The sequence below is a fragment of the Pinus tabuliformis genome, chromosome 1_1 (genome assembly GCF_031772625.1).
Source record: "Pinus tabuliformis cultivar Carrire ecotype Pingquan chromosome 1_1, CPIR1, whole genome shotgun sequence".
NCBI lineage: Eukaryota > Viridiplantae > Streptophyta > Pinopsida > Pinales > Pinaceae > Pinus > Pinus tabuliformis.
In genome coordinates, this window is record NC_142297.1 from 873536315 (window position 1) to 873680493 (window position 144179).

Genomic DNA, 144179 nt, shown 5'->3' on the forward strand with positions numbered 1-144179 from the left:
AAAGAAATACAGTGGCTTCCCTTTTTAGAGAAATTTCGTGGAAGTAATGAAGAGGTCACCAAACAATTTGCTTTTACATTCAATGGAGAGAAAGCTCTGATAGGTAATTTTTCATTCAGGGTGTCGGAAGACACCATAGCCCAGTCCCTAGGGATCAGCCCAGAAGGGGAGAAGTACTTCAAGACAAAGCAATTTAAAGAGAATTCATGGACTCAATTTATGTCCAGATCCAGGGTTTCATCCGTTAATTGGAAGAAAGGCGTCCCAAGGAGTTGGCTGGTGCATCCCTGGGACGAGATGGTCTATATCATCCAAAAATTTCTAACTTGTGAAGGCCGCTATAGTATTGTTTACTTGTACCATATCAAGTTATTGTTACATTTGAAAGGGCAGTGTGTTATCAGTCTGCCATACTTCCTCTTGCAAAGCCTAACCAAAATGTCGAAGACCATCCAAAAGCAAAAAGGTAACAAAGACAAGAGCTTATATCACTTTGGGCTAGTTAAAATTCTTATTGAGTATGAGTTACAGAGAAGAGGGAAAACGTGGAAGGAATTCTTGGCTGCTAACCAAATTAAAGATGAAGAAGACAAGGAAGAACCGCAGGAGAACTCAGGATTTATGAACGATATCGATGAAGAGATTCCTATACACAAAGCAAGCAAGGTACCTCCACCTGTTAGCAGTGTGAGGACAAGGAAAATGAGAAAAGAGGATGCTCAGGAAGCAGAGAAAGATAAATTTTTTACCACCTATACAAGAAGAACCAGGAGAGCATCAAAGGCCCAGCTACAAGAAGACCAGCCTGAATCAAATGCACCTATACCGATGGATATTGAAAGTAGTGCCCACTCACAACCTGGACCAGGAGCTGAGATGGAGGTTGAAAGCAATAACAGGCAAGAAAAAGATTCACAACCTGCCATTAAGAAACAGAAGAAACTGGAGAAGCAAATTGAGAAGTTAAAGGAAGAATTAATGGAGGCCAATATGCTGGAAAAAGTTATCAAGAAAGAAAATGAAATGCTCAGAGCACAAAGTAAAGAGACTCAACAGAAAAATGAAAAGTTAAGGGAACAAATCAAGGAACTTGAAGCTGAACAAACAGATATTTGTAAGTGGGCCACTAAATGGTACAACCAAAAGAAGGTCCTCAAGGAAAAGTACAAAATTTTAAAGCATGAGCTCCATGGCCAGAAAGATGCCCAGGTGAAGAAGAATGTGGATACATTGTTGAAGGCAGCAGAGGTACGGGCAGGGACAGAGTTCAGAGGAAGCACATCGGGGTTAGCATGAGGTCATGTTAATTCATTAAGTCGGGGAGAGATGTTGGTACCATTCCTTGACCTCCTTTTTCCTCTTGAAACACATTGTTTGCCTACCTTTTTCCTTCATACATCTCTTAGACCCCTTGAAATTGATTAGTTAACAGTATTATAGTTGTTAAATGCATTAGAATTGATTTATGAGTTTTATGTTAAAGAATTAGGGATTTTTTATAAAAATACTATAGGAAGTTGCAACATCCTGTAATTGGTTTATTGTTTGACATATGGCATGACAGCTAAGCTAAAGCAAAGGGTAGGGATGAAAAATAGAATGTACAAGCATGGACGAACACCTATCCTACAGCAGAACCAACACTCCTGAATGCGCGGTCAATGACGGTCAAAGCACAGCATGTTGGCGACAAAAGCAGCAACAGCATAGGGTTCTAAACCGATTTAGTTTTGTTCCTTTTTGAAATCGGTTCAGAATGGAAACAACTTAAAAACTATTCCATAACAAAAGCGGCAACAGCCGCATAACGAATGTACATTCGTTCCGAAATGTAAACGTTGTTAGACATATGTAAACACAGTTATGTGTTGTTGGTTAGTTGTTATCAGTGTATCGTTTTGAAAAACAGAGCTTTTGAACTTAATACCAAAACTCGGTTGCAGTCACGATTTCGTTATTGCGTTGATTCTATAGTTGCTTGAGCGCAGTCCAGTATACCTTTGAAACGTGGACGGGCCCTGCGTGGAACGGGTATACTGTCATTTCATTTCATTTGCAACTTCTGAATATTCAATAGTATGCACAGTGATTAGAGTTTGGTTTATGCTTTCGTTGATTTAATTAGCAATTCGTATGAGTAATGTTTATGATGGTGGCTTGAAGGATTCATCGCTGAGATCGTTGAATTGTATCCTGTAAGGGATCTGATCTTTCGTTATTTTTAAGAGCGTCTTCATGAACCCTATTTCTCATATATTTTAATTTTAAGTGTGCTTATGATTTTAGTATGTTTCAATCTTTCATGAATGATAAACATTGAATGTTGAGTGTTCACTGAACAGGGGTTTTATGCACAGCATCCTCGTAAGGGGATTGAAATCTTGGTTTAAGTAATACACAGTGTTTTAAAATAGGTAGATGAATTGAGTGACCTGAGTGTCCAGGTGATAGGGAGCATACCTCAACCTTACGTAAAGAAGTTCTGTAACCTACCATCATGAACACTTAGTCAGGAATCCTTTATGTCTATAGATTGTAGACGCATGCCTCGAAGTTTACTTATCCTGGTCGATAATAAATATAGCCAAATCTAGCACCCTAAATAGGACACTACAACCCCCAAGTTTTTCCTTCCATCTTACATATTTGACCTACATTAGGCTAACAAATAATCATCCCTCCATATCTAAAATTGATATGAAATGAACAAAGGAAACTAGAAACAAAAATATTAGAGATATGGAAGCATCACATGATAACATGAAATTATATATTTCAATTTCAAAGCTAAAGTGTGGGGAACCTACAACTAAATTCAGTTGTGATTGTAACTTACATGCCTAAAAGTAATACCATTACTAAATTATTGGCCACCATCTTGAAATCATTTAGTTAGACAAATAACTCCATGAATCCTTTTGCCATGTTATAATATTTTAATACAAATTTTGAAATAATCTTCACAACAACAAAATTTATAGTAAATCTAGAAGAATTAGACAATACAAAGATCAATCTATATGCAACTAAAATTGATATGCACCCATAATATTCATAAATTGGTGTGAATTTTCTTGTATTACAACTAAAACACCACTGGTCAAAATTGCTCTGGAAACACTCTTTCCATACTCCTTTGTGGTATATGTAGAGAAATAAAAAAAAATGGTATAAGCGTGGTTAGATCCCATGTCATAAAACACAACATGTCAAGATGCATTTGTGAAATCCTTATCAATCCCATATTGAATGGCTCACCAAAATACTTGTTAATCAACAATAATATATCAATGATAGTAATCTTAGATAATTGAATGATATCAATTCTCATAGCTTGGCCTAAGAAAGGGTGGGACACAAAGGGTGGGACACTAATCACAACATCCTTAATAAGGGTTTTAGTATGGTACTCCACAAAATTCCTACCATAAATCAATATCATGGAAACGAGCACCTCGATAATATAAACCCATTTACCATAATTATCTGCCTTAATGCTAGCCAAAATTATAAAATCTACAACTATGTCATATGGAAGATATAATGAGTTTGTAAAATCTTTAACATAAACCCATTTACCATAATTATCTACCTTAATGCTAGCCACACTTCTAGAATCTACAACTATGTCATATGGAAGATATAATGAGTTTGTAAAATCTTTAACGTGGTTGTTATTATGCCAAGGGGTGCTCTACAACCCAGTATGGGGGTAGATATCACATAAAAACCTAAAAATGTAAACTTAAAACGTAAATATAAATGTAAACAACCCAGTATAGGGGTAGATCATCTCACATAAAAACGTAAACATGTAAATGTAAATGTAAACATAATATTTAACATTTAACATTTGTAATCTAATGTCGTTCCATTTAAAAATCAATCTAATTATTAGTAAGTATAAACAAAATATAAATTGAAAATATAAAGAGGTTTACAAACACTCAAAAAATATGTATGGTAAATAAATAAAACCTTTTTTATATTTACACCAGATGTATGGTAAATAAATAAAAATATAAATAAACTAAAGATATGGTAAATAAACAAAACCTCCTTTTATATTTGTTCCGTAACTCAAAAAATATGTTTTATTTAGGTGAAACCTATGAGCGAAATACCATGGGACAAATAATTATTAATACCATGGGTCAAATACCATATTTATAAAGGATGTATGGTAAATAAATAAATATAAAAGAGGTATAAAGACCTATGATAAATAAATAAAAATATATCAAATAGGATTACAAATAAACATCTAATTATATACCAAGCTTATGGGTCAAATACCATGGTAAATAAAACATATATGATAAATAAATATAAATATAAATATAAATATAAATAAACCAGAGGTATGGTAAATAAATAAAACCTCTTTTTATATTTACTCCATAAATCTCTTTATACTTACTAACATTCAAAAAATAGGTTTTATTTAGGTGACGCCTATGGGTCTAATAACATGGGCCACATTATTATTACTACCATACAAAAAATATATTATTAACCTTAATATTAATATTAAAATATTAGTATTATTATTATTATTATTAAATCTAATATTCATATTAAAATATAGTATTAATATTATTAAATTTAATAACTTTGGATTAATGCAATATTAAATTTGTTATATTATAATATATATTAATATATCATGATATATATTAACTCTAGATATTAATGGGAGGGAAGAACAAAGACATAGAGTGACAGAGCTGGAGAGATACGAGGAGTGACAAGGGAGAGATGGAGATAAACTTAAGGGTAGGGGAAAGGAGGAATGAAGAGAGAGAGATGAGTGAGAGATGTGGAGAAGGGTAAGAGTGGGAGAGAGAGACACAAAGATGGAGGGAGGGAGAGAGAGAAGGAGAGAGGGAGGGAGATAGTGTAAGGAATGGAGGGCAGAGAGAGAGAAAGAGATGGGGAAAGAGAGAGGAAGGTAGGAGAGAAAGGGAGAGAGAGGAAGGATGAGAGAGAGGAATTGCAAGGGAGGAGGAGAGAGTGAGGGAAGAAGAAATACATAGAGAGTGAGAAGTGGAGAGAGAGGGAGTGACAAGGGAGAGATGGAGAGAGAGAGAGAGAGAGAGTATGTTTAGGGGTGAGATAAATAGACAAAGGAAGAGAGATATAGAGAACGGGGGAGAGAATGAGAGAGGGAGGGATATAAGGGGGGAAGAGAAGGAGAGGGCGAGGATTGCAAGGAAAAGAGAGAGAGAGAGAGAGAGAGAGAGAGAGAGAGAGGAAGAATGAAAGACAAGACTTGAGAGAGGAGGATGAAAGTGATGGGGGAAGAGAGATGATTGGAGGGCAAAGAGAGAGTGTGATGGAGGAAGAGCGAGGAAGGTAGGAGAGAAAGGGAGAGAGAGGAAGTACGAGAGAACAGAATTGAGAGAGAGGAGGAGAGAGGGAAGAAGAAGAAATACATAGAGAGAGAGAGAGAGGGAGTGATAAGGGAGAGATGGAGAGAGAGTGTGTATGTTTGGGGATGAGATAAGGAGACAAATAAAGAGAGATGGAGAGAAGGAGATACGAGAGAGGGAAGGATATAGTAACAGAGTTGGAGAGAGAGAGAGAGAGGGAAAGGGACGTGGAGTTGGAGGGGGAGAGAGGGAGGTTTGAATAAAGAAATAGAGAAAAAAAGGTGGAGAGAGAGAGAGAGGGAGTGATAAGAAAAATGGAGAGAGAGCTAGAGAGGACAACAAGAGGGAAGAGATATAGAAGCGGGGGAGAGGGAGAGAAGGGGAGAGAGAGAGAGAGAGAGAGAGGGAAAGGAGGAGGTAGGGATAGATAGCTAAATTGGAGAGAGAGTGTATGTTTTGGGGGTGATATAGAGAGACAAAGGGAGATAGAGATTTAGATGGAAAGTGAAGAGAGGGAGGGACAGAGAGATTGATAGATATGGAGTGAGAGAGAGTGTATGTTTGAGGGGTTGAGAAGGAGAGACAAAGAAGGAGAGATGGAAGGATATATATACATATATATATATATATATATATACATATATATATATATATATATATATACATATATATACATATATATATATATATATATGGATGGGGGAGAGAGGGAAGACTATGTATTGCACTAGATGCATTGATTTCAGTTTAAATGGTGATTTCTAATCATATTTCATTGCTTGCACTAGATGCATTTATTTTATTGTAGATGTTGATTTCTAATGATATTTGATTGCTTGCACTAGATGCATTGATTTCAATGTAGATGATTTTTAATCCTATTTGATTGCTTTCACTAAATGCATTGATTTCAATGTAGATAGTGATTTCTAATCCTATTTGATTACTTGTACTAGATGCATTGATTTCAATGTAGATGTTGATTTCTAATAATATTTGATTTCTTGCGCTAGATGCATTGATTTCAATGTAGATGATTTCTAATCCTATTTTATTGCTTGCACTAAATTCATTCATTTCAGTGTAGATGGTTATTTCTAATCCCACTTGATTGCTTGCACTATATGTATTGATTTTAGTGTAGATGCTGGTTTATAATCATATTTGCTTACTTGCACTAGATTCATTTATTTCAGTGTAGATGTTCGTTTATAAATCTATTTTCTTACTTGCATTAGATGCGTTGATTTGAGTGTAAATGTTGATTTCTAATTGTATTTTATTGCTTGCATTAGATGCATTGATTTCAGTGTAAATGGTGTTTTCTAATCTTATTCTATTTCTTGCATTAGATGCATTGATTTCAGTGTAGATGATGAATTTTTATTTGATATAATTTGATGTATGATAGTACATTAATTTAAAAGCGATTGGATTAATATTGTGCATGGATTTCAGTGTAAGCATAAAAAATTACTGACAATTTACATTGATTTTTGTATTATAGTAATTCAACCTATTAATATTGGAGAGAAAGAGAGACAAGGTATGATGTTTACTACAATATATCAAGCTAAAGATTTACATGGTTTACGATTTAATCTGTCATTTTCATATAATTGATATGAAAAGACAACAAAAGTAACAAGGGTGACAATAAGAATAGTAAAAGAAAATAGTTTGAGATTAATCACAATGAAGACTATTTGTAATTTACTATATTCTTATTATTCACATTTTCTATCATTCAACACTATTACATTGTCACTTTACATTCAAAAATTTTATTTCATCAATTTTCATTATTAAAGTTATTCACAATATGTATCATCTCAACAGACTGAGATAACTAAGCAAATTCAAATTGAGGTAACTAAACAAATTTAAAATTAAAATGACCAGATTAATCTAAAACATATTTAGTATATTTAAAATGGTTAGATTAATATTAGATGATTTTACATATTATTGATAAAATCAATCATCTGTTTGTTATATTTTTTTTTGGCCGCACACGACTGAAACCAACCTAAATCCATCTTAACTCCAGATCTATCAAGTTGCAAGAGGGATCAAATATCTCGAGATTCAAACATTTCCTTAAGTTTTCCACTCAAAAAAGAGGTTTTCACCTCAAAAGATTTGATCCCTCTCCGAAGTTAAGATGGATCTAGGCTGGTATTTACCAAGAATGTCATGGGCCTATTCAATGGGCTTATCGGGATAAAGAGTACACATCCTGGTAGCTTCTTCCACCACCAAACAATCTCCTCATTGAATGCCACTACAACATGGCTCTTCAGGTTTAACATTTCATTTATTGTTATGAAAATTGAACTTTGATCAGACTTTAGAAGAAACACTACAACTTTCATCCATCACACATATATGATGCACATTAAACACAAGGAGAAGCATATGGTGTGTGTATATATGAGTTATTGTGACATACCACATCTGCCTCACGTGAATCCTTATTTCTAAACCCAAGATTTGGACTCACATAGAACCTTTTTAAACTACTAAATGAATGAAAAAGAATTGTGATGCCAGAACATAATAGCAAAACGACTTTTTAAGGATAAAAACAAGGTTTTTAGAACTTCATACTAAAACCTAATTTCCAATTCTAGATCATGGCCATTTAATAAAGCCATGAAAAATGAAGAGTGACTTCACAGAAACAAAACTTGCAAAGCCTGATTGAAAGCCATTTGATTACCGCGGGGTTGTTTTAGATAATAATAAATATTTCTTTTTACAAAAGAAAATCTTAAGAAAAAATATTAATAATATTTAGGGTGTTTTGAGGTTAATATTTTTTCATATAGACGGTTTATGGTTCTTTCGAGGATAACAAGATTTTTCGATACATAATAAATGTTTTTTTAGAAAATAAAAAATCATAAGAATGATAAAATATTAATAATATTTAGTGTTGTGGGGTTTAGGTTTTTATATAGATGGTTTTTTAAGTGATGATAAGGTTATGAATCTAATTAAATTATGGCTTAGTCAATAAAGATGTTTTTTTATTTTTAATAGAAAGTATGATTCTTTATTAGGATCTTATAGTAATATTAAGTTTTTTACTTTGAAAAATATTTAGTAGTCTAATTAATTAATAGATGAAAATACTTTTTTTTTAAGTATTGTTTATGTTTTTTGGGTAGACATTCTTAAGAATCACAAGTGTTGAGTTGTTTAATCTACAAAGCATCACTGTCTTAGTGGCTTTTTAGTTTTTTAGCATAAGTATTTTCACACTTAATATTATTATAAGGAGAGATTCTTGTGGAATATTTTGTACATTTGTCTGAGTGGCTTTTTAGTTTTTTAGCATAAGTATTTTCACACTTAATATTATTATAAGGAGAGATTCTTGTGGAATATTTTGTACATTTGTTGAGATGTCAGGCTTTTGGGCTAACACTTCACCCAAAAAGTTACAAGAGTGCTAGACCAAGAATATATAGGTAATAGGTAATGGATATGATGGTTAAGGGACTTGTATAGGAGTGAACATTTATTAATAATTAATAATTTTTATTTTTATTTTTATTATTATTTTAATAGGATTAATTAAAAGAATTTGAGAAGGATAAGTAAGATGGAATCAATAATAAATTAAATAATAAAATACTAGATTATGGTCAAACTAATATTATTAATATTAATGGGTAAAGGGTTAATTATATATGATAAAAATAATAAAATATATTATAGTCAAATTGATAGTAAAAATATGAGGTTAATAATTTATATTAAAATATGCAAAAGAGATAAAATGTTATTAGATTAAATTAAAAATAGGTTAAATTAGAGTTAGATTAAGAAAGGGAAAAATTATGTTAAGAAAAAGTTAATAAAAATATATTTTCCTCAAATTTGAATAAAAATTAACCAGACAAGAGTTAATTATTTATATTAAAATAACTAAATAACTAAACAAAATGATAGATTTTGGTCAAATGATATTAATGCTAAAGAAATGAGGGATAATTATTTATATTAATTTATTTAATAGTGTTAGATTTAAATGAAAGTATGATAGATTAAATTAGAAGTAGGTTAAGTGTAAAATAAAATTAGATTAAGAAAGCCTATCATGTATAGAATAAAGGGTGGTTGTCACTCTGTAATGTGGAGGTCACTAGTTCAAAACTCTCCATGTTAACAGCTGGTCTGGCCTAGGATCTTGACAACTTAGAAGCTCCATGGTCGTAGTTTCTCAAGACATTGGTTAAGTTTGTAGCCATCTGATGACTCATACAACTTAATAAAAAAAAGGAAATAGATTAAGAAATAATAAATTAAATTAGATGGTAACAAAAGATAAGGGTTAAAATTAAGGGGTAAGGAGGTAAACTAGAAGAAGGAAGAACAAATTAAATTAAACTAGAATGAAATAAGAATGGAATGAAAGAGGAATTTAAAGGTATTAGAGAAGAGCTAAAATCAAGCAAAAGAACTAGAATTCTAATGAAAAAGAGGAATGGGGAGGGGAAGGGCAATAAATGGAAGAAGAAAGATGTTAAGAATTAAATAGGAGGGTTATTGTCATTATTGTTATCAATATACTTCTATAGCTTCTATAATGACATGGTTCGAGTGGAAGGGGAATAAGTTAATATTTGTTTTTTATCAAAACAAATTAAATGTTTGGTTTTGGGGGTCTGCTAAAAAATGGAAGATTTACTGAGTAGAATAAGCTAATATTTGTTTTTTATCAAAACAAATTAAATGTTTGGTTTTGGGGGTCTGCTAAAAAATGGAAGATTTACTGAGTATAGTTATGGTAGGTGTCAATCATGTGTTCTTTAAAGAAAATTTTGAGGGATCTCCCAATTTTTCCTACGAAAGACATTTCAAAGAAGAAAAGAATCTCACATATTCTGAGACCAAGGATAGGATCATTCTCCTCTTAGGCCAGCCTTAAGAGTTGACTAAGTGTAATATGGGGATTGAACAAGGTTTTGATATTCTCTTTTTGAAAGTATTTTCGAAATATGTGTAATAACCCTCCGTTGCTGTAATAATTTTTTGTTTAGACTGGATCATGTTAGAGAGAATGGCCGAAAATCCATGAATAATATTGGAATATTTATGTAAATGAATATTTTATTAATAAATAGAATTTAGGTACTGGGAATGAGACACTCGGAAAATGAGATTCTTTCCAAAGAAAGATAAGAAAAAATCTCATTAGTAAATGAGATTGGAATATTCTTTCATGATAAGAATTCTAGATGAAATTCTAGATAAGCTTAATGGATGGGAGAGAAAAATCCATTAAGTTACTTATCTGGGCAAATATGCTAAGTTACATAAGCATAAAGCATCACAAGATATAAAAGCAAGATTTTAAAGAAAAGCCTAAGCAAGTGGTTGTGGGGGACCACAAAAGTTAGATGTCACTGAGGGAAACATCTATCATGAAATAAAGGTATTAAATACATATTGTAAGGGATCAATGGGGAGGTTCATTCCTGGAAATTTCATCTTAGCTCGGGGAAAACTTGAGGTATAATTCATGGTGGGGTGGCAGGTGTGCTCATTAAGTGCTAGTTGCTACAGTGATTTCTAGTTAGAAAATCTATGCATCATTCTTTCTCTGAATACTTATGAAATTATTTTGATGCATCTGAATCATACCATTAATTCTTATGCATATAAATTCTTCCTTGACTTTTGATGATTGTGGATTCCGGAGTTATTTTACTTATTATGCATACAAATTCTATTATTGATTCTAATGCTTATAGATTTTGGGGTTTTCCATATAATGCATGTGACCGAATGTATAATGTTATTATTATGCATACAAATTCTATTATTGATTCTAATGCTTATAGATTTTGGGGTTTTCCATATAATGCATGTGACCGAATGTATAATGTTATTATGTGACCGAATGTATAATGTTATTAAAGGAAGATAGATACTATGTAATTTATATATATCTCATGTATGATAATGTTAAATTCCTATATATGTATTACAAATGATATGAATTTTTAAACCATGATAAGAGGAAGAAATTTACTAAGGATAGATATTATAAATATAGAAATAAGAGAGAGACAAGTTGTTTAGTATAATATGTAGCATTTATACCTAAAGTAGTTTATTCCTCCTTTTGGTATATAGTATGTCTAATAATAAATTTTAGACATCAGAAGGGGACTAAAACATATGCAATGAAGATTGGTTATAGAAAGTGGAGAAGATCAAACACCATGAATATATTCAAACTTGAATTACAGTTTTTACAGGTTTTCACGTACTAGTATACTATAAGAATTAAATAACTATAACATAAGGAAAAATAATTTAATTAAATAAAGTATTGAAATAAAAATATCCTTACAATAATTACCAACAGTGTATACTTCTTGAAGGTAGCAGAACTAAGAAGTATATAGTACCAAGATAAATAATTACCATTACCTTCAAAATTATTTATGCTAGACTACTCAGTGTTATTTAAAATTGGTATTGTGTAGAATCTTCTAATTATACAATACAAAATGATATTAATGGTAGTCAGTAAAAGCGGAATCTGGAAAGCCTAACAATACAGAGAGAAAGAATGTGGGCGCGTTATGGAATCAGAGTGAAATATCTGATCCAAATAATTGATCTGCAAAATTACTACTAGAATAAACACATCTGGAGGAACATACTTATCTTACCTTAGCTGGACAATTTATGTAATAATTTAAATAAATTCAATAGGTAACTGAGAAAAGTATTAGATCATTCCATATTTCATAAATCTTTCATTACGCAGCAATATAAACATATACAAAGGCTTTTGAGAGCCTCAAATTAAAATTATGTATACATGCAATATTGATGTTAAAAAAAGCATTGGACTAAATTACCAAAACTCAGACAGTTTAAGTTCATTTTGAAATATCCAAAGAGGATCTGCCATCATAAATAAGATAGCCCTAAATTTTTACTTCCCTAAAAACATCACCAAGAACCATGCACTACAATGGTGTGAACCAGCAGCTAAGCATTATTTAAAAAAGGAGATGTGAAGGGTTTGCTTTCTTTAAAACAAATACCAGTTCCTAATAAATATAGAAACTCATTATATTGGTGGAGATAACCGAAGCTACTATCTTTTAACCAAAAACACACTGTAATAAATTAACAGTAGAGTTAAATCTTGTTTCCAAATCCTTGGTAAGGGAAAGAATTGCCTTGAGGGTTTCTCCCTCGAGTAAACATCAATTAGTAAAGAAAAACAAATTGAATCTCCTAATTTAACTCGTTCTTGGAGGAAACCATATGATGAAAAAATGCCAAGATGACAAACCTGTTGAGTATCAATAGTGAATTAAACGATGGAAAAATCCTGAGATGTAGAGGTGAAAAAAAGGGACTGAATTTCCACCCATACCTGTAGAAAAACATAGAAGAAGATAAGGATGCTAGAACAAAATGAAATTAAAATGTATCATCGAAGAAAGTTTGGTAGAGTAATAAGAGGAGAATACATGTCCATTAAAATTATTGTTACCTTGTCACAAAAGAAAAAAATAAAATAAAAGATTATTAATAAAGAAATGTCACCGATGTATCTCAAGAGTCACAGAGGGTAGACATCTCTAAAGTCAGAATTTAACTTGGAAACCCACTTGATGTGAACTAAACTGAACCCATTAAATATTAATGATTCTGCAATTATTCTCAGTAATGATTATTTCACTTTGATATAGAAGCATACTGAAATTCCAGCCAAGCTCCATTGTAGCAAGTGTGGTACAGGACACCATTCGATTGCAGAAAGAAATTTCAGTCTCAACCATTCTGGAAGAATGGTTGTAATACAACCCAAAACGCAGCGCAGTGGGATGAAGATTTTACTAGAAACAGTTAAGGAATGGAAAATTAGTTATAAAGCCTAGAGGTGAGACAGGTAGTTGTCGAAATTTAACAAATCCTGGGCAAATTTGACCTGGAATCATTAAACAAAATAAAATCTATAAAAATGCTTACCATTGTGGCATCTCGAAACCAAGGAGAGATGGGGTTGCTACGCATATGGAATGAGAAGTTAGTTGCCAGCAAGTCGAGGTTTCCACTGAAGTTAATTGTTGAAGAAAGGTCCTCAAGTTACTATGGTATCCCAGATGCCATTTTTCATGGTGATTCTCACAATGGATTACAGGGAACTCGACATATTTCCAAATGTCGAGTAAGGAGGAAAATAAAGAAAAAAACCCAGGCAGCAAGAAAGTGAATAAGGAATATGGAAAAAACAAAACAAAATTAAAAAAAAAAAAAAAAAAAAACAAAGTTAGGGTTGCAAACTAATCTCTTCACCCTTGGATCATGAAAGAACTATCTCCTCCAAACATGCAATCACACGTGCAGGGGAGCCATGTGAAATCCATGTGAATGAGGACTATGTGGTTAGCTCAAGGCATAACACATAGATGTTAATTTCCCAATAACAGTACCGCCTAAAATTTTAGATGTATGTTCCACAATTTCAGTTGTGTGATGATTAATAACTTCTGAGGTTTCATGTCATAAAAAAACATCTATTAAGGTAAGATAGGTACACCGTATAGAAATCAAATATATATATCCACCAAAATATATATATATATATAGATCAAGGCCATGTAAGGTTAGCCAAAGTTAATTAATATTATGGAGAAATATTACCTAAAAAGAAGCGTAGAGAGAGAGCGCGCAGTATACCAAAGTTATTATAACCTGGTATGATGCCCATACGGGGACATATGTAGTCGATAAAGATTTAATTACCCAAGTTAAGAAGGAACATTATATTAATAATATCATTCAAATATTTTTAGGACTACAAAGGATATATTTAGAACAAGAATAAGGTGGGGATATAAAAGTGTTAGATGTGACAACATCCGTATAAAGGAATAATCACATTTAACTAGAAGAGTGTCTTAGATTGGTGATGAGGTGCAATTCATCCTTATTATTCATAGTCCGACATAGTTAAGAAATTTGATAATATTTTAATTAATTAAGGGGACCCTTATACAGATTTCAGTTTGGATAAATCATGTGGAACAAGGATCAATTTGATATTTATAGAGAAAATGGTAACCTAGTATTGTGTAATCTAATACTAGTGATGTCTGGTGCAATTTCATATTCCAAGGGAGAAAACACTCGAAGTGACAAACAATGACAATTTCTATAGTACTTCGAAATTAGTAGGATTTATTAACGATTGTTTGCATTGAAATGAAGATACTTAAACTACAACGATAGTGCAGTATGTAGTATAGATGCATGGGAAGAATATAACATATAGTATATTACGGAGTCTATTATGGGGTATGCACAAGAAAAATGGTTTAAAAAAAATATTCTAGTGAGTATATGGGAGGTTTGTTACATATGGTATCAGACCAAATGGTTCAAAACTAGGCCTACGGGAAAACCAAAGTAAAAAACACAAATGCAAAAATTATTATGCATGGTGTAAACATATGTGATACTTTGTGAGAAGGTATTGTTACGCAATATTTTGTCACACCTCCTGCACTTCCCTGTGGCATACCCTGATGTGCCTGAAACATGATCATTATACAGTATCATCATCCATGTATATAGCTCATATCCCTCCTTTAACGTTTCTTGGAAAATATCTCGAGCTTTCACTGAAGAAGTGGCTCTTGAAACCCTAAAATGAGAGTCATCACCCTTATTGAGCTCAAAGTCGTGATGATCACCTGTTTCACCTTGTTAAGCCAGTGATGCCATCGCTCTATTCTCTCTCATACTCGTGATGTTCTCAAAATGGAACTTTTCCCAAAGAGGATGAGAAGTTTCGTCATCTAGAAGCTTCTAGAGAGGCGCACTGGAGGTGGTTTCGCATAGATGAGGTCGAATCCACCCATTTTGAGCTCTTTGTTTTATCTCTATGAGCTACCTCCTTGAGATGTGGGCCTAATCCCATATTTGGAGAAGTCCTAACTCCCTCTCCCAAACTATAAATTCATCCTCTCCCATTCCCAAACGGTTGGTGAGGTTAGAGGCTGGATTGATCTATGTCCATTTGCATGCCTATGTTGAGCTTGTGCTTAGAGGTTATTCATTAGACTTGGAGAAGGAGTGTTGGAGAGTTTCTTGGCTTGGACTTGGATTACCACTTAGGGAGAGCCTTTCAACATCAAGGCTATGGTTGTAAGATTTCCCTTTATTTTTTAAATAATAATACAATTGTTGGTTCATATTCCCAATATATATGTTCATGTATGTATTTGTTTGGCATTCGTTGATCAGCTAAATATATTATTATTGAATTTTCTATTAGACTTCGTATGCTTTGTTGTCTCTCGGATACTTGTACAGGTACATAAGCGTCGAAAGAAGCCGGAACGGGTCTATGACACAATCAATTCGAGGATATCAACAAAGGAGATCAATTAGCATCAGAGCAAGGTAGGTCATCTCTCTTGTTCTATTTTTCAATCATAATCTAGGAAGGTGTCTAGTTGATTGTCCCTTCAATTTCTAGACCCACTCATTGGGCTAGAGGGATCGTCTCTTTCCGCAGAGATGATTAACCTTGTACACAAAATGGCGACTGGTATTGCCAATGTCTTAGAAGTGTGGTCCACAGGTTCACATCAACCTTTATCATCATCCTTTAGCAATCATGCTGGTGATAAACATTCAACTAGTCAAGCTCATGGAAATAAGGGAAAATTCAAATTTCCTTGTAAGTTGTGTGAAGGTAACCATCTCATTCACCTTTTCCCTCTTATGGACAAAGCTTCCAAAGAGTTAAACAACATTAAAGTTTCTCAACCTCGTCTTCGGATTGGGTATCACAATCTTTCCCCTGATCCTTCACTAGTTGATCCAGTGATTGATCAAAAGTCATATTTGGTCGACCCCACTCTCTCTGAAAGTGAGTCTCATGAGTTCATTCTCGGTCAACCATTGGTTTGAGAAAACAGTAGGCTTGACTCCACCTTCTATTAACCGTACCTTTCCGGTAGAGAGTGAGCCTCATACTGCTCAGGTTCTTTTGGTTTCTTCAGTTTCGAATGAACTGGAGGTGAATCCTCATGTTCCTAAGGTGCATGAGAGAATTTATCATGTTCCCATCCAGCAAGAGGGAAGCTCTCAATTTCCTACAACACCCCATCTGAGCAGTTTATTCACTTCTTTTGATAGGAGTCAACTGGTAGGATAACTCCTTTCATCTTATGTGCCTTTATAGATTACAATACAAGATTATCATATGGTCATACCTAGCACAGTCATAGACGAGGACGCATCTGTTAGCATTTTGTCCTCGACTGCTTGGCAAGATTTAGGTTCTCCTCATCTTGTCCCCGTCACCCATAATTTGTTAGCTTTTAACAGAGGAACCAGTCAACTGTTAGGGATCCTTCCTAAGTTACCTATTACATTGGGAGGAAAGGTTTTCTATATAGACGTGATGGTTGTCCAAGGCCTATTGGATTTTAATATACTCCTTGCTTGTGACTATGTTTATGTCTTGCGAGCTCTTGTTTCTTCTCTCTTTCGAATGATGTGTTTCCCGCATGACGGAAGAATTTTGATCATTTATCAACTTACATTGATTGGTTATGAATCAAATCTAGATCAACCATCATCCCTAAATGGTTCTTATGTGCAAACGGTATCACCCCCGCCACAGGTCAATTACATGGCCACCTAATCCATACCTGCATCTACTAATGATCTAGTAGGTGTTGTAATACACCATGTACTAGGGGAATTATAAACCAAATTTTCATTTGGATCCCTGCACATGTACCCCTTCCAGAGTGTTTTTCTCCCATCTGATGAGAGCCAATTGACTTTGATTTTAAACCAGGACCTGACTCCTAATCAGAATCCCCGATCAGGGTGAGAAATAGTTGGAGGCTCGCTTGGGTTTGATTGATATGGCATAGCCTTTATTAGTTTAGGATGGTGGGTGGTATCCCCCACACCCTCCCACACTTATTCACTATGATAACATGAAGCCTCATAGATCATGGAAGATTCACGATGTGAAGGGTGGTAACCCTCGGCGCCTATAGGTGGAGGGAGTGGAGGTGGAGTTAAGACCATCTGACTATCGTATAAAATTGGGTCTTCGTCTTCTCAGGGAGCCTAAGTTTGATGTTTATAGCTTCGTGGCATTGGTCCCTATCTCTGTTCGAGCTTTGCATATAAATTATGGTATGTTAGAATGCTATCTTTGTATCCTGAGTTCGTGGTTGATACTTGTGATAAGCCTCGCATCTGGAGGGGAAAAGAAACACTGGTTAAATTAGTAGTTTCTATAACTGGTCATATTGGCCTTCGCGACCATGTAATATCGATTTCTATATTTTTTTGCAACATCCTTTCTCATATGGGCATGTTTACTGGTTTCTAGTTTTTTCTCATGATGTTTCCTCTACATGTTGATAATTCAGTTCCCTGTTTTAAGCTTGAATTGTCTAGGCAAGCCCTAGAGAGAGTAAGGGTTCTGGTAAATGATTAGGGCCAAGTATATGGACTCAAGGCTTAGGGGTGTAGGGGGGACACCGTTTTTATATTGGTGGTACCTCCCACTCCTAGAGGGTTACTGTTTATGTATGCTTGTTGGATCAGGTGGTGGAATTCTAAAGGGACGCATTATGGTCCAACATTTCATTTGTTTTTTGGTCGTACATTAAGTTAATGCTTGTCTTTAGGGTGGTTTTCTATACAAATGATATTCCAGGTCCACCTACTTTGTATCCACTTATGGCCTTTGTACAGTGGGCTGGTTTACGAGTGCGAGAAGGTGGGAGAAGGGTGAAGAAAGGGGGCTCGACATTGGAAGATATGGTGAAGCGTCAGCCTCGTGGTGCAGCCTTGGGCCGAGGCGGAAGGGGTCGTAGACACCAGGAAGGAAAAGGTAAAGAAGTTGGTTCATATTTTAATCGGACTGCGCAATAGAGTATTAAGTGGAAAAGTACTGTGCGGCTGAGTATTGTATGACAGGGGACTGTGCGGCATAGGACTGCACGATAGAGGTGTCAAAAAATGAAATCTGAGATTCTTTAGGCCATGGTTCAATCATACTGTGAAGGGACCCCAGTGAAGGTGAACTAATTGATCGCTACCTGGGAGGCAGAGTTGAATGTGAAAGTTGAGCTTGAACTACCAGCTGAAGATTTGGGGGTGATAATCACAAACCCTAGTTCAACTCGTGGTCGTCTCACCCTATTTAGATAGTATGTCCATCTCTGCTAGTTAATGAAATGCATAGTTTTCAAAGCAATGGTTGCGACCAGCAATACAACAACATAAAGTGAGCCCGAGTTAGATATTCAAAAAGAGCTCCACCGTATTCAACTTCAGTCGATGAATCAGAACGCTCGTCTGGGCTGCATTAAGCAACATATCCCATGTCTGCCACAATCTGAATTGCCAGGATCAAGTGCTAAAGATCCTGCTCCGGTGGAATCGTCATATGATTAGTTGGTCGAAGTTTTGCCTGTTAATTTTGACTTCATATTGGTTGTATATGTCAGGTAGCATTGGTGTTTACATTGTTATGCTTACTAGTTGGTTTCTAGACTATCAGCCTTATAAGGCTTTGTTAAATAGACTCGAACTATTTATGTTTTGGATGGCTTATAATGCGATTCGGTGGCCAACAGACCTAGTTTCCCACTTGGCAGGTTGAGGCCACCAAACAACTTATATATTTGTAACCTGCTTGTTTATAGATGAATGAATCAAGGGTACTCTTAAGCTTACAAAAAGAAATCATAATGTTATTTATTTATTCAATGTTAAATATATTTAATATTTTAATTAATTTTTTAATTATATATAATTTTTAAATACATTAATTAATATTCCAAAATAAATTTTAAAAAATATAAAAATTTCAATTAGAAATAAAACATTATTTTATATTTAATACTAAAATTAGAAAAAAAAAAAAAATTATAAATATTTAGGTCAATAGGCCTTCATTTTGAATCAATTCAACTCATATTTCCATCTACCTTTTCCATCCAGGAGTGATATAAGTGCAACATTCCTCTTGCATCCTTCATCGTCTGTCAAGAATGTATCAGCAAATGTCGCATCGTACCTCTTCCATTAAAATCCATTTATAGAATGAATGACTGAGTATGGATAATTTAATATGCATGGGGATGGAGTAAATGACTTTGCTCAATTTAGTCTTACTTTGGCAGGAAAGAACGTAAGAGAATCCAACATGAATACTCAAACATAGATTGATATACAGTTCAAGGTGAAGGTTATATATTGACTTCAGTGTTTTTGAGTTTTGGACATACGAATCTCGATGACTTCTTTATTTCTCTGAGACTTCTTATTTCTTGTCGCTTCATGTTTAAACAATTTTGTGGTGGGGTGTGACACTTGTGAATCATGTGCAAGTTTGTGGATTTATCATAAATTAGTGAAGAAGGAACCTATGCTTACTTTGTACAACTTTGTCATTACTAGCGTTAGTTATAGATCAATCAATGTTCGAGCCAGAGGCTTCCTTAAACTACTTATTTTGTTGATCTTTCTTCAAGAAAAAAGAGTTGTAACTATCTTGTAAAGTATAATTTCATTAGGAAAATACAATAAGGCATGGGAGTCGCAAGATGAGTAATCTAGGCTCAATGCACACTTGCCTTTTGGTATGCTTTCTATTAAAGATGAGGATTATTGTGCTTATTTTATCCTTATACAAGCCTCTATTCAAAAGATTAATTTGGTGTTGTGTCATCCTGTCAGCCACCTAGGCTATGGAATTCAAGCCTGCTATATGAAAATTTAATTTTTTTTAATATTTTAAAATATTGCAAGATGCATCTATTAAGAAAAGTCTTTCGGTAGAAATTACATAAGAGAAATTTTTGGCCAACGCATTTCAAAGCAACAAGTGTGGTTCATCATCAAGATCAGATGAAGAGGCAGACTATGGAAAAGGCTTAAATAGAGAGCAATGTAGAGACCTTTGCCATGGTCAGCCTCTTCATCTAGTCCTGATGATGGAACCACAACGTGTTGGCCAAAAAAATTCTGTTATGTGATTTCTACCTAAAATATTTTCTTAATTTATTATGGATCACAAAACCCTAAATTCAGAAGCAACACTATTATTTACTCTGCAAAAGAAACACACTGCTCTATAAGCTAAAGCTTGGACCAATCCTCTAAAAATTGGATGGCCCTATGCTTCAACAATGGAGGAATGCATGGAGATTCATACAATCATTAAGCTTTGATATTTTCTTCCCGAGTCCAATTCATAATGTAATTATGCCAAAGCCATTGTTTTATGGATGGATCTCACCGACCTTCATCATTTGTGGAGGACCGCTCGAACCTTGCTACCTGTTTTTTATTTTATGTTATAATTATGTATCTATGTAATTATTTGCATTTTTAGGTTTGAGTAATATCATATTATACATGTGAATTCCAAAACACTTCTTTGTTTCCAAAACATTGACCATTCCAAACAACAAAGGAAAATTTCATATATATTTTATTTTTATAAAAGTTATGTACCAACATAATTGGTTGAAATTCGAGCTATAAGTATAGTTAATTATTATTTTCACTGCAGTTTTGAAAAATCTATGTTTCATAATTTTGTTTAATTAATGTTTAAAGTTCTTATAATTAAAATTTAATATATTTTTTTTAAATAATAATTTTAATATTAAATTATTAAAATTATTAATGTAATTTTGCTTTGTAATATTAGTCATTTAATTTTTTTTTTGTATTTATATTCTAAAATTAAAAAAAAAAAAAAAAAAAAAAAAAAAAAAAAAAAAAAATCATATTATTTTAAATAATAAGATTATTTATTTTTTTTTCATTATTTTAGAAACTAATAAAAAAAATTATAATATAGAAGTTTTGAACTACAACTTTAATTATATGATGAGTATTAAAATGTCAAAAATATATTAGTGTTTTTTATTATTAAAAGTATTCATTCTCCTTTTTATTAGGTTTTAACTTTAGAAAACACCTAACTAAGAAATTAATTAAAAAGTTGTTTAATTTCACAATGATAATTTTAATCATAAATTAGATTTTTTTTAATTATTTAAAATTAAAATTAATCAGACTAATTATTCTTAATTATATATTAAATTTCTATTTATTTGATTTTTTTTGGAGTGAATTGTAATATTATTAGAAACTGAATTTTGTGGAGTGAATTGTAATATTATTAGAAACTGAAAGTGAGATATATACAGTGAGGTCAATTTCTCATTGAAAAGAGTTTCTTTGGAAATTTTCTACATCAATTCATTTGATTGCTTATATTCGAATACTTGCATGAGAGAGGGAATCAAACTTCCATAGGTTATTGATATGTTCATTATGTTAGCATCGACAACTTTTAATTGGTGCAAGTATTAAGAAGGTTAGATTTACAACATCTTATTTACTATAGATTTGAGGCAATCAAGATTTTGTGCAGTGATGTCTTCCGGAGTCATCACAATCATGTTTTATTGTATCGACGTTTCAAACCAACCTCCATGGTTCATCATCAAGATTAGATGTGTGAAAAAGTCAGATAATGATAAGGCAGTAAATAGAGGAAAGGTTGATGGTAATGTGAGGAGCCGACCTTTTTTAGAAATGGAAAACTCATAGATCTTAAATATTGTGGATCACTATATCTATGACAAAAGTCACAGTACCATTGTATTTGTTTTATTTGACTAAATGTGGTTGCTTGATAAGATAATAAACAAAGCTATATTTATGGTGTTTCTATATACACACATAAATTGAAAGACACATGGATATGCCCCCACCTTTTGCAATCGTATTTTCTTTTAAAAACTCAAGATAGATGGAGGTTTTCCATTTTGAGTGAGAAGTGTAAAATTGGAATTTTCTCTATTTAGTTGCAAAATAAACTTGAATATGTAGACTTTACAAAAAATGGATTTAAAAACAATCAATTAGCTCATAAGCTTTTGTTATCATATAATTAAGGAAATATTAAGGTAGAGGAAAATAATGCATTCATAAAAAGATTAAAGTTAAATTAGTTATGCCATGTTTATCTCTTGATAATGAAAATAAAATTTTAGTAACTAAAAAATTCTCAAGTTTTGTTTGTTTGTGAGAGGTTAAATGTTTTTTCACTTATTGTTATCCAATTATCATTCCCTCATCTAACATGCATTAATTTTCTTGGGTAATTTTTAGAATTGACTCAAAAATAGGTAGAGCCACCAATGAAGTTCAAGTCACCTAATCACAATCCCATCCTACCATTGTTGTCATTCATCCATGCAACTTTTGAAACATCTAATTTGACTAAGTTGCACGAGGCATTTCCAAACTTTTTGATCCCCCTAATATTCATCTGATAATAGATGATTCCCTTGGGAAAATATTTTTATTGAGAAGTTTGAAGGGGTTTGATTTAAGTCTACATGAAGGTAGTAGGGTTGTTCATTGTTGTCATTCATCCATGCAACTTTTGAAACATTTTATTTGATTTAGTTGCACGAGGCATTTCCAAACTTTTGGATCCCCCAATCTTCATCTGATAATAGATGATTCCCTTGGAAAAATATTTTCATTGAGAAGTTTGAAGGGGTTTGATTTAAGTCTACATGAAGGTAGTTGGGTTGTTCATTTAGGATTTTAGGATATATGAAATAAGGATTATATATATATATATATAGGACAAGCCATTAGGGTACTAGTGTTTCATTTAATGAGGGGCACTAACATTGGTACATTGGGGAAACCTTGTAATTCAGAGGGAACATCATTGGTTTACCATACTAGAGAGTTCATACAAAAGCTCCATACATATGCGGGTCCACTATATGATGTAGAATTATAAAAGTTTTCATTGTTGGCAATATAAGAACATCCTTTAAATAGTTGCCACATCTTATATTATAGGTGATAAGAAGATCTTATTTCTCATTGGTAAGAAAAATGTGCATATGGCACGATTTGATATGTATAAATAAACTATTGGACTTTCATAGGTGATAAGAAGATCTTATTTCTCATTGGTAAAAAAAAATGTGCATATGACACGATTTGATATGTATAAATAAACTATTGGACTTTCATCATTTCAATATTTCAAATATATTTTAGTTATGTATTACCAACATATAACAAACACTCTAAACAACCTCGAGCTCTATATAATTAAAATAAGCTTTCATGATTGTTGCTAATATAAAGTTGATTGTAAACTATAAAAACATACACACTTGACTTTTATAAAAGTCTTTGTGCTTTGAGAAATGCCTCATCGCTTACTTAGTGTTTCCAAAATTGTGTGGCAGGTGTCCCGTTGTAATCCTCATAAACTTCTACTCTCTATGCACCCCCAGACTCAATACGCCACCGCTTTATAGGTGTCTCCATCGTTGGCCTCCTCTACCACGATGGTCATCAGCCTAAACTTAGCATCTTCGATTCTGGGGAGTTTTAATGACGTCCCCGTAAGAGGATTAGAGACGGCAAGGGCTAACCAGCCATATATTGTGTATTAAATGCTGGCAAGGGCTATGTATGTCAATCAAGTTATGGGGGCGCATACATATCCATATATCGGGACTCCGGCGGCCACCTCACGTTTTCGATGACATACGCGGGACCCACCATACGCGGGCCCGCCCGCCCCGTCTCGTTCTTTGACAACGGCGAAAATACCCCGCGCGCCAAAACGCCATTCACAACCGTTCGAAATCAGTCTGCGCAAGAGCTCTGTTTCATTCCCAAAACATTCATGTTACATTCAAACGATTGAAATCTGATTTTGCAGAGACCTGGAAGGAGCATCGAGAGCGATATCTTCGCTATTTTCAACGAGAATCAGAAGCCAGGGGCTGAGACAGAGCGTCACTTTGGTCTCTTCAACCCTGATAAAAGAGGCACAAGATAATCCATTTTCAAGAACTAGCGTATGACAATGAACAAGAAATTTTATAAAAACCTAGCCTTTGTGTTTGACATCTTAATGGGCATGTTCATTGTGGGTCTGCAAAATACAGCATTTGCAAGTGTCATTCCTACCGGTAACTGCAAGCTGGGATTTGCAGTAATCTCTGGCAAAATATTTCAAACAGATAAGGGCATCAATCTTTTAATAAGTAAATCACTCATATCAGGGTTTCGTTGCCTAATTTCTCATGCATAGTTGTCATATATATTGGTGTCAGTGACTGGGCTCTCAAACATGTCTAAGGATTTCTTCACCTCCAAACATCTAACACAATTGTTGTCGAAGGTCATCAGCACTTTGCAAATATTGCTCAGCAGATTAAGTTACTAATACAGTGTTCCTTTGGCATCCATTACTACAGATTGCTACACCTGTTACAGCAGATATTTGCACCTGTTACAGTAGATTTTTTACATCTGATACATCAGGTTTCCAGCATCCAATACAACAAACATTTTACATATGTTACAACAGCATTTTGTGGGTGTTTGTTAACAAGGTGAATCTATGACCACCATTTTAAAACTTCAAGTACCCATGATCTCCACAAAGCCTCTGTTACATCTTCTAGTCTGATGTGATATCTACAACAATTTGTCAGGTGTGGTGTCTGAAACAATTGTAGGCACTCACTTCTGAAATTGCATTTCATGAGCGTTTGTCAAGAGGGCAAATCTGTTATTGCCATTTTACAACTTCAGGTGCCCATGATCTCACAAAGCTTCTGCTTCATATTCTACTCTAGGTTGTCATCTACAATAGTTGTCTTGTGTGGTGTCTGCAACAAATCTGGGTATCAACTTCTGAAATTATGGATTGCAACTATTATGTTCCCTAGCATTTTTGGCTTTCACATACTCTTATGATGCTTGCTTTGCTCATCATCATGGACATTTTACAAAAGTTTATAAATTTTTCTTGAACCTTCATGTCAAAACCCCTTATTAATGAAATTTCAGTCTAGGGCAATTAATGCAACTTCAGAAATTTCACCTCATAATGGAGGTTTCCTGGATTTAATCCCTCTGTGCTTTCAGCCTTAGGGTTGATCTGATATTTTTAATTTACAGCAGCAAACAGTGGGCCACGCTTCACTTCACTTCAACCCAACACACTAGGCAGCTCAAAAGAAAAGATACCAAACATATGCCAACAACTTTCAGCCCTTAGAGCACACTTTTAAAGCATATACCAGATCTGGAAATCACTTTATTACAGCAGAAAATCTGCTCTCTTATCTTCTAGTTATGTGTTAAAGCACTTCAATTTCAGCCCTATTTTATGTCAAATCAGAATGAACAAGTGATGGAAATTACCCAATGGAAAATACAATGCTAATTGAAAATCAGTTAAACAACTTTAGATGGTTGGAAACTTCAGATATATATCTATATATATATATATATATATATATATATATATAAGAGAGAATAAATGAACTACATATACATACCACATCTTTATCACAAAGGCAGTACAAACCCTAGGTAGGGAAAACCATGAAAACACTAACCGCCACCAAGGATCCACACAATGCTAGCATCAACACCAGCATGTCCTCCTTGGCTTCAACACTTGTCTCCCAGCACTGTCCAAGATGTTTCCTCCTCAATCAAATATCACAAGTAGCACTAGGGTTTCCAATACCCTAGTCTTCTTCTCTCACACGAGCTAAAAGAGCAATGCTTTCTTATCCTCTACAGTTTATCACAAACACTAGTTTCTTTGCCTCCTTTAGGATGAAATACTAACCTTAGCAAAACCTTGAACTGCTCCAAGAACCTAGCACTCCAGAACACAGAGATAATATGATGAAGTGTACAAAGAGAAAAAGTGACAAGTTCACTGCACTACCCACATCTCAAAGACAATATGATCAAATCAATGTATAAAAGAACTCTCTCCTTTATTTATATGAGAGGGAATAAGGCCAACAATATAAAGTGGGGCTAAACATCTGCAAGCAACCTAACTATACACAAGACTATATATATATATATACTGATTTTCAAAACACTTGCCATTTATGTTTCAGAACAATATCCATATCAGTGCAACTTAGCAATAAAATAAAACAGTTAAAAAAGAGAAAATTTGAGAGTTCCTGCTCAAACATTTTATGCAGACTATGTTATATAAATTTCTCCCCATGCTCATAAATCCATATGTGGATATGTTGTTTCGCCATTTCCTGAAATTTTCATGGTGTGATTTCTGCAACCTGTATCCATATCCTCACTCCAGGTGACACAGGACCTTACTGGCATATTACTATACTAAATTCATGATTCCAAGAGAAAGAGATCTTGTGAAGATGCCAAATACACAACTCATTATAAGGACTTCTCTTACACAACTCATTATAAGGAGAAGCTAGTGGCAAATCAATGAGCCAAAGTCCAATGACACAAAACGAGTTGTGATCATTGATAGTTGCAAATTGTGGAGCTAGGGAGGCATGCCTTCAGAGGGAGCAGCCTTGAGAAACTTGTCACTGTAAATTGGTTCTTGCACGATTGAGTTGATATTTGGTTGTGTTCTTACCAAGTGTGGTAAGTTACATTCTGAGTGGATCCTAAGTATGATATCATTGAAAACATGAATTCCAGTAAAATATATTTAAGGGTATATATACCATCCAAAAAGATGTAAAACTTACAATACAATACAATTGAAATATATATACATATATCACAGAGTGGGTTTATATATTTGTGTGAGAGGCACAAGTTTGTTGTGAAGAAATTTTCACTTTTTGGAGTCAATATATGGCGGGGATACATTAATTAAATATATGTTAATGCATTACATTATGTCACTAATACATTATGTTTTTAAAGGAGCTTTTAGTTTCCAAATGGTTTCTACAACCATCCATGTCCCCTCATACCTCTTCCAAGAATGTAGCTTGTATCCTAAATGTGCAGTGTACCTGACGAGGAACTAATTCTGGTCTAGATTGTTTCATCTTCCTAAACTGCTCAACCCTACTCACTCTGTTGCAATCTCTGCACGAAGAGGTTCAAATGTGTGCCTGCTCTCCCCAAAGTTCCTTATTATCTGCTATTTTCCATCTGTGGTTAATTGAGGAAATATCTGGGTCTGCTATATCCTTGGTTTCAAATTGTGGAAACATCTGGTTCTGTTACATCTGCCAGAAATTGGATACCCTGCTTATTCAAAATTAATAATCAGAGGATACGGGAATCTATGATTTCCAGCAAAACCCGCTCAACAGTCCCTTTTTATCATAACTTTGAAGTTTGTCCCCATTTCCAACTCTCTATACCAGCCAATTTCCAATGAGTGGGAAAGTTTTGACTAGGCCCTTCAAGAATCTGTAATTTAGGGCTTCAAATCAGCAAGAACAATATACATATCTGCAATTAAGGATGTGCATTACCGATCGTATTCTCAAAATATGTGATCTAATATTCGAAATCAGTACTTAGATTTGCTTAAGAATGATCTCGTATACTTTGGGCAATGGACAAGATGAAATAGATGAAAACCAGCACAAAGTTTTTCCATCTCCATTTTATCCTTCATCCTGAAAGCATTAAATTCCAATCAGATTGGTTTTCGTAATAGCAAAAGGTGGCACCCTTCTCCTCTCCAATCATCTCTAACTGATAAATCGGACCCAAGGAGAGCACCGTTCATTCCTTCTCGCAAAATCAGAACTAAAAGACAGCAATAAATTTGGCTCACAGGGTAGTGAACTTCTCCATGTGTTTGGATTCAAAATTTTGCGCAGAATCTCGTGGAACATAGAGCCTTGATCATGTGTGTGATCTCGTGGAACATAGAGCCTTGACCAAAGTGACGCTCTGTCTCAGCCCCTGGCTTCTGATTCTCGTTGAAAATAGCGAAGATATCGGTCTCGATGCTCCTTCCAGGTCTCTGCAAAATCAGATTTCAATAGTTTGAATGTAACAGGAATGTTTTGGGAATGAAACAGAGCTCTTGCGCAGACCGATTTCGAACGGTTGTGAATGGCGTTTTGGCGCGCGGGGTATTTTCGCCGTTGTCAAAGAACGAGACGGGGCGGGCGGGCCCGCGTATGGTGTGTCCCGCGTATGTCATCGGAAACGTGAGGTGGCCGCCGGAGTCCCGATATATGGATATGTATGCGCCCCCCATAATTTGATTGACATACATAGCCCTTGCCAGCATTTAATACACAATATATGGCTGGTTAGCCCTTGCCATTAGAGACAACATCTGTGACGACATCCTCGCCGCCATTAATTATGTCAGTATTTACTGTTACTGTTACCATATATTTTGTTTGTTTAAACAAAATATATGGTAATATATATTTTGTTTTTGTTATTGTTTAATGTTACTGTTACCATATTTAATTATGTCAATTTTTACTTTTGCTGTTACCATATATTTTGTTTAAGAAAAAGTATATGGAGATGGATTCCTAAATGTCCCTTCAAACCTAGATCAGATATTAAAGTTGTATAAATCATTTAAAAAATGAATTTTAACATTATGTTGCCTTTATGATATATTTAAATATTTTAAATATATTTGAATATTTTACTTTTAATTTATTCTTTCCCATCACAAGTGTATATGTCAAATTTTAAATACATTAAAAATTCAAAAGTTTTTAAATATATCAGATTTTTCAGTTATTTGTTTTCGAAGTATTTCAATATTTTAGTAATATATATTTTTTCTTTTTAAATAAATAATTGAATTTGATAGCATTTGGATTATATAACTTAAAGAACAATGGTAATAAGAATAGTTTAAATATGTATATTCCCCATATGTGATATTTAGAGTTGTTACAAGTAATTTAAAAATATATCTCTTGCAATTCTTGTTATAGTGTTTTGATCAAAGAATCTCCTAGTTATATATATTTATATATATTCATAGAGTACAAGGCTATATATTTCATATGAGGAATATACATATACTATTGAACGTAGAGTGATGCGAGAGATCATATTCTCCCTGATGTTAATGGCTATGATCTATGGCATAACACTAGATTGGTTTATGATCTTTATTTGAAGGGCATGAATGGTCATGGCTTATTTTGTAGTAATTGAATTGCATCAAGTGGGAGTCTAAAGGCATGGGAAGTTTACCTCTCATAAGGTTTTAACCACATAAAAATACTAGTATTTGTGATCTTTGAACTCATTTTATGAATGGTTATTGAAGTTGTTGGTGCTATATGTAATATTCTATTTGTTGGAACAATAACTTAATTTATTCATTATTTCATATCCTATAAGATATTTTTTAAAACAAAAGAAGATATTATCATCAATTATGTTCTCATCAATTTCGTATCACCCTAGTTATTATACGTTCTCCTTAATTTGTAATTAATCATGGTTCTTTACTGTTGTAATGAAAATGAAATTGTATTGGATTAATTATGTGCTTATGATAATTTTATACTAATGGAGAATGTAGAAAAGATTCAAGAAAGTATAAAAAGGATTTTTGAAGAAATTGAATTTCATTTGGAGGATGTTCATGTTAAATATGATGATATTATCTCAGACTATAGTCATTAACGATTACTAAAAATTGAAAAAGAAGACAATTTGATGCATGGGCATCTCTTATATGTATCTATGTATTTATTTCATTTGGAATGTTTTAGAAAATTCTAGATTTTATGGAGATCCCTAAAACTGAGAGGATTTATCTTAAATTTCTCCAAATATCCTATAAAAAGTTTTCTATTTGAAGAATTCTAGAATTTTTTTCCTCACCATAAATAACCATGTAATTCATTTATAAACCCAAATTTAGAAAGAAAATAATTTAATACATCTTATGTTTATTTTTATTAATGAATCCATCATCTGGTCTCTATGTCAAATTTTGGTATTAGAGAAAATGTTATGGATCTGTCACTTGGAACTTAATGTGTAGAGTGCAACATGGATGAAGCTAAGCATGGATAGACTTGTGAAAGAGAAGGAAGTTCCACTAGAACATATTAAAGTATCAATCCTTAAACTGAGCGTGGAGCTCTCTGTGAAGAAGACATTTTTGACAATTGTATGAACTCTCTTCAATATTTCTGGTCGATTCGCTAGATATTGATGCGGTGAGAAGGAGCCAAAATAAATTTCGATCTGGAGCGTTGGAGTATCAGTGGTGTGAGGACCTACGTAGCATGGAGTGTTGTACATTTTGTTGGCTGACATAATTGGAGCTTACATAACTATATTTAATTTGCAGTCGACATTAGAGACCTGCGTGTGGAGATATGTGAGAAAAGCATGTTAATTGAAGCTGTGAAACGTTTAAAAAAAAAAACTACATGGAGAATTATGTGGACGTTGCAATTGGAGATTTGTGTGGATGCACACTGTAATGTCCCCAGAAAAACTCTAAATATTTTATTTACCATTATAAGAAAACAAACTAGATAATATTGTCATTCTCTGTTTGGTTGTATAATATTATTAATTTTCTGAAGTTAGAAAATGATTGAGTAATAACAGATTTTGTAACTTCTCATGAAAGAAGTTGGAAAGAGGCAGTTGCCGGAAAAACCCTAACTGCCTCCCCTAACTGTGAAACACCCCAAGGAAAAAGGGTTGAGGGGAGAGAAAAACCATGTTGTAGGGACAGATGGTGGAGAAAGGGGGAATGTTATGTTTGATAAGGATCAGATAGCATTGGCACTAAGTGCGAAAAATTTGTTGAAGACTGTAGTCTTGCAAACAGACTTGGGGGGAGATTTGGTCTTGAAGACGAATCTCATGGTCGAGAGGAAGACAAGCAGAGAATGAAAAGGAGACTATGATCGTTGGAATCTACTGCTCAGGAAAACACAGGTAAGTAGTACTTACAACCACTGTTCTGTGAGAGATATTGTTGTGCTTTGGGTAAATGTGAATGTTCCAGAGAGAGTGAGCTCTCAATTTATGTGTTTGAAACACAGTGTCAATAGGGTTTATAATTCATGTGGAATGGATACCATTACATCGAAACTCAATACCGTAGAAAAACAAAAGAATTAACTGGGTAACACAAATTTAATTGTTTACTGTGAGCAAAAGCGGCAAAGAAAGACTATCTGACCATAATAGGTTAGCTCTGGTAGGCTGACACTAACTGTAGCATTAGTGATTGTGTAAGCAGTTATGTACTGTTAAAAGAATAGTGGTGAGGTATGTACAAATTGGTTAAAGACTTATAATAATTTTGTGCAAATTAAGTATATGTATAATGCTTAACATAAGAATTCTATGTAATATGAGAGCATGTATAAACTTAACATTAAGAACTCTGTGTAACATAAGTATTTGTATGAAATCAAGAACCCATGTAAATCCTGCACCTAGGCGAGCTAAGAACCAAGTAAACTATGAAACAGGAGAAATCATTGAGGCTGCTAGTGTACAAATAGCACTAATACATGAATGTAGCAGTTAGCAAGCTCAAACCAGAAAACAGAGAATGAGCTTCCGAAAATTAAACAAGGTCTTTTCCTAAAGCCGAATGGGTGGCGGTTTTACAGACGGAGACCACGAATTTGGTAATTTTGTAACCCTGTAGAACATTCCTGAAACCCATACATAGGAATCGAGACCCTAAGTATCACATAATAACATTGTTTAAGCTCATGCCTAGATTCATGAAGCCTCAAGAATCATAACCTTGGTGGAAGAAACCATATACTCTACACCTTTTAGCAAAGGTAAAATTGAACCCAAACTCGAGCTCAGTACTGCTATAATAGAATTAAACATGATTATTAAAAATGGCAGACATATGCGCTTAGAACAAAGAACTTTCACAAAACTGTACAGAAGTACTGAAAAACAGCAGTGTCGTTAACCAACTGAAATTATTAGCCATGGAAAGAAAAAGAAACGATCATATAGTTATATTTTCAAAGAAAAAGATAATTCTGCATTAAATCGGAAACATGGCAAACTTGAACAACTTCTGACCTTGTCACAAAACAAAACAGGACATGCCCAGAATTAAGAAATGAACAAATTTACAGCGCAGTCTCAGTTACAAGGCCATAGTCTTAAATAACCATAGACAGGATTGATTTTATAAAAATTTCTACAACTTTTTCAGAAGAGAACACCCCCACCAGAAAACTAGGAAACTAGAGACTAGCGCGAACATAGAAATTCCTTTCAGTTCCAGGTCAAAAGCCAGATCTAGCGTTGTAGAATTGGTAAACCTAAATCTGCAAACTTGAACCCGAGAAACTCTTTATTTTCGGACAAAATCCAAGCATGGATGCCGAGGAGATTACCCAGGAAACTTCTTAGCACCAAGCTAGGTAAGGCCACACCATCGTTGTAGCTCGTGACCCTTGGTTCCACCTTCACCAAACCTGCAGAGGGTTGTGGATCAAATGTATTAGAATACAAGCTTGAAATCAGATAAAACATAGCAAAAAGGAAACAAAAAATGGGAAACCCTCACCTGGTAACCGGATGGGTATCGCAGATACCATGGATAACCCCTCTGCTGCATCTGAGGCATGTCGACAACATGGAGTTTGAAGGTTGTCGGCCGAGCAATCTGCGAGAGGAGGAAGAGAGCCGAGCATGGTACTAAGGGAGGAGGTGAACCACATAACCCAACAAGTCAGACCTGAAAACCTTCTGGAGAGTGCCCAGCTATGGGATTGAAAACTCAGAATCAGCACCGTTGATGCAGTGAAGGATCCTGAGGAGCGCCGGCGCAGCTGCAATGTCAAATTAATTCGAAATGGAAGAGAATTAAATGCAAAAATTCGATGGGTGATAAGCTCATTGTGTGAGCTGAGGTGTCCAGTGTGGTGAGAGTGACAAATTAAATAGACTACCAGTGGACTGTCAGCGAAACAATTAGAGATAACTTAGTTGTATAGTTGTAAAAAAATTCAATGAACCGATTATTGTAAACAATCCATCAATTTATTACCATGGTAAAGATAAGTCAAGAACGCTTGACATAGTCATAGTAATGTTAATGTTTTACGTGTAATTTTTTTTAGTTTGGTATTTTTATTACATTTGAAACGGAGATATAATATGTGGTATCAGAGCCAAGGTTACAAAATTGTGACCTCTAGCAAATGAACTGTAAAATTAGTTATTGTTTACTTTTGGATTTCTAACTGTTGATTGATTTATGCACCTGTTAAGTACAGAGGAATAGGCCAATAGCAATTTATAAGAAGAATGGACAGTGTGCCAACAGGAATATGGCTGGCTTAGGGCCTGCAACATTTCCTAAAAATAACCCTGAAATATGAGTGCAGTTAGGAGAGGAGTCTCGCAACACAAATCTTGCAATACTAGAAACAATTCAGGAATTAAAGAGTGAGATGGCCCGCTTATGGGAGGGCAATGCAAGATTAACCTTGGAAGAGGAAAAAATTATGAAGAGCTTGTCTAATAAGCAAAATCAGCACCAGACAATTCCCAGCCCTGAATAGGAACGTAGGTATGAAGAACAGGGTTATCACATGGAGCATGAAGGAATAGTAGGTGGGGAAGAGAATGAATAAGAGAAGTCGGATAATGCCTCTGAGCACCCAACATCAAAGAGGCAGCGGATAGAATTGCAAGGGGAGTTTCGGAAAATTAAACCGCCACTCTTTGATGGAGAGTTGGAAGAAGCAGTCGAAGCCTGGCTTATTAACATGAATAAATACTTCCAATTATATGAGTACGATCACAATCTAAAAGCCCGGTTGGCTATCTTCCAACTGCAAGGGAAGGCCACCTTGTGGTGGGAGGAGGTCAAGATTGTACGAGGGGTGAGCGAACAAAATATAACTTGGGACAAGTTCCAAAAATACTTCAAGGAGAGATATTTAACAGAACGATTTTATGATGAGAAAGCAAGAGAATTTCATGACTTGTGGCTTGGACAATAAACCATGGATGAGTTTATCACCTGATTTACCTCTTTTCTCCGATATGTACCCTACATACGAGAGGAAAAGGCTAAGGTACAGTCGTTCGTCAGCAGTTTACTCGTGGCAATGAGGGAGCGAATTGAGTTCGATAACCCAAAAATAATGGACGAAGTTATACGGAAGGCCAGGATATGCTACCAGCAAAGCAAGCAGAAGGGTGAAATTTTGGGCAGGAAGTGGGCTGACAAGAAAGGCAATAAGATTGCTATGGGCAATAAGGGAAATTGGGGCAGCGCTGGCAAAGGGTTTCCCAAGGGGCAAAACAATAGAAATCTGCCTAAAAACCAGCTCATAATTAAGCCACCATCTAAATCGAGAATCATTGAGAAAACTAGTAAACTTGATAATGAAGGAACAACGAGACCCCCAGTACAATGTTGGGGATGTGGGGGGCCACATTATGTTAAAAATTATCCTTATCGTAAAGGCATCGAACAAGTTTCACAAATCCACAAGGCATCAACAGTAGGCGATGTGGCCTGGAGCATTCCAAAAATTAATGCTGCTCTCGAAGACCATCAGGCAAAATACCAACCGACTATGGTGGAGTTTGAAGGTAAGATTTTTAATCGTACCGTATATGTTTTAATTGATTGTGGAGCTACATTAAGTTATGTTAGTCCTAAGGTTGTGGAACAATGTAAGTTACAGTTTGTTAAATTTAAAAACCCTTGGATAATACAACTGGCAACAGGGGAAAAGAGACGAATGTTGGCCAAGGTCAATAACTGCCCTCTGGAAATAGCAAGTCAACCTTTGATGGTATACCTAAACATACTTCCGCTTGGATCATATGACATTTTGATAGGCATGGACTAGTTGGAAAAACATTGGTCCATTATAAACTATAAAACAAAAACCATCTACTACAAGGATGCGCTTGGAGAAATGTAGGAGATGCAAGGCATTTCGAGGCCCCTGCAGGTTCGACCAATAACCGCCTCTCAGATAACAAAGTGTATCAGGAAAGGGTGTCAGGTTTATGCTATTGAGGTTGGGTATGCCAACTCAAAAGAAAAGATAGCCACCTTGGATAGTATTCCGGTTGTTCAAGAATTTGTAGATGTATTTCTGGAAGAGATACTAGGGCTGCCACCTAAGAGAGACATAGACTTCACTATTGATTTGATGCCAGGAGCAGCTTCGGTGTCCCAAGCCCCATATCATATGAGCATACTAGAACTTATAGAACTGAAAATGCAATTGTAGGAATTGTTGGATAAAAATTACATCCACCCCAATATGTCGCCTTGGGGAGCCCTCGTGTTGTTTGTCAAAAAGAAGGATGGCATCCTTCGAATGTGCATGGACTATTGTTAGTTGAATAAGTTAACAGTTAATAACAAGTACCCTTTACCCTGGATTGACAAATTATTTGACCAAGTAAAAGGGGCAACCGTATTTTCAAATATTGATTTACGATCGGGATATCACCAGATCAGAATCAGAGAGGAGGATATAGCCAAAACTGCTTTTAGGACTCGCTTTGGTCACTATGAGTTTGTGGTATTGCCCTTTGGGTTAACCAATGCTCCTGCGACCTTTATGTGTTTGATGAATAGCATATTTCATCAGTATTTAGATAAATTTGTATTAATATTTATTGACGATATACTGATATATTCCTGGAATATTGAGGAGCACAAGGAACATCTTAGATCGGTGATGCAGACCCTCCGGGAATATCAATTGTACGCCAAATACAACAAGTGTGATTTCTTTAAGGAGCAATGTTGGGTCCCTATAATACTAGTGATTACCCCATTAATATTGTAGTTGCATCCCTTATTAATATCGCTGTGCCCTGTTATCCCCATATTGTTATTATTGTGCCCCATAGAATCCCTCTATGTTATTTTTGTGGCTTTATATTATTATTGTTAGGTCGGCTGGGTTATATTGTGACTCCTTAGACTCCTATATATAGAAAGGAGGTTTTGTCATTTGAATCATCCAAGAATTGTTCATTTATGTAATGTAAATGAGGTTGCCCCCTCGAAGAGGCTGAATTCTAAGGCATTGATCTATCTTTTCTATCTTTTCTTGAGCTGGTTTCATAACATTTGGTATCAGAGCTTTGGATTCTAGGGTTTTGCTACTCCAAACAGGTCATTGTGGCATTTTCGCTATAACTTTTCTTCTGCGATGTTTCAGAAGCTAAAAAAAAACCCATTTAAGAAGAAATCGCACTGAATTTTGGATCTGAATTTCAGATCTTTTCGCGCTATATTTGCAGAGATATGATCTGAGGAAGTTGGTCTTTTTGCAGACTCTTGAATTACATTCCAAACAGGTGACCTGGGGAAAATCATCATCACTTTCTCTCTGAGCATCGGATTGAAATTTTGTAAGAAGGTACAGAAAGAGGACGGACTGTAGTTTCTTGTATATCTTTTTCAGAGCCAAAGGTAAAAATAGGGACATGTGGTACGTCGTACAAGTTCGCTCTACTGAACTAGTCTATAATCAGGTCACTGTGGGAGATTTGACATAACTCTTCCTTGGAAAATCCAATTGGGATTAGACTGGTGGAATTGGAAAGAGGACATAGAGGGCTACTACAGGTTGCAATTTCAGAACTGGATGATCCAAAATTACAGAGATACATCGGAGGCAATATTGAGCTCCTACAAAGTGAAAAAAGGTGCGTAGATTCTTTTAAATTTTTGCTTAAGATTGGTTTGAAAATTTATTTTGAAGGAATTCAAAGGGCATAGTAGAGCATTATTATCAGTAACGGATGCCCCGAGGAAAGAAAATGCAAACACCTAGTAAGAAACCTAAAAGCCCTAGCATGACTCATGAAGAAGAGGAAGAAATTCTACATGATATATCAAAATTACAGGAACAAGTGCAATAAATGTCACGCTCACAAAAGTTAACAGAAGCTAAGATAAATGCCGTGGAATCTAAGATAAAGGGCATGGAAGCTAAGATGGATGATTTGAAGATAGATTTGAAGACAGATTTGAAGAGAGACATGGCAGATTTGAAGACAGACATGGCAGATTTAAAGACAGATTTGAAAAATTTTCTACAAGAAATACTTACTAATGGTGAAAAGGTTGTAAAGAAAACTCATTATGTGAACAAAAAAAATGTTAATCATGATTTCATAGACTCTAATGTGGGATCGAAGACCCACCATATTCCAAAAATCGATATGAGGAAGTTTGATGGCAAGGATCCTGCAACATGGATATTACAGATGGAGCAATTTTTCGATCTCAATAATGTGCAAAACACACAAAAGGTACGTATTGCAACTTTATATTTGGAACCAAATCAGTTTGTGAGGTATCAATGGCTTTGCTCTCGTAAAAAAATTATCACTTGGACAATTTTTATGGAAGAATTGACAGCACATTATGAAGATACAAAAAGCAACACTTTTTTTAGCCAATTGATAAGTCTCAAACAAAAGGGTTCAATAATGGAGCACATTGAGGAGTTCCAAAAATTGAACATAAGGGTAAAAAATATTCCAGAGGAGCATAGGATTGATGTGTTCATAGGGTCTTTAAAGGATAATATCCAATATGATGTTCGCCTTTGGGAACCTGATTCATTAGAGAAGGCATTCAGGTTAGCAAGAAAAATGGAAAGCAAAATTATGGAAACCAGGAAGCATACCACTCACAACTATAAAGATGGAAGTGTTGTTTCCCCTAGTCTTCCACAACCTATAAGGTTGACACCACAAAAATTGGAAGAAAAAAGAGCAAAAGGGCTTTGTTACAGTTGTGATAGCAAATACACTAAAGGTCATAAGTGTGCTAAGAAGAAATTATTCTACATAGATTGCGAAGAGGAAGAAGAAAAAGAGCAAGAAAGGTCAAAAGAAGAGGATATACTCCAGGAACAAAGCTTCGATAAAGAAGAAATGAATCCGACCATATCTTGTAATGCATTGGCTAGAATTACCACTCCTCAAACCAAAAAGATAGAAGGACAAATCAAGAAGAAAAAGGTAATAGTGTTGATTGATTCAGGAAGTACCCACAATTTTATTGATTGTAAGGTAGCAAAAGAATTGAATTGCTTCTTATATCCAGCACCAGAGTGTCAAGTGATGGTTGCAAATGGAGGAACAATAAATTGCTCTGGAAAGTGCCATAATATCAAGCTATTGATGGGAGAATATGTATTGACTAGCCCAATGCTTTCCATTCCAATGGGAGGTGCTGATGTTGTACTAGGAGTCTAATGGCTACAATCCTTGGGTACAATAGCTTTTAATTTTCAAGAAATTTTCATGAAATTTTCCGTGGAAGGAAAGGAAGTTGAATTAAGGGGTATTGCAGGGAAACCAGGAAAGATAATCAGCTCTAACGGTATGACAAAGCTTCTAAAAAAGGAACAAAGGGGTGTAATTGCACAATTATGTTCGCTAGATGTTTCCACATTGGAATCATCTATTTCTCCAGATCTCCAAAAAGTCTTGAACAATCATTCCAAGGTATTTGAGACTCCCAAAGGTCTTCCACCTATTCGTGATCATGATCATGCTATTCATCTAATTCCAGGAAGTGTTCCTCCAAACATCAGGCCATACAGATATCCCTATGCCCAAAAGAGTGAAATTGAACGTATGGTTGCAGATATGCTAGAGGCTGGTATAATTCAACCAAGTCAAAGTTCTTTCTCTGCTCCAGTAGTATTAGTGCACAAGAAGGATGGATCATGGCGCATGTGTCCGAATTATAGGGAGCTCAACAAGCTCACTATTAAAGATAAGTTTCCCATTCCTGTCATTGATGAATTACTGGATGAATTGAATGGATCAATTTACTTCACCAAGTTGGATCTTCGTTCAGGATATCATCAAATCAGAATGAGGACTGAAGACATTCCGAAAATAGCATTTATAACTCATGAGGGTCATTATGAATTTTTGGTCATGCCTTTTGGCCTTACCAATGCACCTTCAACATTTCAAGGTTTGATTAATTCCATTTTCAAACCATTCCTTAGAAAATTTGTGTTAGTATTTTTTGATGATATACTAATCTACAGCAAGTCTTGGAAGGATGATGTTGAACATGTTGACAGGGTGCTACAACTATTGGAGGAGAAACAATTATATGCAAAAAGATCCAAATGTTTCTTTGGAGTACAAGAGGTGGAATATCTGGGTCATATTGTATCTCATGAAAGAGTTAAGGTAGACCCTAGAAAAATTAAAGCCATTAAGGAATGGAAAATACCCACATCCATAAAGCATCTGTGAGGATTTCTTGGGTTGACAGGGTATTATCGCAAGTTTGTTAACAATTATGGGAGAATAGCAGCACCTCTAACAACATTATTGAAGAAAGATGCATTTTCATGGACTGCAGAAGCAACAAAGGCCTTCGAACATCTTAAAGAGGCAATGTGCCAAGCACCGGTCTTAGCTACACGAGACTTCACAAAAACCTTTATTGTGGAATGTGATGCTTCAGGAAATGGAATTGGTGTTGTTTTAGTGCAAGATGAAAGACCCATTGCTTTTGAAAGTCGTCCAATCAAGGGAAAGTTTTTACACAAAGCTATTTATGAGAAGGAAATGTTGGCAATACTCCATGCACTTAAGAAATGACGACCCTACCTAATGGGAAGACACTTCAAGGTAAAAATAGATCATGGTAGCCTTAAATACTTTTTAGAACAAAGATTATCCTCTGAAGAGCAACAAAAGTGGGTCACAAAGATGTTGGGTTATGACTTTGAAATCATCTACAAAAAAGGGAAGCAAAATGTGGTGGCAGATGCACTCTCAAGAAAGGATGAGGACGTGGAAGCATTGTTGTGCGCCATTTCTATTATCCAACCAGATTGGATAAACGAAGCAAGGGAGGAACGGAAGAATGACGAAGAAGTGTGGGCACTTATTCTAAAGTTACAAGAAGATTCCAGTACATATGATACATTTAGCTGGAAAAATGATTCTTTATGGTACAAATATCGCTTATACCTCTGTAAGAATTCCCAACTAAAACAAAAGATTCTTATGGAATTTCACACTTCACCCTTAGGACGGAACTCAGGATTTTTAAAACTTACCACAGGGTTAAGAAGGAATTTTTTTGGGATGGCCTTAAATCAGATATTCAAAAGTTTGTGGTGAAATGTTTGGTTTGCCAACAAAATAAAGTTGAAACAATTAAGACCCCGGGTCTATTACAACCTTTATCCATTCCAAGCCAACGTTGGGAGGAGGTTTCAATGGATTTTATCACAGGTTTACCCAAGTCTGAGGGAAAGAGTGTCATCATGGTTGTAGTTGACAGACTTACCAAGTATGCACACTTTTGTGCATTATCACATCCATTTAAAGCCAGTACAGTATCTACTGCATTTGTGGAAACAATTCAAAAGCTACATGGAAACCCAAAGATTATTGTAAGTGATAGAGATCCCATTTTCACTGGAAATTTTTGGACAGAATTATTTTCTAGTCTTGGTACTCAGTTAGCTCATAGCTCATCTTATCATCCTCAATCTGATGGGAAAACTGAGATAGTAAACAAATGTTTGGAAGGATATCTTCGTTGCTTTGTATTTGATAAACAGACACAATGGGTCAAATGGTTGCCTCTAGCTGAATGGTGGTATAACACTTCTTTCCATACAGCAACAAAAATGACCCCATTTATGGCACTTTATGGATATCATCCACTATCCATCACATCATATTTAAGAGAAAATTCTGAGGTTCAAGCAGTGGAACATCACATCGAACATCAACAACAAGTCCTCCAACTCTTAAAGGATAACCTCGTGTTGGCACAGAATAGAATGAAACAACAGGCAGATCAACATCGCAGCGAAAGAAGTTTTGATGCAGGTGATTGGGTATTCCTACGGCTACAACCATATAAGAAAATGTCCCTCAAGCAAGCTAAGAAGGATAATAAATTATCACCAAAGTATTATGATCCGTACAAGGTGTTGCGAAAGATTAGTACTATGGCATACAAATTGGAGCTTCCTGCAGCGTCTCGATTGCACCAAGTTTTTCATGTTTCATGTTTAAAGAAGGTTATAGGCGACAAGCTCCCAGTTCAAACAATATTGCCAGAGCTTGACGAGGAAGGAAAAATTATATTGGAACCGGAAGCAGTCACAGAAACAAGAAATCGACAGCTACGAAATTGATCAATTTCGGATTATCTTATCAAGTGGAAAAACTTATCCACTGAATATTTCACATGGGAGGATGAGAATTTTATACAAAAGCATCCAGAACTACTCAAGCGTTGAGGACAACACTTTTTTGAAAGGAGAGGGGCATGTTGGGTCCCTATAACACTAATGATTACCCCATTAATATTGTAGTTGCATCCCTTATTAATATTGTTGTGCCCCTGTTATCCCCATATTGTTATTACTGTGCCCCATAGAATCCCTCTATTGTTATTTTTGTGGCTTTATATTATTATTGTTAGGTCGGCTGGGTTATATTGTGATTCCTTAGACTCCTATATATAGAAAGGAGGTTTTTTCATTTGAATCATCCAAGAATTGTTCATTTATGTAATGTAAAGGAGGTTGCCCCCTCGAAGAGGTTGAATTCTAAGGCGTTGATCTATCTTTTCTATCTTTTCTTGAGCTGGTTTCATAACAAGCAAATTCAGTACTTAAGACATATTATTACTAAGGATGGAATCGTGGTGGATCTCGAGAAAATAAGAACCATAATGGAATGGCCAGTACCAAAGGAGGTAGTGGATATAAGATCTTTTATGGGATTAGCAAGTTACTATAGACGGTTCGTGGAAGGGTTCTCTATGGCCTACCCCATCACCTCCCTACCAAAGAAAGGGAAAACTTTTAAATGAACCACAGAATGCCAAAAAAGTTTTGAACATCTCAAGCATCTGCTCACCACAGCGCCTATATTAAGCATAGAATATCCAATTAAGGACTATGTGGTGTGTACAGATGTGAGTAAGGAAGGGGTAGGAGGGGTACTGATGCAAGAAGGTAAGGTAATTACCTGTGAGTCTAGGAAATTAAAGGAGCATGAGCAGAAATATTTTGCATACGATCTGGAGTCGGTAGCCATTATTCATGCTTTAAAGATGTGGCGCCACTACCTGATGGGAAAAAAATTATGTTAATGACAGACCATCATATCTTGACTAGTTATTTCAGTCAGCCTACCTTAAGTGCCAAACAGGCACGGTGGGTAGATTTCCTAAGTGTTTTTTATTTTGAGATTAAGCATCTAAAATGGAAAGAGAACTGGGTAGCGGATGCTTTAAATCGAAAGGTACATTGTCTTTATGAAATTTCTTGCAGCGAGGTGTGGACTACCTTCGATGAGATGATTAAAAAGGCAGCAGAACAAGATTCAAAATATCAGCAAATAGGACAGCAAGTTCAGAATCCAACCAGTAAAGAAAATCAGCAAGGATACACTATGGATGTTGTTGGCTTGCTAAAATATAAAAACAGGTTGTATGTGCCCAACCAAAATGACATTAAAAACTTAATTTAGATGAATTTCATAAAAGACCTTATGCTAGACACCTGGGGTATCAAAAGCTGATTACCGCACTCTAGAAGGAGAACTATTGGCCAGGTATGAAGAAAGATGTAGCAGAGTATTTGACACGTTGTCTGGAATGTCAACAAGTTAAAGCAAAACATCAGCACCCTGCTAGATTATTTCATCCACTATCAATTCCGGAGTGGAAATGGAAAACCATCTCTATGGATTTCATAATAGGATTACCCAATTCAAAAAGAAAAAATGATTCCATTATGGTGGTAGTCGACAAATTAAGCAAATCAGCTCATTTTATACCAGTACAATCCACTTACAGAGCAGTGCAGATTGCCCATACTTTTATGCAAAACATTTTCAAGCTGCATGGGTTACCAAAAACTATAATTTCTTATCGTGATGTGAAATTTACCTCAGCGTTCTAGAAAACTTTGTTTGAAGGGTTAGGGACCCAATTAAACTTTAGTAATTCCTATCATCCCCAAACAGACGGACAAACCGAATGGGTGAATCAGTAGTAGAAGACATGTTGTGGTCATATGTAATGCAGAAACCTCTAAATGGGAGGACTATCTACACTTGGTCGAATTTGCGTATAACAACGGTTATCACACTTCCTTGCAAATAAGCCCGTTTGAAGTTTTGTATAGCTGGAAATTCTGCACACCCTCCAGCTAAGGGGGGCCAGAGGACAAAATAATGTTGGGGCTTGAAATGTTAAAAGAGATGGAGGAAATGGTCAAGAAGGTATGATCCAACTTGAAGACAGCCCGAGATAGGCAAAATAATTTTGCCGACAAGAAGAGAAATTTTGAGTATCAAGTGGGAGATCATGTGTACGTGAGAATTCTTGCAAAAAGGAGTACGTTACAATGGAGTGGGTGCACCAAGCTGGAACCTCGGTTTTGCGGACCATTTCAAATTTTAGCAAGGGTTGGGTGAGTGGCATACCAGCTTGCCCTACCAAGCCATATTTGGGTCCACAATGTCTTCCATGGGTCAGTATTAAAAAGATACGTTTATGATCCTAAGCACATAGTCAGTTGGCAAGACATACACGTAAAGAAAAATATTAATTATACCAATTAATTGTGATGTTAAAGGAAAAACTTACTTTAATTATGTTGTTTCAAGTCGAACCGGAAGGAGAATTCTTGCTCAAACCGCTGAGTATACTCGAACGGAGAGAAGTAACACTGCAGAAACGAGCCATCACCCAGGTTAAAGTGCAATGGCAGCACTTTGGACCGGATGAAGCCACCTGGGAGGATGAACAACTCTTGAAAGAAGCTTATCCAAAGTTGTTTGAGGCTAAAAAACATCAGAACACTATTTGATTTCATGGGGGGAAGATGTAATGTCCCCAGAAAAACTGTAAATATTTTATTTACTGTTGTAAGAAAACAAACTGGATAATATTGTCATTCTCTGTTTGGTTGAATAATATTATTAATTTTTTGAAGTTAGAAAATGATTGAGTAAGAACAAATTTTGTAACTTCTCATGAAAGAAATTGGAAAGAGGCAATTGTCGGAAAAACCCTAACTGCCTCCCCAAACTGTGAAACGCCCCAAGGAGAAAGGGGTGAGGGTCGGGAAAAACCATGTTGTAGGGACAGACAATGGAGAAAGGGGGAATGCCACATCTGGTAAGGATCAGATAGCATTGGCACTAAGTGCGAAAAATTTGTTGAAGACTGTAGTCTTGCAAACAGGCTTGGGGGGAGATTTGGTCTTGAAGACGAATCTCATGGTCAGGAGGAAGACAAGCAGAGAATGAAAAGGTGATTGTGATCGTTGGAATCTACTACTCAGGAAAACAAAGGTAAGCAGTACTTACGACCACTATTATGTGATAGATACTGTTGTGCTTTGGGTAAATGTGAGTGTTGCAGAGAGAGCAAGCTCTTAATTTATGTGTCTGGAACACAGTGTCAAAAGGGTTTATAATTCATGTGGAATGGATACCATTATATCGAAACTCAATACCATAGAAAAACAAAATAATTAACTGGGTAACACAGATTTAATTGTTTACTGTGAGCAAAAGCGGCAGAGAAAGACTATCTGACCAGAACAGGTTAGCTCTGGCACGCTGACACTAATTGTAGCACTAGTGACTGTGTGAGCAGTTATGTATTGTTAGAAGAATAGTGGTGAGGTATGTACAAACTGGTTAAAGACTTATAAGAATTCTGTGCAAATTAAGTATATGTATAATGCTTAACATAATAATTCTATGTAATATGAGAGCATGTATAAACTTAACATTGAGAACTTTGTGTAACATAATTATCTGTATGAAATCAAGAACCCATGTAAATCCTGCACCTGAGTGAGCTAAGAACCAAGTAAACTATGAACCGGGAGAAATCCTTGAGGTTGCTAGTGTACAAATAGCACTAATACATTAATGTAGCAGTCAACAAGCTCGAACCAGAAAACAGAGAACGAGCTTTAGAAAATTAAATAGGGTCTTTTCCTAAAGTCGAATTGGGTGGCGGTTTTACAGACAGAGACCACGAATTTGGTAATTTTGTAACCCTGTATAACCTTCCTAAAACCCATACACAGGAATCGAGACCCTAAGTATCACATAATAACAATGTTTAAGCTCGCGCCTGGATTCACGAAGCCTCAAGAATCATAACCTTGGCGGAAGAAACCCTATACTCTACACCTTTCAGCAAAGGTAAAATTGAACCCCAAACTCAAGCTCAGTACTGCTATAATAGAATTAAACATGATTATTAAAAATGGTTGACATATGCCCTCAAAACAAACAACTTTCACAAAATTGTACAGACGTACTGGAAAATAGTAGTGTCATTAACCAACTGAAATTATTAGCCATGGAAAGAAAAAGAAATGATCATACAGTTATATTTTCCAAGAAAAAGATAATTCTGAATTAAATAGGCAACACGGCAAACTTAAAAAACTTTTGTCCTTGTCACAAAACAAAATAGGACATGTCCAGAATGAAGAAATTAACAAATTTACAGCGCAGTCTCAATTACAGGGCCATAGTCTTAAATAACCATAGACAGGCTCGATTTTAGAAAATGTCTACACCTTTTTCAGAAGAGAAGACCTCCACCGGAAAACTAGGAAACTAGAGAGTAGCGTGAACATGGAAATTCCTTTCAGTTCCAAGTCAGAAGCCAAATCTAGCTTCGCAGAATTGGTAAACCTAAATCTGCAAACTTGAACCCGAGAAACTCTTTCTTTTCGGAAAAAATCCAGGCAGGGCTGCCAAGGAGCTTACCCGAGAAACTTTTGAGCGCCAAACTAGGTAAGGCCACACCATCGTTGCAGCTCGTGACCCTCGGTTCCACCTTCACCAAACCTGCAGAGGGTTGCGAGTCAAATGTATCAGAAGACAAGCCTGAAATCAGATAAAACAAAAAGGAAACAAAAAATGGGAAACCCTCACCTGGTAACTGGATGGTTATCGCAGATACCATGGATAAGTAACCCCTCGGCTGCATCTGAGGCATGTCGATAGCATGGAATTTGAAGGCTGTCGACCGAGCAATCTGCAAGAGGAGGAAAAGAGCCGAGCATGGCGCCAATGGAGGAGGAAGCAAATGAATCGCATAACCCAACAAGTCAAACCTGAAAGCCTTCTGGAGAGCGCCCAGCCGTGGGATTGAAAACTCAAAATCACCACCGTTGATGCAGTGAAGGGTCCCGTGGAGTACTAGCGCAACTGCAATGTCAAATTAATTTGACATGGGAAAAAATTAAATGCAAAAATTCTGTCGGTGATAAGCTCATTGTGTGAGCTAAGGTGTCCAGTGTGGTGAGAATGACAAATTAAATAGATAGTGGACTGTCAGCGAAACAATTAGAGATAACTTAGCTGTACAGCTGTAAAAAAATTCAATGAACCAATTATTGTAAACAATCCATCAATTTATTACCATGGTAAAGATAAGTCAATAACGCTTGACATAGTCATAGTAATGTTAATGTTTTACGTTTAATTTTTTTAGTTTGGTATTTTTATTACATTTGAAACGGAGATATGACACAGACGATGTTGGGATTTGTTGAAATACGAGTTTAAATTACACTAAATGAGACGTATTAAAAATTATTCGGTCATGCGATAATTTACCATATTCTCTTTTCACTCATTTAAATAAAATTCACCCTCATAGTTTTAAAAACAATGGTAAAGGTGTTTATATAAAGTGGAGATTGTTAATGTTTAATATAACTTTGTATAAGTGGAGATTATTATATAAGGTGAATTTATGTAATTCTTAATGTTGGATGTTCCATAAATCACTTTATAATATTTAATTATTTTAAAAAGTCATAAAATTTATAGTGTTTTGGTCATTTATTAAAATAAAATTTAAAGGTTATTGTTTTTTATTTTAATTAAAAATAAAGATGAAGATGGTACATAGAGTTAGAGGAGTCAGGGGAGTTTGAATTAGTTGAGGAAGATCAGCTTCCAACCAAGTCTTACTCAATGAAGTAAGACATATTTGAACGAGATTAGATGCATTGGAGACAACACGTAGAAGAGACATTGACATTGGTGGTATCAACTAAGCAGAAGAAACCTCAAAAGAAGAAGCTGAACCTCAAGAAGAAACTCCACATTGAGAATGGTCAAAATGATCGTGGGAATAGGTAGCAAGCAAAGATTGGAAGTGCCTATGTACAAGGGAAACTTAAACCCTGAATAACGGATCAAATGGATTAGTCCCATGGATAAATATTTCGACTATGAAAATGTAGCTCAAGATAAGAAAGTCAAGTTCACGGTGACCAGATTAAAAGGACATGCTGCACTATGGTGGGAGAGCATGCAAGCTGAGTGGAGAAGTAAAAGAAAAGGGAAGATCACTAGTTGGGATCGAATGGTAGCCAAGCTCAAAGGTAAATTTCTTCCTCAATATTATCAGTGAAATCTTTTTCGACATATGCAAAATCTTAAGCAGAAATTTATGTTTGTAAAAGTAGATACAGAAGAATTTTAAAGATTAAGTACAAGGTCTAGTCATGTGGAAATGGATGATGAAAAACTAACTAAATATATTAATGTCCTAAGATATGGAATAGAAGGTGAATTGGACATTTTATCTTTGAACATTGTTGAAGAAGTTTACTACATAGCCCTCAAGATATAAGAAAAACTAACAAAGAAGCAGAGTCAAAGAGGAAGAGGATGAAGTACTACAAGGAGCAAAGGATAATCAAGAAGACGACCATCAAGTAGAGGATAATCAAGCAGAGGATATTCAAGTGGAAATTTCTCATTCAAAAAGAAGAAGGCAGCATTTCACATCAGGCAGAATCATCATCAAGAGGAGATTTCAGATAACGAAGTCCATATCAAAGAGGTAGAGGTCGATCTTTTGTGGTAATATTTTATACATGTAATAAAATTGGCCATAAATCTGATGAATTTCTCAAAATATTTTCTAGTTAGGGTAGCATACATATGGCACAAATTAATACAGAAAGTATATAATCCTCTACACATGAAAATGCACCTCAAACTAGTGAATCCTTAATGATGAAAAGAGCTTTATTAAAGTCTCCTAAAGAAGTCAAAGAACTTACACAAAGGAAAACATTGTTCAAAATTGTCTGTAAATCAGAAGGAAAATTTTGTAAAGTAATTATTGATAGTGGGAGTTACCATAATCTAGTATCCACAGAAATGGTAGAAAAGTTAAATTTAAGGAAAACTAAATATCCTAATCCCTACAAAGTCTCATAGTTGCAAAAGGGACATCAGATATTATTTAATGAACAATGTGAAGTGGATTTCCAGATAGGATTCTATAAAGATAAAGTTCTTTGTAACGTTATGCCTATTGATGTGCATCATAATTTTTTTGGAAGACTATGGCAATGTGGCAAGAAAGCAATACATGATGGAAGGAGAAACACCTATAATTTTTGAAAAGGATGGAGAAAAAAATGTACTCTTTCCTTTGAAGAATTAAAATGCACAAAAAGAATACCAATCCAAGGTAATAGTAATTAGTGGAAAAGAGTTCCTTCAAGGAATCAAGCATGAGGAGAACAATTTTGCTTTCATTGGTAAGCCAAAGGTAGTCCTCACAAGCACAAATTTGAATGACTTCGAGAAGAAATTAAAAATATGTTGAATGAATTCATTTGATATTGTAGTGGATGACTTGCTTGATAATTTTCCTCCCACTAGAAGTATCAATCATCATATTGATCTAATTCCAGTTTCCAACCTTCCAAACAAAGAAACCTACAAAATGACTCCAAGGGAGAATGAAGAGATTAAAAATCAAGTTGACGAACTTTTGGATAAGTATATCATCCGAGAAATCTTAAGTCTGTTTGTTGTTCCAATAGTGTTAACTCCAAAGAAGGATGGGGGATGGGGAATGTGTACAAATTCTCAAGCAATCAACAAAATCACAATCGCGTACAAGTTTCCATTACCTCGTATTGATTATCTTATAGATTGTTTAAGTGGTGCTTCATATTTCTCTAAAATCGATTTAAAAGATGATGTCATCAAATCGGAATCAAAGAAGTTGAAGAATGGAAAACAAAATTTAAAAGTAATAATGGTCTATATGAATAGTTGGTAATGCCTTTCAGACTTACCAATGCTCCCAATACCTTTATGAAGTTAATGAATGAAGTATTAAATAATTCATTTGAAAATATGTTATAGTTTATCTTGATGATATCTTAATTTATAGTGAATCAAAATAAAAGCATCTAAGACATCTTGAGATGGTTTTGAAAAAGTTACAACAGAAAAAATTGTTAATCAATTTAAAGAAGCGTAGTTTCATGAAAACAGAATTATTGTATTTGGATTTTTTTATCTCAAAAGAAGGGTTAAATATGCATCAAGAAAAAGTGAAGGCGATAATCAATTGGCCAACCCCAAGAAGCATTCCAAATGTAAGAAGTTTTCATGGATTGGAAAGTTTTCACAAAAAAATTATCAGAAATTTCAGTGGTATATGTGTTCCAATTGTAGAAACTATTAAAGAAAGAAACAAACCATTCCATTGGACAGAACAAGCTAATAAAAGTTTCAAATTATTAAAGAAAAAGATTACAAAACAACCTATTATAGCATTTCCATATTTCAACAAGTTGTTCTAGGTTGACACTGATCCTAGTGGAACTGCAATAGGAGTTTATTTAAGTCAAGAGGGAAGACTAGTTGCCTACTATAGTGAAAAGCTCAATGAAGCCAAGAAAAATTACTCTTCTTATGAAAAAGAATTCTATGTCATTGTACAAACTTTAAAAAAAATGAAGACATTATCTTATGCCAAAATAACTCATCCTTTACACAGATAATCATGATTTACAACACATCAACAATTAGACAAAATTGAGGAGTCAAAGACATGTTAAATGGATTTAATTCTTACAAAATTTTACATTTGTTATCAAGCATAAAAGTGGGTAGTCAAATAAAGTAGTAAATGGAATATGCAAGATTAGTTTAATTCTGTAAGAATTCCAAGTGAATGTCTTAGGATTTGATGAACTAAAAGATATGTATAAAGATGATCCCTTATGTTCAAAGGAAGATAGTCATACATTCCAAGATGTTCGATGAGGGAAAATCTATTAAAAGAAAAACATAGTGGAGGTTTAGAAGTTCATTTTGGGAAAAATAAAACTGTAGCACAGTTAAAAAAAATTATTATTGGCCTCGCATGCAAGGATATGTAAGAAGATTTGTTGAAAGATGCAGGATATGTCAATATTCAAAAGGGAGAAGTTAGAACACTAGACTATATCAACCTTTACTAATACCAAAGCTACCGTGGGACTCTATAAGCATAGGTTTTATCAATGTAAACTTTGAAACGGGAACTGATATTGTTACCCATTTCGTAGAGATAGCAAAAAAGTGATCTGATCTTGAAAAGGGGTGATGCAGAACACACATGTTTTTCTAGAGCATAGTTTTTGGCACTTTAATTTTTTTTTATGTACATTACGTTTTAGAATAGTAGTGATTTTCATGCTGATTTGAAAAAGTGGGTATTCTGCATCAGACCCTTTTTTTAAAAGACCTGTTTTTTGGCTTTAAATTTTCTAATGTATAAAATGTAAATAATTATTTTGTAAATTTGATAATTTTTTAAGTCGTCGTTTTCTTCATTTTTTTATTTTTTTTTCTTTTTGTAGTGAGGTTTTTATTGTTTTTCATTCTTAAATTAGAAGATCAATATTTTGAATTTTTGATATTCTACATATTTATACATCCTTAATTAATTTTTCAATCCACATGAAATAATTGTTTCTAAAAAACAATATTTTTTAACAATGGACATAAAAATAACCATTTTTAACATAAACATAACAAAAAAACTACACGTTTTGATAATTTTTTGCTAGAATTGACATGTCAAAATCACAGTTTTTATACAAAAATTTTAACTAAAAATGATTAAGTAATAGTTTTTTTATGAATTTCATGTCAAAAAAATAATAATAATCACTTTTTTTTCAAAAAATAATGACTAACTTAAAAATCAATGCGAAATTCACATATTACAAATATTGAACGCATAACAACCCTAATTGAGTGTTTATTCTTCTCATAAAATGTCAAAGTCAAAACATTGCAAAGCTTGATGTCCAAGCATAACTTAAATTTAATCAACGATGTCACATAATCCAAACTCTTCGTCCTCTAGAGTTTCATCATTGTCTTCTTCCACAATATTTTCTGCTTCCTTTTGCTCATCTTCCTCTTCTAATGGATCTTTGATGCCTACGAATCTCCCAATGTATGTATTTCCAAACATTCCATGTAATGGTGGTTGGGGTTCCTTTGCCTTTTTTGCCACACGTGATTCACTAAAGTCCTTCAACCCAATTTCTTGCATTGCATCTGGAAGAAATTGAAGAGCATTAATTCTTTGCTGAATGAAATTGCACTGTACTGGATATTTTTCAATTGCAATGCAATTTCTTCCTTTTTGAAGGCAACATGCTAGTGTTGTACCTAATTATCAAGCACAAAAATAAATAATGAACTAAATTAGTACAATTACATATTAATTAAAAAATAACATATTGAAATTCAATTCCATATAATAAAACTTACCTGAGCCAAAAAAATAAATACAGAACCCAATCTCCTTCATTTGAACATATGTCTATACGATAGTTAATCAATAATTGTGGTTTTTGATAAATGTTAACTATCTCTCCTTTTGCTTCTTTGTCTTCATATGTTAATTTTCTCACAACAGCATCATAAGTCAGTGTTTGGCTATGACTCTTTCCGTCTACCCGATTAAAAATCATAGACATATGGTTATCATCTTTTGCCAACTATCAATATGAATGAACTTACAATCATTTATGAATTGTTGATCTTCATTGTTAAGAATATTTGATTTTTGCGTGTAACATGAAATAGTAAAAGTTCAATTAACTTGTACATAAATGAATTTTTCAACATTAATCAAATATACATTTTAAACGTCTTATCATGTAAGCTGCATCCTTGAATTTGTTTTCCTCTTGAAACTTGACAATATCATTGCCAATTGTGTGTCTAAATGAAATGTCGCAAATCTCCATAATGGTGATGACGTGACTTCTACAAATCCCGTAACCACTTTACTAAGAGATTGATAAGTATAAGGGTTGCTATCATAGTCAATGTTTGGAATATTGAAACCATGGGGAATATCTGCAATGACTAGGGCATAATCTCTTTTAGGTATGAGTTTAGTAATGTCTTCACAGTCGTCTTGTATTACTTGATATTGAATGGTGTCTAGCCCATTCCAAATGAAATGATTAAGAGTTGGATCAAGTTCAACATTCTTAATACGTTGCTTCCTTAATATTTCGATCTTTATTTTTTCAATAAAGGTTTTGAAACTATCTGACACTCCATTATCATCCTTCCTCATCTTTTATAAAATAAACACATATATGTGTAAGTTATAAATTAAAAATAGTACACAGATGAATAAAAATGAATGTATAAATCAAGATACCTTTTTAAATGCAAGATAAAAAGCTTTTAATGTTGATGTAAAACTTAAATCTAGATAGTTGCGTACAACATCATCCCAATTATCTTCATTCATCAATCTAACCATTTGTTCTTGAATTTTCATGTAAACTTTGTGACTGCATAGATAAAGCAACAAAAAGTTAATATAATGATTTGTATAACAAATACTACCAAGAAAAACATGTTTTATTTAAAAGATAAATATAACCTAGAAATAAATAGAAATAATTCAACAAACTTACTTTTCAAATTCTTCAGACATTTCCTCCAATGATAATTCCCCTGAATTCACATGAGATAATATTGTTTTGACAATTTTTTCATCTTTCACTCCTTGCATCGCACTCCAAGGTGTGATAGTCATATCGTCTGGAAGTTGCTTCATTTCAGGAGCTGATTTATTGTTGCTATATATCAATAGATTAGACTTTTTGACCCTCTGGTTCTTAATGGAAATGTCTTCCCACATGCTAAAAATCTCATCTCAACTTCCAAACATCTTCAGTTCTAAATGCCAATTGGAAAATGTTATCAACACCTCTGAATAAATCACTATTTTTATTGTCTTTTCCACCTTTTGAATTGGTTTTCTCTTCAATTTGATAGCCTATTTCCATACAACATTCCTTTCGGAAATCTGCAGTAACATTTATCCTATCCCCACCACATTTTTCTTGAAATTCACTATGAATAAATCTAACACTTTTAATGAAAGTCATAAACATCCTATATTCATTATCTGAATTATGATCCCATGCCACTAACTTTGCCTCTGTATCTGATAAACCAGCATAAATGATACATTTCATTGTTTCAAAACAAGGGTTATTAGGATATTCCTTCATCAATGGTCCTTAAGCTTCTACAAAATGGTTCCCCCCAAGCACATAATTGTATTCAAAACATTTTGACTTATCAAATGCTTCTTTTTCGGGAACTTGAAATGGATCAAAAATAAGCACATAACTAACCACATGAGCATATGGATTGTACCTCATCAATTTCTTCAAGTTGTGAACATGCAGATGATGTGGCTTTCTATTTGATATTGACATTGTCATTCACTTGCCTTATAGGTTTGTCTGACATTACGCTGAAATGTACGACCACTATCAATTAAGTTTCTCTTTGTCAAATTCTGTCGAATGGCATTTTGTTTTTTTTTTATAATGCCATCATCTAAATCAGCTCCTGGTGTAATGATTTCTCTGCTTTCTTTGGAAGTTTCACTAGGTTCTTGACCGCTGGTAATGACTACATCAAAATCTTCAACTTTACTTTTCTTCATCATAACATTCTCAACAGATTTATTCTTAGGCATTTTTACTTTTGGTCTTTTACAGCTCTTCTCAGTTCCAATGTCATTTTCAGTAATGGAAACATATGCTTCACTATTAGTTTCAACTTCATCGTCCCTAAAAGTAACTTGTTTACCCTTGCTAGATTTATCCACCAAAGGCCTTTTTTTCTGATTCTTTGGATGTAGTTTTGTAGCATCATCAATTACAACATTTTTTTTGTTTTCCATATCTTCTTCTGACACTGAGTAAAAACTATTGACAACTTTCATGATATCATGCTCTATGAAATGAATGCCTCCCAACCTAATTGAACAACTTTCAACAAAATTCTGCAAAACAAAATATCATATGTCAATAAAAACAAAGTTAAAAAATACAGCGAGACACTTTCAAGAACGCAAAATACAAATATAAATAACAATACTTACGATGTTTTGTGTAATCTCATTTACGATTTGTTTACACAACTTTGTAGATACCTCTCTCGTGTCATACAATGAATATGATAGTCGGTATTTAATCCTTTCATGTGACTTGGTAGATTTTGTAAGTATGTAAACAAATTCAGTGTCCGGTATCGAACACATATTTATGACTCTTCCCATCACCTCAAAAATTGCATTATCATTCGGTATATCAATATATAGATATATATTCACACTGGTGCTTTCTTTTTCTTTCACATATCACATTCTTGATAGAAATTTCACCTCTTTTGAATTCTTCCAGTCTGAAATCATCTTCTTATCACTTTAGGCACTTGAAATATTTGTAGTCATGAGCTCAGGTGGAGTTCATTCACCAATGTTTCTTGAAGATGCACTTTTAAGAGTCTTTGGTCCAGAAAGATTCACAAAAATTTTCTTTGATACCATTTTCCTGAAAAATAGGAACACATAAATTAGTAAATAACAAAAACATATTAACTTAAATTAACAACAAAAATATATCATAAATATCTTATTTGTATAATCAGAATCGCCCATCCACCCCTAATGGGCGGACGGGAGGTCGGGTGAGGGACAGCGGGGTGGGGTGGGCAGCCGGGTGGGTGAGGGCGGGCAGGGTTAGCGGGCGGGTCAGGTGGGTGTGGGCGAGATGGGTGCGCGTGTGTGGGAGGGCGGGCGATGGGTGAGGGCGAGCATGCAGGGGGGGCCGGCCTCCAACCTCCCCATCCTCACCCGCAGCCGGCCCCCTTCCACCCCCACGCCGACCGTCTTCACTCACACCCTCACTCCCCCTCCTAACCAACCCTCCCCCTCACTCGCCCTCCCCACGCCCTTCTCCACCTCTCCTCTAACCCACTTTCCCCAACCCCTCACCTCCTCCCCCTCCGCCTCGCCTCCCCTCCCCTCACCCAAGCCACCCTCTCCTTCCCCAACGCACCCTCTCCTCCGCTCCCATGCCCTCACCCAACCCACCTCGCTCACCCCTCCCCGCCCCAACCAACCCTCCCCCTCACTCACCCTCCCCACGCCCTTCTCCACCTCTTCCCCAACCCACCTTCCCCAACCCCTCACCTCCTCCCCCTCCCCCTAACCCAGAGTCCCCTCACCCACCCCACCGATCCATCCACCCTTTCCCTCCCTTCCCCTCACCCAACCCACTGCACCGACCCTCTCCTCCCCCCTTCCCTTCCCCCTTCGGATCCCTCTCCCCTACCCGCCTCACCCTACCCCCCGCTTCCCCCCCCCCATGCGTCCCCTCCCATCCTCACCCTCGCCCCCTCCCCCCACCCACGGGCCTCCCCCACCGCCCACGACCCCCGACCCACCCACCACCCACGGCCTCCGCCTCCGCCCCCCATCCCTGCCCACGGGCCTCCCCCTCCACCCACAGGCCCCGTCCTGCCCACATCCCCACCCACCGCTCTCTGCCCCCCCCCAACGGCCTCCGCCCCCCGCCCCCGTCCACGACCCGCCTCCCTGCCCGACTGGTGGCGGGCGATTCCTAAAATCGCTCGGCCACTATTTGGGCAAGGGAGCGGGTCGCTGTGGTGGCACCGGCGTCATCCGTGCCACCCCGGCGGCCCGCCCCCCCACCCAACTGGTGGCGAACGATTCCCGGAACCGCCCGACTAGTGGCAGGCAATTTCTAGAATCGCCCGCCACCAGTCGGGCGGGGGGACGGGGTGGCGCCAGAATCACCCGCCACCAGTCGGGCGGGGGGACGGGGTGGTGCCAGAATCGCCGGCCACCAGACGGACGGGGAGGCGGGCGGTGGACGGGGGGCGGAGGCGGAGGCCATGGGCAGGGGCAGGGGCAGAGGCGGTGAGCGATGGGTCATGGCGGGGGGTGCAAGCGGAGGCCGTGGGCAGGGGCAAGGGGCAGAGACCGTGGGCAGTAGGCGTCGGCGGAGGCAATGGGCGGGGGCGGTGGGCGGTGGGCAGGGGCTGTGGGCGGGGAGCGGAGGCAGTGGATAGTGGGCAGAGGCCATGGGCGGGGTCTGTGGACGAAGGTGCGGCCGAGGGGAGGGCACAGCGAGCGGGCGGGGCAGAGGTGAGGGGGAGGTCGCGGAGGGGGGGTCCGTGGGCAGGGGCGGAGGGGAGGGCACGAGGGCCGAGTAGGGTGGAGGGGAGGGAACGAGGGGCGAGCAGGGTGGAGGTGAGGGGAAGGGCGGGGGGGAGCAGAGCGGAGGGGAGGGTGGGCATGAGGGGGAGGTGGGCGTGAGGGGGAGGAGGGAGGGAGCGTGGGGAGGCGTGAGGGGGAGGGGGAGGAGAGGGTGGTGAGGGGTAGGGGGAGGGTGAAGAGGCGTGAGGGTGGTGAGGTTGGGAGGGCGTGAGGGTGGTCAGGGGGAGGCGTGAGGAGGAGGATCAGGAGGCGTGAGGGGGCGGGTGGCGTGGTGAGGGAGAGGCAAGGGTTAGGGGGAAGGGATGCGTGAGGGGAAGGGGAAGGGAGGATGGAGAGGCGTGAGGGGAAGGGGAGGGGAGAGGCGTGAGGGGAAGGGGAGGGGAGAGGAGTGGGTAAGGGGAAGGTGGGGTAGGGAGAGTGGGTTAGGGGGAGGAAGAAAAGGGCGAGTGAGGGGGAGGGTTGGTTAGGAGAGGTGGAGGTGAGGGCAAGGGCGTGCGGGTCAGGGGGGTGTGTGAGGGGTCGATATGGGGGTGGAATGTGGAGGGGGGTTAAGGGGGCAGGGGCACGGGGTGTGGGTGAAGGGGGTGAGGGTGTCGGGAAGGGGGGAAGGTGGTAGGGGGCGAGTCGGGCTGCGGCGCCCAGCCCGGCAGCTCGCCCGCCCACCGCCGAGGTTGGGTGATTTTCAAAATCGCCTAACCCCCGCGATAGACAGGTGAGCCACAAGGCCACCCCGACACCCCCTATCGCCCCCTCCTCCCCCCCACTCTCCCTCACACCCCACCGGCTCGTCTGACCTCCCCGCCCACCCTGCGACACCACAGCAGCCCACCCACGGCTATTAGGCAATTGAGTTTGATCGGGCCCACCATGCTCACGACAGACGTAATTGTTATTTTGGCTCAAAAAATTATTAATTTAAAAATAAAATAAAATAAAATTCTTCTTCATTAAAGTAATTTAATACGAAAATTTTCAAGGAGAAAATTTAACTTACCTTTTAATTGCGAGAATTATTCGTTGAATATGTTGTTGATAGCGATGTAGCCGCTCCACAAATTCACGAGTCTTTCAACGAACTTCAAAAAACATGGATGTGATGTGAGTAATAGTGATAATGAAATTTAATATATAAGTAAAATTACGGAGATGTTTTACCGTACAGTTAATGTGGAATAATTTGTTTTAAAATATTATAAAGCGAATATTGTAGAATTGTTTTACAACGGGTTGAATGTGGGATTAATTCATTTTAGAATATATTATTAGAAAAAATCAATTGTTTAGTAAATATTATATACTTAACTATTAAAATAATTAATGTAAAAGTTGTAATTACAATTTTAATTTTAATGATTTATTTCATTAAAAAAAAAGTTTACATTTTTCAATAAATTGTAGAATAAAATAATGAAAGTAAATAAATCTAACAAACTTTTTGGAGGGAAATATTTTCGTGAAAATATTTGGAGGGAAATATTTTCGCGAAACTTTTTGGAGGGAAAATTTCATTCTTTAAACTATATAATATCTTTAGGAGACTCTCCATTTGTATCATTCAACATCTTCTATTTGAAAGGGATGGATTGTTCTGATAGTGAAGTTTTGATTTATACACCAGCGACATCTTCATCGCGTAACAACTCTATTCCTATTGATGAATATAGTGGAAATTCTTCCACTATGAATAGAAATTCAATTCTCCACTTAGTCTTGATTCTAAGGACTATGAGAGCAGCACTGATGAAAGAGGGGATGGAGAATTTCAAATAAATAATGAGTCACAAATTCCACTTAGTCCTAATTCTAAGGACTATGAAAGCAGCAATGATGAAGAGCATGATGGTGAAGTTCAAAAGAATGGAGTGTCACGATGTCCACTTAGTCCCAATTCTGAGGACTATGACAGCAACAGTTTTGAAGAGCATGATGGTGAAGTTCAAAATAATGGAGTGCCACGGTGTCCACTTAGTCCTAATTTTGAGGACTATGAGAGCAGCAGTTTTGAAGAGCATGATGGCGAAGTATAAAAGAATGGAGTGTCACGGTGTCCACTTAGTCCTAATTCTGAGGACTATGAGAGCAGCAGTTTTGAAGAGCATGATGGCGAAGTTCAAAAGAATGGAGTGTCACGATGTCCACTTAGTTCTAATTCTAAGGACTATGAGAGCAGCAGTAATGAAAAGCGTGATAATGAATTTCAAAAGAATGGAGTGTCAAAGTGTCCACTCAGCCCTAATTCTAAAAACTATGAGTGCAGTAGTGATGTAGAGCATGATGATGAATTTCAAAAGTATGGAGTGTCATGTCCATTAAGTCCTAATTCTAAAGACTATGAGAGCAGCAGTGATGAAGAGCGGGATGCATTTCAAAAGATTGGAGTGTCACGGTGTCCACTTAGTCCTAATTCTAAAGACTATGAGAGCAACAGTGATGAAGAGCGCGATGATGAATTTCAAAAGAATGGAGTGTCACAGTGTCCTCTTAGTCCTAATTCTAAGGACTATGAGAGCATCAGTGATGAAGGACAGGATGATGCACTTAGTCCTAATTCTAATGAGTATAAAGGTAGCAGTGACAAAGGACAGGATGTAACATCTTCAATAAGTAAACAGTCACATTTTCGACGTAGTCTTAATTCTATGGACTATGAGAGTAGCACTGACAATGCATATGAGGAAAAATATCCATTAAACATTAAGTCAAATTTTCCATTCAGTCTGAATTCTAAGGACTATGACAGTAGCACTGAAGAAGGGGAAGATGAAGAATATCTTCCAAGTCAATATTTGAAAAGCAGAGCTAATCATAGTGTGGATAACATTCCTCTTAATAATGATGAAAATCCTTATACAAATGATGATCCAATGATGGAGATGTTTCCAAGAAATATTGTATCGAGGAGTAGGAGCAGACCTTTTCGTATCAATGCAAGTTGTTCTAGTTATACAAGGGGTAGAGCAGAGTATCTGACGAGAAGAAGTTCTATCAGGGCTCTCATTTCAAGTGAATGTTGCCAAAAAGATTGCTTGAAACATATGGATTTCAAATTTTCATTAGAAAGCAGGTAGAGATATTTGTCAATGAATAAAAGCATGCAAAATTCATATTTAGTTGGATGCATGCAATCTACATTGTCAGGTTATGATTATCATATTAGGACTTTATTTATCTGTAGAAAAGCTTTCAAAATGTTACATTCGATTGGGAATTTTCGTCTCTCGAGAATTCAAGAAAATTTGGAAAATGATCCCACATTTTATTCAAAAGTACGTCATAAAAGACAGTTTGGGCCATTATCAAATACTACAATGTCATGGATGAAAGATCTCTTTTCAAAGCATGGAGAGTGTATGCAAAATAGAGAGACAATACATATTCCAGATAATTTTTCAAGACGATAAATCTACAACTTATACAAATAATATGCAGAAGTTGTTGAGGGACATGGCATGTTTATTACATATCAATATTTTGTGAAAGTATGGAAGAAAGAATTCAACAGTGTCTGTATTCCTAAGAAGACAAGGATGGGGATTTGCAGTGCATGTGCTTCTCTTAAATCAAAAAGGGACAAATGTGAAGGGTCAGAAAGAGGTAAGCATTCATAACTTTAACTTTTAAAATTGTAAGTCATCAACTATAAAAACATATTTCTTAATGAATTTCTTTTATGTTGTGTAGATTTAATTGTCAAAGAACTTCAAGAGCATCGCGAACAACAAACAAATGAAAGGAAGAAGTTGTACAACCATCGAAAGAAGTGTTATGATAATCCAAATAAATATTTGGGTTTGATAATTGATGGTATGGACCAGAAGAAAACACTTTTACCACATTTTGTTCGCACACCCAAAAATTTACATGAGGCAAATTTTATTCAGTTTCACTTGGTCGATTGTATGGTCTTCAATGAGAAAATGTTGCGAAGGGTGTACTTCACAGCTCCAAATATTCATAATGATGCAAATTTGACCATAACCATAATTCATGATGTGATTTCTCATTGGTCTGGTAATCTTCCTGAAGTTATGTATCTACAATTGGACAACACTTGCTGTGAAAACAAAAATCAGGTTGTTTTTTGATATCTAAACATGTTTGTTGAATTGAGAATTTTTCAAAAGGTAAAGGTTGGTTTCCCTCTTGTTGGGCACACTCATGACCATATTGATCAGATGTTCAGTCGTTTTTCAGTCATATTGAGGAGGAAGCAAGTTGGGAGCTTGGCATCACTAATTGAATGTCTTAAGAAATCATACATGCCAGAGCCTATTTTGATGTGTTGGAAGAAACTGTTGACATGCGAAGGTTTATTTTGGGATAATGTGGTGAGGGGAAATGTATTTAACAACTTAATGACATTAGCTTCCAACATCAATTTCATATCAAAAAAATTGATAGGAAAACACTAATATGGGGAAAAAAGTATTCAACCACTGCAAAATGGGCACCATCATCACGTTTGCAATTTTTGAAGTTCATTCCAGATCATCCAATATTTGCATCAAAAATATTGTTATTACAATTAATTGGTGAATTTCAGGAGGCACGCAAACAAAATAGAGATATAAATTATTCTGATTGCCTGGAAGAAATTAAAAAATGTATTAGATATACATATGAGTACTTTGACATTGTTGATTCAGTTTGGTGGGAGTCATTTTTCAATAATCAAAGTGATATCATTTCAACAACAACAAATGAAGATATACCTTTGAAAAATCCATTTATTTGGCCACAAAATGTGTTGAATGAACATGAGGAAATAAACATTGTTGAACAGCAACAATATCAAGGTATTATTAATTCTTCACACGCAGATGAAAGAGAGATGTATATTGGTTCCAGAACATCTTGTGCACAACATGAAGCCATGGAAGACCTTTACAGGGGTTCGGCACAGGATATTACGGAGGGTTGCATGATTGCAATGCTAGTAGACGGAGATCCCAATGGCTATCCATTCTGGGTTGCTAAAGTTATAAAGGTCTTTACAGAAAATGAGGATGTTAAAAGTGTTGAAGTACATTGGTATGCCACAAATACACACAATGGTGTGTATAAGCCAGAGATGGTAGTTAACAAAAAAAATGGCGGAAAGAGAAAAAAAAAGGGTACAAATATAAATCGCCAGCGCACAGACATATTAAAATTGGAGGATGTTAACATACTTGTTTATGACTTCAATTTAACAAAGAGAGGAACTCTTCGCTTCAAGACGATAGAGATTCTGAAAAGGTTGTTACCAGAAGGAACAGTGTTGAGATGGGAGTCTGCTGAAACCAGTCGTAGATTTAGAAGAATTTTGAAACCTGAAATGTTAGGCATGCATGTGGACTCAGATGGGGCACTAGTTGATGAAAGAGAAGAATATGAAACATCTTTGTCAGCATCTAGTCACTCATCTGAACATGTGAATTCTAATGGTGTGCAAGAAAATATGAGTGATTTTGAACAATTTTTTAAGACAATTTATATAACTGATGTATGCATCATATCTTGAAATAAAATTGATGATTTCCATATGGTGTTAAATGAGAAGTTGTGATGCATTTTTATGTTGTTGAATTATATGTCTTAATTATAATAATTTTTATTGTTTAAAATATCTACAATGCAATATTAAATTAGAGATATAATGTATGTTTTATTCAATATACAAATAATGACTTTTGAATTCATTTAGTGATTTAATTTGTTCATAATCTCATGGTTTCTTAATTTTATAGTTGAAAAAATTTTAATTTCTTTTGCATCTAGCATGTTTTTTTTTTTTTTGTAAATCATGCTAATTCTATTATAGTACAAAAAAGATTACAGAGAGAGTTACATCCGCCACAAAGAGTTGGCTACATGAACAGTTTGACATTCTGAGACTGAAACTGAGCCGGAGAAAAAGAGGGACTATGAAACTGTCCGCTGACCCCAAGCTAGAACCAACAGAGAACTGGACCTAGGTGCTATACTTCCACTCCCTGCCGAGGCAAGGGAGGAGTTTACAGACCTTGCAAATCCCACATTCAAAAAACCCGACATGACAGACACAGACATTATAATCGACATACAAAAAACTGAGTGGTGCGACCCGAAAACTATCACAAACTGACTCCCATTATTTATTGTAGCTGCTACTTCGACATCCTGAGACTGAACAAAGTGTTTCCATAACACACAGAACGACCATGCAACGTGCCTAGGCATCCACGGAGGTGGATGGTTGCTTCTCCACCACTGGACAGGCATATGGATCTGGTTGCTCCTCCACCACTGTACAGGCATATGGGTCTGAAGCACTCGAGTTTGTGTATGGCGCGTCGTCCTTCGCAGGCTCGCTTGTTCCCGCTCTATTCCCCGCCACCGCACCCGAGGCTTCCGCAGGCTGTAATCGCGGACCCTGAACAGGCGAGGGTGGCCGAGGCTTTGCTGGGGCTTCTGGTCTATCTGCATGGTCGCATTTTTCAATGCGCACTGAAACATAGTAGATTGCGTTGTCCAGAGCACACGGGAACCTGAAGCGGGTTGATGGGTGCGAACCAAACGGACACACCGCGGCTCTTCCCCGCCCTCTGCCTCTTCCGCGCCCTCTTCGAGCTCCTGGTGAGCTAATCTCCTCCGATGGGGAGTCGAAAGATGCCGAGGAACGTGGCGATGAAGCCCGACCTCTGGCACCGCCTCTTGAACCTCCCCGCCTGCAAGCGCCACGTAACCTCTCACGCGGCATCCTGTAATCAACAAATAACCAATTATGCCCAGAGGCCGCGAGTGCTTTGCGCCACCGAGGATTCTAAACCCATGCAACAACTTATACAACAGATGAGAAACAGGTAATGGAACACGAATTCGAATAGCAATGCTTACCACACAGGTCGAAAGCCTAGCCTTTTCAGGAGCTGCACGGGGTAAATTGCTCCCAGAGAGCTGAGCAGACCAGAACCAGGTATGACCAAAGCGCCGAAGGGCTAAATCTCTAACAAGGGCGCAAAGGAACTGAAACACCGCGACACTCAGAGCTTCTGGAGGTCGAAGGCGCTCAGAGACTTTGCTTAAAAAGAGCAGAATGACACTCAATACACTGAACCATAGCATAGAGCCGTAAATTCTCTGACAATCCAGGGTTGAGACCAAGGCCTCCGTAGCCGAGGGCCGAGGTCTGAGTCTTGGCTCATGCACCCACGGTGCAGTGATCCAAGAGCCGAACGCACCATTCACAATTGAGACCATACAGAGCTTCCAACAGACAATGGCGCTTCCCGCACCTTCCAACGGAACACCTCTCATCGGCAAACCAAGGCGAACGACCAATATACCTCTACAACCAGCGGTTCTCCCCCTACCATTAATGCTCGCATAACTGTTGGCCGGACCGAGGTGATGGCTTCTCGAGGCTTCGGTCCATTTGGCTGCAGCGAGCGGCCACTTGCCATTTAATAAGGCCGCCTCCTCATTCATTGCGCTAATTAACACCCGCAGCCGGGGGTTGGAGATCCTGATTTGCCAGAGAGAGGCAATCTTGTTGTAGTTGAATGTCTGTTGTGTCATTGAGATTACCTGAGTAGGGGTGACTATTCAGATCGACTCCTTGATTGGCTAAACGATCGGCTACCTTATTGGCGGATCGTTTGACATGTTGAAAGATGATACTATTGGGGCTTCTGAGCCTTGCCTCCAGTGTTTCTAGTCTGCTAAGCAATCTCCAGCTAGAGGCTACTTTGGTTGCTGGTGTTCCTGCTTGAATTCGAATAGCTGCATTGATAAGGATCTGGGAGTCTCCCTCTGCTACCAGCGGATAGAACCCCTGTTGATCAGCTACACATATACCTTTCCAAAGACCTTCCAATTCTGCGACATTATTGGTATCGTTTCCAATCGAGCCAAAGAAGACGTGTTGGATGATTCCTCTGTCGTTTCGAATTACTCCTCCATATCCCGCTGGTCCCGGATTCCCCTTGGCTGCGCCGTCGAAATTCAATTTGAATGATGCAGAGGCTGGGGGGGACCAATGCAAAGGGGAGACAAGCTTGTTATGATGTCGAGTTGGAGCAGAGGGGGCATAGGAAACATGAAGATCCCATGATTTCCAAATGAGAAGCTCTTGGGGGGAGGAGGGCCAATCCGTTTCTTGCCAAATCTTGAGCGTCAGTGTCTCTTGAAGGCTTTGCTTGAGGAGAAGCCAAAGAATGTCTGGAGGGCGATTCCTATTGTTGAAGACTCTGTTATTCCTCTCCTTCTAGAGTGTCCAATAAAGAAAACCTGGGATGAGTGTCCACAAAGCGTTCAACAGAGGGCTTTGATATGGCGTCTTGGGCCAAGTTCTCAAAAGATTTGCTATATCCCCTTGACGATTTCCTAATCTTTGAGTACATCTGTCAATTTGATTCCAGAGTTGAGTTGCAAGGGGGCATGTCTCCATCAGATGCAAAATGGTCTCTGAATGAAGAGAGCAATTTGGGCATCGGGATGGTCCTATAAAACCTCTTCGTTGCAGATTGTCCCAGGTGAGGATTCTTTTTTTGCTTAAAAGCCATAGAAAGGTAGAGACTTTGGGCCACAATTTGTGTTGCCAGATGTTGCGCCATAGTTGATCTTTGTCATTGTGGTTTTGTGCATACCGCATAGTGTAGGCTTCTTTTGTGGTGAAGACTCCTTTTGTTGTGTGCCCCCACCTCAATCTGTCCTGCTTATTTGACTTTTTGATCTTCCTGTGATTTAGTTCTTGTTCAATTTCTTCAAAGGTTTCTCCTTGCCAATCCTCCTGCCAAGTACTAGCGGGCCTCCATTGTTGATAGTCTGTGTGTGCGTGCTGCTGCCAAAACTGAGATATGTTAGCAAGATTTTTGCGTTGCATGTGAGTCTGCCAGAGGGGTTTTTGGAAGATTGAGGCGAGTTTTGGGAGCTGCTGCCATGAGTCCTCCCAAAAACGCGCTGAGTTCCCTGAATGAACTTCCCAGAAACTATACTCTTGAATGAATGCGCTGTGAAGTTTTGCTGCGTTCCAGATCATGGAGCCTGAACTGCTTGGATTGAATCTAATCAAGTCCTCCCAGCAACTGCCAGACGCATATTTAGCTTGCCAAAGCTTCGCCCAAGGTATATGTGGTTTGACAAGCCAATTCCACCAGACCTTTGCGCCCATGGTATTATTGCTGTGCAAGGGGTCCCGTAGGCCCAGTCCACCGTTGAACTTTTGTTGGCAGACGTCTGACCATTTAACTAGGGCCCATTTCCTATTAAGACCCGATGATCCCCACAGAAAATTCCTTTGTAGATTGCGAATGGCTTTAAGGACCCATTTGGGAGCAGCGAGGATAGAAAATAGATAAAGAGGCATAGTTTGAAGAACGGATTTGATCATAACGAGTCGACTGGCTATATTGAGAGATCTGAACGTCCAGGAGGAGAGTCTGGCTTCAAGTTTGTCCAGGAGCGATCTCCACGATGCATGTTTAAGAGCTGAGAGCATAAGAGGGGCGCCCAAATATTTGGAGGGAAGCACAGCAATTGTGAAGCCAAGGATGCGAGCGATGTTTCTTTGAATGGAGACAGGGGTGTTGAAGAAAAAAAGCTGAGATTTAGAAGCATTGATAGAGGTGCCCGAGGCTTCAAAGAACAGCTCAAGCAGGGCTTTGAAGGATTTTGCTTCAGCTGATGAGGGATGTCCAAAAAGCATAGTGTCATCAACAAACTGTTGATGCGATAAGGGGGAGAGTCCATGAAGCGCTATGCCTTTGATGGTCTTAGAGGTGATAGCATGGTGAAGCAGACGACTGAGTCCTTCCGCCATTAGGACAAAGATGAAAGGTGAGAGGGGATCCCCTTGCCGAATGCCACGCGAAGAGCGGAAGGGCTGAGACGGAGAGCCATTGAGAAGGACCGAGAAGCAGGGAGATGAAATGAGGTTCATTATCCAACGAGTCCAGGTGGCGCTAAAACCAAAAGCAAGCAGCATGTGCTTAATATACTCCCAGCTAAGCTTGTCGAAAGCTTTTGATAGATCAAGCTTCATTATCATGCCTGGCTTTTTGAGGATCTTTAAGGAATGGATAACCTCATTTGATAGGATGATACCATCCAGGATCTGGCGTCCTTCGACATATCCAGTCTGCTCCGGGAGAACAAGAAGAGGCAAAAGAGGTTTGAGCCTATTTGCTACCACTTTGGAAATAAGTTTGTAGATTACATTACAGAGGGCGATGGGCCTGAATTTGTCAGGCGAGTTAGCTTCCTCCCCTTTGGGAACCAGCGCTATGAAGGTGGAGTTAAGGGAGGGCAGGAGCCAGTGCGTAGAGCGGGATTCTTCCACCAGTTCCCAAACTTTGGTGCTTACTAGATCCTAGAAATCATGAAAAAAGTTTGAGGTAAAACCATCCGGACCAGGAGCCTTACCATCTTTTAGCTGCGCCATTGCTTCCTCCACCTCTTGCTTTGAGACCGATTGAAGTAGGTTTTGGTTATGTTCGTCCATGATGAGCTTGGGGATGTGCCGCGTGACTTCTTTTATGGCTGCTGTTCTGCTCCTGGTTTGCTCTTTGAGCGCTTCCTGAAAGTGATCTCTGAGTTCTTTTTCCATGTCTTCATGCTTTTCTAATTTTTCCCCCTGACTGTTATTAATGAAAGCAATATTGTTATGCATTCTTCGTTGTATGGTAGATCGATGGAAGAATTTGGTGTTTTTTTCTCCTTCCTTAAGCCATCTTATTCTAGATTTTTGGCGCCAGAGGATTTCCTCTTGCGATCTTCTCTCTTCTAATGCCGGCCAAAGGGATTGCTCTTTGTTGGCTAATTCCTCTGTTCTGCCCTCTATGATGATAGTTTGCTGGAGAATGCTCATTTCCTGCTCCAATTTTTGCCTGGATTCCGTGATGTTTCCGAAGTGGTTCTTGTTCCAGGCCTTCAGCACTTGCTTGAGATGTCTAAGTTTTTGTTGAAACTTGAACATTTTTGCACCTTCTGGGGGAATGAAGGACTTCCATGCTGTCTGGACCACTTCTTTGAAATTTGGATGACTTGACCAGAAGGCTTCGTATCGGAAAGGCCTGTTGCAGTGTTTTCCCGGTCTGGTCCATTGCAGCAGAATGGGCCAGTGATCCGAGCCCCCTTGAGGCAATATAGAAGCGTGAAAGTCTCCTCCCAGATGGATAGCATTATCTGAGAGTAGAAATCGGTCGAGCCGAGAAGCGATATTGTGTACTCCTCTGCGCTTATTTGTCCATGTATAGGTGCCGTTGGAAGTTTGGATGTCGATGAGCTGGTTACTTCTGATGAATTCCTTGAATCCATTGTTGTCTTCTTCCAGCTTCATTCGCCCTCCTTTTTTTTCCTCTAGATGAGTGATGATGTTGAAATCACCCCCGCTTATCCAAAGGGGGAAGCGTCTGGAGGAGTTCAAGTCTGTTAATGTTTCCAGAACTTCTAGTTTGTGTTGCTGATCCTGTGGGAAGTAAGTGTTGGTGAGATGCCCATGAATATCCGTTCCAATGAGATGAAACGTGGCTTGAATGAAATGACGAGTAGCATTGAAATCTTGCAGCAAAAGAATCTGTGGGTTCCATACTATGGACAATCCACCCGACGCTCCCGCTGCATCTATAGAAACGGATCGACTGCCGCTCCAGGCTTTGTTGAAGATCTTTTCTAATGTAGTGGTGGTACTTTTTGTTTCTTGTAGAAAGACCACAGCTGGCTTTTCTGACTGTATCATATTTTTTAACATTCTGTGTTTTGAGGAGCTGTTGAGCCCACGCATGTTCCAGGAGATGAGCTTCATGAGGAACTATGGGGGTGGGGCTTGTAAAACCTCGTTAACTTCGGGAATCTCCCTGATTCCAGTAGTTGTTCTCCTAATATGATCGTTCTCTGCAGATCTGTTTTACGCCCTCTCTTCTTTGTTTCTTTTAGGATTTTTTTGCCATCCCAAGGACTGCCTGCCTGAATTCCTAAGCATTTTTTGTGCTGAGCTTTGGTTAATACCCCTTCCAATCTGTCTATTTCCCAAGGGGGAATGGAGTTATAAGCTTTTTGCTTACATGCATCTTCCAGTTTGAGAATGTCCAGCCCGTCCAAGCTTACATTCTCTATGTCTTCCTCCATGTTGATGGGAAAGTTCGGGTGATCTTCCATGACCCCTTCTTGCAAACTGAGAGCTAGAGCAGCGTCGAGATCCATGGCTGAGGGCTGCAAATCAGTGTCTGTAGCTGGCATTTTTGACTTCGAGGCAAGAGGAGAATTGATCAACTCCGATGAAGAGGGATCCAGGGGATTTTTGTGGATCGGGTCGGATGAAGGTGGGGGCGGAGTGGCTTGAGAGTTTTTTTGAGGCGAAGAGTCAGAGGGGTCCTGCGGGGTAAGGACATGGAATCTATTCGAGGAGTCGGCTTTCTTGTGGCTAGGGGGAGCATCTTTCTGATTTTTGGGGCTGGAGGGAGCCACATTCTGCTTCTTGACATGTCTACGGCGATGGGGAACTTTGACAAACCCCTCAGAGTCTTTGGTAACCTCATTGGCTGTGGAATGGAGTTGGGCATTCAGAGGACAGTCTCTGAACAGATGGCCATGTTCATGGCACTTGCGGCAACGAAACGGGATATGTTCATAATCAAGAGGTTGAATCCATTCATAGTCATCGTGATAGAGGCTTACCGAGTCTGCTAGGGTCTTCTTTAGATGCATCTGGACACAGATCCTGGCATAGGAGGTGAACCTTCGATTTTTTGTTTCCTCTGCCGCCTTGATGAAGGTACCGATGCGATTGCCGATGTCCTTCAGAGTTTCTTCTCTCCAGTATTCCGAGGGTAAGGAGTACATGCGGATCCAAACGGGAGCATGGCTGAGGTCTTCTGTATCTGGATTGAACCTGGGTTTCCAATCTCGTAAGAAGAGACCCGCGGAGTTGAAGAAGTAGGGGCCGCCTTCAAATACTCTTATTTTGTCCTCCAGGCAGTTGAATATGGCAGTGAAGAAGCCTTTAGGACCCAGAAGCAAGGAGACTTGTCCTTTGGGCTTCCATTTGGAAGCGATCCAGCCATGCAGGGCTTTTTCCGTAGGCCAGAAACCCAGAAATTTTCCGATGAGTGCATGGTCTTTCATGTACTGTATCTCGCCATTGATTCTATGGCTTGGAAGCTCCACTTTGATTCTTTCTGTCGCTTTAGGGATGCATGTTGCCGAAGTCGCCTTTGGTTGTGACGCCTTTGGACTATCTGTCGTTTCTTCGTCCGTGACTGCATGCTGTTCTGGGGCGTCAGGCTGTTCCGAGCTCTGTCCTTGTTCGGTGGTTGGATCATGATGAAACAGGGGATTCACAGGTACGCCGTCAGTCCTGAAACGATCGTTCGAAGGAGGGGGGGCTTGGGAACCCGCCCCTCCCAACCGGGAGGACATGACGTATTACGCAGTCAAGCTCTGTCGCTGCTGCTACTAACGGTTCTGATGGGTATGACTCACTGTGGACGGCTGATGGCGCAGATACGCAGGTCTGAGCATTGGCTGCAGGTTGCAGAGCTCAGAGCTAGGGTTCTAAGTCGTGTAAGGTTTGTATCTAGCATGTTATGGTTGAAAACATGTTGAATTTATACTTGAGAAAGAAAAATGATATTCTACCAAAAACATTAATGTGTTTTTTTCCTCATAAACAACTTTGTTTGGCACATAAAAATTTGGTTTTAATAGCATTTTTTAAAAAGTTTGAAAATTGACCCTAAAAAAAAAAAACAATGTTCCAGTATCATCACTTTTGTTTTGAAGCTATATTTTGCATGAAAATTTCGTAGTAAATTTCGTAGTCACTGCCATTTTTAAAACATGTTCAAAATTGACCCCTAAAAAAATAAAATCATCGTTCCAGTATACACACTTTTCATTTTTAGCACTGTTTTTAATGTATTTTCGAGGTTTTTTTGTCAGAGTTCTCGTTTTGAGTTTATAGTTCCCGTTTCAAAGTTTACATAGTTTTTTGTACTAAGATTGCCCAAAGCACAAAGAGGAAGTGACACAATATTTTTTGTTACTGACAAATTGTCAAAAATGGCACAATCTATAGCTTATAAAAAGACAACTGATGCAAGTAACATAACAAACTTGTTCTTCAAATAAATAGTTAAATTGCATGGAGTACCTACAAGTATTATTTTTGACAAAGACAAGGGTTTGTGGGCCATTTTTGGATAAATTTATGGAAAACGTTAAGAACCAATCTTATTCTTAGTTCAGCGTATCATCCCCACACTGACATCAGACAAAGGCGGTAAATAGAAGTGACACTGGGATCGAGTACTTGCTCAGGCAGAATTTGCATATAACAACTCACCTAAGAGAAGCACAGGATTAAGTCCATTCCAAATTATTTATGGAATGCATACAAGAGGAATTTATGAGGTAAGGAGATGGGAAGAAAAGAATTTAGAAGTGCAAATGGTGAAGATTTTGCAGCCAATATCCAAGAAATACAAGATCAAGTCAAGCAACAATTACAAGAAAGTAGCAGCAAGTATAAATGAAGAGAAGACTCCAAAAGAAGAAACTTGGACTTTGATGTTGGAGACTTGGTTGTGGAACATTTTTGGAAAGAAACATTTCCTGAAGGGGAATATAATAAGTTAAAACTGAAAAAGATCGAACCATAAAAAAATTTGAGAAAATTTTCCTCGGATGCTTATGAAATAGAACTACCCAAAGTCTTTGGTATCTCACCAATCTTTAATATTTCAAATCTATACCCCTTAAAGGAACCAATAAATGATCATGTAGATTCACCTATTAATATAAAATTTAGTGAGATAAACAACTACCTTCAACACTAGTAAAGTAGACTGAATCAATCATTGATAAAAGGGTGGCTAAAAAGACGAGGAATAAAGAGTATTTTCAATACTTGGTTAAATTCAAGAATCAAGCAGTCAAAGATGCTACTTGGATGACACCAACAAAGATTTCAAAATATTGAATCAATATTGAAGGACTCCAAAAAAAAACATAAGAATATATATTTTCCTCACTGGTAGTATGATGCAGGAGCATCTCTTATTTGTATTTATGTATTTATCTAATTTGGATTTTTTTAGAAAATTCTAGGTTTTATGGAGACTTCTAGAATTGATTAGATATTAAGTAGTTAGCATAGATTCCTAGAATTGAGAGGATTTTTCTCAACTTCCTCAAAACATCCAGGAATGAGTTTTCTCTTTGAGGAATTCAAGAGTTTTCTTCCTCATGAATAAATTGTTATGTAATTCATTTGTAAACCCAATTTTGGAGAGAAATTAATTTAATAAATTTTATGTTTGTTTTTATCAGTGAATTCCCAATGTGGTCTCTACGTCACAATTGTCTATGAAAAATATTTAAGTGGATTGGTTATGCAAAGAGAGGGAAATAATTCAAATGGGAACCTTATTGGTATATCATTACCAAGAAAAAATTCAAAGAATTTTATTGCTATCAACATTATTAAGAAAGTCAAGAAGGTCAATATCAATATTATGGAGGTTAAAGATAAATACTATGAATTCGAGAAGTCACAACAATAATACATGGAGTCAATGCAAAGACAATTATGTAAAAACCAACCATCATTGAATAAATCCAAGAGAAACTAAGTTTGGAAGGATAGAACATGATCAAGCACAAGAGAAATATAGAAATATAAGGATATCCCATTATTTGGTTTCATCACATGTAACACCCTTAACTACAATTCTTTGAGGGCAAAGGCTTTCAAAGGAGGGCATTGCAATATGACAAGTGGTAGCATATATTGGGTTAAATGTGCAAGAAATACATAAATAAACATGTAATTTATGAGGAAGGGTGATTTGGTGTGCATGCATGCATTTAGGTATTTGTAGTGAGTTCTATAATTCTTTAAGGATTTATTGTGTAACTTATTTATATTATCTATTTTGGAGGTAGGATGCCTAATCTCATTGATATAAATGGTCTATAATTTTGTTTTTCTATGCGTTTGGAGTATAAAAATATATAGGTTTACTAACATGTGATTTAGTTGTATAAAAAAATGCTTAATGTCCTCATCTTGTGTGGAAATAACTCTCCATTGTATCTCTTGTGTGAGCCTAGGAAATAGAAAAAAACATAGAATTTTTTTACCTTAAAAGAATGTGTTCTTCCAGCTAATTCATATATAACCCGGTTCTTTTTTCTATTTTTGACAAATGGGAATTCAAACTTCATAACATTGTGTTCACTAATTAGGCTTTCCCGCTAAGAACCTCCCAACCAGAAACCATGGCTTATTTTGTTGCATCACAAGAACTCATTAGATTTTATGGCTTAGTGTTTCATCACAAACACAACCTCCCAACCAGAAACCATGGCTTATTTTGTTCCATCACAAGAACTCATTAGAATTTATGGCTTAGTGTTTCTTCACAAACACCTAGAAAATATTGGAAATCACAAACACCTGGACAAGATTGTACCTTTCCTTCTTAAATAAAAATCTAACCTCAACCACTTATGTGGTAGCCATGGTAGAGTGGATGGACAGAGAGTAGAAGTTTATGATTTAAGTCTCAAGTTGTGAAATCCATGTGGTAGCCATGGGAGAGTGGACGGACGCATGCCAGAGAATTTTGGACTATGCGAGAGGAATCAATTGTGTCGAAGGATTTTTTGTACTGGAGGAATGGGAGGAAATTGCTTTCAGACATTTAACTCTCAAAACGAGATGTCATGTTTCATGTCATTTCCTTGTGTTTACGAGTGCTTCTAGCTTCTTACATATTCACTTCTGTTGATATTATTATATTTGAGATTGACAAGCAACTTTTAGACTACTCACACATAGAGATGACAGAGATTTCCAGAACGCCACAATTTATATTAGGGAAAAGGTTCTTGTCTATGAATATCAAAGTCTAAGTTTAAGGTTTGAATTTCAAGGAATGGATGATTTGGTGTGCATTAGATATGGGATTGGTTGTGTAAATGAGCTTCTTGTTTATTGTTTAAATCAAAATATATGGAAATGGCTTCCCAAATGTCCAGCGGGGGAAGTTCCTAGTGATTTTTCTCCATCCATGTTTGTCTTCAAACCTAGATCGAATATTAAAGTTATACAAATTATTTTAAAAAATGATTTTTAACATTCTATTGTCTCTGTCATATATTTAAATATTTTAAATATATTTGAATATATTAATAAAAAATGTATTAAATAGTTTAATTTATTCTTACCAATAAAATGTATATATGTAAATTTTGAATTTATTAAAACGCCAAAAGTTTTTAGAGAGTTAAATTATTTAGTTATGTGTTTTTTTTCTTATATAACTCAAAGAACAATGGTGATAATTCTCAAATTTAATTTATAATTGTTTTCTAGTTTGTCAAAATTTGCGGGTTTAATGGAAGGTATGTGGTCAAAATTTTAGGATTCTGTGTAGGTTTGTTATGGATCAATCTACAATAAAATCTCTAAACAATTCAAAAGTATGTAACTTTGCATCTATTGCTTTTCTATTTTGATCATAAAATCCTTCCTCCAAACCACTATAGATAACCTTAATTGACTAGATATATATAATTTACCATTTTGTTTTCTTTTTCAAATTATTTTTCTTTGACAAATTTCCATATATCTATGTGTGTGTGAGATGATTTAGCTCTCATTCCTCTGGTTTTTGGCAACTCAAATTTTAGCTTGAGCTATTTGGTTAGACTTATATATGTAATTTTATTACAAACAAAAAATTATTTGCAAATAATCAAAGCAAATATTTTATGAAGCGTATGCTATTTTTTTTTAAATTAAATTTTGAAAATATGTTTAATGATACTACATATTTTAGATTCATGAATTAAAATAGGAGATGTAAAAAACTCATTGGCATGTTACATGACTAAATCAAAATTGCATTTCTACTAAAAAGAATTTTTTTTGCAGTTGTTTTGAGGATTTTTCTTTTTTCTACTTCATCAATCTCTTTAACCTACTTTCTATACATACAACTTGAGTGTATATATAGATGAAAAAAATGTTATAACATATAAAATGAAGAATTATTCCTAATGGTGTAATGTAATGCCTATTGGAAGTTACAATAGATGACTATGAAAATGTACATGTACTAAAACTTATGTCAATTGTGGTGTCTATTGAAAACTTATGTCACATTGTGGACTATCAGATATTGAGATTTATGATATGGTTGAGAAACATAAATAGGTTAATCATTATCCTTTGAAAAAAAATATTCAAAAGGCAAGCATATAAGTGAAACATAACAAATGTAAGAGCTTATAACAAGAACCAACCTGAAATCACAATCCTAGTAAATTGATTCCATTGATAAATAGGCCTTAGTATTAGCACTAAGAATTTCCTTCCTTCTCTTAAGTTGTTTCTTCAACATAGACATTGTCTTAGGAGGTTTCCACACATCCATCTAATTCCCAACTTACCGATTAAATTATGCTAAAAATGTTGAACAAGACACGTTCCCATAGTTTACCCCCAAGTTTTGTCTCCCATCTTACATCTTTGACCTACATTAGGCTAACAAATAATCATCCCTCCATATTTAAAACTGATATGAAATGAACGAGGAAACTAGAAAAAAATATATATTATAGATATGGAAGCATCACATGATAACATGAAATTATATATTTTAGTTTCAAAATTAAAGTGTGGGGAACCTACAACTAAATTCAGTTGTGATTGTAACTTACATGCCTAAAAATAATACCATTACTAAATTATTGGCTGCCATCTTGAAATCATTTTAGTTAGACAAATAACTCCATGAAGCCTTTTGCCATGTTATAATATTTTAATACAAATTTTGAAATAATCTTCACAACAACAAAATTTATAGTAAATATAGAAGAATTAGACAATACAAGATCCATCTATATGCAACTAAAATTGATATGCACCTATAATATTCATAAATTGGTGTGAATTTTCTTGTATTACAACTAGAACACCAGTGGAAACACTCTTCCCATACTCCTTTGTGGTATATGTTGAGAAATAAACAAAAGTGGCATAACTATTGTTAGATCCAATGTCATAAAACACAACATGTCAAGATGCATTTGTGAAATCCTTATCAATCTCATATTGAATGGCTCACCAAAATACTTGTTAATCAACAATAATGTATCAATGACAACAATCTTAGATAATTGAATGATACCAATCCTCAAAGCTTGGCCTAAGAAAGGGTGGGACACTAATCACAACATCCTTAATAGGGTTTTAGTATGGTACTCCACACAATTCCTACCATAACTCAATATCATGGAAGCCAGCGCCTCTACAATATAAACCCCTTTACCATCATTATCTACATTAATGCTAGCCACACTTCTAGAATCTACAACTATGTAATATGGAAGATATAATGAGTTTGTAAAATCTTTAAACTGGTTGTAATTACGCCCAAGGTGCTCTACCTCTACAATATAAACCCATTTACCATCATTATCTACCTTAATGCTAGCCACACTTCTAGAATCTACAACTATGCCATATGGGAGATATAATGAGTTTGTAAAATCTTTAACCTAGTTGTAATTACGCCCATAGGTGCTCTACAGCCTAGTATGGGGGTAGATCTCACATAAAAACCTTAAACTAGTTGTAATTACGCCCAAGGTGCTCTACCTCTACAATATAAACCCATTTACCATCATTATCTACCTTAATGCTAGCCACACTTCTAGAATCTACAACTATGCCATATGGAAGATATAATGAGTTTGTAAAATCTTTAACCTAGTTGTAATTACGCGCATAGGTGCTCTACAGCCCAGTATGGGGGTAGATCTCACATAAAAACCTAAACATGTAAACGTAAAACGTAATATAAATGTAAGCAACCCAGTATAGGGGTAGATGATCTCACATAAAAACGTAAACATGTAAATGTAAATTTAAAATATAAAGAGGTTTACAAACACTCAAAAAAGATGTATGGTAAATAAATAAAACCCTTTTTCATATTTACTCCAGAGCTATGGTAAATAAATAAAAATATAAATAAATAAATAAAACCTCCTTTTATATTTATTCCATAACTAGAAAAATATGTTTTATTTAGGTGAAGCCTATGGGCCTAATACCATGGGACAAATAATTATTAATACCATAGGTCAAATACCATATTTATAAAACATGTATGGTAAATAAATAAATATAAAATAGGTATAAAGAGGTATGATAAATAAATAAAAATATATCTTTAAATAGAATTAGAAATCAAAATCTAATTATATACCTAGCATATGGGCCAAATACCATGGTAAATAAAAGAGATATGATAAACAAATATAAATATAAATAAACGAGAAGTATGATAAATAAATAAAACATCTTTTTATATTTACTCCATAAACCTCTTTATACTTACTAACATTTACTCCATAAACCTCTTTATACTTACTAACATTCAAAAAATAGGTTTTATTTAGGTGACGCCTATGGGTCTAGTACCATGGGCCAAATTATTATTAATACCATACAAAAAAATATTATTAACCCTAATATTAACATTAAAAGATTAATATTATTATTATTAGTAAATACAGTATTCATATTAATATATTATAATATTAATATTGTTAAATTTATGTCGTAGCGGCTACAACCACCTTCCAAAAGTTTGGCCTGCACCAATTTCGAAGCCTCCCTTGAGAATTTCACTTGATGACTGCACACAGGCCGGTTCACTCCATGAACTCGTGTGAGTCCTTGCATCTACCTTGCTTGTTCATTTCATTCAAGTTTCTACATGCTGGTGTCTAAGTGATACTTGCGACCGTATTCTAATTATGCTCAAAGTCTTCGCTTCGTATGTGCTTCTTGTGTTCGCTATGAAAGCATTTGTCGCACTCACACACAAAGTCGCGTTCATTGTCACACAAGCATCGTCTCGATGTATTATTCATTTAATCTAACCCCATTATTTAACTAATAAGTATTTTGCAATTTTCCGGATCAGTAAAAAAAGAGAAAATTTAAGCTCTCCCTATGTGGGTATTTAGACACTGATGTGAACTCTTGCTTCTCTGAAGCTATAGAGGAGACGTTGCATCCTACTTTTGATCCAAGACCTGCAATTGGATCATTTGAATCTATTTAGGAAGCTCCTTCCCGAAATCTTAGAGCATCATATCCTGGCTCTCCAATTCCTTAATGAGGGTTATGTCTCTTAAACATTAAGGGCCTGGGATCTGCGAATACAATTTGATCCCTTGAACACTGCATATCCACAAACAGCCCATCGATCATGGTGCTCCAGGGAACGATGTTGACTAAGGAGCGAGCACTGGAGATTCTTCTCAAGATCTCTCCAACAAGACATGGTTGTGCCACTCGCTCACAGGGACATTCTTGGGGACTTGTTGCTACCTAGAACCCCACATATTTCTCCTTTCTTGCATTTAGATTCCATGTTGAAATTATATTGTTTGGTTATTGCAGGGGATGGAGTCACACGTTCTCTATTATGAATGTTTATGCCCCATACAACAACCACAAAGTTTTTTGGGAATTGACGGACTCTTCTAACATTCTAGACATCAATCCTATGATCATGGCAGCAGATCTAAACTTTGCATTGGATGTCTGCGAGTGTTGGGGACACATGTCCAAAATGGATTTGCTATCTCCTTTCCTTATTGATCTATTCAACCGAAAAGCCCTCAAAGACATCGCCTGTCCCCTTATGCCCAACCTGGAGAAATGACAAAATAGGGGCAGAAGGCATTGCTAAAATATTAGACAGGTTCTTTGTGGATTCTCTCCTATTTCAAAGGATGATCAATATTAAATCATGGTCGCTATTCTCTGAAATCTCATACCATGATGGTATCTTCTTGGAGTGGCTAGATGGATTGGAACATGGCAGCTATTCTCTGAAATCTCATACCATGATGGTATCTTCTCGGAGTGGCTAGATGAATTGGAACATGGCAACTATACTCTCTGAAATCTCATACCGTGATGGTATCTTCTCGGAGTGGATAGATGAATTGGAACATGGCAATTTACCCTTTAAATTCAACCATATATAGTTAATGAACCTGAGTTCTAGAATCTAGTCCACAATTCTTTGTCCGCTCCGATTATTTTGCCTCTAGAAAACCCCATAAGTCTGATAATACTCAAACTAAGGAGGTTAAAACAGCAGTTAAATCTTGGGTTCTTAATCAGTGGAATGCTCAATCAGGAGTTGTGTTCTATTGAGTATGAAAATTCCCTCCTTATGGACTCGATTGCTCCTATATATTCTCTGCACAACAGCATATTGGGTCTCAGAGGATTCAATATTTCCCTAATGACTACGAACCTATGGAGGGAATTCAAGGAAAGGGGCCTATGGCAGTCCAGTATGTTCAACAAATACGTCAACTTTCAGCGCTTGAAGGAATGGGCTAAGGTAGCGGGTGCCCTCAAATTCCAACGCATCATATTTCTGGCGTAGTCTTTAGACATGTTTCGTGGCTCTGCAACAAGCAACAGTAGTTGGTGGGTGATGGACAATAAATTCTAGTTGGTAGGGATGCGATTAAGGGCATGTTGGGCTGCCATGTATTATCAGTGCCCTTGATTCACACACTTAACGTACAGGGAATTCAGAATTTGGCCAGCCTCAAAATGGACAATCATGCTCCTTTTTCTCCCCTAGTTTGGCCTCATGCTAGAGAGATCGATATACCAGACAACTTGGCTAAAGAATATGAATCTTTCCGTTGTCTTCGCACACAAGCGGGCATCTTGTTCTCTCAGCATCCATATTAGCTAGTCTGGGGTGGGTGGATATTGAATGAGCGGATTGCAGCCAAGGAAGTGTATGATTACATTTCTTCTAGCATCCACCCTCGCCTCATGTGTTGCACCACAAATTTCTGGGTTTGGGAAGTCCCTTTGAAAATCAAATGCTTCACGTGGTTTGTTTTATACAACCGCATCTTAAGTTGGGACAATTTGTTATAAAAAGGGTTTGTGGGGCCTGGTAAATGTTCCCTATGTCAAACTGCCTTTGAGGATTGCTCCCATCTATTTCTGCATTTCCTCTTCGTTGTTGCCATTTTGATTAAGGTCCCTCTCCTCCTTGGTATCAATGTCCATTCTGACCTCTCCTCCATCCATGCTTGCATTGGGTCCTAGTCTCTCCCAGCCAAAGCTTTGAAGGCATTCCTCGATAACTCAAAACAAACAAATCTTTGAAGGCATTCCTCCCAACTGAATCATTGCATCCCTCCGGATTGTGACATTATTTATGAAGTTGGTCCCTGGACTCCAAAAGCCACTTCTAGATCCACTTCATTTGTTGATTTGGTGGGAAGATTCTCGAACTGCTACTTTGATGGTGCTTCCTCGAGTGGGGTTTGTGGTAGTGTAGTGTTTCTCAATCTAGACCCCTCTATCCATTATAGATTCTATTGGTTTGTTGGTGTTGGAGACAATAGTCGGGTTGAGTTGCTTGCATTATGAGGAGCCCTCCAATGCTCCAAATGGTTAGATGTAGACCAAAACCTGATCGTCGGGGACTCCCTCTTAGTGATCTAGTGGACTCAGGGCTGACATGCTTTCGAGGTAACCTCACTTTATAACTGGGCTAGTTGATCACAGAGCTGAAGTCTTCCTTTTTTGAGGTCTCCTTTCCAACATGTCTGCCACAAGAAACTCTGAAACTAGCTTTACTTTCAAAGCACGGGATGGCCATGCTTCCTCGGTACACGTTCTTCGAAGTTCTCCACAGTGGTGCGATTTGCGATTTGCGGGCAAGGGAAGTTCGAATTCTAATCTTTGTCTCCTTGATGTCTTATTTTTGTCTTCTGGATTTTGCATGTATTGTAGTCTTTTCTTTGTTCTACTGTAACTGTTCTATTGTCTCTACCTTTTCTGCAATGTTTGCCTCACTAAGAAGCAGGGGTTTTTGGTTGGCATAGAAGATCTTAATACTTTATCAGAAGGTCAAATGTTATTAGTGTTATTTCCCCGATTAAAGATTAAATGAATATGTAAAACGTTCTTACTAAGATATGAGCGTTCTGTTTTTTTCTTCTGAAAAACTAATTATTAAAAATAAAAATAATAATAATAAAAAACCACGTTAGATGAATCCCAGCTTGACTACTATGATAATAAAAAATATAAAAAATAAAAAATAAATATAGGGAAGGTCTATTACTTTTGAGGAGACCGCGTAAAACGATTATATAAACCATGAGTTGTATCATCAAATGTAAAACAAAAACAATATATTCCTGTACACCCGTCTGTTTCTGCAAAATTTTGATCAGAGTTCCGAGCTTTTACTAATTCAGGATGAAAAAAGTCAAGTCGTTAAAAGTGGAGATTTCATGCCCTCATGAAACATAAAGGGGAGATCCCCAGGAGTTCTCAACATGGTGGCCTCAATTGCCCAACGATTTAAAGGAGTTGTTGGAATGGTTGCCTGCGAACCTCTTTTCATCCACACTGTAAACTTTATACCTTGATGATTGGGTTGAGGCACCTCCCAACCCGAAACCATGGCTTATTTTGTCCCATCATTGGAACTCATTGGATTGAATGTCTTACTGTTTCTTCACAAACACCTGGAAAAAAATATACCTCCGACCTGTCATTTGGTGTACAGGGATCGGTTGTAGGCTTTTCACTGGCGAGTCATGTGGTGTCTTCTAAAATTGGCGGCACTGTAGGTGCCCCTGCTGTATCTAATCCTCTTACAAGTACACCGTTAGAACTCCGCAGGTATGTCCTCTTTCATGCCATTCTCATTGCAAGGTGTGCTTATTTGGTCCAGGGATGATGTCATGTTCACTTGTGGTTCATGCGTGCTTCTAACATCATACATAATCGATACTTGTGATATTATTATATCAGAGATTGAGAAGGCCAAATTGGATTCGGACTACTTACATGTAAGAAAGATCAGAAAGATTGCGCGAATGCCATTATATATTGTGATTTATTTCCAGAAAAAGGCTCTTATCGTTGAGCATGCAAATTTAATGTTTGATTTTCAAGGAACAGAGTATTTGGTGCGCATCAAATATGGGAGCGGGTGCAGTAACGAGGTTTTTGTTTATAGTTTAAGAAAAAAATATATGGAAATGGCTTCCTAAATGTCTAATGCCTAAAGGCAAAGAGGAGTTTTCTTCGTCTATGTTTGCCTTTAAACCTAGACCTGATATGAAGGTTGTATAAATTATTTACAAAGATCAATTTTAACATTTTGTCTTTGTAATTTATTTGAACATTTTAAATATAATATTGACTAGGTTTATCTATAAATTTTCAATAATAAATATATGAATATTTTCAATTCACCATACGTGATAGAGTTGCAAAAAATGATTAATCCTCCCGTGCCTAATAGCTTTCTCTATTATACAATAGAGAGATCCAGTTCTCTTCCACAGATTATTAATAGTTTTTTTTCTATGAAAAGAAGACGAAGAGGAAGACGAAGAATAGAAATATAAAATTGCTTATAACTATAATAAGAGAGTTGAACGGATTGTGCTCTAGTATGGATATCTCCGAAAAAGAGATGAACTTACTAGTTCAGTTTCTAATGACGGAAAAAACCCCTTTTAAATTTGAATCAATTTTTACTTACAGTCATAATTTATTCAAGAATGAATTTGGAGATCAAATCATTAGACAGCCAGGGCTTATTCACTTACGATATTTGGCCTACACGTATCAAAAAGGTCTAATTAATTACGGGTTCAATCCATTTTGTTTAGCAGAAAGATAGGTATTCCTTGCTTTTTGTCAGAAGATTACCTCTTCACAAATATTGTGTCAAACCAACCCCACATTTCATGGAAAACCTTTCTCACTCCACTCAGGATCATTACTTTCCAAAGGGATTTTACTGATAGGTCCTACAGGAACTAGCCGATCCTATTTGGTCAAAAGTCTAGCAGCAGACTCATATGTTCCTTTAATAAGAATATCTCTGAAGAAGCTCTGGTATGGTGAGTATTTAGATTACCCTGTTGAACGTATTCCTACTGAGTTTGATCCTTTTGTGAAAGACAACATGGAAGATTTCCATATTACCTTAAAATTGGCGAAAAGCATGTCTCCTTGCATAATATGGATTCCAAACATTCATGAACTGAATTTAAATGACGCAACTAACTATTTATTTGGTTTTGGCTTCACTAACTTGTTCCTTAGTGTATTAATGAACAATCTCTTTAGATTTAGAGATGGTGAAAAAGATTCTATGAGAAATATTCTTGTTATTGCTTCGACTCATATCCCCCAAAGAGTGGATCCAGCTCTAATAGCTCCAAATCGATTAGATAGATCAATCAATATTCGAATGCTTGTTATCCCACAACGACAAAGGGAATTTCCTATTCTTTTATGTAGCAAAGGATTATACTCGGGAAAATTTCCCAATGAATTTGGATCTATAACCATAGATTATGCTGCACGAGATCTAGCAGCACTGGCCGATGAAGCCTTAATACTTAGTATTACCCGAAATAAATCAGTTATAGACACTAATACAATTCGATCCGCTATTTATAGGCAAATTTTTCATTTACAATCTATGGATAATCAGGTTGGATCCAGTCAAAATGACGAAAGAATTATCTACAAAGTAGGAAAGGCTTTTATACAAAATACACTTAAAAGAAATTCTCCCATGAATCCTCTATCTACCAAAAAGGAATTATGGAAGAAAAGGTTTTGTTATTTGTCCGAATGGTATTTAGAACCTTCGATTGCCGAAACAACTATGAAGGAATTGACCATACTTCCCCATATTTTGGGTTGCTTGGCCGGATCAGCGGCTCGAGATTCTTGGTCTATATCAGAACGAAATAGAGAGAATTGGATTCCTTTCAATAAATTAGCTGAGCATGATCTTGATATAGCTTCTAGTCTTTTACAAAGTATTCTGGTGGAGTTTCCATTTTCTAGGTTAGGAATATGTCGGGGTAAGTCCGATAAGGATCATATCACATTTGCTCCTCAACTCAAAAAGAGAGATAATCTAGATCTGATACGATTTATGAAAGAATATGAATTGAAGTTTACTCCCGGCGCAAAACAAAGGGATATGGATGAAGAATTAATAAAGAATGTTGTTTGGACTCCTAGGATCTGGCGTCTTAGTTTTCTTCGCAGTAATAGATTCGATCATATAAAAACACCCAATTCATTGGGATCTTCGTATCAGTTCGGATCGTTAAGAAAACGGCAAATGGACAGATCTCTATTTCCTATACAATATCCGAAGCAATATAAATACTCTAAGAAACCACTGTTCAGGTTTAGGGATAATCAGGCTCGAACTGATGACTTCCACCATGTCAAGGTGACACTCTAGCGCTGAGTTATATCCCTTCCCTACTCTCATCTGGAAGGAGAACTGACTTATGAATAATAACTTACCAAAGGGTCGAGAGACTCAACACAACTATCCCACTATTTTATCTCGAACAACTTGAAGCCAGACCTTCCTTCTTTTCACACTACTACGAAAAAAAAAATTGGAGCCTATTCTGAGTGAATCCTGTCGAAAGTAGTATTTCCTACTGATTCGAATCATAACATATGGTCCCGTCAAATCAGTAATATTTTACCTATCTTGATCAAGCAAGTTTTACATGAACTTGAATCAGCATGTTTGATCCGATCTAGCACTAGTGTGTATGGAAAGAACTCAATATTGTTTGGAAGAACAACGAGAACAAAATCGAGTCAAGATTATATAGAGATGATACGGATCAAATTGTTCTTCTTGCACCCGTTAACTACTTTATAGAAATAAAGTGAAATCCTACCGGAACAGAATTTGTAACTAGCACTGCTATCCTCTCGTCTAGCAAGCAAATATTTACCCCCGTGGATGGAAATACTTCTTGATCTGGATCGATGTAAGAGTACAACTACATTTCCAAAATCCATGTTGTCTATTCGGAACAGGTTGACCCCTTCGCTCTCTCGTGGTACAATCCTCTTCCCGCTGAGCCCTCACTTTTCCACCGGTCCACAGAAACAAGATATAGGACTGATGTCGTTCATCAGTTCATCATATCAGATCAAAAATAACTTTCTTTTCCGTATACTCTCCCTGGTATCGGTTGCTATTTGTGTGGACTTACGCAGTTTATCTATAAATTTTCAATAATAAATATATGAATATACCATATACTTTCTGCTTTATATTGTTTCGTAAATGATGTTCATATTTAATTGTAATTTAATTATAATTTAATCAGTAAAGTAACATTCAAAAATTTAGTGACTTTCTCTTTCTTCTTTCTTTTTTAATCCCAATTTAAGTAAGTTTATATTTAAATTTAATAATGGTTGAAATAACTATGCTTAAATGGTTTTTTATTTTTTTTAATATTTGTAATATATGACTATTTTTACTCCTCAATATATGATGCTGGTAATTCATTTTTTAGGGTATGGTTTTTATATTTAATAATAATGGTTTAAAAGAATAATTACATCAATTTAATAATTGATTTATTTATAGTTAAGAAGATAAATTTAATTCTTTCTTCTTCTTCTTTTTAACCCTAACTTAAGTTTATATTTAATAATGGTTAAAATAACCATGTTAAAATGGTTTTTTATTTTTTTAAATATTTGTAATATATGACTATGTTTGTAGTCCTCAATATACGGAGGAAGAGGAGTCAATGTACATTGTTTTCTCAGGGTGTTTTGTTAAATTGGCAACTAGGGCCAAACTCCATGTGGGTCAGCTTATTTATGGCAGCTGATATTTTTATTGGATCCCTCTCGTCGAGAGGTGTAGGATTGATCCAAAGATCATCCAGTTCCGATAAGTATTTATGGAGATATGAATTTATTTTGTTTATGTAATTATTATCAAGCCGACCAGCACTTATGTAGGCTCTAGAAGCCCAACAGACGTGTCTATTCAACCCCTACAAGTTAGTATAAATAAAAGAGGATTTGATGTCATTTGAGACATACATTAGTGTGGTGATCTCTTCCTCTCCACGTTTTGGGTTTTTGGAGCAGGAGAGAGACACCATGAAAATGTACGCTGGCCTATGATGCCCTAGCCACAGTAAATCTATCAGCGACATTTAAGGGTGCCCTAGCCATAGCATTTGAGGGTACTCTTGACAGCAATAAATGATAATCTAATGCAGCAAAGGGAGGCACTTATACGCAGTCTAGAAGAGACTTAATTCCACTAAGAAAGGAGGTTCTAAACGCAACCATAAGATGCCCTAAGTCACAGCAAAGGGAGGCTCAATATGCAGTCCATGAAGGCACAGTAATTAGATTCTTATACGCTGTTCTATATGCAGCAAGAAGAGGGACTTTGCTGTCCCTATAGACACAGTCCTAGGAGACCCTTTAACGCAGGTAAGAAGATGCCCTAGGTACAGTTCAGTGGGTGCCCAATCCGCAGTCATAATGTGCCCTAGCCGCAGGCTTATGAAGAATCTTATAATGCAATTCTGTTCACGCAAAGGATACATGCAGTCCTGTACACTTGTTATATGCAGTCAAATGGATTAGAAGTATCCTCGGGAGGGTCTAAGGTACAGTATCCCTGTAGCAGACAGCAGTATAACTTGGCATAGGAATATATTACAATGAGAAGACCAGATCTATTATTCTCAGCATACTTGTAACTTGATGATCTCATAACAGTATACCTCAACGTCCTTCATTCTTGCTTCAACCACACATATTTGTGATCACTGTCTCAGTCCGGATACCTTCGTGGAAAGATACAACAGAAAAATGATCTTGGTGATACAGCTGTGAAGTTGTAACGGCGATGGCTTCAGTATCAAGTAAGATCTTGTTAAAGGTTGTTGTAGTAATGACAATGATAGTTACATTCTCGGCATATACAGAAGTATTTTTGTGCCTCACTGTCTGGGTCTAATGGAGATCATAGTAATGTTGTAGCTGCTATCTCAGTCTCAGCATTGATGTGATCATGTTGGAGAGGATTTAAGTGATGACTGTGTCCACTACACTCTAAGCATAATCTACAGTGATAGAATGGCATACCTGTAGCAGCCACATGACAATGAATAGCAGTGATAGAATGTCATCTGTTAAGGCAGCAACATGATGATGATGCACATTAGTATGGGCAGCATGAAGTTGAAAGATGATCATGGATATGAAGGGCAGCATGATGATGGATAAGATCATGGACATGGGCAACATGATGTAGATCATGGACAGCATGATGTATGAGCAGCGTGATGTATGAGATCATGAGCATCATGATGGTGCTACACAGTAAGGTGCAGCAAATGGACGAGATGCAGCACGATGATAGGTGAAGGAGTCACCCTGGAGGATCAGTTGAAGCAGAATGTCTTCAACTGATCTCATCGTTATAGAAGATGATCTATGCTCAGATCTAGACAAGTCAAAGTGTTGACTTATGTTGTAAATGTACTCTCTCTCTCTCTTTCTCTGTTGAACTCTGAAGATAAAAGAAGAATTGATCAAAGGGTTTCCCCACACATTGTGGGGTTTGTCCCTGGCTCGCGCCATATCTTGTGTCCTCTTGTCTTGGTTTGTCTTCTGCGTTTTATATTTATGTTCTATCTGCAGTTTATCATTATGCTGATGTGATTGCTATCTGTGAAAATTTAAATAAATTGCTCTAGCATAGAACATACCAAAATTTAACATGGTATCGGAGCTAAGGTGAAGACAATGCCCAAGCAAGAGTGAAAGAGCAATCACCGAAGACAGTTGGGACAAGACAAAAGGATCAATGGGTTCCTCATAATTCACCTAGGGTGAAGTCTAAGCAGAGAATGTTATCAGAATGGCGCAGCGGAAGATTATGATGGTCCATCTTAAGATCACTTCATTGGGAAGTTCGGATCTAAGGGTGGAAGGAAAGGCGGATGCCTTGTTGAAATAAGTTCGGCCGTTATGCGTAGGAGTGTTCGAATGGCAGAGACACATATCTTGATGAAGATAACAATCATTCCTTGGACATCTTCTATGATCAAAAGATTGACTGGTAATGCAGGTCATCAAGGAAATGGTTGACGCTTCCACGAAAGCAAGGAACCCCAAAATCTCTTTTATGTACCTGATTGAACCTGATATCCATCTCGGAAATGGAAGTCAAAGGTTACAAGGTGGCACTTATCAATGGAAAGGTACGTGTTTGAAAATAGATATTTTAAAGATGTTTTTGAGTTCAGGGTTGTATCAAGTTGCAGGAAGTCCACTGGGGACCATGTCCATTGACTCAGCTCTAGAGGTCTGTGAGTCAAATGGTGACTAGGATGTCTGAATTCAAAAGGAAGCATGAAAGTACATGTCTGAAATGTACCAAAGGAAAATATTATAAGGGTACCATTCCCCTCATGCAGCAGGTTCACAGGTTTGGAACAACCCGAGGAGTTTGAGAATCATGATCAAGGAATCTCATGTATACAGGTGGAAGAAAGCCCTCTATGGCTTGAAGAAAAACACCTCAGGCATAATATGAGAGGATTGATAGCTGTCTAATGCAGCTGAGATTCACTAGGAGTGAAACCATTACTCGAAGGTTGTGGATGATAAACTTCTCGTACCGGCACCTATGTCTGACAAGTGCAGACCCTCTCATTTATAGGAGACAGAGGGAGTTGGATTCTGAATGTGGGAAGATAAGATGCAAGCTTGTGACTGCCTCGAGGATCTTAACTTTCAGAAGTTATATGGTAATGATGTCGGACCAGATTTGGGAAATGCCTCTAAGTTTCATAAACTCATTCGCATTGATGTTCTTAGAGAACCTCCGTCCGGACATCTGTGTTGCAGTTAGCATGGTGAGCTCATATTTGGTTGAGCCTCACTAGATTGGTGCCAAGAATATTCTAAGATATCTTCAGGGCACAATCTCTCATGAATTGAGATACACTGCCGGAAATATGAAACCACATGATTATTCGAATGATGAGTGGGCAGGAAGTATGGAGGATCTCTAGAGCACTTCTCAGTGCTGTTTGGAATCTGCCTTGATATCCTGGATGAGCAGGAAGCAGAAGTCGGTGACTCTGAACACCACCAAGGCAGAATACATTGCTGATAGTATGGCCTTCTGTGAGGCAGTCTGGTTGCTGAAGCTCTTCAGTGAGCTGTTTGTACATATGATGAATACCACTGTGAATCTCTGTGACAACCAGAAATGGGATTCGATTATTGAGGAATCCCGTATTTGACAATTGCTCCAGCAGATAGACATCAACTACTGCCTTATCTGGGATATGGTAAATCGATGATCAAGGAGGCTCCATCGCACTGAGATGATGTATAGGACAGAGCCCTGAGGAAAGATCAAATTTGTGATTTTCCCTAACGACTTGGAGTTGTCGAGAGACCTTTGTAAAAGGGTCCTGCTTGTTGCATACATTGAGCTCTGGGAGCTTTGGGGGGCTTGCAGTTCTATTGGAGCAACATACGACCACAGGGTGACTCACCCTCCCCTGGTGGTGCGCACTGAAACAAGATGATTCGCTCTCTTGAGGGACAAGATGATTCGCTCTCTTGTGTAGCAGGATGATTAGTTCTCCTGTGAGGCCTGGATTGATGTGTTCTCCATGGCGATTGTAGCAGGATTGATGTGTTCTCCTGTGAGGCCTGGATTGATGTGTTCTCCATGGCGATTGTAGCAGGATTGATGTGTTCTCCTGTGAGGACAGGATTGATTAAGTTCTCCTGTCGAGGCATCCTACCCATGCAGTCTGGGACTCATGGGAAGTACCTCTCATCTGATCAATGAGCAGGGAAATGAAGTTAGGGACCATAGTAGTACCGATGGACGCATCGTTGTATCTACCGTACTCCCTACGCTAGGATGTCCTCCATTGATCTGGGATCAATGATACTGGTCTGGGACCAGTGGTAGGAGTTGTACATGCTATGACGTTGACTTCGGGTCGGCTGAGACTGGTCTGGGACCAGTGGTACATACTCCGAGACTGACTTCGTGTCAGTGCAGTACTGGTCTGGGACCAGTGAGAGTGGTACATACTATGACGTTGACTTCGGGTCGGTTGAGACTGGTCTGGGACCAGTGGTACACTCTCTGAGACTGCGATACTGGTCTGGGACCAGTGGTAGGAGTGGTACTTACCTTGAAGCTGACTTCGGGTCAGTTGAGACTGGTCTGGGACTAGTGGTATGCACTCTGAGACTGACTTCAGGTCAGTGGAGAATGATATGACTCATTCTCGATCAATTCTTCTTCTTCATAGTTCAGCGGAGATGAGCAGAGCAGAGCAAAGCAAAGCCAGCAGAGCAGAGCAAAGCCAGCAGAGCTGAGTAGAGCCAGCAGAGCTAGGCAGAGTAGTGCAAGGCACTAATGGCAGAGATAGTACAGTCGTACATATGGATCAGCAGATGGAGTTCTCCCTAGTTGAGAGGGAGTGTTAAATTGGCAACTAGGGCCAAACTCCATGTGGGTCAGCTTATTTATGGCAGCTGATATTTTTATTGGATCCCTCTCGTCGAGAGGTGTAGGATTGATCCAAAGATCATCCAGTTCCGATAAGTATTTATGGAGATATGAATTTATTTTGTTTATGTAATTATTATCAAGCCGACCAGCACTTATGTAGGCTCTAGAAGCCCAACCGACGTGTCTATTCAACCCCTACAAGTTAGTATAAATAAAAGAGGATTTGATGTCATTTGAGACATACATTAGTGTGGTGATCTCTTCCTCTCCACGTTTTGGGTTTTTGGAGCAGGAGAGAGACACCATGAAAATGTACGCTGGCCTATGATGCCCTAGCCACAGTAAATCTATCAGCGACATTTAAGGGTGCCCTAGCCATAGCATTTGAGGGTACTCTTGACAGCAATAAATGATAATCTAATGCAGCAAAGGGAGGCACTTATACGCAGTCTAGAAGAGACTTAATTCCACTAAGAAAGGAGGTTCTAAACGCAACCATAAGATGCCCTAAGTCACAGCAAAGGGAGGCTCAATATGCAGTCCATGAAGGCACAGTAATTAGATTCTTATACGCTGTTCTATATGCAGCAAGAAGAGGGACTTCGCTGTCCCTATAGACACAGTCTTAGGAGACCCTTTAACGCAGGTAAGAAGATGCCCTAGGTACAGTTCAGTGGGTGCCCAATCCGCAGTCATAATGTGCCCTAGCCGCGGGCTTATGAAGAATCTTATAATGCAATTCTGTTCACGCAAAGGATACATGCAGTCCTGTACACTTGTTATATGCAGTCAAATGGATTAGAAGTATCCTCGGGAGGGTCTAAGGTACAGTATCCCTGTAGCAGACAGCAGTATAACTTGGCATAGGAATATATTACAATGAGAAGACCAGATCTATTATTCTCAGCATACTTGTAACTTGATGATCTCATAACAGTATACCTCAACGTCCTTCATTCTTGCTTCAACCACACATATTTGTGATCACTGTCTCAGTCCGGATACCTTCGTGGAAAGATACAACAGAAAAATGATCTTGGTGATACAGCTGTGAAGTTGTAACGGCGATGGTTTCAGTATCAAGTAAGATCTTGTTAAAGGCTGTTGTAGTAATGACAATGATAGTTACATTCTCGGCATATACAGAAGTATTTTTGTGCCTCACTGTCTGGGTCTAATGGAGATCATAGTAATGCTGTAGCTGCTATCTCAGTCTCAGCATTGATGTGATCATGTTGGAGAGGATTTAAGTGATGACTGTGTCCACTACACTCTAAGCATAATCTACAGTGATAGAATGGCATACCTGTAGCAGCCACATGACAATGAATAGCAGTGATAGAATGTCATCTGTTAAGGCAGCAACATGATGATGATGATGCACATTAGTATGGGCAGCATGAAGTTGAAAGATGATCATGGATATGAAGGGCAGCATGATGATGGATAAGATCATGGACATGGGCAACATGATGTAGATCATGGACAGCATGATGTATGAGCAGCGTGATGTATGAGATCATGAGCATCATGATGGTGCTACACAGTAAGGTGCAGCAAATGGACGAGATGGAGCACGATGATAGGTGAAGGAGTCACCTTGGAGGATCAGTTGAAGCAGAATGTCTTCAACTGATCTCATCGTTATAGAAGATGATCTATGCTCAGATCTAGACAAGTCAAAGTGTTGACTTCTGTTGTAAATGTACTCTCTCTCTCTCTCTTTCTCTGTTGAACTCTGAAGATAAAAGAAGAATTGATCAAAGGGTTTCCCCACACATTGTGGGGTTTGTCCCTGGCTCGCGCCATATCTTGTGTCCTCTTGTCTTGGCTTGTCTTCTGCGTTTTATATTTATGTTCTATCTGCAGTTTATCATTATGCTGATGTGATTGCTATCTGTGAAAATTTAAATAAATTGCTCTAGCATAGAACATACCAAAATTTAACATGTTTGCACTGAAGAAATTTTGCCCATATTTCTAAAAAAATTGAAGTGATATTGTGAAAGAAGAAATTAAATTGCAATTGAAGCCTTGGTTGAGATATTCCAAATGCTTTATTCCAAATTTTGCCCATCTTTCTAAAAGCTTTGAATTGATCTTGTGAAAGAAGAAATTAAATTGCAATTGAAGCCTTGGTTGAGATATTCCAAAAGCGATATTGTGAAAGAAGAAATTAAAATGCAATTGAAGCCTTGGTTGAGATACTTTGACAAGCTATTTGACCAAGATTAGTGAACTGAAAAAGATCAATTGAAACAAACAACAATGGAAGACGAGGAATTGAAGTACATTTCCCTTATTCCAAAGCTTTGAGTTGATCTTGTGCAACAAGAAATTAAGTTGCAATTGCAGCTTTGGTTGAGTTATTCCAAACTCTTATGCTTCCAGACAAATGCTTTTGCAAACCATCATTCAATGATTCATATGACCGAGGAAAAAATACTAAAGTAAGGCTATTTGACCAAGATTAGTGAGATCAATTGGTCAACACTTGAACGACAATGAAGGATGAGGAGTTTGTACATTGCTCTATTTTAGGGTGTTTATGCTCAAGGAATTTTGCCAAAGTTTCCAAAGCTTTTGACTGATCTTGTACAGCGAGCAATTAAAGAAGTAGAAGTTATGGGTCTCGTTAAGAAGACAAAAAAGAGCAACAAAGAAGGCTACCAGAATAAGGGATAAGTACAAAACAAGTCACAAGATGAGACATTAGACCAACCAATGCCCATTGAAGAAGGGAAAAGGTATGAAATAGGTTGCAACTAGAATTATAAGACGTGGAGAGATTAATTCTTAAATGGAGATTGCCTTTTCCATGAGTTATTGTTTCAATTAACACTATTTCTACGATTGGATGGCATATGGACAATGGAGATTCAAGACACATGACATATCGTATGCCTTTATTCAAGAAGATTTAGCAACAAGGGAAGCACGAGTATGGAGATTTGCGATGATGCCACATATCCTTCAAGAGGTGTTAGCTCAATTTCTTTTTCAACACCTAAATAATAAGGATCTGGTACAATATCTTCAGAACAATATCTGAGAGCGCAATGTTAACTTGAATCTAATGTTTTTTCTTCTTTGGGAGGATAGTAAAATAAATGAAATATCGGAAGAGAATATTCTTCAAGGGGATGTTCCAAGAAAGGATAGCAATGCAAGTGAATTATCAGAAGATTATACCTTTTTCAGCATCTCAGATGACAAATATACAATGGAGATATGCTTTCAAGGGATAGAAATCCACAATCATTGACTGTAGTTGAGCTAGTTTAGCTAGTCCTAAGCTAGAGAGGGGAGAGAGGGTGTATTTTACAAGTTACTTGTTGACAATAGGACATGTACATACTAGTTGGAAGGTTGGATAAACCTTCCAAATTCAAAGAGGCTTAAAAGCATATAGGAGCACCCAAATCTTAGTTAGGGTGAAACTAACTTCTGGGATATGCTAGTCATGTCACATTGGTTTCTTCCATTCATGAAGTCAATATTAGGTTGTGCAGTGGACACACCTTGCTACCTTGTCTTGGAGCCCTCGTTGTGTAAAACATCTCCCCTTGGGGCTTGGCATGTTTACCCTTAAAATGGAGTGCTTAACTTGCACGAGCCTACATGTGTTTTTATTATAGGTCACTTCAAAGGGCATTTGCCCACATCATATTGTTAATATCATTATGTTCATTCTTATTTCACTCTTTTGTAAAAATGTGATTTTAGTGCACTAGTCATCTTCTCTCTTTAGTTTCACTTGTGCATGGTGTGTCTCTCTCTTGGAGTCAATAGGGGTGCTTCATGTAGTCATGAGGGCTTCATGATCTTCTCTCTGAAGTTTCATTTCAACATGGTGTCTCTCTCTTGGAGTCACTAGGGCTTCATTGAGTCATGAGGGCTTCATGATCTTCTTGGAGCAAATTTAAATTAAAACATCCATGGACATCTAAAATTAAGATTTTGAGATGAAACCCTAAGTGTATGATTAAAAAGAAGAATGCAACATATGGATTTGGTGGACATCTGTTAAAATTGGTAACTATGGCCAAACTCCATGCGGGTCATCTTATTTATGGCAGCTGATATTTTTCTTGGACTCTTCTCATTGAGAAGTGTAGGATTGATCTAAAGATCATCCGATTCCGATAAGTATTCATGGAGTTATGAATTTATTTGTGTTATAAGACAATTCGTCAAAGTCGGCCAGCAACCAAATAAACCCCACATGTGCTCAACGTTTTAGTATAAAAAAAGATCACTTGATAGTCATTTCTACACACACTTCTATCTTGATTTCTCTCCACTTGTCTTGGGTTTTAGTGGAAGAGAAATCTAGGAGTGGAAGCCCTAGACATTGGAGGAAAGGAGGTTGCCCTAGCCGCAACAAAGAAGGCAGCCCTAAATGCTGTTCTAAGGCAGCCCTAACGCTATCCTAAAGGCAGCCTAAACGTTTTTCTAAGACAGCCCTAAATGCTGTCCTAAAGGCAGCCCTAAACATTGTTCTAAGGCAGCCCTAAATGCTGTCCTAAAAGCAGCCCTAAACGTTGTTTCTAGGTACGGTTTAGAGATGCAAAGATGCATGGACAGCAAGGATACATAAGTGTTGCAAAGATGCATGGACAGCAAGGTTAGATAGCATTGCAAAGATGCATGGACAGCAAAGCTAGATAGTGCTGCAAAGATGCATGGACAACAAGGCTACATAGTGCTGCAAAGATGCATGGACAGCAATGACATTGTGGCATGGCAGCAAAGGTACACGGTGCTGCAAACTCATTGGACAGCACAATGATGGGACAGCAGCTTGTTGGGACAGCACAATGATCAATGATATTGTGACATTGTACAGCAGAGATACATGGGACATCTAGTATTTAGTGCCGCAAGTTCATGGTGCTGCAATAGTATGGTAAATGGTACAGCAACAACAAGAAGGTACAGCAAGCATAGTGCTGCAAGCACATTGGGGCAGCAGTATGGTACTTGGTGCAGCAAGCACATGGGTGACAACATGGTGTTGCAGTGGCACAAGGTATAACAGTGCTAAACATTGGGACAACAATGCAGCATAAGTTACAGCAGTATGATGTGTACAACATGGTCATACGGTCCAACATTGTGATGATGGGTGCAGCATGGTGCAGTGAGGTGCAGGGTGACGACGAGATGCAGCACAATGATAGGTGAAGGAGTCACCTTGGAGAATCAGTTAAAACAGCATTTCTTCAACTGATTTCATGTATCATCTTCTTAGAGATAATCTATTCTCTATCTAGATAAGTCAAAGTGTTGACTTCTGTTGTAATTGTACTATCTTTGTCTCTCTTTGCTGAACTATTGAAGAACATATAAGAAGAATTGATCAAGGGTTTCCCCACATTGGGGTTTGTCCCTCGCTAGCACCACATCTTGTGTCCTCTTGTCTTGGTTTGTCTTCTGCAATTTATGTTTATGTTCTATCTGCATTTACTTTAATGCTGATGTGATTGCTAATCTCGAAGAGATATTGAGCTAACTGTGAAAATTGAAATAAATTGCTCTAAGCATAGAAAATAACTAAAATTAACATAGTATCAGAGCTGAGGTGAAGATAGAGCCCAAGCAAGAGTGAAAGAGCAATCATCAAAGACAGTTTGGAAAGGAAAAAAGGATCAATGGATTCCTCATCCCTCTTCAAATTCGCCAAGGGTGAAGTCGAAGCAGAGAATATTATCAGAATGGTGCAGCGGAAGCTTCTAATGGCCCACCTAAAGATCACTTCAATGGGAAGTTTGGATCTAAGGGTGGAAGGAAAGGCAGATGCCTTGGTAGTAATAAGTCCGGCCATTATGTGAAGGAGTGTCCGAATGGTAGGGACACATCACTTGATAAAGATAACAATCATTCCAGAGACGTCTTCAATGATCAAAGGAATGACAGGTAATGCAGGTCATCAAGGAAACAAGTGACTCTTCAAGAAAGCAAGGAACCCCAGGTATGAAGAATCAAATGTTGTTTCTAATAAGATAAAGAAGTGTTATCTTGTATTGGCCCTCTCCTTCAGATTCTTGGGAATCTAGCTTATTGATTGTAGTGCCTCAAGGCACTTCATCGGATAGAAGGGTGATCTCTCTAATTTACTAGATATGGAAACAATCGTGGGATTATACTTGGACTCGATGCCACCTATCCCAGAAAGGGTATAGGGAATGTTACCCCTAGATTAAATGAGGGTAATTCGATTCATTTACAAGAATCTCTTCATGTACCTAATCGCAAGAAGAACCTGGTGTCCATTTCGGCAACGGAAGTCAAAGGTTTTAGGGTGGCATTCATCGATGAAAAGGTACATGTTTGAAAATAGAATTTTTTAAGATGCTTTTACTCATGGGTTCAGGGTTGGAAATTTGTATCAAGTTGCAATATGGTCCATTGGAGACCATGTCAGTTGTCACATCTCATCTATAGCACTAGAGGTCTACTTATTATGGGGCCCTACCCGATGTGAGTCAGATGGTGACAGGGATGCCTCAATTCAAGAAGAGCATAAAGGTACATGTCCGAGATGTACCAAGGCAAAATCTTACGAGGGGACCATTCCCCTCGTGTAGCAGGTCCACAAGTTTGGAACAACCCGAGGAGTTTGAGATTCATGATCAGGAATCTCATGTATACAAGTGGAAGAAAGCCCTCTATGGCTTGAAGCAAAACACCTCAGTCGTAGTATGAGAGGATTGATAACAGTCTGATGAAACTGAGATTCACTAGGAGTGAAACTGATCCAAACCATTGCTCAAAGGTTGTGGATGATAGACCTCTCATACCGGCACCTTCTGAGGACGACCTATTTCTGACAGGTGCAGACCATCTCATTTGTAGAAGTAAGAGGGAGTTGGATTCCGGATGTGGAATAGTAAACTGCAAGCCAGTGACTACCTCGTGGACCTTAACTTTCAAAAGTTATATGGTAGTGATGCCGAACCAGATTTGGGAAATGCTTCTGAGTTTCATAAACTCATTCGTATTGATGTTCTTGGTGAACTTCTGTCCGGATATGTGTTTTGCAGCTAGCATAGTGAGCTCATGTTTGATTGAGCCTCACTGGATTGGTGCCAAGAATCTTTTGAGATATCTTCAAGGCATAATCTCTCATAGATTGAGATACACTGCCGAAAATATGACGCTGCATGATTATTCGAATGCTGACTAAGCACGCAGTGTGGAGGATCAGTAGAGCACTTCTCAGTGCTGGTTCTCTTTGGATTTTGCTTCGATAACGTGGATGAGCAAGAAGCAAAAGTTGGTTGCTATAAGCACCACCGAGACCGAATACATAGCTACGAGTATGATCTCGTATGAAGCTTCCTGGTTGTGGAAGCTCTTTAGTGAGTTGTTTTGTACACATGATGAATACCACTGTGATCCTCTATAACAACCAAGGGGGGATTCGATTGTTGAGGAATCCCATATTCGATGATTGCTCCAACAGATAGACATCAGATACTACCTTATCTCGGATATGGTAAGTCGATGAGCAAGGAGGCTCCATCGCATTGAGACTCATGTACAAGTCGCAAACTTTTTGTCAAAGCCCCGGGAAAAGGTCAAATCTGTGACTTTCCCGAACGCCTTGGAGTCGTTGAGAGACCTTCTTATAAGGGTCCTTCATGTTGCATGCATTGAGCTCTGCAAGCTCCAAGGGGCTTGGGGTACTTACTGGAGCAACACACGACCATAGGACGACTCACCCTCCCCTAATGGTGCGTTGTGTATAGGGTGAATGGCTCAGCCTTCCCTGTGATATCCTGTGGCGACTGTGGAACAGCTTGATTAGTTCTCCTGTGGGCCAGGATGATCATAACATGACCCACATGGAGTTTGGCCCTAGTTGCCAATTTTAACATTAAAAAATGGGTTATTTTCATGGCCTATGTCAAGGGGATCGTGGTAAAGTGTGGAAAATGTGGCTCAATCTTTCTTCGATAATCATTGCTTGCAGTTCAAGGAGGCAATTGGGCCTAGCACCATCAATTAGCTAAAGATAAACTTTATTAATGTTGTTCTGGAGTAGATTAATTGGAAAAGCAATGAGGAACTTAGATGGCACCAGTCCTTTTTCATGTTTTGGAGTTGGGAGGGAAATTTGCCACGTTCTCTTGTTAGAGTATTTACAAGGAATTTCATCAAAAAGTGAATTCTCTAAATATCAAAAAATGGGATCAGAATGTGAGATTGGTATTGATTGTTATAAGGAATTCCCAAAGAAAAGATTATCTGCAATTTTTCATGCCCCTTATAACTCAATAACTATCCTCTATTGTCCACGCATATTGAGGCATTGTAATGTCTAACCAATTATGATCATCTAGGGCATGTGTCGATATGACTATTTACAGAGGTTTATTACAACTTTTTTTTCACATGAGCCTTTTGTGAGCCCAAGAGGAAATACCAAACACAATTTCCATTTGACGTTGCACAAAAATTGTGTTTTCCCTTGGAAAACAAATTGTTCAATGAAAAAAAGAAGCATAGAGTCTAGAGAATAAATATTCCACATTATATTGTTTCATGAAACAGCCATTTTAAATAATATAAATATCCACATTTATAATAACAAATTAATATCAAAACAAGTAGTTTTTAATATATATATACATTTATCAAAATAAACTAAAGTAGTTTTAATTATTAAACGGCAAAAATAAGAGCAAGGTATGAAGACAAAAAGTTGCAATTTAAATTTGTATGAAGGAACTAGAGAAGAACAATGGGTAAAATGATGATTGTTTACAGAAGTTCTCTCAACTTTATTACAGCTCATTTTTCAAATGGGCCTTTTTGTGAGCCCAAGAAGAAATACCAAACACAATTTCCATTTGATGCTGCACAAAAATTGCATTTTTCCTTGGAAAACAAATTGGTCAATGAAAAAAAGAAGAATAGAGTTTAGAGAATAAATATTCCACATTATATTGTTTCATGAAACAATAATTTTAAATAATATAAATATCCACATTTATAATAACAAATTAATCTCAAAACAAGTAGTTTTTAACATATATATATATATATATATATATGAAAATAAACTAATCTCAAAATAAGTAGTTTTAATAATTTAAACATCAAAAATAAAGGCAGGGTATGAAGACAAAAAGTGTAATTTAAATTTGTCTGAAGGAACTAGAGAAGAACGAAGGGAAAAATAGAACTTCTCTACATTGAAATAACGTGCAAAAATAGATTACAATGTAACATACAACATATGATATACTATACTTCTCTTGCTTTATAGAAGCACAGTCCATTCATTAGAATATTTTGTTCACAGAATATAAATATGCATTTCTTTGTTTTTATGGAACATACAAAAAATACATGACACTGCTTTTCTGGACGAGCACGATTCCACCATTGGAATATTTTGTTCGCAAAACATGACCATGCGTTTCTTTGTTCATATTGAACATGGAAAACATATTATTATAACATACAAAACATATGGATATATTTTTCAATGCATTTATGGAAACATGGAAATGCGAGTAGGAATATCATTTCCTTGTAACTTACAAAATTTCACATTGCTTTTATCAAAAGTTCAAAACATACAATGCATGTGTTTTTCTCTATTTATTTCTCTATATGCTTTTTTCTTATTCATTTCAATGTTTGAGATAATTAAATGCTAGAATTTAATGGCATATAAAAGCTTGAGATATCTATGCTTACCAGAAGCCATTTGAAGATGTCCTGATTTTGATTATGGCAGCACTGTCCTCAGCTCCTCTGCAAACTATCCAACCCATACCGCCTGTCCATGTACTGTCCTTCTTACATGGGGAAGTTGGAGATGCTACCACCCCACTCCATATCTTTGGGTGAACTCAAATGCCCCGTCAACAAATTATAACAGGGAAGAAATGGAGTGGAGTGATAACAGCTCCAACCTGCCCCACTCCAGTCACACTGGAATGACCCAGAGGTGGTTTCCTTCACTTTCTGTCAGGGTCGATTGTGTAGATTTTGCATTTCAACTTGAACAGTAGAAAAGGTAATGTAAGAATGCCATCCTTGATCACAATAAAATGAGCGGTTGGAGCATATCAGAAATCAAGTGACCAATGCATGTTTAATCAGAAAAAAGGGCAAGTGTTCTTTGGATTGGTGATCAATGGTAAAATTGCAAGGAGGAAAATATATAACAGTAAAAGCTCAATGTTTGGAGAACAATGAGTACACTTTGCCTGATATATATTTTCCTTCTGGCACTTTTACTGCTATATCTTTTACTTATGCCATGCTCCCTTGACTAGCTGTCACGCTCAATTCTGTAAATTTTGATTTTAATTTGAGCCAGAGAAAGCAATGTAAGAATGTCACATTGTTTTTATCAAAACATAGGGCAAGTGTTCTTTGGATTGTGGATTGGTGATCACTGGTAAAATTGCAAGGAGGAAAACATAAACAGTAAAAGCTCACTGTTTGGAGAACAATGAGTACACTTTGCCTGATATATATTTTCCTTCTGGCACTTTTACTGCTATATCTTTTACTTATGCCATGCTCCCTTGAGTAGCTGTCATGCTCAATTTTGTAAATTTTGATTTCAATTTGAGCCAGAGAAAGCAATGTAAGAATGTCACGTTGTTTTGATAAAAACATACAATGCATGTGTTTTTCTCTATTTATTTTTCTATATGCTTTTATCTTCTTCATTTCAATGTTTGAGACAATTAAATGCTAGAATTTAATGGCATATAAAAGCTTGAGATATCAATACTTACCAGAAGCCATTTGAAGATGTCCTGATTTTGATTATGGCAGCACTGTCCTCAGCTCCTCTGCAAACTATCCAACCCATACCGTCTTTGTCCATGTTCTGTCCTTCTTACATGGGGAAGTTGGAGATGTTGTCACCCCACTCCATATCTTTGGGTGAACTCAAATGCGTCGTGAACAAATTAGAACAGGGAAGAAACGGAGTGGAGTGACAACAGCTCCAACCTGCCCCACTCCAGTCACACTGGAATGACCCAGAGGTGGTTTCCTTCACTTTCTGTCAGGGTCGATTGTGTAGATTTTACATTTCAACTTGAGCAGTAGAAAGAGCAATGTAAGAATGCCATCCTTGATCACAATAAAATGAGCGGTTGGAGGATATCAAAAATCAAGTGACCAATGCATGTTTAATCAGAAGATTGGGCAAGTGTTCTTTGGATTGGTGACCATTGGTAAAATTGCAAGGAGGAAAATAAATAACAGTAAAAGCTCACTGTTTGGAGAACAATGAGTACACTTTGCCCAATATATATTTTCCTTCTGGCACTTTTACTGCTATATCTTTTACTTATGCCATGCTCCCTTGACTATCTGTCACGCTCAATTGTGTAGATTTTGATTTCAATTTGAGCCAGAGAAAGCAATGCATGAATGTCATTCTTGATCACAATAAAAGAAGTGGTTGGAGGATATCAAAAACCAAGTGACCAATACATGTTTAGTTTAGTCAGAAGACTGGGCAAGTGCTCTATGGATTGGTGATCGTTGGTAAAATTGCGAGGAAGAGAAGATATAGCAGTAAAAAATCACTGTTTGGAGAACAATGAGCACACTTTGATTGCTATATCTTTTCCTCCTGGTGCTTCTACTGCTAGAAGGAAAAGATATAAGAAACCAAGTGACCAGTGCATGTTTAATCAGAAGATTGGTCAAGTGTTATTTGGATTGGTGATCATTGGTAAAATTGCAAGGAGGGAAATATATAGCAGTGAAAGCTCACCGCTCACTGTTGGGAGAACAATGAGTGCAATTTGACTGCAAAGTCCCAGAGAGCAGTTTCCCTTGACTATATGTCATGCTCAATTGTGTAGATTTTGATTTCAATTGGAGCCAGAAAAAGCAATGTAAGAATGTCATTCTTGATCACAATAAAAAAATGTGGTTGGAGGATATCAAAAACCAAGTGACCAATACATGTTTAGTCAGAAGACCAGGCAATTGCTCTATGAATTGGCGAGTTGGTAAAATTGAAAGGAGGAGAAGATATAGCAGTGTAAGTTCACTGTTTGGAGAACATTGATCACACTTTGACTCCTATACCTTTTCCTTTTGGCACTTCTACTGCTATATCTTTTCCTTCTGTCATGCTCCTACTCCGATATACTATATTCTCATTCCATTTTCATTAGCAAACACAGTACAACTATAGTCCTGGGCACACCTCTCTCTCCATGAAGTCCAGCTAATCTTATTCCTTCCGCGATGACAATTTCAGCATTTCATTCCAAAAAGGTACATCTGTCAAACAAATTTGATATGCAAATCAAGTTTATATCTAGAAAGTCTGTAGATACTAGGCACAGTCACTGCCTACCATGTAATCACATCCTCTGCATTCGTTCCTTCACTCAATAAAATGCAGTGTAGTTTCTCATACTAACATCTATCAATCTATCTACATATATGGCTGGCAGTCTCCACAAAAGACAGGGCTCATAGGTAGCTAGGTCATTAAAATTAACACTTGGATTGATTTTCCTTTTGCAGGACAGTTCACACTGATAAGTGCTGCAATTTTAAATGGCCAAAGAAGATGCTTCAGCCCGATCACTTATGATTACAGCTATCAAACCATGTAATGGCACCCAGCCTGATAAGTGCTGTAATTTTAAATGGCCAAAGAAGATGTTTCAGCCCTATCACTTATGATTACAGCTATCAAACCATGTAATGGCACCCAAAGACACTAGGAACATTTGCAAACAAAGATATGAATATCCATTAGGTATAGTGTTGGTGGCATTACCATTCAAAAATCCTTCTTTGCTAAGGAAGTGTGAGATTATACTTGGAGCCGATGCCACCTATCCCGGAAAGGGTGTAGGGAATGTTACCCCTAGATTAAATGAGGGTAACTCAATTCATTTACAAGAATCTCTTTATGTACCCGATCGCAAGAAGAACCTGGTGTCCATTTCGGCAATGCAAGTCAAAGGTTTCAGGGTGGCATTCATCGATGAAAAGGTACGTGTTTGAAAATAGAATTTTTGAAGATGCTTTTACTCATGGGTTCAAGGTTGGAACTTTGTATCAAGTTGCAAGATGGTCCATTGGAGACCATGTCAGTTGTCACATCTCATCTATAGCACTAGAGGTCTACTTATTATGGAGCCCTACCTGATCTGAGTCAGATGGTGACAAGGATGCCTAAATTCAATAAGAGCATAAAGGTACATGTCCGAGATGTAACAAGGGAAAATCTTACAAGGGGACCATTTCCCTCATGTAGCAAGTCCACAAGTTTGGAACAACCCGAGGAGTTTGAGATTCATGATCAAGAATCTCATGTATACAAGTGGAAGAAAACCCTCTATGGCTTGAAGCAAAACACCCCAGTCATAGTATGAGAGGATTGATAACAGTATGATGAAGCTGAGATTCACTAGGAGTGAAACTGATCCAAACCATTGCTCAAAGGTTGTGGATGATAGACCTCTCATACCGGCACCTTCTGAGGACGACCTATTTCTGACAGGTGCAAACCCTCTCATTTGCAGAAGTACAAGGGAGTTGGATTCCATATGTGGAATAGTAAACTGCAAGCCCTTGACTACCTCATGGATCTTAACTTTCAAAAGTTATATGGTAGTGGTGCCGGACCAAATTTGGGAAATGCCTCTGAGTTTCATAAACTCATTCGCATTGATGTTCTTGGTGAACTTTTGTCCGGATATATGTCTTCCAGCTAGCATAGTGAGCTCATGTTTGATTGAGCCTCACTGGATTGGTGCCAAGAATCTTTTGAGATATCTTCAGGGCACAATCTCTCATAGATTGAGATACGCTACCGAAAATATGAAGCTGCATGATTATTCAAATGCTGACTAAGGAGGCGGTGTGGAGGATCATTAGAGCACTTCTCAGTGCTGGTTCTCTTTGGATTTTGCTTCGATATCGTGGATGAGCAGGAAGCAAAGGTCGGTTTCTATAAGCACCACCAAGACCGAATACATAGCTACGAGTATGATCTCGTATGAAGCTGCCTGGTTGTGGAAGCTCTTCAGTGAGTTGTTTTGTGCACATGATGAATACCACTGTGATCCTCTGTAACAACCAACGGGGGATTCGCTTGTTGAGGAATCCCATATTCGATGATTGCTCCAGCAGATAGACATCAGATACTACCTTATCTCGGATATGGTAAGTCGATGAGCGAGGAGGCTCCATCGCATTGAGATTGATGTACAAGTCGCGGACCTTTTGTCAAAGCCCCGGGTAAAGGTCAAATCTATGACTTTCCCCGAACGACTTGGAGTTATTGAGAGACCTTCTTATAAGGGTCCTTCATGTTGCATGCATTGAGCTCTGGGAACTCCGAGGGGCTTGGGGTACTTACTGGAGCAACACGCGACCATAGGACGACTCACCCTCCCCTAATGGTGCATTGTGTACAGGGTGAATGGCTCAGCCTTCCCTGTTATATCCCGTGGCGACTGTGGAACAGCATGATTAGTTCTCCTATGGGTCGGGATGATCAGTTCTCCCATGGGGACTGTGGAACAGGATGATTAGTTCTCCTGGGGCCGAGATGATTAGTTCTCCCATGGCGACTGTGGGACAGGATGATTCATTCTCCTATGGACAGAATGATTAGTTCTCTTGTCGAGGCATCCTACCCATGCAGTCTGGGACTCATGGGAAGTACCTCTCATCTGATCAATGAGTAGGGAAATGGGGTTAAGGAGCATTATTAGTACTATCAATGGACGCATCGTTGTATCTACCGCACTCCCTATATGCTAGGATGACCTCCATTGATCTGGGATCAATGAAACTGATCTGGGATAAATGAAGTTGACTTCGGATCAGTAAGAGTGGTATGACACACCCTCTTCATATGGAATTGACTTCGAGTCAATAGAGAATGGTATGAGACATTCTCGATCAATTCTTCTTCTTCATGATTCAGCAGAGTAGAGCTTAGCAGAGCAAAGCAAAACAGAACAGAGCTCAACAGAGCAGAGCAGAGTAGTGTAGGGCACTGATGGCAGAGATAGTACAGTCGGACAAATGGATCAGCGGATGGAGTTCTCCCTAGTTGAGAGGGAGTGTTAAAATTGGCAACTAGGGCCAAACTCCATGTGGGTCATCTTATTTATGGCAACTGATATTTTTCTTGGACTCCTCTCATCGAGAGGTGTAGTATTGATCTAAAGATCATCCGATTCTGATAAGTATTCATGGAGTTATGAATTTATTTGTGTTATAAGACAATTCGTCAAGGTTGGCCAGCAACCAAATAAACCCCACATGCGCTCAACGTTTTAGTATAAAAGGAGATGACTTCATAGTCATTTCTACACAAACTGATTTCTCTCCACTTGTCTTGGGTTTTAGTGGAAGAGAAATCTGGAGTGGGAGCCCTAGACGTTGGAGGAAAAAAGGTTGCCCTAGCCATAGCAAAGAAGGCAGCCCTAAACGTTGTTCTAAGGCAGCCCTAACGTTATCCTAAAGGTAGCCCTCAACGTTGTTCTAAGGCAACCCTAAATGTTGTCCTAAAGGCAGCCCTAAACGTTGTTCTAAGGCAGCCCTAAATGTTGTGCTAAAGGCATCCCTAAACGTTGTTTCTAGGTACAGTTTAGAGCTGCAAAAATGCTTGGACAGCAAGGCTACATAAGTGTTGCAAAGATGCATGGACAGCAAGGCTACATAAGTGCTACAAAACATGGACATCAAGGCTAGATAGTGCTGCAAAGATGCATGGACAGCAAGGCTCCGTAAGTGTTGTAAAGATGCATGGACAGCGAGGCTAGATAGTGCTGCAAAGATGCATGGACAGCAAGGCTACATAAGTGATGCAAAGATGCATGGACAACAAGGCTACATAGTGCTGCAAAGATCCATGGACAGCGATGACATTGTGACATGGCAGCAAAGGTACATGTTGTTGCAAACTCATTGGACAGCACAATGATGGGACAGCACAATGATCAATGACATTGTGACATTGTGCAGCAGAGATACATGGGACATCTAATATTTAGTGCAGCAAGTTCATGGTGCTGCAATAATATGGTACATGGGACAACAACAAGGTGCAGCAAGCATAGTGTTGCAACCACATTGGGACAGCAGTATGGTACTTGGTGCAGCAAGCACATGGGTGACAACATGGTGCTGCAATGGCACAAGGTACAACAATGCTAAACACTAGGACAACAATGCAGCAAGGTGCAGCAGTACGATGTGTACAACATGGTCATAAGGTCCAACATTGTGATGATGGGTGCAGTATGGTGCAGGGTGACGACGAGATGCAGCACAATGATAGGTGAAGGAGTCACCTTGGAGAATCAGTTGAAGCAGCATATCTTCAACTAATCTCATGTATCATCTTCTTAGAGATGATCTATTCTCTTATCTAGATAAGTCAAAGTGTTGACTTACGTTGTAAATTTACTATCTCTCTCTCTTTCTCTGTTGAACTATTGAAGAACATATAAGAAGAATTGATCAAGGGTTTCTCCACATTGGGGTTTGTCCCTGGCTAGCGCCACATCTTGTGTCCTCTTGTCTTGGCTTGTCTTCTGCAATTTATGTTTATGTTCTATCTGCAGTTTACTTTAATGCTGATGTGATTGCTAATCTGGAAGAGATATTGAGCTAACTATGAAAATTGAAATAAATTGCTCTAAGCATAGAAAATACCTAAAATTAACATCTTTATTGATTAATGCATGTTTCACACCTTTATTAAGCTAAGGTTTTTCTTGATTTCTCCTAGTTATGGTTTGGAGAGCTAGTGGATTGCACCAACCTCGTTATAAGACTATGGTGTACAACTTTACCTTAGGCAAATTAATGAAGTTTTTGGTTGTTCAATGTCTGTGTAAATTGCATATTTTCTTTCAGACCATCTATGTTCTTCATGATTCATTATTTACAAATATATGCGTGTTGTTGATTTGACATAACTGATTTAACAAAGAAATAGAAGAAGATTGATCAAGGCTTTTTAGATCTGGTTTATGCACAATAAGATTTTTGCTCGAGGGCTGGAATCAAAACTCCTTGGCATGGATTTCCAAGAAGATTGCAAACCTATGGTCAAAGCGGTGAAATTTTTAATTTGCATTAAACTACTATATCACAAAAATTTCTACACAATACAAGTTAGACCTTCAAATATCTTAATAGAAATGCTTCATTTAAAAGGGATTTTTTCTTTGGCACGTGTTAGGAATCCAAATCAATCTAATTTATAGCACATGGTTGAAAGTCAGCTTCTATATTGATCTCGGAAGGCAAGGGGAGCATGATTAGGAGGATTACACGCATTGATTACAACTAAACATTATGAGACTAGGAAAAGGAAGACTTGTGCTCAATGATTACAACTAAGCTCTATCAGACTCGAGGGAAAGAAGACAGACTGTCATCTTAACGATTGCAACCAAGCTCTATCAGTCTTCGGGGGAGGAGAAGGCAAAAAGATTGTCGTGCTCTATGAGTACAGTTCCAAGAGAATATACTGGAAAGCATGAGCATAAAGCCATGTTTATCAACAAGGATCAAGGAATAAGGTGTGGTGGTGGAAAAGTACATAGAGAATAAAATGAAGTTACAACTCAATATCAAACTCTTCTTTCGGTTAAGCTTCAAATACGAAAATTTTGACATGGAACAACACATCACAAAATTGGTCCAGGCAAGAGTTGGGTACATGCACATTATGTAATGTTGCAGCAGACTTTGTGGATCATCCCCTAATTCACTATCTATTTACCAAAGAGATCTGGAAAGATTGTCTTTTATTGGTGGTGTTGCGCCTAGCATAAAAATATCTTGGAGGAATCACAAATCTCTATCAAGTCACACAGTGCTCTTGCTAGTTATCTCATGGGTGCTTTGGCTTGCGCAAAAGTTGAAGATATTTCAAGACATTATTGTTCCTCCTTTTCAAATAACTCATCAAGTAAGGTTCTCCCATGAAGGGAATAAGTCTATTGCAAAGCACAAAGCTCCAAGAATAGTCAATGAAGTATCTATAGATAAAATGTTAAGTTTAGGTATGTTCTATGCTTAGAGAAATTTAATTCAATTTCATAGTTAGCTCAATATATTTTCCAGATTAGCAATCACATCAGCATTAAAGTAAATTGCAGATAGAACATCAACATAAATCGCAAAAGACAAGCCAAGACAAGAGGACACAAGATGTGGCACTAACCAGGGACAAACCCCAATGTGGGGAAACCCTTTGATCAATTCTTCTTATATGTTCTTCAATAGTTCAGCAGAGAGATAGAGAAAGAGATAGTAAATTTACAACAGAAGACAGCATTTTGACTTGTCTAGATAGGAGCATATATATCATCTCTAAAAAGATGATACATGAGATCAGTTGAAGACAAGTTGCTTCAACTGATTCTCCAAGGTGACTCCTTCACCTATCATTGTGTTACAGCTTGTCATCATCCTGCACCTCACCGTGCTACACTACTACCCCAGTGTTTGACACTATTGTACCTTGTGCCACTACTGCACCATGTTGTCACCCATGTGCTTGTTGCACCATTGCTGCTTTGTGTACATGCTGCACCAAGTACTATACTACTATCCCAATGTACTTGCTACTATCCATGCTTTACCATGCTACTACTATCCATGCTTCACCATGTTATTGATGTCCATGCTTCACCATGCTTGCAGCTGTCCCATGTGTCATCATGCTTGCAGCCATCCTAATTGCTTGCTCCACCAAGCTTCATTGCTATCCCATTGTCATCATGCTTGCAGCTGTCCAATTTGCTTACTCCACCAAGCTTCATTGTTGTCCCATTGTCATCATGCTTGCAGTTGCCCTATTTAGACATGATGTACCTTGTTGTCCATGTATTGATCATTACAACACACATTTCCATGTTGTCACCTACAACACACTTAGATTTCTGATGCAGATCTTGGCTATGTTTGACGGCAGATTAGGACTTGCCTTTGATAAGGTATAGGAGCTCCTCTTGACTGTAGATTAGGCCTCCTCTCCTAGCTAAATAAAGGTCTCCTCATTTGCTGTGGATCTAGCCTCTCTTTGCTGCGGATTTAGGCCTCCTTTAACTGCAGCCAGACCTCTCCCTTAACGACTGCTAGAGCTCTCCTTCATCTGCGGCTAAGTCTCCATTTAGATCTGCAACTAGGGCACATTTACTCAGTTGTAACCCTACCTTAGATTTGCAGCTAGGGCATACTTAAGGCCTCCTTATGACAGCGGATTAAGGCAGCATATAAGGGCTCCTTTGGACAGCGTATGAGGGCAAGTTAGGGCAGCGAATGGGAGCCTCCTTATTCCTGTTAGGGTATATCTTTTGCTGCCTCTAAGGGTTGTCTCAAACCCTTCCAGAACATTGTATAGATTAGAGCATGATATGACTACGTTAGGGTCGAGTGTTAGGCCTCCTTCACCGTGCTAGATCTCCTTTCCTCCTGCATCTAGGGCTTCTTCATGAGGGCAGAGCGTTGAGCCTAGGGCACTCCCTCTAGATAGCGTAGAACATTTCTCCATTAGCGCAGCATTATCCCTTAGGATCTCCCCTCTCACCAAAACCCAAAGACAAGTAGAGAGAAAGAGATCCCAAGTGAGTGTGTCCAAATGACTTTCAAGGCACCTCTATTTATACTAAAACGTTGAGCACATGTGGGATTTATTTGGTTGCTAGCCGACCTTTTTTATATCTCCATGAATACTTATAGGAATCAGATGATCATTCGATCAATCCTAGATCCAAGCAAAATATCAGTTGCCATTAATAACATGCCCCACATGGAGTTTGGCCCTAGTTGCCAATTTTAACATTAAAAAATGTGTTATTTTCATGGACTGTGTCAAGGGGATCATGGTAAAGTGTGGAAAATGCGGCTCAATCTCTCTCCAATAATCATTGCTTGCAATTTAAGGAGGCAATTGGGCCTAGCACCATCAATTGGCTAAAGATAAACTTTATTAATGTTGTTCTGGAGTAGATTAATTGGAAAAGCAATGAGGAACTTAGATGGCACCAGTCCTTTTTCATGTTTTGGAGTTGGGAGGGAAATTTGCCACGTTCTCTTGTTAGAGTATTTACAAGGAATTTCATCAAAAAGTGAATTCTCTAAATATCAAAAAAGGGGATCAGAATATGAGATAGGTATTGATTGTTATAAGGAATTCCCAAAGAAAGATTATCTGCAATTTCTTATGCCTCTTATAACTCAATAGCTATCCTCTATTGTCCACACATATTAAGGCATTGTAATGTCTAACCAATTATGATCATCTAAGGCATGTGTCGATCTGACTATTTACAGAGGTTTATTACAACTTATTTTTCACATGAGCATTTTGTGAGCCCAAGAGAAAATACCAAACACAATTTCCATTTGATGCTGCACAAAAATTGCGTTTTTCCTTGGAAAACAAATTGTTCAATGAAAAAAAGAAGCATAGAGTCTAGAGAATAAATATTCCACATTATATTGTTTCTTCAAACAGCCATTTTAAATAATAAAATATCCACATCTACAATAACAAATTAATCTCAAAACAAATAGTTTTTAATATATATATATATACATACATTTATCAAAATAAACTAAAGTAGTTTTAATAATTAAACGTCAAAAATAAGAGCAAGGTATGAAGACAAAAAGTTACAATTTAAATTTGTATGAAGGAACTAGAGAAGAACAATGGGTAAAATGATGATTGTTTACAGAAGTTCTCACAACTTTATTACAACTCATTTTTCACATGGGCCTTTTTGTGAGCCCAAGAGGAAATACCAAACACAATTTCCATTTGATGCTGCACAAGAATTGAATTTTTCCTTGGAAAACAAATTGTTCAATGAAAACAAGAAGAATAGAGTTTAGAGAATAAAAATTCCACATTATATTGTTTCATGAAACAATCGTTTTAAATAATATAAATATCCACATTTATAATAACAAATTAATCTCAAAACAAGTAGTTCTTAACATAGATATATATATATATATATATATGAAATTAAACTAATCTCAAAATAAGTAGTTTTAATAATTTAAACATCAAAAATAAGAGCAAGGTATGAAGACAAAAAGTTGTAATTTAAATTTGTATGAAGGAACTAGAGTAGAACAAAGGGAAAACTAGAACTTCTCTACATTGAAATAATGTGCAAAAATAGATTACAATGTAACATACAACATATGATATACTATACTTCTCTTGCTTTATATAAAAGCACAGTCAATTCATTAAAACATTTTGTTCACAGAATATAAATATGCATTTCTTTGTTTTTATGGAACATACAAAAATACATGACCCTGCTTTTCTGTACGAGCACGATTCCACCATTGGAATATTTTGTTCACGAAACATGACCATGCGTTTCTTTGTTCATATTGAACATAGAAAACATATTATTATGACATACAAAACATATGGATATATTTTTCAATGCATTTATGGAAACATGGAAATGCGAGTAGGAATATCATTTCCTTGTAACTTACAAAATTTCACGTTGCTTTTATCAAAACATACAATGCATGTGTTTTTCTCTGTTTATTTTTCTATATGCTTTTCTCTTCTTCATTTCAATGTTAGAAATAATTAAATGCCAGATATGAGTATTTAATGGCATATTAAAAAGCTTGAGATATCGATGCTTACCAGAACCCATTTGAAGATGTCCTGATTTTGATTATGGCAGCACTGTCCTCAGCTCCTCTGCAAACTATCCAACCCATACCGCTTGTCCATGTACTGTCCTTCTTACATGGGGAAGTTGGAGATGCTATCACCCCACTCCATATCTTTGGGTGAACTCAAATGCCCCGTCAACAAATTAGAACAGGGAAGAAATGGAGTGGAGTGATAACAGCTCCAACCTGCCCCACTCCAGTCACACTGGAATGACCCAGAGGTGGTTTCCTTCACTTTCTGTCAGGGTCAATTGTGTAGATTTTGCATTTCAACTTGAACAGTAGAAAGGGTAATGTAAGAATGCCATCCTTGATCACAATAAAATGAGCGGTTGGAGGATATCAGAAATCAAGTGACCAATGCATGTTTAATCAGAAGATTGGGCAAGTGTCCTTTGGATTGGTGATCAATGGTAAAATTGCAAGGAGGAAAATATATAACAGTAAAAGCTCAATGTTTGGAGAACAATGAGTACACTTTGCCTGATATATATTTTCCTTCTGGCACTTTTACTGCTATATCTTTTACTTATGCCATGCTACCTTGAGTAGCTGTCACGCTCAATTTTGTAAATTTTGATTTCAATTTGAGCCAGAGAAAGCAATGTAAGAATGTCACATTGTTTTTATCAAAACATAGGGCAAGTGTTCTTTGGATTGTGGATTGGTGATCACTGGTAAAATTGCAAGGAGGAAAATATATAACAGTAAAAGCTCACTGTTTCGAGAACAATGAGTACATTTTGCCTGATATATATTTTCCTTCTGGCACTTTTACTGCTATATCTTTTACTTATGCCATGCTCCCTTGAGTAGCTGTCACGCTCAATTTTGTAAATTTTGATTTCAATTTGAGCCAGAGAAAGCAATGTAAGAATGTCACATTGTTTTTATCAAAACATACAATGCATGTGTTTTTCTCTATTTATTTTTCTATATGCTTTTCTCTTCTTCATTTCAATGTTTGAGACAATTAAATGCTAGAATTTAATGGCATATAAAAGCTTGAGATATCAATGCTTACCAGAAGCCATTTGAAGATGTCCTGATTTTGATTATGGCAGCACTGTCCTCAGCTCCTCTGCAAACTATCCAAACCATACCGTCTTTGTCCATGTTCTGTCCTTCTTACATGGGGAAGTTGGAGATGTTGTCACCCCACTGCATATCTTTGCGTGAACTCAAATGCGCCGTGAACAAATTAGAACAGGGAAGAAATGGAGTGGAGTGACAACAGCTCCAACCTGCCCCACTCCAGTCACACTGGAATGACCCAGAGGTGGTTTCCTTCACTTTCTGTCAGGGTCGATTGTGTAGATTTTGCATTTCAACTTGATCAGTAGAAATAGCAATGTAAGAATGCCATCCTTGATCACAATAAAATGAGCGGTTGGAGGATATCAAAAATCAAGTGACCAATGCATGTTTAATCAGAAGATTGGGCAAGTGTTCTTTGGATTGGTGACCATTGGTAAAATTGCAAGGAGAAAAATATATAACAATAAAAGCTCACTGTTTGGAGAACAACGAGTACGCTTTGCCTAATATATATTTTCCTTCTGGCACTTTTACTGCTATATCTTTTACTTATGCCATGCTCCCTTGACTATCTGTCGAGCTCAATTGTGTAGATTTTGATTTCAATTTGAGCCAGAAAAAGCAATGTAAGAATGTCCTTCTTGATCACAATAAAAGAAGTGGTTGGAGGATATCAAAAACCAAGTGACCAATACATGTTTAGTCAGAAGACTGGGCAAGTGCTCTATGGATTGGTGATCGTTGGTAAAATTGCAAGGAAGGGAAGATATAGCAGTAAAAACTCACTGTTTAGAGAACAATGAGCACACTTTGACTGCTATATCTTTTCCTCTGGGTGCTTCTACTGCTAGAAGGAAAAGATATCAGAAACCAAGTGACCAGTGCATGTTTAATCAGAAGATTGGGCAAGTGTTATTTGGATTGGTGATCATTGGTAAAATTGCAAGGAGGAAAATATATAGCAGTAAAAGCTCACCGCTCACTGTTGGAAGAACAATGAGTGCAATTTGACTGCAATATCTTTTCCTTCTGGAACTTTTACTGCTATATATTTTCCTTATGCCATGCTCCTGCTCTCTGGAAAGTCCCAGAGAGCAGTTTCCCTTGACTATATGTCATGCTCAATTGTGTAGATTTTGATTTCAATTGGAGCCAGAGAAAGCAATATAAGAATGTCATTCTTGATCACAATAAAAAAAGTGGTTGGAGGATATCAAAAACCAAGTGACCAATACATGTTTAGTCAGAAGACCAGGCAATTGCTCTATGAATTGACGATCGTTGGTAAAATTGCAAGGAGGAGAAGATATAGCAGTGTAAGTTCACTGTTTGGAGAACATTGATCACACTTTGACTCCTATATCTTTTCCTTCTGGCACTTCTACTGCTATATCTTTTCCTTCTGTCATGCTCCTACTCCGATATACTATATTCTCATTCCATTTTCATTAGCAAACACAGTACAACTATAGTATTGGGCACACCTCTCTCTCCATGAAGTCCAGCTAATCTTATTCCTTCCGTGATGACAAGTTCTGGATTTCATTCCAAAAAGGTACATCTGTCTGACAAATTTGATATGCAAATCAGGTTTATATTGTTTCATAAATCAGGTACATCTGTAGATACTAGGCACAGTCACTGCCTACCATGTAATAACATCCTCTGCATTCGTTCCTTCACTCAATAAAATGCAGTGTAGTTTCTCACACTAACATCTATCAATCTATCTACATATATGGCTGGCGGTCTCCACAAAAGACAGGGCTCATAGGTAGCTAGGTCATTAAAATTAACACTCGGATTGATTTTCCTTTCGCAGGACAGTTCACCCTGATAAGTGCTGCAATTTTAAATGGCCAAAGAAGATGCTTCAGCCCTATCACTTAGGATTACAGCTATCAAACCATGTAATGGCACCCACCCTGATAAGTGCTGTAATTTTAAACGGCCAAAGAAGATGTTTCAGCCCTATTACTTACAATTACAGCTATATGTTTCAGCCCTATTACTTACAATTACAGCTATCAAACCATGTAATGGCACCCAAAGACACTAGGAACATTTGCAAACAAAAATATGAATATCCATTAGGTATAGTGTTGGTGGCATTATCATTCAGAAATCCTTCTTTGCTAAGGAAGTGTGAGATTTCTTGATAATTAGAGGCATGAGATATGGTTATTCCAGATTTATATTAGAAAGGAACAGATATATCATATGACACAGTTTTTACAGTGCTGTTTGATGACTCTGTATCATATTGTATTTTCAGTGTTGTTTGTTTAACTTGATCATTAAGATTACCAATTGGATTGATTTTTCCTTTTGACTGAATAGTTCATCCTGTTAAGAGCATCAACTTTATATAGCTAAAGAGGATGCTTCAGCCCTATAGCTATTAATTACAGGTTTCAAACTACGTAATGGCACCCAAAGAGCTAGGAGGTGCAGGTATTGAAGGTGTATTTCTTTGCAGAATCTTCTTCACTGATCACCTGCAAGAAGTGCTCAATAGTTAGAGAGGCCTCATTCATGGATATAGCAAACCATTGATACTTCAGGTTTCTATTAGAAAGAAATAGATGCCACCTTGTTTTTACAGCTTAATGACAAGAAATAAGAAAGTTTGATGAGATAAACATTTGATTAGCTTTTGATTCAAAGATTAACATATAATCAACAATTTTACGGTTAAGAAAAAACCAAATAAGAACCTACAGAAGTTGAAGAACAAGACAACCATATGTCTAAAGATAACTTAAGTCAAAAGCCAGACACTTAATATATTTGTTCTTTTGAAACAGGTCTAGTCATTACAAAGATGTAATATAACTCTTCGCAACAAGAAGCTTCTCCATGCATGTCTTTAGGTGCCAACAAAACCACTTATTATGGTATTTTGACAATTTGGGTTGAAAATAACCAGAATTCTAAATGTGAGACAGACTTTCAGTCTACCAGAGGATTTCTATAGGATAAAATGCATAATCCGAAATGCTACTCTAGAAGGCAAGAAATATCAACAATTTATAAGGTCCAAGACTGTAGATCTAAAGATGAGTTAAAAGGAAATAAATACAGATAACTGTGCCACTTAGTGGATTCCAGATATTTATAACTGTCAAAAAATCAGACATCATGTGATGCCAACAAGGATAAAATCATTACAAAGATCCAAAATGCCACTCTTGCTAGAGAATACTACCTTCAATCTTAATGGAATATAACGTGGATCTAGTTGAAAGTAAATATAAAAACCCTTCTGCATGCAAATTTGGAAGTTGAGCAGGATTCAAATTAATATGAATGGAAAGGATAAAATCATTTCAAAGATCCAAAATGCCACTCTTGCTAGAGAATACTAACTTCAACCTTAAATGGAGTAAAATGGAGCTAGTTGAAAGTAAATACTAAAAGCCTTCAGCATAAGTAGAGCAGGATTCAAATTAATATGAATGGAAAGGATAAAATCATTGAAAAGATCCAAAATGCCACTCTTGCTAGAGAATACTAACTTCAATCTTAAATGGAATGTAAGATTATGAAACATGGAGCTAGTTGAAAGTAAATATTAAAAGCTTTCAGCATGCAAATTTGGAAGTTGAGCAGGATTCAAAATTAACCTTCTTTTTTCCCCAACTATGAACCCGGTAAGAACTTCAAAGTGGGCAATCTTAACTTAAGGTTTTATACCAGCCATAACTTTACTACTACCAAATAAGCCAACAACATCATCAACTGGGAACCCTTCCCTTGCATCTGCAGCCCACCCATAAACATTGAAAATTGGACACCAACAAGGCAGAAACTGACGAAGGTTGCCCCTGCCACTGTTCACTAGATGATCCATCCAAAGATCCAAAATGCCACTTTTGCTAGAGAATACTAACTTCAATCTTAATGGGATGTAAGATGGAGCTAGTTAAAAGTAAATATTAAAAGCCTTCTGCATGCAAATTTGGAAGTTGAGCAGGATTCAAATTAATATGAATGGAAAGGATAAAATCATTACAAAGATCCAAAATGCCACTCTTTCTAGAGAATACTAACTTCAATCTTAAATGGAATGTAACATGGGGCTAGTTGAAAGTAAATACTAAAATCATTCAGCAGAAATTGAGCAGGATTCAAATTAATATGAATGGAAAGGACAAAATCATTGCAAAGATCCAAAATGTCACTCTTGCTAGAGAATACTAACTTCAATCTTAAATGGAATGTAAGACTATCTAACATGGAGCTAGTTGAAAGTAAATATTAAAAGCCTTCAGCATGCAATTTGAAAGTTGAGCAGGATTCATATTAGCTCTTTGTTCTCCAACTGTGAACCCAGTAATAACTTCAAAGTGGGCAATCTTAACTTATGTTTTTATCCGAGACATAACTTTACTACTACCAAATAAGCCAACATCATCATCAACTGGGAACCCTTCCCTTGCATCTGCTGCCCACCCATAAACATTGAAAAGTGGACACCAACAGGGCAGAAACTGACGAAGGTTGCACTTGCCACTATTCCCTACATGATCCATCCTTCTCATTAAAGTTCGAGCTACTGGTCTATCCTTCACTTTTTCTCTGAGAAGAAACCCACTGACTTATTATTCAAAATGCTTGATTGAGCTTGCCTGGTAAATTATCTTAATTCAAAAGAGACCGTAATTGGTTTTCACCTGTGTTCATCTGGAAAGAAACATACAAGAATAAAAGCTAAAGAATGATGTCTCATTCAAAATTAGTGGGCCTCCTAATAACATTGCCAAATCTGCTTTCACTCACTCCCCGTGAATTTAGATATAAAATAAAAAAAAATAAAAACACATTCCAAAGAATAAATAAATATTTTTTCTATAATCTAGATCTGTCTCCATAACCACTAGACCTTAGCAGAGCACCTACAAAATCCCACTTAATTTCATCATACACTTTTTCAAAATCAAGCAGATCTATACCTACCCAGATATCTCCAAAACCGCTAGACCCTTGCAGAGCACCTACAAAATCCCACTTAATTTCATCAAAAGGGCAGAGTTATAACTACCCAGATTTTAGGCTAAATTTTTGGGCTAATACCTTGCTTCTCAAACAAAAAATCAGGTTGTTCAAGACTTCAATCTGCGCCAGAAAAACTCCTAGGTTATTAAAAGCCGATATATTCACTGGTCTTAAGGCATTAAGCAAGAGCTTTATCTAGAATTTTGTACCACAGATTCAACGGGGGGGAAGGCATCCAATCCAATCCTCTGTCAAATGTCAATCTCCAAACTCAAAGATCAAAAATGAAAAAAAAACACTTATTGACCTCTAGTGCAGATTACCTACATTGGTTGATATTGATTCAACAAATTATCAGGTTCCATTTGAATTCCATCTATACCAGGATACCTCTGACATATAGTTCCCTTCATGATTAAATGGCCTTTATGATTCCCACTATCCACACACACGAGAAGACCATAGATCTGTACATACTACATATAGATGAGAATCATAGTCAACATCAAATTCAAGAACATGAATAATTTAAAGCTTAAGGTTCTGTAATTTTCCACTGTTTTTGTTGCAAACGTAGAACATCAATGAGAGATTTTGCAAAAATAAATAGCACATAAGAAAAAAAATCCATTGTTCCACTATCAATTTTCAGCCCAGGAATAACACTTACAAGGCAAAAATTACCACATATGCCATACCTTAAAGTCAATGAGTAGAAGGGTAAGTCGTTGTGCTGGAAACTCAAATATGTGCAAGGTAAGCTATTGTATCAAAATTGGGGGGAAACCACAGAAATCTAGTGATATAAACTTGCAGGGTCGGTCCTGATTTATTACCATGCAACAATCTACATGGGCAGCAAAAACAGTTGGTAGGAAAGACAGTAGTTTTTAGATCTCATCTTGAAGTTGATTTCATTGATATGATCGTGCTTAGATTATGTCAAGGGAGGAGAATAAAATTTAAGATCTAGTTTTGAGGCCAATATTGGTTCAGAATTACTCCCACATCTTTGCCAACAAGTTGGAAATGAGTACTGACTATGGTGATTGGGCTCTCCTATAACAGCCGCCCCCCTTCCTAACCTTTCCCCTAGCACCAATTAAAAGAGGGTGGTTATGATCCTGACCGAAGATTCGTGGTGTTGTTACAGAAATGGGGTCTAAAAATTTTGTTCATTTCAACTCACGTAAGTCTAAGTGTGACATCACCATTCTGTTCATCTCATTGAGACGATTGCAGTGATGTAAAGTTTTGCTTCAATCCGACTCACGAATTAAAAGATGTGACCATTGTGATGCGGTGAATGAAAGGACACCACATCATTGCCTTGGCCATGTGGCAGTCACATGTCATTGCCACCTGGCCAACCTTCTAATGCCACTTGGCATTCATTTATTGGTTGTCGACCCATCCATGTGTACGGGTTCAATGTGACATCACCATTGCGTTCATCTCATTGAGACGATTGCAGTGATATAAAGTTTTGCTTCAATCCGACTCACGAATTAAAAGATGTGACCATTGTGATGCAGTGAATGAAAGGACACCGCATCGCTGCCTTGGCCATGTGGCAGTCACATCTCATTGCCACCTGGCCAACCTTCTAATGCCACTTGGCATTCATTTATTGGTTGTCGACCCATCCATGTGTATGGGTTCAATGATCCTGCACCAATGTCGCATCTCATATGTTTGTACACATGTCGACCACTTGACAGTCGTTATCCATCAACAATATCTTCGTTGCCTCGGCTTTCACACTTGCATTTACTTTGGGGTCTGACCGTCGAGTTGACCTATGAAGTGGGGCAGCATCACACCAATGGAAAGAAGGGCAAGACCACGTGTATCACATTGGGTCCTATCCCTGCATCACCATCCACGCTTATAACAAGCCTTGCTTTTGAAATGTTAAGGACTTGTTTTACTAGATTGAGTGTATGGTGGGACCTTCATGCGCCAATGACCGACATGCGTCATCTCACTCGTCCATTTGAGTGCTCTGCTTAATTGTTTAAGTACCTCTTACTTTATGTCTAGTGTGGTCCACACTCCTCCGCACAGTCTCATACCATAATTTGCACCTCCTTCCAGAACAGAGCAGCAAGATGGTAATAAAGAAGAGGCAACAAACTATTTAACAGGAAATCAGAAAGCAAGGTCAGTATGGGAAAACAAGGACAAAGACTCAAATGTGAGTCTTGCATGTCAAAATAAATAGCAATCATGTCATACCCAGGTTTCCTTAAGATTAGTTTGTTGGAACTGCAGAGGTTACCCATGGAAAGGAGGACCTAGGTTAGGGCCTACTACGGAAAATAGAGACATAAGTTGCTTCATATAAACACATGAGCATGAAGGGTGCAAGACACCTTTGTTTAAAGGATACTGGAAGATGGCAGTGTGGAACAAGACAACAGGGAATGGCAAAGGGCACAGGGGTATCTTGGTTTTAGTAAGGGAGAAAGAAGGTCGTCTCATTCATTTAGAAAAAGAAGACTCAAATAAGCAATTCATTTGGTTTAAAATATCAGAAAATGGAAACCACATCAAAATTGCAGCATGCTATTTTGCACCACAGGTTTCAAAAATCTACAAAGGTAGAGGGCTTGACCAAAAAGATCCATTTGCAGCTTTAAAAGCAAATATTGCAACATATTCGCAATTAGGTAAGTCCTTATAGTGGGTGATTTCAATGCTAGGACTGCAAGTGGGCAAGCTAGCATTCTTTGTTGTAAAGATGATTGTGACCCTATTTGGCTTACAAAAGAAAGTAATCATCAGTGGGAAAGAATTTCCGAGGACAAGGGCTGCAATCTCTTTGGTGAACAAGAGCTTACTCTATGTGGGCCTTTGATTTAGTCATTTGTAATGGCTTGACTAGATGGGCAAAGTCTGGTAATTTCACTTGCAATACTTACAATGGAGCAAGTGTGGTAGATTATGTAATTTGCTCACGTGGTTTGTGTGAGAAAATGGAAGAAGTTTTGGTTGGAGATCAGCTCTGGGATTTGAAATCAGATCACAAGCCAATTTATTTATGTTTCTCTTGGATTGGAAAGAAATAATTAGAGTCAAAAATCCAGCATGTCCAACAAAATCTCCCACAGGGCAGAATTCTTTTGACCCCGGAAAATTGTAATACCTTCAAAATGACACTAGAGAGGCTCTTTGAGAAGGAGAAAATCACAATTGACAACCTTCATAGTCATGAATTAACACATTTAATTCAATGCGCACTTGCAAAGTGCAAAAGAACAAAAATTAAGAAGTCTAAAACAATTTTCTTTCCGGTTAATGCTTGGTTTGACAAGGAATGCAAAAAGGCAAGGAGAATGTGGAAACAGTCAAACAAGGATAACATAAGGCTCAAAACTTACAAGCAGTTATTAAGCAAGAAAAGGGCTGATTTCATGGTTTCAAGGAGGGAAGAACTAATCTTCCTTGGGAAAAATCATCCCAAAGTATTTTGGAAGGAGCTCCAACCGAAAAAGATACAAATTGGAAATAGTATTACAGCTTCCAAATGGTTTGACTATACAAGACGACTCTATGAGCAGGTTCCCAAGGTTGACCCTCCCCCCTTAGTCAACATTGATACTGAACTCTTCACAATACAAGAGTTAGAGATGGGTATCAAGAAGTTGGGTGTTGGAAAAGCAAAAGACTTAGTTCAACTCCAAGCAGAATATCTAAAGTGGGCCTCAAAGATTCATGCACCTCACATTACAAAAATCTTCAACAACATCATACAACAAGGACTCCCCACAGATTGGACAACTAGTCTGGCAATACCTCTTTTCATTATTCAAGAGCGGTGACGTCAATAATCCCTCCAATTATAGGACCATCATGATAAACCCTTTGTTTGCAAAGTTATTTGGAAGCATGCTAGAAAACAAAATTAGCAAGTGGGCAGAAGAAAGAGATAAGCGTGCTAAAGGGCAAGCAGGTTTTAGACCTAAGCATTCTACAATTGATCATTGCATAACTTTAAGGCACATCATTGAAAAAGTTTGGGAGAAAAAGGAATAAGTCTTTTGTTGCTTTGTTGATTTCAGAAAAACGTTTGACTCGATTCCTAAACTTTGGCAGAAAATGGAGGAACTTGGGGTTCCTAAACATTTGAGAGCAGCTATGCATAGGTTGTATGAAGAGGTAAAAGCCAAAATTAGAACTTTAGCAGGCATTTCTGAAAGTTTTAGAAGCGATATCGGGGTCAAGCAAGGTTGCCCACTGTCTCCTACCCTTTTTGGTTTATATATCGACAAGCTTGAGGAGTGGTTAAATTCGCAAGGGGGTGATGGTATCTATTTGTGCAAGTTTGTTATAAGGCTTCTTTTGTATGCAGATGACCTTATTTTGATTGCTAAATTGGCTCTTGGTTTGCAAGAGCACTTACCATCCCTTGAGCATTTTTGTAGAAGTGTGGGGATGCAAGTCAATATCGGAAAAACGAAAGTAGTGGTCTTCTCTAACAAAAGAAAACATAACCAGCATAAGTTTTACTTTAAAGGCAACAATCTGGAAGAAGTTGCGAATTACAAATACCTCATAATTGACTTGAACAAAAATCTAAGCTGGAATGGTTGTAGAAAGAAAAAAACTTTGAAAATCTAAGCTGAAATGGTTGTAGAAAGAAAAAACCTTTGGGGGTTTGGAAAGCATTTTATGCTTTCCAAAACAGGTGTAGAGAGGCAGAGTTATGGGGCTAGAAGACCACTCAAACTCTTTTTAGGCTTCTAGTGATTCTGGTTATTCTCTATGGTTGTGAACTGTGGGCTAGCAGTACCTCCGACATGCAGTGGAGGCAAATTGAGAAAATTCAGAAGCATTTGATTACAAATAAATTTAAGATTAAAAGTGCAGTTCCTTATGATATCTTGTTAAGTGAAACAGGGACTGCTCCTATTGAAGCAATTGCTATGGTGCGAGTCATAAGGTATTTAAAAAAATTGAGCAAATGGAAGAGGGTAGACGGCCTAAGGTTGTCTTTAATGATAGATTGTGCAAGAGCAAAAAAATTTGGATGCAGCAAAATAAAAAATGGTTTAGTAAATGGATATTTGGTTGAACGCGTGTCCCATGAACAGCAAAGAGATAAAAGCTTTTGTTATGGAAAAGTTCCACAAACGTACTTGGGATAAGGATCTAGGAAGAAAGAAAAATTACTATATTGAAATGTTTAATCCCACTCATAATCATCAACCAAAAGCATACATAGAGGCCAATATCTCTTGAAGAGCCAAAATTCTTATTGCTCAGTTAAGACTAATTCTCATCAACTCCGATGTGAAACAGGGTATTGGAAAAGGCCAAAGGAAGTGTGGGAGGAAAGGGTATGCATTTTTTGTTCTTCCGGAAAAGTGGAAACAGAAAAACATTTCATTTTAGAATGTGAGGCCTTCAAAGATAACAGGGAAGCAGCTAGCTCTTGGGATATTCTATTTAGCGGGGGATTTGTCGAGACGCTAGGAGCATTTATTGTGAAGCTTCACAGAAAAAGGGCCAAATACATCAAGCAGATGAAGAAGCAATCTATCCCATAGACTATCTTTAGCTCGTGGACATTAAAATAATTTCTCTCTTTCTTTCTTTCTTTCTTTCAATGGTTCGTCAAGCTTGACATGTTCATCAGCGCGAAGTCAACCATGCCCATAAAAATCCTTCATTGAAAACACAAGTCACCTAAGGAAATAGCTTATTAAATAAAAAATACTTGGCATAAAATAAACAATCTATTAAATAAATTTTTAAATTAGCGAGAAGGTGTCAAAATAAAATACAATAAATCAGAAAAATAATAATAATAAAGTATGGTCAAGATAATATGAATATATTATTGGGGAAAAAATATATTTGTAGATTGGTAGCCTAATAATAGGATAAATAAATTGGGAGACGGTAGTTAAGGCAAATGAACATAAAAGATAATAATAATTAAAAAATAAAATGTAAGAGCTAGGAAATGGGTTGAACATTTTGAGAAAAAAGTGTTGTTGAATAATGAAGGACCCACATGAATGGCGAAAACGAAAATAATCTGAGCATAAAAATGAAACCAATTCATTACCATTTACACTAATATCAGTTATAAATTATGGTCAATATTTAATGTCACATGTCCACTTAACCTAACCCCGTCCACCTTTTTCAAAGAGCGGCGTACTGTGTACCCTTACCGTCTCCTTGTACTCGTAGTCTGGCAGGACAATTACAATATTACGAGCATGGACGATGAACAGTTATTTTGGATTGTAACTATATACCTTTCTGCAAATAGCAGAATATGGTTTCCCGTGAAAGCAACAATGATTACAGGAGGGATAAAAACTAGAATGTGAACCTGTTAGGAATAATCTAGGAAACAAACCACCCGAAGATCATCGAGCTCATAAAAATAATTTGGAAGAAAGCCCAGGAAATCCCTCTTATTAAGACCATGCGAATCACTAAACTAAGGAAACGCTGCAAAAAAACAGATGGGTGAAGGTCCTCACAAACAATATTCATACAGAGCACATAGGTCTCTTCTAAGATTCCTCATACAAAACAAACCAAAAGCCATAGGTTTTTGACTCCATTACAAATAAAAGCTGACTAAAATACAAAGAACATATACACCTTTAAATTTATAGGATAAAATAAATAAACCACCCTGTAATGAGTGTTTAACAAGCTTCGCACATATAAAACAGTCCTATAAAAAATGGACTCATAATCTAGCTTCGAGATCCAATTACTGAGAAACGTAGTCGTGTTATGATCCATGCTTCAAAACACTAATTTCGCACAGCAAATAATCCACATATATCAAACATCTCAACAGAAACCGAGAAAAGACACAAGACTTCCTAGATGGAAAAGCTTTAAACGAATTTAATAACAACTTTTATAAGGGATCTGGGAAATTTTACCTCATACGCCTTGGAAATCCGCGACTTGAACCCCCAAAGGGCATAACAACGTCCAAACTCTTTCTAGCATGCTGAAAAGCTTCGGAAATCCGCAGCTAAAACCCTTCCTCCTGGCCTAACCGTCTGGAAATCCGCGTCCAGAATCCATCCCATGGGATAAGCGATTGGAAATCCAGGCCAAAACCCTATCTCCTTTGCTAACCCTATCGAAATACGCTCACCCAGGCCTACAATTTATTGAGAAAAATGGCTCAATGCATGTGACCTACTCAAATCATGTAAGCACAAACGTAGGGATCTGTGAGAAAATAGGTGGTCCCTCTTGTTATTGTTTTTTTAAATTTCCATAAATAGAGTCTATTTCATGACATCATCCTAATGTCATTAATCATTAATCAGATGGAATTATGATTTGGACTTTTTTTGGAGAATTCTTAATTTAAATATAAATTAAACTTATTTCTTAATGTTTAGTAATGTATTTATTTGGTTTTAGGGGAGGATGAATGGGAGGTGTCACCATCTTTTAATTTAAATATAAATTAAATTTGTTTCTTAATGTTTAGTAATGTATTTATTTGGTTTCCCGGATGCGGGTGTCCAGTTAGATTATTAATGTGATGGAAGAGAGGTGTGGTGAGAAGGGACGCCACCTGCTCGCCCTGTACAACAAAGTTAATAACCAGTCGACGGATGATCATCGGCATTTGGGCATCGCTGCGTTTAAGGGCTTCACTGCAGGCGACTTTCATACTACCAGTGTGTCCTTCGATATGTTTTTCACCTCTGCACGCTCTGATCCGCTCTGGATCTCGGCTCTCTTGAATGCCATAGTAATGGCGGGTGCAATTCGAGGCAGGGGAGAGGGTAATAAATCTAGCCTTCGCCATGGGATCGTTTTGGAGCCTCTAATGTTGTGTTGGTCAGGTTATGGCCTGGTGAATGCTGGCTCAAGCGGTTTGATAGGAGCGACAAAGCTGGGTTCCTGCTCTGGTAGACCTGCGGAGCTGCCTCAGTCAGTTCCCTGGATTCTCTCTAAGGCTTTGGGCTCCCGTCTGGTTGTACGCTTGATCGGCCCGTGCTCTGCTTCTGTGGTTGCTCAGTCTTGTTCCCACAAAGTCGGTGTTGCTTTCGTTATGCCTCGTCTTCGCCATAGGATGAGATGTCGCAGAGGCACCCCTCGGCGGGCGTCCTCTAGCCCGTCCTCCAATTCTCCCTCCAGCGATTTCATTCTGGCCATTACCCTCGCACTCGCAGTGGGAGAGGGCGTTTTCTTCTGCCCAGCCATTACCTTGAGCCCCGTCCTCCAGACTCCTCGTCCTCTCCCTCTTTCGGCTCTGCGATTTTCACTTTCAATTGCACCCTGAATCGTCCCAGGATTACTGCTCATGTTTCGGTGCTCTTTCTCGAGGAAGCCCAGGAGGTGGGAGAGTCCAGCTCTCATCAGGAGGGCCCTGGCTCAGTCTCTGTGCCGAATCCATGCTCTTCGCGGGCTCCGGAGGTTCCTGCGAGCAATGCTATTGACATGGTGATGGAGCCAGCGGCCCCGGGTCCGTCTGTGAACGATGCTGCTCGTGCTCAGGATCCGTCTGACGTTGGCTGGTGCAGAATCGTGGAAGAGCCTCCAGATGCTTAGTTCATTCTCTGCAGCTTTGTCTCAGGTTATGCGGCCCATAATAGAGGGCATTTTTTTGTTACTGCTGATAATTTTTGTTAATGTTGATAAGCCAGGGTTCAAAATGCAAGTTTTTTGGAATCTTTGTAAGCTCAGTAAGGTCAAGAAGGTTAACACTGGTTCCCCTGCGTGGGATTGCATTACAGGGTCTCATCCAAATTCTCTGTCTTGGAAAAATTTTCTATTTCTATCTGCCTCTCCTTCTAGGCAGTTGCCTTAGACTTCGATCATGATATAATTGTACACCTTTAATGTCAATAGAGTAGTTTTATTTAAAAAAAAAATAATAATAATAATAATAAAAATGTATTTATTTGGTTTTAGGGGAGGATGAGCGGGAGGTGTCATGCCCTTACGCCTATGGTGTTTTTCAATCACATATAGGTGGGTGTGACACTACTGAATTTTTTCGTTTCACCATTATTTGAGTTTACATATTATGCTTACTCAACACTTAATTAATTTTCACTAAGTGTTATTATGCAACAGAAATCATTTTATTTATCTTTCATCAGTTAATCTTCATATGCAACAGAAATAAACATAATTCAACAGTGTACACACATATTATAAGGGAGGAGCAACTCCCGAATATAAGTCTGCTCAATCAATTATAATTCAGTAATGTACAATTTTATAAAGCTTCACAAATTTGTCCAATTCGTGCAACGTCTGAACGGACTACACAATTGTTGTCCAAAACTCGTGCATCAATGGTACTGTCGTGACTCTGCCCGAATGTCAACACTGTCATGCAGCTCCTGCACATTGTTTCCCACTCAATCAACCCACCAAACTACCACCCGAACTCTCATTCAATTTACTGAATTGTCGTGTCGTAGTGACACAAACCACCTGCACTCGGCCTGTGGCTCTTTTGCCGGTGTGGTCGTGACACAGCGTGCCCACACGGTGTAACAGCCCTAGTGAAAATTCCAAGTAATAAAGTAAATAAAGGCAAAATAAGACCACAGGTAAGGGACACGTATTCCAAGCTGAATGTTGGGCACGACATCCTAGTGTGGGCTTTCATTTGGTTTATTACGGTTAAGGAAATTGGCAAAGGAATTTAGGGCACATTTATTTATGAAAATAAAAGAAATTAGGAGAAAAGTAAGGTGAAAAGTCACAGGTTGTATGTGAGGAGGAAAATGAAGAAAATAGATGCCTCATTAATAAAAAGGCTATGAAGATCAGTTGGCAGGTTCTTGGCTCAGGCTTGGACAACCTTTTGTCAGTTCAAGTTTTGGAGCTCTCTCATTATTCTTTCTCTCTTACTCTTGGTCACTTAGAGTTTCCTTGGAGCACTCTAACTTTCAAGCAAGGAAGAAAAAGCAAGCAAAGGGAAAGGAAGGAAAGCAAGGATTAAGGGAGGAAAAGCAGCATCAAGCAGCTTTAGCAGGAATACTTGCAAGTAACATATTGCAAGTGTGATTTCCTAACTGGTTTGGACATGCATGACTTTGGATGTTGGTGTATGGTTCTCTTGTTGTCGGTGGCATGGTTTTGTCGGGTTATGACAGTGGTTTTCAGCGTTGCCTTATCTTTTTCTGGATACCATGGTGTTGGGAAGTCTACTTTGGCTTTTGAGCTTTGGTTTGTCGGATAGATTTCGGAATCCGGGGCGAAGGTGGTCTCAAGTTTCATTCCCAAAGGCCTAGGAATCCTTTGACCAGTTTTGGCGGGATACACGGTAAAGCCTAAGGGAGGAGTCTCAGCTTAAGGCCTAGTGATCCAGGTTTGGATTGTGATAAACCCTAAGAGACTGGTCTCGATTTAGAGCCTAGTGATCCAGGATTGGATTGTGGTAAAGCATGAGAGACAAGGAGATGGAAAATTCCTCAAGGATAGTGATGGATTCCGAATGGCATTCCAAGTTTGGTTCTATTGTGATCAGAGCACTGAGTTTGGTGTGATCACGGTTTGGTGAAGTTCAAGGTGGTTTAACCTCTGGATTCCCTTGGTTGTTCTTGGATTGGTTTTTTTATGAGATCCCACATTCATGCTTGGAATATGGCACAGAGATGAATGGCTGAAAATAGATTTGGCTTAGCCATTCTACAGTTGGGTGGAACGTGGAAGTCCTATCTTGGGTTGGATTTTGCATCATCAATAAGAGGTTATTTCTCCTTGTATTTATATGAGCATTATACTGGATTATATGAGGTTTATATGGCGGCGAGTTCATTAGTATTTATGTCCCTATTATGTTGGTTATGTATATGTTTTATGAGAGCAGCTATGTATGGCTCTCATCATGTTTCTCCTTGTATGTGTATGAACAACGTATCTATGGTCTAATGGATAGAATGGCAGTTAATGTGTTGAGTCGTCAATGTTTCATGGTGAATCTCATATGAGTATGAGACCTATGCTCAAATCTATTATTTACACCTATAGTTTACATATTCGTGATATGTTTGACGAAATGTTTGTCATGGCTAGTAGGGGTCCAGTCAAGGTCCAGTCCAGTTGATAGATGTGTTTCGTTGGTTCAATTTCCTTAAGGTCACCAAGGAGGTTGAATCCCTTATAGTGGCCTCTCTCATCGCATGTTTACCCCAACTAGCTGGTTGCTTGGGTAGACCTGGAGGAGGGGGTGTTACAGAGTGGTATGAGAGCATGGTTCACCCCTTAGACTGGATGGGCTATGTGTTGGTCACGCATACATGTCAGTTGCATGTGTGTCTCTCACACTTTCATTCCATGTGTTTGTTACGTTTGCATGATGTGGATCATGGTTATGGTGATGTTGCCATGTGAAAGTTGAAGGTGTTGTCGTGGAGTATGTCTTCATGTGTGAGGGTTGATCATGCATTGGTTATGCACGTCAATGTTCACATGTTTTCAAGTGCACGTGATGTGGTTGTTATTTTCATGTGTGAGATCATGGTTTATGTAGTTGATATGGTCATGTGTTGATGACTAGACTCTAGCTAGAATGATGTGCATATAGTTTTGTACTCATATGCTATATGTCTATATGCAGTTGTTATGCATGCATGGTTTTGGTTAGAGTTATGCATGAAATGTAGGTCAAACATGCCTTGTGAAGTCATGGTATGCAGTTTAGATTATCATGATGTTATTGGTATGTTAGGATGCTAATGTGTTGGCTGAGATAGAGCAGGAGATGCAGATTCTCAAAGTGAAGTTGCAGCATTGGACCTCGAGGTAAGAGCAGATCATCACAGGTTTGCATGTTCGGCATGCAGGTAAGTAAGTTAATGATTTTTATATGCATTAGGTTTATGTACATGACTTTTGATGTTATGGTTACATTCATGACGAGTATTAGTTGTTTAGTGTAGTTATATGCACGTGTCGAATAATCAAAAATGATAGTAACTTGTAGTTGTATGCATTGCTATTGTTCTTTTATATTAGATAACTTGATGATTATGTTATATGTTATTGATGAAGTATCTTATAGGTTAACATGTTATTGTTAAATGATAGTTAGCTCGATGATTAGGGTTATAACATTTATATCTTGATATTATATGTATCACACTAAGTTGGATTGGCCTATGCTGATGGTTAGGGTTACGACATTCAAGTATGAGTCAATTTATTATGTTGCATTATGTTGTACTAATCTAGACCGATCGTACATGTGTGATTGCTATGCATAAATGATAATTGTTTAAGATTTAGGATGTGAACACGTTAGTTACCGGTTGTTATGGATAGCATGATCTTATTTATGTTTAAGTTAATATGTTGTGAAGTTATATCATAATAATCTGAATTGATTGTGCATACAAGATAGCGTCCCCTAAGATACAGTAAGGTATGAGCTCGCTTACGTTGTATATTTGGTGCTGGACGATTTGATTATGTCGTCTAGTTGATTTATTTAACATGGTATGTTTGCAAGTTGGTTGAACGTTTGATGAATTGCATAATATGAGTATGTGTTCAAATGGTCTTGTTTTAAGATGAGTGTACTCACATATGTGTTGAGACAGTCGATATGTAATTGAATGTAGTTGATAATTGTAGCATTATGTCTAATGACTATGAGTTGACTATGGATTATGTAATGATTGTTTGTAAAGGTTGATTTCAAATTGATAGATATGTTTGTTTTGATATTTGGAACATGTGGTTGACATGTGTGAGCAGTTGTAGGAAACATGCTTGATATTAGCATGACAAGATAATAGTTGATGTGTTTATATAACAAACAATTGGGTGATGTAACAATACATAGTAAGCCTCAATTGCAACAAGGTAAAAGGTAAAGGAAAGGAATTGAGCAAGGATTCCTTTTGGCTATGTTTGGAAACCCTAGTTCCAAACGAATGAGTACTTTGCACACAAGATGTCTTTTTAACCTTGATTTGTCTGAAATTATGTGGATATGTGCTATATTCATGGACATGCAATTGACAGGTATATTAGCTAGTCTCTAGTTAAAAGCGGATTTATCAAGGGAATTGCAGTCCCTTGAGAGATGACGGGGACGTGTTCAGCTACAAGGCAACGTGTTTGGCACAACAAGATAAGGCATTTGGTTTATTGTTATATTTATTTATGCACTGACAGTTATGTGTTTATGGCGGTACAATGTAGGGGATTGCATGGCAAAGAAATTTCCATGAAATCTTGAAGAAGGCTCAGGTTGAGCTCTCCTTGGGAACCATGGGGATTGAATCATGGTGTCTATTGTTAGTCTGGTGCTTTTGGTCTTTTGCAATTGTTGCGCTTGATTTGCGATTTTGCTTGTGTCTGGCGCATAGCTATGCCACTTTGTCGCGGTGTCGTACCGTTATTGGTTTTCATGGTTTTCTTCTTGTTTGTTTCTTGCCTTGCCTTTTATGTTTTGAGTCTTAGGAATTGGTTTGGGAAAGAGGAAGAGTTAATGGAGCTCAAGGAAGGTTGTGTGGTACCCAGCAAGTAATGTAAGACTCAAATGAAGCTTTGTGCATGAATAAGTGTAGCAGAAGGTAAGACTATGACAGTTGGTTGGACTGGTTGGGCCATAATAGTAAACACACGGTGGCAGTATAGACATGTGAAAAGTAACTAGGAAAGGTAAAGTAAATGGATATGAGGTGGCATATGCCTTGGCTATGCTGGGAATGATTGTTCTCAATGTTGTGCATGAATAAAGTAAGTTCTCTTAACCTAGACCTTATGTTATCTAGTAATTGTGTTATGGTTATGCTAATGTTTATATATGTATACACGTATGTATATATGTCATTGTCTAACAAAATGAGGATTGTTTTATGCTAATGATTATATATGTGTGTGTATATATGTCACTGTCTGACAAGGTCATCAAAAATCGTCCTTGTGGAGGAATGATTGCTTACGCAAGCGAATGGCATGAAGAGGTTCTTGGTCTTACGAGGAATCAATTGCAAAGAGTAGCCATGACAAACATATAAGGTCAGTATCATATGCTTATGAGTTGATTTTATGTGATTATATTATGTCTATGTTATGGATATGTCATACCAAGGTATACAACAGCAAAATGAAAGCAGTGTGGTCTACAACATGTTGGAACAAGCATGGATAAGACACTATAAGGAAGGTTGCTTGGTAACGACAATGTGGTTTTGGATTTGTGGTACTATTGTTGTGCACATGTTGCATATGTGATGTTATGTGCATGTATTTTTATGTGGATATTGCATATGTGGTGGTGTGTACAGATGATGCTATGTACAGGTGGTGTTACATGCATGTTGTACACGTGGCGCTATGTGCATATGGTGTTGTATGCATGTAGTGTTGTGAACATGTTGTACAAGTGGCGTTGTGTGCAGGTAGTGTTGTGTACATGTTCTGCATGTGGCGTTGCGTACATGTAATGTTGTGCATGTGGTACTATGTACATGTGGTCTTGTGTATACATTGTATAGGTGGTGTAGTGTACATGTGGCATTCTGTAGGTGGTGCCATGTACATGTGATGTTGTGCACACGTTATGTAGGTGGTTGCAGTATACAGGTGGTACTGTGTACATGTGGTACATATGGTACTGGTGTAGATGCATATATTGCATGGTGTTATATGACGTGTAGTCATATATCTGTGATACACACTATGTGTATATGCACATGGTTGAGGATGAGGCATTGGGTGTTTATCGGGTGTGGCAACTGATCCGATATGCGTACAAAATAGGAACAAAGGTAGAAGCTAAGGATTGATGAAAGGATAAGTATGAGTATTTTATTTCAGTGTTATTATGCATGTGATTTATGATTATAGTCTATGATGATTACATGTGATCTATGATTTTAGTTTAGGGTGGTTAATGTGACTTATGATTTTTATCTATGATGGTTGTGTTTGAGCTAACTTGATGTGATATTTTTATACTTGTTGACTTGGTCAAAGATGCTAGTTTGAGTTATTGCGACAAGAGTAAACATGATTGCAAGTGTAACTTATTGACAAGCTACCAATGAGGTATGATTTGAAGTTATTTCAATTTATTTTTAAGCTAATGGAAGTTGTGTGCTTGGAACAGGAATGCATGAACATGCCCAGTTGCGTGGTTGAAATCGACTGCAACAATTAGCAGCAAGAGTGAAAGGAATTGGAACATTCAGCAGTATGCTAGTAAAGCACTTTAAGAGCAGGGCCATTGTGGGACATTGGTACCTAATAGTGTCCATTGATTTCCATGAGCATGCTATGACCAATGTGATGGTTTTGAAGCAGGGCTATGCCTTGGTTTTGTATCTTCCGATGCGAGGAAGCCTTGTCAAGGGATGGATCACCTCACAGAACTTGGAAGGTGAGTAACTACATGGAAGGGGGTGACCGGATTTCCCAAGGGACTGTGTAGCAAAGAAGGGAAGGTCGTGAATATATTTGTTTTGGTCATTAGCATTTCCAGATGGAATCATATGCACATTGGGAGTGCACCCTAGAACAATGAGTCAGTAATTATTCACTGAGAACACAAGTGGCGCAAGATTGTAGCACTAGACACTGGATGCAGCTTTGACTGTGGTAGTGGATTCTAGACTTCTTGGGAAGAAAGTGAATCCTGGTACTACTTTTGAAAGTGGAGGTATGAACCTCTAGATTCCCTTGTTGCAGATGCAAGCATCTTATACTTTTATATGTTGGTCGAGCAAATGTATATATGTGTATATTATTGTAAATACTATATCGAGTTGGATTTATAAAGGTTCATAGACAGTATGATTATTTGTTGGGTGAAGCAAATGTGGTTGTTATTGTAAATACTGTAATGAGTTGTGTTATAAAGCTCCAGTAAACAGTTTGTTTGCCATGTTTTAGCAGATGGTCATTGTAAATATTGCAATGAGCTATGTTATAAAGCTCCATGGGTAGTATGTTTGTTTTTCAGTGGTTTTGCTGAGGTCTTGGTGTGGACCGAAGACAGTGTTCCCCAAGGGGGAGGATTCTATAACAGCCCTGGTGAAAATTCCATATAATAAAGTAAATAAAGGCAAAATCAGACCACGGGTAAGGGACACGTAATCCAAGATGAATGTTGGGTAGGACATCCTGGCATGGGTGTTCATTTGGTTTATTATGGCTAAGGAAATTGGAAAAGGGAAAGACAAAAGGCATTAAAAGCAAAAAAGGCATTTTTGGCACATTTATTTATGAAAATAAAGGAAATTAGAATAAAAGTAAGGTGAAAGGTCATAAGTCGCATTGCGAGGAGGAAAATAATGGAAAATGACGAAAATAGAGGCCTCATTAATAAAAAGGATTATGAGGATCAGTTGGCAGACTCTTGGCTCTGGCTTGGTTAGTGTAACCTTTCGTCAATTCAAGTTTTGGAGCTCTCTCATTATTCCCTCTCTTTCTCACTCTTGGTCTTTTAGAGTTTCCTTGGAGCACTCTAGCTTTCAAGCAAGGAAGGAAAATCAAACAAAGGGAAAGGAAGGAAAGCAAGGATCAAAGGAGGAAAAGCAAGATCAAACAACTTTAGAAGAAATACTTTCGGGTAACATATTGCATGTGTGATTTCTTAATTGGTTTGGACATGCATGGCTTTGCATGTTGGTGTATGATTCTCTTGTTGTGAGTGGCATGGTTTTTTCGGGTTATGATAGTGGTTTTCAACCTAGCCTTGCCTTTTTCTGGAAGCCATGGTGTTGGGATGTTTATTTTGGTTTTTGAACTTTGGTTTGCTACATGGGTTTCAGAATCCGTGGTGGAGCTGGTCTCAATTTTCATTCCCAAAGGCCTAAGAATCCCTTGACCAGTTTTGGTGGGATACAAAATAAAGCCCGAGGGAAGAGTCTCGGTTTAGGGCCTAGTGTTTTGGGTTTGGATTGCGGTAAATCCTGAGAGACTGGTCTTAGTTTAGGGCCTAGTGATCCGGTATTGGATTGTGGTAAAGCTTGAGAAACAAGGAGATGAAAAATTACTTAAGGATAGTGATAGATTCCGGATGGAATTCGAAGTTCGGTTCGGTTGTGATCGGAGCACCGGATTTGGTGTGATCACGATTTCATGAGGATGGAGGTGGTTTAACCTTTGGACTCCCTTGGTTGTTCAATGAGATCCCACATTCATGCTTGGAATATGGCATAGGGATGAATGGATGAAGAGAGATTTGGCTCAGCCATTATATGGTCGGGTGAAATGTGGAAGTCCTATCCCGGGTTGGATTTTGCATCATCAACAAGAGGTTATTTCTCCTTGCATTTCTATCATCATTATACTGGATTATACGAGGTTTAAATGGTGATGAGTTAATTGGTATTTTTGTCCCTATTATGTTGGTTATGTATGTGTTTTATGACAACAACTATGTATGGCTCTCATCATGTTTCTCCTTATAGATGAATGAACAATGTATCTATGGTCTAATGGAGGGAATGGAAGTTAATGTGTTGAGGCATCAATGCTTCATGGTGAATCTCAGATAAGTATGAGACCCTTATGCTTAGATATGTTATTTACACTTGTAGTTAACATATTTTTCATATGTTTGACGAAATGTCTGTCATGACTAGTAGGGGTCTAGTCAAGGTCTTGTTGTGCTATACAACAACGCCCCCCCCCCCCCCCCCCCCCAATTTCAAATTTTTAATCTTAGTCTAAAGATGCTAAATAAGAAATAGGTCCCCTTTAGGATATAAAAAGCAATAAAACTTTTTGAATAAAATAGATTTTCCATACTTTTCATATAAAAGTTTCTTTACGAGTATTTGGAACCACTCATTGCAAATCGCAATTGTTTAAGACCAATGAACATCCATTTGAAAAGTTGCGATGCGATCAAAGTCATTGCAAAGTTTTAATTAAAATGATCAATTTATAAACATACAATGTGATATAACTATCACATTTCGCATATCGTTAATCCCAAGGAATAACTTATGGAATTTCGTTGAAACCTTGCGATGCGATAAGTCTATCGCAATCGCATATCGCCAATCCATAGGAAAACACTGAAACCACTCTGTTGAAACTTTGCAATGCGATATAACTATCGCGATCGCATATCACACTCCCAATAAAAGTAAGTAATATGTATACTATGAAGACACGCGATATAGGGATACATCAATTATAAAAGAAAAAACATGATTTGGCAAGTTTGAAAAGGAACCCGCCAACTCTACGTGCCAGCTCATCACTCATCGCAATCGCAACAATATAAAGAATTCTTTCAAACATAGCGCTTGTAACTCCCGATTTGCAATATGCGATGCTTTCACAAATATTAAAATAATACAATCGCAAAATCGCAGAGTTACTGCACCTATTATAAAAGGAGCATTGGAAAACTTGCGATGCGACATATAAAGTTTCACGTTATGAAGTTACGGTAAAGCATTAAGAGGTAGTTATGGTTACAGCAATTTATGGATTTCATCCTTTGTGTCTATGTACAATGTGAGATCTTTTGCATCTAATGCGCATAACTACTTTTAGTCTGTAATTAGTTCTATTACCTGCTCTCAAAGTTTTTCGCCTATCATGCTCCTCTTTCTCATTTTGCAATGTAAATCCAAAATCACACAGTGAGTCAAGATGTCTAAGAAATCTTGAAATACAAAGGCTCCCCTTACAGTGGAAGAAGGACAAGGAAAATTGGTGTTAATCTCAGATACTACCTGTCAACACCTTGGTAAGATCTCATGGGAAGGCATATATTCTTTGCTTGAAAGTGAAAATCCGAAGGAGATAGAAGAAGAAGCAACAACTGATGAAACCAATGAAACAGAAAACACGCTTAGTGATTTGGCCAGCTCTTTCCTCCATCGAATAGCAGCTCGTGCAAAATTTTTACCATATAATGATCTAGTGAGATGGGTAATCGAGAGCATTAACATAACGAACAGAGCTTTCTTCACAGCTGATGGAAGGATGTTTGGATCATTCAAACCTGAAGATGTCAAGAGAATGTATCACTTGCCAAATCCCCAGTGACATTACAAAAAATCATTCTTGGAAGCTTTCGCCAAGGAGAATCAGGTAGAATCAGACCCTATCAAGCAATGGAGACACTTTCCTAACAAAAACAAACATGAATCTTTTGGTATGTACTCTGTGGACTCCTTAACATCTCCATATTGTTATGTTGCTGCTATGATATGTAGACTCTTTGGAAGCCCCGACTATGCTAGATTTTCTATTGAAATGGTTCCATTGATAGAAGCAGCGATAAACTCCTTTGTCATGGATTGGGCAACTATCCTATCGGATAAAATGGCTAGTCAAATACTGGATTATAGAAAGAACAGATTTGTCACCACCCGAGTTGTGCCCCCATTCTATATGAGTGCTTACATAATTGACACAATTTGTTTTAATTCCGACTTTCCCATCCTAGGTTGGAAATGGATTGTTCAGGATCCAACCCCCATTCATATTTACCATAAATACTTATGGAAGTCTAAATACAAGAATCATTTATACAGGATTTGCCATGGTTTCATTTTACCCGTCCATTAAGCTATCTTTAATAAACTTGCTCCTCGACTGTCTAACGAGGCTAGCATTGATTTAACCTCAATCGGTAATTGGTTCAGGGAAGAGAGGTTCACCTATATTAGGGTTTTTGGTAGTATTACAGATCCTCGTGTCCTACGATAAGCTATTAGCCAGGGAAGTAGCCTACTAGATAGTGGAAAAAAGGGATGTCTAGAAACCTTAAAGACTCCTAGAAACAGTTGTGGCCTCCCTTTCCTCTTCACTGCGGAACCTACTCATTGCATGATTTCAAGCATGTCGAGAAAGAAGCAGAGAAAACAAAGGATCTGAGTCTAGTGGTTATCCCTAAAAGACAATATGATCCAAATAAGGTTGCTTTCAATTTCACCACTCATGTGAAAGTTAGTAGATTCATACATGAGGAAGATGAGTTTTATGACTTATTTGCTTTAGCAGAGTTATTCTCAACAGTAAGTCATTTGGCAAAATTCAAATTGGGAGCTAGGAAAATGGACAAATTCATGGAATATAGGAAACAAAGGTTATTGATAACACCTCTGGATTTTAAATACTACACCAATCATTCAGCACACAGAGCATAGCGGAGAGCAGGTTATAGAGAAGGTGAAACAAGTGATAAGGTCAGTGAACCACTAAGCATTGATGTTCACATTGATCCCATATTGACTAAAGAATGGGAGCAATTCGATCAACAAATCAAAAGTCAGAATGATCCTCAAAACATTATCACATCAGCGTCTCCCGAAACACAACAACCCATTATTCCTGATATTGTGATTGAAGGGACACCCAGCAAAGACACAACTCAAAAAGAGATAGAAATAATCCCTGAAAATCCTTAAGGAGAGATTACATTGAATATTGAGGAAATTGCACCCTTAGATGTGTTTTACAACCCAAAACATAGGGTTGTAGTCAAGAGGTAAAGGAAAAAGAGGAAAATAGACCAGACATAATCCACAACTCCTCAATCTAAATTTATGAATGTTATATTGAAGGATTCAGAGGTCAATCCTTCTAAGGATTTGACTAAGTTATCTCAATTTGCAGGGGCATACACAATTGCTTTAATTGATAAGGCAACTGAAGTTAGCGAATTGATTAAAGAAAAGGATCAAAAGATTAATCGGCTTGAAGAATACTCAACAGTAGAGCAACATAAGATTAATCGGCTTGAGGAACAGTTAACAATAGAAAAACAGAAGAATGAGCAGCTTGAAGAACAATTAAACTTGGAAAAACAGAAAATTGACCAGCAGGCCATTCAAAGACAACAACAGCTGTCTCAAGAGCTCGAGCAGCTTAAATTGACACATCAGCAAGAGATTAAATCTAAAGAAGAGCAAATCACACAGTTACAACTCTCTATAGAACAGTTCAAATATTATCCCAAGGTTGAGGAGTTTAAGAAGGAAGCCCTAGAAGCAAATAAGGCTTTATCTCAACAGCTGAATCTACTCTGCCAAAAAATATCTCTTATTGATCCATTATGCATCACAACGACATCACTGATTGACCAAGTAGTTAATACCAGGTTAGAATTTGAAGATGCGGATGATAAAGTCACAAATTACCTCTCCTGGCAAAACACAGAAGAAGGAAGAGCTGCTAAATTACCTAAAATTCAAGAGTCTCATAAAGAGATATTGTTTTCAGAATGGGAAACATAGTTGGTAAAAGCAGAAAGAGATACCTCCAGGGCCAGAGTTATAATGAACAATGTTATTAAGCTGGTGAATGATAACTTATATGGTGCCAATTTAATTTCGGATTGTTCCCCAGGAAATCTTCCAAAGGAGAAAGTTTTAGAGAATCAATGGAAGCAAGATTTGGACACCAAGGAGGAACAACTCAACGGATTACAAAGCCTTAATTGGGACACGTTTTGGTCCTTTTTGGTCAAGCCACACAGCCAACAGATGACTATCAAGTACCTTGTTGGTGTCATTGATCGCATGATGCCCGAACTTTCAAATGCCACATACACAGGACAGTTACACTCCAGGATGAGTCATTCTCCAAAAATCCAAAACATGCTCTCAATTTGTCAGTTGAGGATACAAGAGAAGAAATATATGCGATGAATCTCTTCAAAGGCTATCGCAATTCTATTTTTGAAATTCAAATCCCATATTTTGATGAAGGCAGTTCCAACAACTCTTAGCAATTTTTGTGGACAATTTGTTTTTAATTTTATTATAAAAACCATTTCATGTTATTTTAAGAGTCCTCAATTTGTATGAAACTAGACTTGAGAAATTTGCGATTCTGCACTTCTTAATTTATTTTTTATAAGCTGTGGATCGAGATTTCAAACTTTTTGTAAACGAGCTTCATAAAGACTTTCATTTTTGTATCTTCGTGGAGTTTTCAAAATAAGAAGATTGAACTAGATTGTTACTTGCATAACGAGACCCAAATACATATGGTACTTCTATCGTTGTTCTTTGTGTCTTGTTTTATGTAATTAGCATTCCATTGATTTGTTATTGTTGATATATTCTCATGTTTCAAGCAACTTTGTATTATTTCACTTCTGAATGATTTAGAATTGTTATATTATATACATATGTCAACAATAAATATTAGTATGCCATGCAACATGTTTTCACATTTGTTTGTTTAATTTCTTATTCAAAGTAATCATCATTTAAATACACCTTTCTATAGATAAGTGAATAATCTATATTACCATTTTTCTGCTAGGAATCATCAAAAATCACATTATTATGAGATCACCCAGGTCATATAGATATATCTGTATATTTTAGAGCTTATAGATTAAACCACCTATCATCTTTTTATACATTTAAAACACCCATTCACCAAATCATACTTTATTGGGAAACTGGTCCCATAATATCCAGTCAGAGCTACCATACCAAACGGAAAAGGAGTTGCACTAAGGTCTGGACCGGGTGGTTATCCCTCAATATTAGTGCTACGATTTTAGAGGCATCAACATTTTTTGCACTAGAAGGAGGGCCTAACTATGAATGGCAAGTAAATCTAAATCTACAAGCCATTCTAAAAGTAAATCTCCCTCACCATCTCCTCCAGCTTCTCCTTCACATTCTAAATCTCCTATTCCTAAGTGAGAAGTTGAAAAGAAAAATACAACACCCACTCCTGAAACACTAAAAACACTAGAAAATTCTTCTCTTGAACCTCCTGAAGTACAATCTTTGATTCATAAACTCCAGGGGATTTCAATATCCCAAGAAGAGTCTGAGTTATCCCAAGGCAGTGTTACTTCGCAATATATCCTATCGCAGCCGCTTACTAGGTCAAAGAGTGAAAAGCTTGGTATCCCACTAGTTGAATTCCCTCTACCAAGTCGAAAAAGGGCTAGAAAGACACCATCAAAATCTAACAGTGAGACTTTGTCCTCATCATCGTCCATTCCATCCATACCATTACAAGGTCATACAACTGTTTCCCAACTTCAGATCATAGTCCAAACAGGTACAGGAGCGTCAACATCCTCTACCCAATCGCTTTCAACTGCTTCGTCACCTTCTTCTACTATTAGCTCAACAATGGCACATAATCAACCTCAACCAAGGCCATGGACCAACCCAAGAGCTGTCAGAATGTCTGCACCTTTGACCTAATTGCTAGCACATCTTGAAAAATGGCTACCTAAATTTAATCCTGACAATGGCTTGTTAGCGGAAGAACATATAAACAATTTCATGTTATCAATCAACTTGAATGGAGTAACAGAATAAGATGTTGTTGTTAGACTATTTCCATACACTCTACAAGGAGCAGCAGGATCATGGTACTTTTCGTTACCACCAGGGTCTATCAATAGCTGGGATGCTTTCCAAGAGTAATTTCTAACTAAGTTTGGAGATGATAGGTCTACATCAACTTTGATAATGACCTCTCCAACCTAAAAGTTGAATCAAAAGAGCCCATTAAAGAGTTCAACTCACGCTTCAATAAGTTGTTGAATAAAATACCTACGACATCCAAGAATAGTGAGGAGGTCCGAAATGAATGGTACATTTTTGCTCTGCCTTCAAACATAGCCATCTTCGTTGATAGGGCTGCTAAACCAACATTAGCAAAAAATATGAAGGAAGCAATAGCTGTTGAAAAACATATCCTCGCTTTGGAAAAGAAAAACGCTCTAGAAGAAAGGAAATCCAAGAAAGTTGAGATGATTCAAAGAAGAAAGCAACCAAGGATACATATGACATGGAAAGCTTACAAAAAGTTCTTAAAACTTTGTCTAATGAAATGGTTAAAATAAAAAGCAGGTAGCTAAAAATTCTATGAAAATACCATTTAGGAACTTTAAAAGAAATCAACCAACTGATCCTAAACCACTTAATGCTATATCTAATGCAGAATTTGATCTAGATGATGATGAAGATGAAAATACAATTTTATTAGCTGAAGAAATGGAAGAAGATGAAACAGTTGAATGTCATGGCATGTGGGACTTTATGCTACCCAACTCTGATAATGAAAGTGAACAGGAAGCTTTATCGGTAAATACTAGAAGTAAAAGTATAGTAGAGCCTAATCAAGCAAATCAAAAGAAGAAAAATTCAAATCCTGTTCCTAAATAGAAATTTCCCATAAAGAAAGCTCCAGTTGCGTCTCCCAACAATCAACCATCTTCTTCCAATCCTCCCTCATCATCTAAAACACTGCTAGTTTCAGATTCCATGGATTATAACATAGTGGAAGATATGAAGAAGACTCGAGCAAATATTTCTCTGCCTGAACTTAACAAGCTCAAGCATCAACAAAAATTGCTACTTAAAGAATTAAATGCGATACCTTCTTCTCCTCTTCCAACTAGTGTATTATCCAAGGCTACTAGAGGATCAGGTAAGCCACCATTTGATAAGGTGGATGCTACCGATGTCGTTTTAATTGGGGATAGGTCAAATTCACACACTCCTCCTTTTCTCTTGACTTATGAGATCTACAATAGAAATTTGCATAATTGCTTGATTGATTCAAGGGCTTCATCCAACATAATGCGAGCCTCAGTTTGCTCCAAGTTAAATATTAAACCCCAAAATTCTCTAGTTCATATTGTTCAATTAGATCAAACTAAGGTTCAAGTTTTAGGAGAAATAAATTCAATTACTATCAGATTATCTGCTGATCCCAAGGTTGTCCAAAGAATTGATCTATTAATTGCCGACATCCCTGAGTTTTATGGTTTGATCCTTAACAGAGATTGGTCCGAAAAACTTCACGGTTATATTTCAACTGATTGGTCTCACATGTGGCTTCTCTATAATGGGAAACCAAATCAAATCAGAATTGATTGCGAAAAACATTTGACTCACACAGTGACTGAGTTTGAAGAAGAAAATCAACCTATAGCCTTCAATAATAACATTCTTGGAAACTATTCGGCTGAATCATCTTTTGGGAATTTTGATGCTCAAAAATCTCCTTTTCCTGTTAATAGTGTCATATCACAACTCAAAAATTTATCCCATACCGATACTTCGAAGTGTGTTAGTGTTGCAGATGAACTTGTAAATAAACCTGTAAATAAGCCTTTATTTTGGTCTTTGTATTTTGATGGATCTAAATCTAATGATGGTGCAGGAGCAGGATGTATTTTAGTTAGTCCAAAAGGAGGAAAAATGATGTTATCATGTAGATTAAAATTTTAGTGTACCAACAATACTACAGAATATGAAGCATTGATTCAAGGGCTCTATAAAGCAATAGGCCTGAATATCCAATATCTGAAAGTATTCGGTGATTCCGAAATTGTCATTAAACAAGTGAGAAATACTATTCATTGTCTTTCGGGGAATCTTAAACATTATCAATCACTTATTTAAGATTTCATAACTCATTTTCAGGCATTTGACATTTCTCCTATTCCTAGATCACATAATGCAGTAGTAGATATTTTAGCTAATGTTGCTTCTAAACTCCTTCCATCCGAGGATTATAGTCTAGATAGATTTTCTATTGAATTTATTTTTCGGCCATCTGTCCCAGATAATGTCACCAATTGACGTTTGTTCAATCATGATGATGATATCTTAAATTTCTTAACTTCTAAAGGATCTTATGACGATCAAATTATCGATGAAAGTGATCATGATCTTCAATTAAAGCAGAGACTCAATGAAAATCCTATTCCTAAATCTGTGGTCAAGTTAGAAGATCTTTACGATATTAAGGATACATTCAAAATGGTCACTAATGCAAAACTTCAAAGTTCAACTTTAAGGTTTGAATTAGTAAATCTCGGCACTGAGGCCAAACCACAAAATGTCAATCTAGGAGTTGGACTTTCATCAGATGAAATATTTGCTTTCATCAGATTATTGAAGAAATAAAAATATGTTTTCGCTTGGAATTATGAAGATCTGAAAACTTATGATACCTCTATCACTCAACACACAATTCTAATGATTTCTGATGAGAAACCTGTACAACAGAAACTAAGGAAAATTCACCCAAATCTTGAAAGTCAAATCAAAGCAGAGTTGAATAAACTCCTTAAAGCCAAAATAATCTTTCTTGTCAGACATTCTAAGTGGGTCTCAAATTTAGTACCTATGAAGAAAAAGAATGGTGATATTAGGATTTGCATAGATTTTAGGAATCTCTATAAAGCATGTCAGAAAGATAATTTCCCATTACCAACAATGGAGCAGATACTTCAATCAGGGGTTGGCTCAAAGTTAATATCTTTTCTTGATGGTTTTTCAGGATACAATCAGATCCTGGTACATCGAGACGATAGATTAAAAACTACATTCAGAACCAAATAGGGAACATATGCTTATAAGAAAA

At 37.4% G+C, this 144179-nt stretch overlaps 1 protein-coding gene and 1 long non-coding RNA gene across 5 annotated transcripts; both read right to left on the bottom strand.

Annotated features, from left to right (window-relative positions):
* Positions 1-45951: 45951 nt before the first annotated feature.
* On the bottom strand, positions 45952-111218 carry LOC149217095 (uncharacterized). Of its 4 annotated transcripts, none has more exons than XM_089392940.1 (4): positions 100892-111218; positions 99837-100141; positions 57686-57767; positions 53091-55000 (listed from the first exon to the last, which is right to left on the bottom strand). In XM_089392940.1, exon 4 carries the CDS (start codon positions 54388-54390, stop codon positions 53878-53880), a length of 513 nt encoding a protein of 170 aa, XP_089249066.1. In that variant the 5' UTR covers positions 54391-55000; positions 57686-57767; positions 99837-100141; positions 100892-111218; the 3' UTR covers positions 53091-53877. The 4 variants fall into 4 exon arrangements, 3 of the variants coding, with proteins under 3 accessions (XP_089249068.1, XP_089249066.1, XP_089249067.1); XM_089392941.1 differs by having other exon boundaries at positions 99837-100177; XR_016251228.1 differs by lacking the exons at positions 53091-55000; positions 57686-57767; positions 100892-111218 and adding an exon at positions 45952-46142 and having other exon boundaries at positions 99837-100879.
* A 5739-nt stretch (positions 111219-116957) lies between these two features.
* On the bottom strand, positions 116958-125086 carry LOC149217096 (uncharacterized). The gene is made up of 2 exons (XR_016251229.1): positions 124790-125086; positions 116958-117557 (listed from the first exon to the last, which is right to left on the bottom strand). It is a non-coding gene; the product is annotated as an uncharacterized LOC149217096 (long non-coding RNA).
* Positions 125087-144179: the final 19093 nt, after the last annotated feature.

Coding starts and splice junctions, on each gene's coding strand:
- LOC149217095 (XM_089392940.1), bottom strand. CDS start 54,390: ATGAAAGTTGTCAATAGTTTTTACTCAGTGTCAGAAGAAGATATGGAA.